Source organism: Sorex araneus, chromosome 3, assembly GCF_027595985.1.
Source record: "Sorex araneus isolate mSorAra2 chromosome 3, mSorAra2.pri, whole genome shotgun sequence".
NCBI lineage: Eukaryota > Metazoa > Chordata > Mammalia > Eulipotyphla > Soricidae > Sorex > Sorex araneus.
This window is the reverse complement of record NC_073304.1, coordinates 215,643,525-215,755,393: the sequence shown is the minus strand read 5'-3', so window position 1 is coordinate 215,755,393 and position 111,869 is coordinate 215,643,525. Positions and strand designations below refer to the sequence as shown.

The window sequence follows — 111,869 nt, the reverse complement described above, 5'->3', positions numbered from 1 at the left end:
TAAAAAATAGATAACACAAAGGGTCAAAGAGATAATACAGGGGCTGGAGTGATAGCACAGCGGGTAGGGCATTTGCCTTGCATGCAGTGGACCCAGGTTCGAATCCCAGCATCCCATATGGTCCTCTGAGCACCGCCAGGGGTGGTTCCTGAGTGCAGAGGTGCAGAGCCAGGAGTAACCCCTGTGAATTGCCTGGTGTGACCCAAGAAAGAAAAAAAGAACAGAAAAAAGGAAAAGAGTCACCCTGACATTTGATGCAGAACACAAGAATTCTTTCTAGAGGTTATAAATAGTATTTCAGCTTAAGCTGATTTGCCAGATTGCTAGATCCAAATAAAATACATTCACTTAAAAAAAAAAAAGAGAGAGAATACAGGTTAAAATGCACAGCCAGGAGTGACCCCAGAGCTATAAAGCCCTGAACACCCCAGGGTGTTGTCCCATTACCCCCCAAAAATGATCACAAGCCAAAGAAGTGTAGAGATAACAAATTAACGCAAATTTTAGCTTAATTTTTATTGTATTACATTTTTTCTTGCGCAGTGTCACATGCAGCATTGGTCAGCAACCACTTGGTCAGAGGCCACTGGTGGCAGTGCTGTGGGACAATCTGTGGTGCCAGGAGTCAGACTATTGTGGTGCTACACACGAGATCTTAACCTATGCTATCCCTCCAACCCCTAAAAAAATTTCGGGGTGTCAAGGATCAAAGCAATCCACTGGTCAGTTTCATGCAAGATGCAAGGCAAGTGCCGTAGCCGTTATATTATCGTTCAACCCTATTTATTCTTTTTTTGACCTTTTGAGTCACACTGGTGATGCACAGGGTTTACTCCTGGCAGTACACTGGGACCATATGGGATGCAGAGGATCGAACCCGGGTCTGCGTGTGGAAGGCAAACGCCCTATCCCTTGTACTATCACTACAACCCCTAGTAATTTATTTATTTATTTATTTATTTATTTATTTTGCTTTTTGGGTCACACCCAGCGATGCTCAGGGTTCCTCCTGGCTCTGCACTCAGGAATTACTCCTGGGGACCATATGGGAAGCTGGGAACCGAACCTGGGTCAGCCGCGTGCAAGGCTAAACACCCTCCCCACTGTGCTATGGCTCCAGCCTCCTAGTAAATCATTTTCATTCCCTCTTCCCTGCCCTTCCCTGTTGCTGTTACTGTTCTCGCGATAACTGGGGTTGCACACAATCCTGGTTGTAATGCTCTCACAGTTCTAGCTGTGGGCCTCGAGGGGGGTTCCCCCATCAGGTTGCTGCCCTGCACTGGGTCACAGTACTCATGAAGGTCTCTGTCTTTTTAGCTGCCGGTGCTTGCACAGGGGCTCATTGGGGCCAATGCCCTTGGTTGAGAAAACTGCGGTTAGGTAGGGGCCGGAGCGATAGCACAGCGGGTAGGGCGTTTGCCTTGCACGCGGCTGACCCGGGTTCGATCCCCGGCATCCCATATGGTCCCCCAAGCACTGCCAGGAGTAATTCCTGAGTGCAGAGCCAGGAGTAACCCCTGAGCATCGCTGGGTGTGACCCAAAAAAGAAAAAAAAAAACTGCGGTTAGGTAGGGGTCACACTTCCCACATCTTTCTGTTCCGGTGCTCACTGGGGCAGGTGGGGGGGGCGGTGTTACGGCCATTTTTGTGGTGCATACACACACCTGGTTGCAGTGGGACTGGAAGTCATTTATTCTAGCTGTGGAGCATGTTCGGAATCATAGCAGCGCTTCCAGGATAGTACTCAGCACATGTGACCCCAGGGGTTTGAATTTATGGTCAGTTGCTTGCAAGGTAAATGCTCTAAGCTCTTGCGCTATTCCTCCCAGCCCAATGAATTTTTTGCCCCCCTGTCCCAAGGGGAATTCCACCAATTAGGCCAGCAGTTTCAAAGCTAGGCGAATGCAGCCTTAAAAAGATATCTGAGGAAATATGACACTAAGGCAGTGGCAGTAAAGCGGGGAGGGCATTTTGCTAGCCAGTGGCTGACCCAAGTTTGATTCTGGGATCCCATATGGCCCTCCCAGCACTGCCAGGAGTGATTCCTGAGTGCAGAGCCAGGAGTAACTCCTGAACATTGCCGGGAGGGACCCCCCAAAAAATGAACAAAATATATCTGAGGGGGCCGGGGTAATAGTACATTGGGCGAGGCACTTGCCTTGCACGCAGCCAGCCCGAGTTCAATCTTCAGCACCCCATATGGTACCCTAACCCCACAGGAGTAATACTTAAGTACATAGTCATCAGTTAGTCCTGAGCACAATCTTGTTTTGCCCCCCAAAAAAGTATCTGAGGGACCAGAGAGATAGTAAAAGGGTACTTACCTTGCATGTAGCTAACCGTGTCTTGATCCTTGGTACCTAGGAGTAAACCCTGAGTCACACCCAGTGTGGCCACCTCCCAAAAGCAAAGCAAAACAAAACAATACCAAGTTTAAGGAGCTTCCCTTGCCTGCAGAGGACCCCTGTTTGGTCCCTAGCACCACATATGATTCCTCCAAGGACAGCTGGGAGTAGCCCCTGAACTTTATTGGGTATAGCTTAAACCCTCTCACAAAAGATATGCAAATTCACAAAGCTAATTTGACTCCCCGCAAAAAAGGCTATCCTGCCCCCACAGTGCTCACACTGATAGGAGGAGGTGGCTGTGAGTTTTATATATTTGTACAAGGGCCACACTTGGCAGGACTGGGGTAGGGGGTTGATCCCCTGTCATGTAGTACAGGGGATCAAATTTGAGTCATCCCACATGCTAGGCATCTGCCTTTTTTTCCCCCCCTTGTTTTGAAGCCTTACCAGTGGTTTCCAGGGGCCACTCCCAGCTTGTTTCTCAGGGGTTTGCTCCCCTGGCAAGCCACGATGAGGTGGCTGGGATCAAACCCAGCCTCCCACATGCAAAGAAGAGCCCCCTGGGCTTTCTCCCCAGCCCAGGCATGCACTTCCTACCACCTGAGTCATATCCCCCACCCAGGAAGATAGCTTTGAAAGAGAATTTGGAAATTTCATTCTTCCATGGAGCTCTCAAATGGTACTCATGAGGCTCATTGGACCCTGTTGGAAATTCTTGGCCAACCAACCACCCCTGGAGTTCAATAGAAGGGCCCAAGGACATAGTGCGGCAGTGTCAGGGGCACCTGGGCCACCCCAGTGTTTCGTGAGGGACCATATATTGCTGGGACCATATGGCACCGGGCCCCTCCAGATCTGTAGTTACAAGTAACTATCTCCATGCCCCAGACCTTAAAAACTTCTCATCCAAAGATTTGGCATCTTTCCATGAAGCAGCGATGGGAAACTTTTTTTCCTGCCAAGGACTATTTGGATATTTATAACATTCACAGGCCATGCAACAAGGCAGACAGGCTGTGGGCAGAGGAGAAGCCTGTGTGTTCCCGTCCTGTACCAAGTCCAAACCCCAGGATTTTTACAAGGGTTTGTGGACTGGACATTCCCCCACCATCGAGTAAAACTGAAATAACAAAGGCAAAATCTTGCTCAAGTGGGGGTTGGGGGAGCACACATCTGCCAGATGTATACCCCCACCGGCCCCAAGTTTCTTATTTCCAGGCTTTTTAAAAAGGACCCTTTCCATCTCACACCTTTGCATCCTTTGCCTTCAGGCGTGGGGGAGGGAGGAGAGCCCTGCAGACAGTGGCCTGCAAACCGCGCTCCCCCTCTCTGAGGCGGGCAGTCCAAGCCTAGGATATGGCATCCAAACTGTGGGCTGGACGAGAGGCAGAGGCCACCATGGGCAGCATGCTGGGTGCTGGCGGGAGAAAATCTGCCAGTGGGGGAAGGGGAGTTTGAACTCACTCCCAATTGCCTTTAGATCATTGAGGCTGGTTCCCAAGCCGAATCAGCTTCCTCCAGGAAACTGGGCTTCTCTTCTCAAGGGCACTGCCATGTGCAGAGAATGGCAGGGAGCCGGGTCAGAGGCAGGGGGAGCGTTACCCGGAGCTCTGCAGATGCCATCTCACCTTGCGTCTGCTGTGGGTCTGAGGGATCTCTTTGGGCAGATCACTTTCCCGGCAAGGACTCTGTTTTCCCAGCAGCCAAATGAAGGCTCTGGACTAGATCAGTGGCCTTCAGAAAGTGTCTTCCCTGCTGTTCTATCTCTTTAGCCACTCAGCTAAACAATTTCTGTCACTAATACTTTTTTTTTTTGAGGGGGGCTTCCAAGTGATGCTCAGGAAGCTCATTGGGCCCCACTGGCAATCCTCGATCAACCAGACCTGAATTTCAATGCCAGGGGACAGATGATGCCAGGGCCTCACAAATGTGGGGCAAGCACTCTACCACCGAGTCACATGCCTGCCTCCACAACACAGTATGGTTTGGGCGGGAGGAGTTGGGGCCACATTTGATGGTGGCATGGGCTCTCCTGGCTCTACACTCAGTGTTCACACCTGGCAGTGCTTCAGGAAACATATGTAGTGCTAACGTCAGTCACATGTAAGGCAAGAACCTTACCCTGGGCTCTCTGGTTCACAACATGATATAGTTCAATATTCTGCAAAAGTGTCTTAGACTGCCAACATCACCATCCCTTTCCCCCTGGATGGAACCCAGGGCCTCATACATGAGACATTGCTACCACTGAGCTACATGTCTCTGACTCCTGAAAATTGTTAAAAAATATAGAATCTAGGTGTGGTCCTGAAGCAACTCCCTACTTCCATCCTCAGGCCTTCACAATGAATAGGACTGGTTGACTGCAAATAGCATGGAAGGACCCCCGGCCTGCTGATCACCGCTAAACATCCCTCATCCCCACCCTAAAAAAGGTCTAAAACACCTTTTTTGGAGATGGATAAATGGCTCAATTGGGATGTGCACATTACTTGAATCAAAAAAAAAAAGCCAAATTCTGGGGCTGGAGTGATAGCATAGCAGGTAGGGCGTTTGCCTTGCATGCAGCCGACCTGGGTTCAAATCCCAGCATCCCATATGGTCCCCTGAGCACCGCCAGGAGTAATTCCTGAGTGCAGAGCCAAGAGTAACCCCTGTGCATCGCCAGGTGTGACCCCCTCCCCCCAAAAAAGCCAAATTCTAACCCAAGCACCTGATCAGTCCCCCCGCTCCCCAGCATAGCAGGGCAAGTAGCCCTCTGCACCACCCCACCCCTAGTTAAGAGTGTAGAACCCATGGGCTGCCCCCCCGCCACACACACACTGAATCTGAACCAGCATGTTAACGAGACCCCTGGGTGCAAAGCTGGTGCTCTAATCCATTCTCAAGGGGTATAACACCATCTGGGCAGCAGGAAGATGGGGGATATTTTGGAAAAGTCCGTGAGTGGTTCTAGTAGGGCTTCTACTGGGAAAAAACAGCTGGACGATGGGTTCCTAGGATTCACTGCAGACCGACACTGCTAGACGCTGAGCCCCAGCTCACTAAGGTCAATGGGAAGGAGAGGGGGGATTATTGGTGGCTCCACAGGGCTTGCCAGAATGCAGACAGAACTTCAACGTCCAAGCGGCCTGCCCAAAGCGCTTCTCTTGCACTTCCGCAGCTGCCCGCTGGGGGGCGGGAGAGGCGCCTCGGGAGGCTGCATTCCCAGGTGGCCCGCATCGCTCCAACTTTCCCATTCCCCATTCCCGGCGGCTGCGCTCACCCAACCCAGGCCGACTTTACCCCCTCCCCAGGAGTGGAGGGGGCAGCTCGGGAGAGAGGTCACCCGCAGGGTCAGCCCAGATGCTCGGATTTCCCTAACTCCCACCTGGTCCCTTCCAGACTGGTCCCGCCAGGGGCACTAGATCTGAGGGTTCAGAGGTGGCCCAGGGCTCCATGAGATTTGAGAGGGGGCGTGGGGGGGGTTGTGGAGAGGCCAGGCGGGCAGCATTGCTGTCAGCAAAGGCCCCCGCTAAGAATGCAGGTCAGCGGGAGGAGCTGAGAGGGAAGAAGGGAGGCGGGGCCCTGCCCAGACAGGCCCAGCCGGCCACACAGCTGCCCTCCTGTCCCACCGACAACTGTCCAGCTTCCTGGGGTCGAAAACCCCCAGAATCAGGAAGACAAAGGAAAGGCCCCCGAGAGTAGGGTGGGCACGAGGTTGTCAAGGGACCGGTGTCTGTTCCTCCTCCCAGGCTCCGAATCCAAGAACAAATAGAAACTAACCATTGCTGCCTCACCCTCTAGCCCCTAAACCACCCCGATCTCCGATGACCCCATGCCAACGCAGCCTTCAATGTCGTGACCCCCGACGGCCCCAAATTAGTGAGGGGACTGTCCCACCTGAAGTCCAGATGTGGCTCTGGACAGGGAGGCAGGGAGGGAGGGAGAGACACGGGAACCACTGTGGAGAGACCCTTGGGCCAAAATGTAGAAGGGGCAGTTAGAGGGACACAGTCCCTTCCGCCGCCCCTGGGTCCGAGACCTCAGGTCCCCGCTTTGTAGCTCTGGGGTGCTGGAGCCCTGAGACTTCCTCTCTCTGACATCAATCAGGCCTGGCTGCCTGGGAAAGTGGGCACAGGCGGGTGTTCGCGCAGAGAGGAGGGCGCCGCCGGGCCCAGCGTGGGTGCCCTGCGTGGTGCGGTTGTGTCACTGGCTGTTCCCTGGCTGGAGTCGCTGGAGGAACCTTCCTCTCAGACGTTCCAGCTGGGCGGGAGCCCATCAGATAGCGTGGCTGCCTTTCATCGCCTTGTCCCTGATAGCAATCGTCCTGGGTGAAGAAATCGCTGTCAGTCACCCCCACCTCGCTCCCAGCCAGAGGGACCGATTGACACGCACACCCCCACGGGGTGCCAGGGCGGGCGGGGTGTGGGCCCAGAGGCTGACTCTCTGCGGGAAGGCGGGCACCACGTTCTTGGCAGGAGCGGGCAGGGAGGAGGCTGGTGTGTGGAGGAGGAAGGAAGTATCTGGAACCTTCTCATCCCCACAGGTGAAGACCACACCCCCGTCCCAGGGAGCTCCTCCCCCCTGCACCGGCGCCTCAGGGCAGGACCGACAGGACCCTTCCATGCTCTTCCACCCCCCCCCCAAAAAAAAAACCCAAGCACCCCAAATGCTCAGGAGCTGAGATTGTCAGGGCAGCAGATCAAAGGGAAGTGTCTGCCCAGCCTGCAGCCAACCTGCCCTCACTGCCTGCTGGGGACACTGAGTCAAAACCGAAACCCCACGCGCTCTGGAAGACAAACGAAGCAGTGCAGTGGCTGATGACTTTATTGTGGCATTAAAAAACACAGGATGTTTCTTCCTCCTCTCCCCCCACCCCCCAAAGTGGGTTCACAGCAGTTACAGAAAAAAAAAAAAAAAAATCCTACATTTCTCCTCTAGGGGGCTGCTGCCAAGGGGACAGACAGCCAGGCAGCCTAGATCTAGAAGGGGGGAACAGAACACCGACCCCAAGCCCTCCCCTGCACACCTCAGCATTCTGGGCGTCCCTGCCACCAGCCCCCCCCCCCTTCAGATGGTCCCGGGGAAAGGCTGGCCTGGTGGTTCAGGGAGGGAAGGGCTGGTTCCAGCGGGAGGAGAGAAGCCCCCTGTGCCCATCATGCCCTCCCGCTCCCTTCCCCCTGCCTGGCCATCCACCGGCGGCCCCAACTCTCTGGGCCAGGAAAGGAAAAGAGGGAGCATGGAAAAGGCCTTTACTTCTGAAAGGGGGAGAGGCCCCCTCAAGAAGGGCCCCCTTCTCCACCAGCACGTACTCCCCACTTCCCACGGAGCTGCTCCTCGTTCGTCCTTGAACAGGGCTCGACCATTCCCCAGGGAGGAAGAGACACTGGGGGGTCCAGACCCCAGACCTTGCACAGGGTGAACAAGATGGGGTCTCCCTGGATGGAGACCCCCAGGCTCAGTAGAGAAACACACATGCACACACCACACACAGGTCCACACCACACACACGCGCACGCTCACACACACACACACACACACACACACACACACACACACGTATGCCCTAATATTAAATAAAATACCCTTTGCTTATAACTTAACAATCAATACACAACTAAACCTTGACTAGGGCTCTAGGTGGAGAGAGAGGGCCAGGGGGCCCAGCGGGGATCTTCCGGCCTCTCCCTTGAGCCCGCCCCCCTCCCCCAAAAGCCCAAGACTCCAGGGTCCTATGCCAGCCAGACCCTTACCCAGCTCGGCCTCCTCCCCTCCCCACTCCATGACGGAGGTCAGTTTTATACTTCTAGCATCTACAGAAGGAGCAGACAGCTTCCAGGGCAAACCCTTTCTGACCGGAGAACAGCTCCTTCCAGGAAGGGGTGCTCCAGACCCCGACCCCAGGCCCAGGAAGGAGCCTGTGGAAGAAGGAGGCTCCTAACTGGCTAATAGGGGCAAGGCTTGCAGGGGGAGGGGAAAGGGGGGAGGACTTAACTTCTCCACTCCACTCCCAAAGAGGGAGCCACTGGGGGGGGGGGTCCCTCCGCAAAGATCCCCACCCCCAACCTAGCCAAAGGCATGTCGGGAAGTGGGGGAAACTACACCAATTCTAGAGCCGGAGCTCATGGATGCCTTGAAAGTCAACCCAGGGTAACAGATGGAGAGAAGGGACTCTCCAAACTTTAATTTTTATGAAGACCAAGAGTGAAGGGCTGAATAGGAGTTAGACAGGGAGGGGTGAGTTCCTTCCACCCCTCCGCGCCCCCAACACATCCTCGTCTGCTTTCCCGAGGGGACTTCCCTGCTCACCCCCCTCATGAGCCTCTCTCTCCAGCCCACGGTTTTACAGGGAAGCTGTGGGAAAGGGGGGGGGACTGGGCGCCTCCCCTCTTCCTTCGTGGCGCCACCAGACTGGGTCTGGAAGGGTTAATAAGGAGGCGCCATCAAAGGAGTGGTTCTCCTGCAGCCACCCTCCTCCTCCTCGCTGGAGGGGCGTCCTCCCTAAGGAGGACCCCCTAGTCTCCCCCATGCCGTGTCAGCTCTGTCACCGAGCGAGCAGGCGCCCGGGGGAGAAGTACTCGGAGCGGATGAAAGGGGCGCAGGCCACGGGGCGGCTCCCCAGGCGCTTTTATGTCGGGGTTCCCAGGCGCTAAGGGCGAGTCCAGACAGCTACCCCCGGCGCCCCGGGGTGGGGTGGGGGGGCACTCCGCTCTGCTCCGGGACGCGCTGTCTCCTCCTCCGGCCGCGCGCCGGGGGCCCCCCAGCCCACCCACCGGCCGGCGACCTAGAGGAAGGGGCGTGCGCCGCTCCCACGGTCCCGTCCACCTCCCCTGCGAGCCGCCCTCCCCGACCCCGCACCGCGCTCCCTCCCCGTCAATAAATAACCGGCGGCGGCGTCTCCTCTGCTCCAGCCATCCCCACCCTCAGGACGGCGGGGCCGGCGGCGGGGAGGTGGGAGCCCCGGGGGGAGCTCAGTTGGAGGGGGCCGCGCTGCCCTCGGCCTCCCGCTTGCCTTTGGCCCCGGGGGGCTCCACCGCTCCGCCCGTCTTGCCCTCGCCCGCCGCCGCGGCCGCCGCCTCCTCTTTGGCGCCCTCGTGGGTCTTCATGTGCTTGGCCAGGTGGTCGCTGCGCATGAAGACCCGGCTGCAGACGGCGCACGGGAACTTCTTGGTGCCGGTGTGGGTCTGGAGGTGGCGCTGCAGCTCGTCGGAGCGCGTGAAGCGCTTGCCGCAGAAGAGCCAGTTGCACACGAAGGGACGGTCGCCGCTGTGCCAGCGCAGGTGCGCCTTCAGGTGCGACGTCTTGGCGTAGGCCTTCCCGCAGCCCGGGATGTGGCAGTTGTGCAAATGCTTCTTCTTGCCTCCGTCGGGCCCGCACGGAGCCCCCAGTCGCTCCGCCTCCAGGCAGTTGGGGCAGCGGCAGACGGTCTGGCCAGAGCTGCGGGGCACTGACCGCCGAGAACCTTTGGGCCTGGCCGCCCCGTCCAGGCTGGAATCCAGCCCCTGCGCCTCCGGGGCGGCCGCTTCCAAGGCCTTCGCCCCGTCGGGCGGCCCCAGCAGGTGCTGCCCTCCCGCGGACGGGAGGAGGTGGTGCGGGTGGGGGTGGGGCGGCGGCGCGCAGAGTTGGTGGTCTCCGACGTAGCCCCCCAAACCTGCCTGGAGCGCCCCCGGGTGGCCAGGTGAGGTCAGCGCGCCCTGAGTGTGGGGGAGGTCCATCCAGCTGGTGCCCGGATGAAGGTCCCACCACGAGCCATCCTCAGTGCCGGGGTGAGTCGGCCGGAACCACGATTCATAATGATGTGACATGTCCGGCTGCAGGAGCTTGGAAAAGGGTCCTGGGGCCAAAGGACTGTCGCTTTCCAGGTCCTCGCAGGTTACCCGAGAGGAGGTCCCCGGCAGCTCATAGCCCTGTGAGAAGTCCACCTCGGGGCCGAGCGGGAGGCTCTGCAGCTCTCCAGCCTGCAGCGGGGAGGGGTAGTCCCCGGCCTCCGGGCTCGTGTGGCCCTGGTACGTCTGGAGCGGCTGCAGGTCGAGGCGCGGCGGCGAGGCGTGAGGCGCGTCCGTGTGCTGGCTGCCCAGAGAGCCGCAGACAGCGGTTAGCATTGCCGGGATCCGGGGTGGGGTGGGGGACAGGGACGGTCAGGAGCACCTCAGGTGGGACCTAAAGGAAACAAAGCAACGACGTGAGGGGACAAGCAGCTCCAGTTCCAGCCTCACCCAGGTGCTTGTCCGGGTGGACAGGATGCACCTGTGGGTGGGGGTTGAAGGTGGATTAAGGGAGGTGGGCATGCTGGGAAGGTCCCCACCAGAAACGGAGGGCAAAGGGCATCCCTCTCCCCCCCCCACCCGGGGGCTGCCTCCCATAGCAGCCGGCTACCCTGGGAGCTGGGCTGGGCCCCAAGAACCTGAGCCTCTTAGCTGACACAGGACCAGGACAGAAGCTGTCTGTATCCAGGAGCATGGTGGGGACCGAGGAAGGACAGTAGACACTGGGTCGTTACAAAACAGTCACTCCATAGGTCAGCGGCACAGCCCAGTGCTAGAGGCATCTCCCCAACAGCCTCAGTAGCATTCCCACCTCCCACTGCCTGGCTCCATTCCAACGCCCCTCTCCCCAAACTCAGGACGCAGAGGAGAGCAAGGTGGATTCGGCAGCTCCAAACTGCAGTGGAGGTGGCCCGGCTGTCCATAACTGGGAGGGAGGAGGGGTGGGGGAAGAAAGCCCCCTTTATTCGGGAAGCAGACTGGGGGCATTCCGCTGCTTTCCACCACTCACCTCCTGGATCGCCTGAGTCCCACCAAACCCACTCCTACACCTGGCCCCCTCCCTTTCCCCCAGGCAGGGACACTTCCCTGGGTGCAGCCATAGCGCCAGTTTCTGGGGATTCTTCCAAGGTATCAAAGCTGAGCCCCCTTCCCCCTCCTGACCCACACTTGTGCCAGCAGGCTCTCTCCTGCGGTTTTGGGGAGACCCAGATGGAGGAGGATGGCCTGCTTTCCTTGAGAAGTAGATCAGCCAAAGACCCCAGTGACTGTACCAGCTTAGTTCAGGGAGGTACAGGGACCAGCCCCTTATGGGGGTGAGGTGCAGAATCAGAGTGAAGAGAAGGGCAAGGAGAAAAGCTGGAACCCCATTCTCAAAGGAAGAGTTACCCAAAGAGGCAATATAAATGGGGGTGCATTCAAGGGAAGGGCCGTCTTTTAGGAGCTCCCCTTTACCCCCTCTACTCCCCCTCCACCAATGATTCTAGAGTCCGGAACCAACCACTGCTCTTCTCTTAAAGAGGACACAGAGGCATTATTTGGAGAAGCGAGTTGAACAAAGACATTCACTTTTTCGTTCACTCAACTGTAAGGGACTGTGTGGGCCTCTGTGAACGGGTCCCGCTGGGTTCCTCTTTCCTAAACCATTGAGAACCAGCCACTTTTTCTCCACCCCTTAGACTGTGACTTGAAGGACCCCTGCTGTGGGTTTGTGTTCCTGGGATGGTGGGGAACACAGCGGCGGCAGCGGCGGCGCTGGTTCAAGGCAGGGACCTGTCCTTCCCACCCACAGCCAGGCTCCAGTGGATCCTGCCCCCTTCTGCTGCTGGGACCCGGGAGGTGGCCCAGGTTGTCTGGGAGAGGGAGGGAGAGGGGGACTGGGGCGCCTACTCAGGCTCCGGCTGCCTCACCACAAGAAAGGAGCGAAGCTGCAGGAATGGAGCCTCAGGCCCAGGCGGGGCGGCCCAGCAGGGGCTGGGCGGGAGGCGAGAGGCCAGGACCCTAATAGCTCTTGGCGCCTGGGAGCTGCCCCAGGGATTAGGGGGCGGGGAGGTGAGGCCCACCTGGGCTCCGGAGTGGTCTCTTCCAAAGCAGGGCCCGGGAGCCCCAGCTGGGATGCAGTGACCCACCTCCGAGGTTTGGAGAAGGGAGTCCGCGGGCGGCGCGCTCCGGGCCAGGGAGCGAAGGCGAGGAGAAACTCCCGCATCCCCTCTTGAACCGCGGCCTCTCCCGATCGCGGATGCTCAGGGGGCCAGGTCTTCCCCACGCCCAGTCCTCCCGGGTCCAAGGCTCCGGTCGTCCCAGTCACTCCTGTTCCCCCAGTTTCCAGCCTCCTTGATCCCGCCAGCCTCTCCCGTCCGCCCACTTTCCACTCCGCGGGGACGCGGATGGCTGGGGACCACCTCGGATCCTTGAGCGCCTCCTTTCCCCCCGAGCCGAAGGCTGAGGTGCCTTCGGGGGGGGGGGGCGCGTCTGGGCTACAGGGATCCCGGGATCGCGCACCCCTCGCCGCCCGGACCCGGGCTCCTACCTCGAGGCTGCGCTCGGGCTGCGGACACGGCGGGCTGGAGGCGCTACAGACGGCCACACATGGGCCCTGCGCGCCAGCGGGCTCTCCAGCGGCTGCAGCGGAGCACGATCGGGGGGCGCAACCGGAGCGGGCGGCGGGCGGCAGCGGAGGGGCGGGGAGAACCGGCGAGAGGGCGGAGGGCGGGCGGGAGCCTGCGAGCCAGCGAGAAGCGAGCGAGCGAGCGAGCGAGCGAGCGAGGCCAGCTCCGCCCGTGACTCACCCGCGCGCTCTGCCTTCATCCTCGGCCCTGCGCTCCTTTTTCCCCAACTCGCGGCTCCGCCCACCTCACCTGTGGCCGCCTTTAACCCTTGCGGGCTCGGCCCGATGGGAGAGGCCGAGCCTGGCCGGGCTCGCGGGGAGGGGGTGGGCGAGGGAACGGAGGCGGGGATCACGAACTAGGTCGCCTCCCGCCCCTCCCTCGCCCCTCCCTCGCCCCTCCACTCCTTTGGGGAAGGGGCCTGCGCAGAAGTGTTTCCCAGCTTCTGAGACCCGCCCCATCGGGTGGAAAAGAGTCCCCGAGCCGGCTTTAGTTTGGCCCGGCACGCAGGACTGTGGGGGACCGGGCGGCTGGAGGAGGGGGTGCCACAGAGTCACCGTAGTAGGGTTCTTTGCCTCCACGGCCCTCGACTACCCGCCTCGGCCGGCCTGGGCTGCCCCGCAAGACAGGAGACAGGACTGAGCGCCAAGTACGTGTCCTTTCCGCGCCCCTCCACCCCCACGCCCCAGGCTTCATCTGGGACAAACGTATTCTGAATGCATCCTCCTTCCTTGCCCGGTACCCCAGCGCTTCTTCATCCCCAGCGCATCCTCCCTCCCGGGCTGCGGAGTGTCCGACTCCCCCTCCCGGGACGCTCAACTCTGGGGGTTTATTTCCACCGCTCCCCTCCCCGCTTGCCCATCTCTGGCCCCAGGCCCCTTCAACTCTCGTTCCCCAGCTCCACCGAAGTGCATCCCTCAAATAGACCTCCCTTAACTGGGCCCTGGAGAAGCGCAGCCTTTGAGCCACCAGCCGAGCCCCGCGCGCCCACCCCTGAAAGGTGAGGGGGGCGCCAGAATGGTCCCGGGAAGGGCTCGACTTCTGGGCAGAACTGAGACGCGCGGCAGCCGCGGCTCCTTCTCACTCCCGCTCCAAGTTCTCACTCCCGCTCCAAGTTCTCACTCCCCAGTTCTTTGGGAAAGGGATTTGGACTCCTCAGCGGGGAAGGAAAAAAACAAAAACAAACATAAAGCAACACTGCAAAATACCAGGGCGTTCGCAGCACCCATCTAAAAACTTCTCTCAAGATATCGAGCGCCCGACAGTGAGGGAGGTCCCCGGCGACCCGCCCGGCTGGCCAGTGCGCCCCGGTGCCCGGCGGCCCCTTCTTAGCTGGTGCCTCCACTGACCGCCGCTTGACCTCCGACTTGTTCGCTTTCTTACAGGTCACTTGTGATCGATTTCTGTGATTTTGTTCTTGTTTTTGTTTTCCTGGCTCCGATTGACTTTTCCTAGGCACTTTGCCATCGGCTTTCTAAATTTCGTTTTTTGTTTTTTTGCCTTTACAGTCTATTTCACAGAGCCGCAATAGAATTGAGGCTTGATTCGATCTCACCGAGACTGTCCTGATTCCAGCACCTTTAGTCCCCTCGACAGGCATTCTTGTTGGGAACACACTCCATATGCCACGAGAAAACATCAAGCTAATGCCACAAGCTACTTGAAATGCGTCTCTGGGTGCCAGCGTTTCTCCCCAGCACATTCTTATACCCAGATCCCATTTCTCAGTCCTCCGAGTGACCTGTCATTTTAAAGACTATTTCTTCATCTAAACAACCTGGGTACAAGTTGGCGGGGGTTTCCTGGGGCTTAAGGAAATCCATGTACATGATGTAACTGCAGAACCCCCCATAAATTCACGATAAATGAAAAGTACTATTGTTAACGGGGTTCAAATCATTCACTAAGTCCGTTCCCAGATGATGCTTGTTGGATTAAGTTCCATGCACAGGTTCTTTAGAAGTTAAAAAATCTGAATTTTCATTTGCTAAGCTGATCCAGTGAATCTGATAGCCCTGAACCTCAGTTTCCTCTGAGGTAAAATAGAACTACAGGAGCTGCTCTTAGGGATAGAGGACGAGTTTTCCTGGGAAGCCCGGAAGCATCTGCCCATCACTGGGAATTGTATTTGCTGATTACTTGAATTTCCCTCCGACACTCTAGCCCCCATCCCACATACAACACCAAAAAATTTAAAAACAAAACAATCAATTCTAAACCTTTCTGGATCTTTGTGGCCACAGTTACTTGGGCAACGCTCCTCAGAACGGTTTTACCTCCATTCACACAGCCTGCAATTCGCAGCTACTTCACAGAAATGTCTGGAACAGACTTAGGAGATCATGTCCCAGAACCCTGTAACGGCAATTTCTGGTTGCAGTCTGATGTGACTCCTGGACCCCATATTCTCTGCTTTCTCTGCAGCTCGCTCCCGGCAGCTCCCAGTCTATTCACCTTCTGGCTGTTTCCGCAGCTTAAGGCTGTCAAGGTGCTTAACCGCAGGGAGCAGGGTTCTGATTCCGTGTGAGGACAGATTCCAGATTCCCTCCCGCTTATTTATCGGTGCCAAATTGCCTTATTTTTCCTGGATTTTTCCAGTTTTCCTGGAAAGCCACAGGGAAATATACCCACAGTCCCTGGAAGGTAGAAAACCTGTCCACACAGTTACGGGGGCGGGGTGGGGGAGGGGGGCAAGGGGGTGGGAATCCCAGGAGCAAAGTCCCTGTCACCTACAGGAAATTCAACAATAATGGAGTCATCCCAGAAAACTCGCCCTTCTGATTTTCTGCCCTGCCTAGTTTCTGCCTCTGGTTTGGGCACTTTCTTCCAGATCTCACTCCCCCACCCGCTACCAAGTTCTTCTGATTCTAGCTTTCTTTTTTCCCATTTGCTAGGCGTTTCCTACTGCTGTGATATTGACTGATCCACCGAGACACTATGGCCCCTTGTTGTCATCTTATCTCAAAAACCGAGCAACACAATGACCATGTTTTTTTCAGAAGATATGTCCAAGAGTCAGCCATTTCTTTTCTTTTTTTTTTTATTTCTTTTCTTTTTTTTTCTTTCTCTCTCTCTCTTTTTTTTTTTTTTGCTGGGCGCTTTTTTTTTTTTGGGGGGGGGAGGGCATGCTGGCATTCCCAGTGCTCATGGCTTACTCCTGGCTCTGCACTCAGGGACCACTCCTGGTGGTGCTCGGGAAACTGCATGGTGTGCTGGGGAGTGAACCTGGGTTGCTATGTGTGAGGCAGATGCCCTACCAGCTATACTATCTCTTGGGCCCCAAAGACTCAACCATTTTTGCTGCTCTTCCTCTTGCCCCCATTTGGGTACATGGTCATATTTTTGTCAGCCTTCTTCTCCTCACGCCTCTTTTCTAGCCAGCAATCCAATCCATTTAGTAGCTGGAGCTCCCTCATTAAGCTCCATGTTTGCCATGACCCCTATTTATTGATTGAACACCTACTACGTTTCAGGAGCTACACAAATATCACTGTTTCTCACAAGGGCAGCAAAGTAGTTATTATTAGTCCCCCATTGTACAGATGAGGAAGCCAAAGATCAAAGAAGTTCCATGACCTGCCCAAGATTACAGAGCTGTTAAGAGACAGAGAAGGAAGCCGCCTTTCAGATCAGCCACGAAAGCCCATGTTCTACCTGCTATTCCATGGGGCTTCTGGCTGAGAGGATGGGCCTGGGAGTCCGGCTCCCCGGGATTCTGGAGGTGGAGAGCGTAGCACTCACTAACTCATCATTAGATCAAAGCCATCCATGATCCGGAGTTTAATAGGACAAACTGGTCCCATCCTGGATTGTTGAGACAAGTCACAACTACAGCTCTGGTCCCTTCCAAAACTTTGTCCTATAGAGATTATACTATGAGATTATTGAACTGAGGCTTCCCATAAAAATTGTCTAGAGCGTATCCTTATTTTCCTAATGGGAACAGGAAGGTAAGTCACTCCATCAAGGACAAGAAACTCGCTGGAAGCAGAGTGAGGCCCAGTCCCAGGTCCCCTCCGTCCTACTTTTCCAGCTACTCTCCTTTCTTCCTTCCCTCTGGCCCCTCCAAGAGAAGTTTAGAAAACCCTGGAGGCCAACACACCCCTCCTCCCTCCCTCCACCTCTCCCTGTCACTCTCCCAGGCTTGAGTAGGAAGCCACTTGGTTTTCTTTCATTCATCCTTTATTCACTCAACAAACACTTAGATCCTCAGTGGAGCCCAGCACCACCCCAGGACAGCGATTCTGCTATGAATCCCAATATCATTAGCAACCATATCATTTTTTAGTCTGAAGGATGAACCCCGCTGAGCCTCTGTATAAGGAGGGGGGCGGGGAGCCTACAAATGTGTGTGCACCCCTGGTGCCTAACGCATGCCTTTGGCACCTGAATGTGGGGTGCCTATTTTTTGTCTGTGCAGCCCTCCTGGTATGGTCTCTCTGGCTGTGTCTCGTTTTCCATCCCGCGTGACGTTCCGTGTGGTGACCGCATGCCCTGCTCGTCTTACTATTCGCCCACCTTTTCTCTTGCAGTGGTTCAGTCCGGCTTCTCCGCACAGCAGCATCCCCACCTCCCTTCTCCCAGATTTCAGCCCGGACCTAAGGCCTCCACGCAGACCCCTCCCAGTTCTCCCACTTCCCACTTCCGTGCCCCCTCCTCAGTTCAGAGTGAAGCCAGGCTTCCAGACCCTTCTGGAGGAGGATTCCCCACTTTCAGGGTGGCAACCTGATCCTCCCGGACCCTGAACTGAACCAGAAATAGCCCTTCTTACCAGTCCATGGAGCCCAGAGCTGGGAGCAGCAGTGAGGGGCAAGTGGGGGCGCTGGGAGAGCTGGGCTTTATAAAGGAGGCGACAGTCAGCCAGGGGGGAGGTGAGAGCCGCGGGCAGGGATGCTGCCAAGTCCTCAGGGCCTCGGAAGCTTTTAGGATAATCCAGGAAACAGTGGCCCCCGGCGCCCCTGGGGGAGTGGTAGGGGGTGAGAGCTGAGTCTCTGAGGTCTGCCAGGAAAGGGGGATTTCACTGGAAGAGGCAGCAGGGGGTGGGGGTGGGAGCAGGACTCCCCCCCTCACACACACACACACACACACACACACATAGATGGGCAGTGTAAGCTGGACAAAGCATTTTGGCTCTCAGATAGAACTGGGGCACCCAGGACCCGTCCCCCATCCGTTTGCGGTTTCTTTGTGGACTTAGTTGGCAGGGGGGGGAAACCACTTTTAAGACCCCAGCAGATGCTTCCACAGGCCCCTTCGTGTGGTGTGGGACCCTGCTCAGAGCAAATTCCCCTCCCCTGTGTGGGTGTTTTCCAGCCTCCTTTCTTCAGCTCCTTTAGCCCCCCTCTCAGCTCTTCCCCACCTTGGATCGGGTGTGAGCCACCTTCTGTTGCTGTGACCCAGCTCTGGTTGGGCAGCTTGAAGGAAGTGGACAGAGAATCTCCCTCCTCTCCACCCCTGCGCCCCCCCACCCACAGTCCCCGCCACCTCCAGACCAAAGGCAGAGCCAGGCCCAGGATGTTGAGAAAGCCTGAGTTCGAGAGAGTGAAGAGGCTGGTCACAGGGCGTGGAGGGGGGGGCCTGGAATGACAGAAGGGGCTGGGGGCAGATGAGGCGGAGCCCCTGCCTCCCTCCTGTTGACATGAACTTCTCTGAGGGTCTGGTTTGGGCATGGGCTGGCAGGAGCAGGTCCCAAGGTGCAGAGGGGCAGAAGGCCAGTTTGGACACTCGGGCTATCAGGGGGTCAGAGCAGTTAGTTCCCCGGGAGTTGGGGGCCGCCCCTCCTCTCCACCCCCCTTTGCTGGAGAATGAGAATCACATCTGTCTCCTGGTCTCCTGGGTCACAGGCAATGTCCTTGGCGCTGAGGACAGAGCAGCCCCTTCTGTGCACACACAACTACAGAACTCGGGGGCCTCTCCTCTCCCACCCCATCTCCCCCGGAGTCAGAATCAGAGCATCTTCACCGTCAACTCTTGACCTGCCCCTCCTCCCAAACCCCCAGAAGTCTCCAGCCGGGGATTCCCAGTCCCTTCATTAGCTTTTCAGTAATTAGCCTGTAAAGCCCCAACAGCTCCTTCCTCTCCCCATTTCAGAGATGAGAACACTGAGGCCCCGGAGAGAGCGGAAAAGTTCAGCTGCAAGCACCTATCAAACAGGAGGAAGGGAGGGAGGGGGGCTAGGAGGCAGAGCTCTACCCCTGCCTTCAATCCCAGGCAAAATTGGGAGGACTCAGCCAGCTCCACTCCCTGGGGGAACCCAGGCGTCAGGAGAGAGACAGGCTTCAGGGAGGGGCTTCCCAGTCCCTCCTCATCTTCCAGCCCAGAAAACTCAGAGTTGGGGGGGGAAGAACAAGCTGAGGAGACCACACAGGTGGAGTAAATAATGTTAATACAGGAGCATTATCACTAGGGCATTTCCTCATGGATAAATGTCTCAAATACCAAAGGATGCCTCCAAATTATAGTTAATTACAGAGTTGATTTGCATAAATTATAAGGTGAGCATACAAATTCTTTCAATCGGTTCCATATGCTTAGGTAGCAGGTCCAGTCCAAAAGATGGGAGAATCTTGGGGTGGGGGGCACTGGGGGAAGGAAAAAATGATTCCCAACCTCTGGATCAGGAAGGGTGCAGGGCGGGGAGCGGGAGGGCTCTGCAGAAGCCAGCCCCCATTTGACAGGAGACCCCCCCTTTCCAGCCCCTCAGAACCAGGTACTTCCCCAAGGACAGAGGCAAGACAGGAAAGCGGGCTGGGCATAGTGCCCCCCCCCAACTTCCAGTGGGGCAGACTCTCCAGTCCTGGCTTTAGTGGAAAGTGGGAGCAGTGCTGGAAGACCCTAGAGCCCCCACAGGGTGGAAGGCAGATTCTGGGCCCTCTCTCCCGCACTCAGCTCCCCCTGCACCCCCACCCCCACTCTCGGAGCCAACCCTGGATCCCAGGTTTGATGTTGCCGCTGCCTGCACCTTCCAGGTGGCTCCTCAGGGGCTCAGACTCCCAGACTTTTGTCTCCAGTGCCTGGGCCCATTTCCTCTGCCCTCGCCTCCCGTCCCCCACCTCCCCCCTTATCCACCTCTTGCTGCTAAGACTCTGCTTCCTTCTCCAGCTCTCTAATTTGTCTCTCCCTCCCTTTGGCCCAGCGATCTGTCTCCTGCTCCTCTCTCCAGCTCTGCTCCTTCTTCGGCCCCTCCCGCAGCAGAGACCCGGGGTCTGCCTGCTCTCCTCCGTCAGCCGCCTTCTTCCAACCACCCAAGCTTTCAGCCTGAGCTCTGGCTCCCGGCGCCCCCCCACCCCGCCCCCACCGATCTGCCTGCATCATGCTGTCCCCACAACCCTTTCTGCAAGTCATGCTGCACCCCCAGCCCCCCTCCTGCTTCTGCTTGCTGTGCTCTTCTTTTTCCCATCCATCCGATCCAAAAGCAGAGCTGTGGGATTAGCTGGGATGGGGAGGAAGAGGCTGGGCCACGTCCCCCAGGGCCTGTGGGAGTTTGTCTTTGCCTTCTCTTCTGAAAGTGAGAGAGAGAATTTAAAATGGTTCCCGCATTTCATAAACAATAAATATGTGGTGAGTGAATTAATGAGAAATGGACACAGGCTGTGAAAATTCTACAAAGTGCCAACTTGGTGGCAGGAATTATTTTCCTGGTCTCTGATGTCCTTGTCACCGCCTCTGCCCCCTCCCGTCTAAGCGGGCCTGCAGGCCAGGAACAGATGGATCATTCCTGCCGAAAGACTGTTTCATCGTGGCACTCTCCCCCTCCAACACATTCTGGGACTCCTCTGTGCCAGCTATGGTGTTCAACACTCTCCTCCTTATTATTATTATTTGTAGTGTTTTGCGGGGCCACATCTGGCAGTACTCAGGGCTTACTTCTGGCTCTGCAGTCAGGGATCACTCCTGGCAGGGTCCAGGGACTGTATGTAGTGCTGGGGATTGAACCCAGGTTGGCCACATGCAAAGCAAGTGCCCTTACCTGCTGAAGTATCTCTCCAGTTCCCACCTTCCTCTTTATTGATCATCTTTGCAACCTTCACTTCCATTGGTCTTTTTGCCCCTTTCCCATCATCCCGTTGTTTTCCTTGTGATAACTGGGGGGTCACACCCTTGGTTGCAATGTACTGGAGACTGCACACTTGTTGCCATACCAGGGAACCTGAGAACAATGCCCACTGCTGCCAGACTTGCATGCAAAATATGTGAGCTGGGGCCAGGGACTGCACCAGAGACCTCTTGCTTGCAAGGCAGGTGCCCTGCCACTGGACTATTACTGACCCCTTCCATGATCCTGTACAAACCCTCCAGCCTAGTCGAACACAGTGGACAGCGTTCATTTAAACGTATCCAGTATTCCTACTTTTGTTTTTTGGGGTCACACCCAGCTGTGCTCGGGAATCACTCCTGGTTCTGTGCTCAGAAATAATTCCTGGTGATGCTCAAGGGGACCATATGTTGTGTCAGGTAGCCAACCTGTGTCAGTGGCTTATAAGTCAAGTGCCCTATCCACTATACCATCTCTTTAGCCCCCTGTCTTTCTACTTTTGCTCCAACTACTTTCATCCCTGCTACCCTACTTTCATCCCTGCTACCCTGGCTCCACGTCAGGAAAGCATATCACCTCCAAACTCCGGACTCAAAGCCTGCTGGCCCTCTGAAGCCTTATCGGCACATCACTGCCTGTGCCTCTCAACCGCCCTAATGCAGATTGCCCCATGGCCTGTTTTCTTATCTTCCCTCCTGGTCAATAGGCTCTGGACAAGCAGGTGCCATGTCATTTTTCTTCTCCGGGACAATCCTTTGTCTAGGGTTTTCCCATGAGAAGTCACATCTAAGTGAGTTAGGCTTTCCTGGGATCAAACCCTCCAGAAGTTTCTCACTGGAGAAGGTAGCAGCAAAGGCAGAAGACTCGGCTCACTGAATCAGGTTAGAAGACACAGAGGCTGTGAACACAAGATCCATGGTGCCAGGACATGGCTCAGGGGTTGCATGACATGGACATGAATTTAGTCCTCAGCACCCCAGCCCACAGGGCCCCTTGAGTACCATCCTTCTGGCCTTGGTGGTCCCTAGCACCTCTGGACCTAAGTAGTACCATTTTAGGGACTGACCATTCAACCAACTGGCCCCATTGGCTGACTATCACAAGAAATGACCTCCAGGTCTCCTGAGCATTGATTGGGAGGCTCCAAATTAAAAAATAAATCCAAACCACAGAACCCCAAAGATCCAATAAGAAAGTAAAGCTTCTCTGTTGTCTGGTGGTGATAGAAGGAGCCAGAAGGACTTTTGGCCATGCAGCAAAGAGAAAAACATTCTATCTGGGGCTAGAGCAGTAAGCACAGCGGGTAGGGTGTTTGCCTTGCACACAGCTGACCCGGGTTCGATTCTGATTCCCAGCATCCTATATGGTCCCCTGAGGATCGCCAGAAGTAATTCCTGAGTGCAAAGCCAGGAGGTAACCCCTGTGCTTTGCCGGGTGTGACCCAAAAAGCAAAAAAAAAAAAAAAAGAAGAAGAAAAACATTCTATCTTGTCAGTTGGCTTGGATCAAATGATCTGAAGGAGAGGAGGTTGGAACAAAAGGAGCAAAGACGGCGAGTGGGAGCTGGGAGAAAGGGCTGGGTCCATAGCTACCTTGAAGCAGAGCAGAGGCAGGAAAAGCAAAATCCTCTTTGTCCCTCTGTGGGTGATTAAAATTCTCTTTACAAGGATGTCAGGATCTTGATCCTGTCATGCTCAATAGCCTTTAATAGCTCCCCATTACCTACAAGAGAAAGTTTGCACCCTTCCTTGTAGAATATAAGTCCATTTTCTTACCTGGTTTCAACCCACTTTTCCGGTCTTTTCACTTCCCCCTCCCCGGGTTTCAGTCCCTGGGGGCTTCTGGGCTTCTACTCCATCCTTATCCTCCACACATTCCCCAGACTTATACTGACCCCTGAATTTCCTCCCCACTCCTCTACCTAAGATCTGTTGAAACCCAACTTCAACATACAACTCCTTTCACCATAAGGTCCTTCTCTAGTTCTCCTAGTTACTCCATTCCATGTTCCCAGAGTTCTTGGAGATGGTGGGATACACCTTGGGTCACACCCTAGGGTGCCACACAACACTCCTGTTTCTGTGCTCTCTCCAGGTGGTTATCAAAGGACCATGTGGTGCTCATGGTCAATCTGAGGCTGGCCACATGCAAGGCAAGTACCTGAACTCCTGTACTATCTTTCCTAGAATGTTTCTAAATCTTTCTTTCTGGGGGCTGGAGTGATAGCACAGCGGGTAGGGCGTTTGCCTTGCACTCGGCCGAGCCGGGTTCGATTCCCAGCATCCCATATGGTCCCCTGAGCACTGCCAGGAGTGATTCCTGAGTGCAGAGCCAGGAGTAACCCATGTGCATTTCCGGGTGTGATCCAAAAAGAAAAAAAAAATTTTTAATCTTTTTTTTCTCTCTCTCTCTCTCTCTCTCTCTCTTTCTTTCTTTCTTTCTTTCTTTCTTCCTTCTTTCTTTCTCTCTCTTCTTTCTTCCTTCCTTCCTTTCTCTTTCTTTCTTTCTTTCTTTCTTTCTTTCTTCCTTCCTCCTTCCTTCTTTCCCCCTCCCTTCCTTCTTTCTTCCTTCCTTCCTTCCTTCCTTCCTTCCTTCCTTCCTTCCTTCCTTCCTTCCTTCCTTCCTTCCTTCCTTCCTTCCTTCCTTCCTTCCTTCCTTCCTTTCTTCTGTCAGAAGACTATATACAGTGCTGGGGATGAAACCTGGGTCTGCTGCATACAAGCTCTTACCTGCTGTACTCTCTGGCTCTCCACCAGAATCTTAAACTAAAGAGGACTTCTCAGTGTCTAATGGTCTGATGGGTGATGTACATGAGAGTGAGTGTGTGTGTGTGTGTGTGTGTGTGTGTGTGTGAGAAAGAGAAGAGAGAGAGAGAGAGAGAGAGAGAGAGAGAGAGAGAGAGAGAGAGAGAGAGAGAGAGAGAGAGCTCCTTGAGGAACCAGAGTTCTCTCTCTTACTTCTGTGCACTCCCAGCATCTGCTATGGTGACTGGTACTGAGAGGACAACTCAGTCTATTGCACTGGCTCGGAGCATGCCCTTTGCAAGAAGGGGCCACAGGTCAGGGGTGGGTAAGTTCTCCCTAAGTCCCTTTGTCACCACCCAAAGTTGGTCACAAGAGGCTGCAGTGAAACTAGGTCTCACTGTTCATCTTCTCCCCCCACCCCCACGGCCCCGGAGTCCACTCAGGACTCCAGAACCAGGTGGACAGATGTGGCTCCCTGCGAGGCCCAGCATCCCGCATGCCAGTCATTCAGGCACTACCACCAACATGCCACCTGGGTCACCCAGAGACCCTCCAGCTGGAGGCCACCGAGGGGCCCTAGAGGAGAGGGCTGGAATCAGGGCCTGGCAGGAGAAATCAGGTGGGTAGGGGAGGACGGGCAGTGCTCTCATTGTTGTGGTCTGTCTGGGAGATTCCTCCCCTTTTTAATTTGCTTCCTGATTGAGGGGTTGGCTCTGCCTGCCCAGCTCCCCCGTCATTATCTGCTGCCGGTGGCTCAGGTGCTGGCGAGCCTGGCGTGGCCCCTGGGTTATTACCTGGAGCTCTGGGGGTGGCAGAGGCTGCCCCTCTGGCCGGGGTGGGGGCCTGTCTGGAATTTGCCCTGATCCTGCCACCCACAGGGCAGCCATCTTGATGCCTCGCAGAGTGGTCACTTTCACCTGGGGGGCGGGCGGGGGCTGCTTTTGTGGGGGGAGACGGCTGCTCCCAGGAGGTTTCAAAACCCAGATGAGGGTCTGGGAGATAGGTCAGAGGGCGAGTGTGCAGATGGGAGACCCGGGTTTGATTCTGGTGTCACCTGGTCCCTGAATCACTGTCAGGAATGAGTCCGGAGTAGTCCCTAGCACAGCTGGATATAAGCTCACCCCGAGAAAATTCAGGAATTCTTTTGGGGGGGGGTGTGTAAAGGAGCCACACCCAGTGGTGTTCAGAATTTAGTCCTGTCCCTGCACTCAGGAATAACTCCTGAAGGTGCTGGGACTGTATGTAGCGCCTGGGATTGAACCCGACTCCGCTGCATGCAACGCCAGCGTCCTACCCACTGTGCTATCCTTCTGGCCTCCCCATATCCGTTGGGATGAGGGAGAAAGCGCAGGGCGGCTGGTGACTCCCCATAGTGCCTCCTCCCTGGCCTCTGGCTCCCCCCACACGCATGCGGTGTTCTGGAAACCAAAAGTCCCAGAGAGGAAGGGTCATCGGCGGCCCAGGAACCCCTGCCCACTGGAACCAGGTTCTCCAAAACCTGGGGTGTGGAGACGGAGGGGCTGAGCACCAGACCTCAGACCTCTGCACAGAGCCCTGGGGCGCAGCCGAGAGCCCTGCAGGGCAGGCCGTGGCCTCCTCTCTCCTTCTCTGAGTCCCGAGCCCTTTGCCCTCTCCTTGATCAGGCCTGTGGGCTGCAAGGACAGGAGATAATATCAAGACAAACAGGAAGTGCTGAATTAGAGACATGGAGTTTGTTGTTTCAGAGAGCGCCCAGCGCCAAGCAGCGGTGCCAGGTTGGCAGCCCTGGGGCCCAGCGTCTGCCTGCCCGCCATGCAGCTGGCTGGCTGGGCCTTCATATCCCCACTCAGGACCACGGCGGGGGGGGTCCACAGAGAAGCAAAGAGCCGGGGTGGGAGCAGAGCGGGCAGGACAGGGGTTAAACCAGCGCCTCTTTTTTCCTTCTCACCTGCTGAATTTGGGCAGTGTCGCCTCTGATTCAGTCTGGGCACTTAGTCATTCATTCAGCAAATATTTGTCAGCGCCTCCTCCGTGTCAGGCACGTGCTAGGCACGGCCCCTGCCCCAGCAGCCCGCCCTCTCACCTCTCCAAGGGAAGCTCCGTGGAAGCCCGGACTTTGCTCATCGCCCCCTCCCCACATCTTGGAAAGGCGCCTGACACTCTCAAAAGGATTTATATGAATGGATGAAGGAAGGACGGAAGGACCCTGAGAGTGGACATAGGGGGTTCCCAGAACTTGCCAGTCCATCAAGCTGCTTTTTTTTTCTTGTGTATGTGTGTGTGTGGGGGGGGGGGGGGCTTGCTCAGGGCTTGCTCTTAGCTCTATACTCAAGGATTATCCCTGTAGAGCTTGGAAGATGATGTGCAGTGGCAGGGGTGGAACCCGGGTTAACTGCGTGCAAGGCCTCTCTCTCCTGCTCCCATGATTGATTTTTACTTTTTTTCGGGGGGGGGTCACACCCCGAGATGCACAGGGGTTACTCCTGGCTCTGTACTCAGGAATTACTCCTGGCAGTGCTCAGGAGACCATATGGGATGCTGGGAATCGAACCCTGGGTTGGCCTTGTGCAAGGCAAATGCCCTACCCACTGTGCTATCATTCCAGCCCTCCATGACTGATTTTCTAATAACAGCAATGATGATGTATAGGTGCATTGCTCCCCAGCCTGCACAGCCCCCAGAAGATGAGCTTTTGAGGCCGATGCCAGGAAGCAGCCATGGTCCCTTTTCTTGCCCAGCTGCCATCAGGAAGTTTAGCATCCAGGTCCCAGAGAGGAAGGAGGGAGGGTCAGAAAACAGAGGCGTCCACTGACAAAAGCCCATTGGGCCACCACAGGCTCGTTCCTTCCTGGGCATCCAGGGGCTGATGGTCTCCCAACACTCGGAGCTGATCACCCTCGTGGGCTCTGCGCTGCCCTCAGCCCCGGCCCTCCTCCACCCTTGCCGCTGGGCATTGCAGAGTCCGAGCCAAGTGCCACCCCACTTTGTTCCTGTGGCTCCATCCCCCTATCCACACCCAAGAGGTGAGATCCTGGGGCAGTTGGCATCTGACAGCCTGGCACCGACTCATGCCAACAGCTTGGAAGCTGCAGTAATTAGAAGGGAAGAGGGAGAGAGGGGGAGAGGAGGAGAGGGCAAGCTCCAGAGAGAAACCTTCTCCTGCCTGCCGCGGGGCAAACTACTTCAAACGAATTCGTTTCGCTCTTGTGAAACTGAAGACAATTTCCTTTTCTGTCATAAAACAAATTATTGCTCATCAGGAGTGCTGGGCTGGTCTCTCTCCCCAGGGTTTGCTCCAGCTCCTGTGCAGTGCAGGGCCCCAGGTGGGCAGGGAAATGGGGAGTGTCAGGGAGGGGGCCCAGGGCCCATGAGGGGATTCACAGAGTGGAGGTGGGGGATGTGGGAGGGGCCCCGAGCCAGGGTTGCGGAAGGAGAAACGAGGACTCCATCAGGAGTACATCAACCTCCTCCAACAGGGAAAGCTTTGGTCTTCGAGCTTTCCCTGCCCTGAACACCACCAGCTCCCAGGGGGATGCCGCCAGATTTTTCTCAGCCTCCCTCAAGAGTCAGCCTGGAGGGGGCCCATCTCCGCCCTCACCCTCGGGTACCAGTTCACAGGGTGGAGGGGCGGGGACAGAAAAGCGAGGCCCAGAGAAGGTGAGGAACTTGCCAGAGATCACTCAGCAAATTAATTAATAACAGATTCAGGATTAGAACCCAGTGGGTTCTCTTCCAGGTCAAGATTGGCGGATATCTGGGCACTCTCGTGAGTACCTTTTATGACCCACAGCGTCTACATACAGTCACGGGGTTGGAGAAAGAGACCAATGGAGCAGACGCCCTCCAGCCCCAACAACCAACCCGAAACTGGTCTCTCCCATGCTCAGCCACCTACCTGCCCAGCACACATTCTCACTCTCTAGAAACTTCCATGGACCCTCCCATCGTACCCACCAGCAGGGCCCTCAGGACCTTTTCTCCTCCTGCCCACTCTATACAGCTAGCTTAACTCTTCCTTTTTCTTCTCCCCCACTTCTGCTCTGGGGACACTTCTTTTATTTATTCCTCAATTTTTACCAATCCTGGGCTGGAGCAATAGCACAGCGGGTAGGGCGTTTGCCTTGCATGCAGCCAACCCAGGTTTGATACCCAGCATCGCATATGGTCCCCTGAGCACCACCAGGAGTAATTCCTGAGTGCAGAGCCAGGAGTAACCCCTGTGCATCCCCCCAAAAAAATTTTTTTACCAATCCTTTCTCTCACCATTTCCTCTGAGAAGTGCCCTCATCTCTCTCACTTCCAGAAATGTCAGGAAAGATTAGCATTCTGATCCTTGGGTAGTTTATTTCTTTCCTTCTCTCCACCCCTGCCCCAGTTTTTTGGCAGGGAAGCCTCCAGCACATCATGTGGGACAAGGAGGGGATCAAACTTGGGGCCTCGTGGGTATAATAAGGCATGAGCTCCAATCCACGGAACTATCACCCCAAACCCTCCCTAGGGAGTTTCTAGTCCAGGTGGAAGGAGGGTCAGGCCCTATTCTCCGGGGAACTCCTGAACAAGACGGATATGCACCCAGGAGAGATACTGACAGGTGGGCAGGAAAGGAGGAAGGAAGGAGGATTGGAGAGATGAGGCAAGGAAGGAAAGAGGAAGAAGGTCAAGTGAGAGCTTGGTGAGAAGAAAGAAGAAAGAGGTGAGAAGGTGAGAGCAGAAAAGCCAAGCACAGGATTCTTGGAGCAAAGACCAAGGTGGGTCAAGGTATAGGGTCACCACAGTGCATAGAGAAGGGGTGGCAGCTGGGACCCGTGTATGGCCCCAGAGGAGGTATATGGCTGGGAGGGTCCCATATGGCAGCAGTTCCCAGCAATACAGAAACCCATTTTTCAGCCAGGGTGAATGGAGAACATTTGGGGGTTGGCTGCCTGACCAGAACAGCCGGGCATGTGTGAGGAACAAAGGTTTGGGGACAGCATCTGAGGGCGGAAGGGTGACTTGAGACTCTCACCTCCCCGCCCTGGCACCCAGCCTGCTTGTCCCTCCCAGCCTGCTGACCGGCCCACTCATCCAACTCCAAAAAGTCCTAACCCGGCTTCCCAGTGACCAAAGGCATCTGGGCCAGAAGGCCAGGAGGTGAGCAAGTGTTTCCCCCCCTCCAAGCCCCCCACCCACCAAGTGGTTTCCGTGGCTGGGAGGGAGACAGGGAGGAGGAGGTGAGCAGAGGGCAGGGCCAGGAGAGGATCGTGTCCGGGCGAAGACTCTGGCTCATCGGACACGCCACGCTGGGAATCCGAGAATCCGCGGTGGGAAGGGGCTGGGCTGGCAGGAACAAAGGCTCAAAGGGAGGCTGTGTGGCTGGCGGGGCCATCCACACCCAGGGCTGACGTACTTCCCTAGCAGGTGACCTCAGCCGGCCATCAGACCCCGTGTCCTTCTGCAGCTCTAGTGGGGTCTCCTCCATCCCCCTAAGGGCCTGGGACATGAGAGGGTCAATTGGCCTCTCAGAAGGACTTGCTGCTGGCATGAACTTGTGCAATGACCTTTCTCCCCAGTGGATGGAACAGAGTCAGAGCAGAGTGGGCTGGTCAGCGGGCTGGGAGGGACAGGCAGGCTGGGCGCCAGGGCGGGGAGGTGAGAGTCTCAAGTCGCCCTTCCGCCCTCAGCTGCCGTCCCCAAACCTGTGTTCCTCACACATGCCTGTTGCTCCGGTCAGGCAGCCAATCCCCAAATGTTCTTGTGGAAGGATGAGGAGAAACGAAGCTGCAGGACCTCTGCAGTGCCCGGAACTTGAGGATCCGGGCACCCACGGTCAGCGGTGAACAACATCTGGGGAGGACTCTGACACTGGAAAGGCGGGTCCTGGGCTGGATGCGGTCAGGAGCCCATCAGCCATACAAAGCTCTGGAGCTTCTAAGCAGCAGGAGAGCTGGGCAGAGGCCTGCAGGAAACATGGGGTCCTGCCTCCCGCGCAGGGCACACACCCGCGCAGGCTCTGACTTCTCTGTCCCCAGCTCCCAGGGATATATGTGACCTGCACGTACCTGCTCTTTGTTCCCTCCCCTGCAGAGGGGGAGGGCGATGGGGGCAGCCCCCTCTTCACCCCATGTGGAAGAGGTCTCCTGTCCTTTTTTGGGTTTTGTTTTATGAGCACATCCGGCCATGCTCAGGGCTTACATTCTGGCTCTACACTCAGGAATTACTCCTGGTGGTTCTCGGGAGACTAGGTGCAGTGCCAGGGATTGAACCCTGGTTGGCCGCGTGCAAGGCCAGCACCTACCCACTGTACCATTGCTCCAGCCCAGGCTTTAACCCCTTTTTCCTCTCTCAGCCTTCAGGCACCGGCCTGGGCAAGGAAACTGCCCTCTGTTAGGGACCTTGCCTGCTCTTGGAAAACCTCACCCTAGGGAACCCTACACAGACCCCTAGAGCCAGCCACGCTTACCTGTGCCCATCACTCACCCAGGCACAGATGCAGCCAGCACCTTCTGCAGAGTGTCACACGGTCACCAATGCCAACCTGCTGCCTTCCCCAGGCACACACAAACACACTTGCCACTTACCTAAACACATATATGCATAGGTAAACACCAACACACCTGTACACACATGTATATATATACACATACACCTCCCCCAGGGATGACTGTATACACACCCTAACCACTGACTGAGCTCATTCAGCTCTGAACACAGACACTGAGGAGTCACTCCATCCTCACTCCCCCACACAAACACACGTACACACAGACACCCCAAGAGAGGTACATGCACACACACACACACACATGTACACACGCACACACACGCAAGCATATGCACATGCCCTCACTCAGGATCATTGTCACACACTTTTTTGTTTGTTTGTTTTTGGGCCACACCTGGTAGTGCTCAAGGCTTACTCCTAGCTCTGCACTCGGGGATCGCTCTCAGGAGACTAGAAGGGGTGCCAGGGATGCAATCCAGGTCAGCCGCATGCAAAGTAAATGACTTACCTGCGGTACTACCACTCTGGCCCCCAAAGCACACTTCCGAAGACAGGGTCCCTGACTGCCCCAGAAGAGCCCTTCACTCTGTGGCCCCATCACACAGGGCTGGACAATCCCAACACGGCACCCCAGGGGTGTGCTTGAAAGAGTCCCGACTAGTGAACAGTGCTGCGAGGCAGAGCAGGAGGTGTGGGAGCAGAGTCAGCTCCCTGGACTAACCTACTTCAACGCCTTGAACTAGGCTAGTCCCGGGAGCTAGTCTGGGGGGTATCCCAAGAAGCTTCCCAACACAACGTGGCCTCTTTCCCAGGCTGGGAGGTGCTTTATAGACCTTGTCTCTATCCTTCACAATAACCCCCTCAGGTAGATCCTCATACTCCCATTTTACAGGGGAGAAAGCTAAGGCTCAGATGAGTGAGAAGCCAAGTCACACAGCTAATAAAGGCGTGGAAGACAAATTCCAAACCAGACTGGCCTGGTGAGAGTCCACGTTCCAATGGGCACCATTAACTGGCTTCCTTGGAAATGGGACCTCATCTTGGCAGACCCTCACCTCCCCCAGGGCCCCTCAGACCCCTCCTGATGCTGCCCCCAGCATGCACAGGTCCCTCTCTCTGCCCTCTGCTCTCACGCCCCCTCCCTCCCAGAAGACAGGGCCACTTGTCACTAGAGGAGCCCTAATTGGCAGGTGCTGAGGCTGCCGCCAGAGCTTGAGAACTGGCAGCAGGGCGGGAGGAGAGGAGCTCCTGAGGCAGGGGGCTCGGAGCCCGGCCGGGGGAGGGGGGCTGGCTCCAGTGCCCTCTCCGCTCGGCAGGTGTAATTAGCCCTGGCAGATGAAAGGGCGTCTTTGAAAGCGGGTGAGATCCTTGTCTGTCAGCAGGGCGCTCTGGGTGGCATCGGCAGCTTATCCTGAAACCACACACGGCACCAGAGCCGGGCTGTCTGGGCGCTGCCCGGGAGGCGGGGAGGCAGACCCCAGGGGTGCGGGCCCTTGATGCCCCACTCCTCAATATCCCAGTTCTGGGCTCCTTGCTTGAGAACAGAAGACGCCTTGGGATCCTGGCAGCGCCTGTCCTAGGAGGCTAATGCCCATCCCTGGTGCCCGAGGGGACAGGGTACCCCCTCCACCCCCGACAAGCTGGACAAGAGGCCAAGGACAATGGCTCTAGGCAGTCCTTTCATCCCAGGATCTCAAAGCGCCATCTAATCCACCCCACCCTGGCCGGGGACTTCCTCTGGAGTCCCTTTGCAGGGGTGTGGTGTGGGACCAGTAGTTCCCAGATCCCAACTTGGATAGGAGGCCCGAGACGACAAGGTGTCAGATGTTCATCCTGTTTGGGACCCAAGCTCTAGAGGACCAGGGGAGAAGCCTTGGTACAGCTCAGCTCTCCCTTCACCCTTTGTCTGAGCATCAAACTCAGGCCAAGAAGGTGTCTCAGAAGCATGTGGAGAGAGACCAGAAAGGGATCCAAAATATGCAAACCAAACGCAACAACGTGGGGGGAAAGCCAGTGTTCGCTGAGTGCAGAGCAAAGATGGCGTTACCCTTGGGGGCTTAATAAACAGAAGGGAACACAGCTGAAGTTTGGGGTGCCCCCAAACACAGCTTTGTTCCTTAAGAATGTTTCTGCTTCTCTGGGTCTGCGCCTTGCATGAAAATCCATTCTGGTTTTGCTTAGGATTAGCTTATGGCATATGCTTGTCACACTTTCTGGATTGCTTGTTCTAGTTTAATAAACATTGATTTTTCCATGCCAAGCTAAAACTTGGTTTTGTGGTTCCTTTACAGGGTTCCCTCATCTGGCCTTTTCTCAGCTGGACGATGGAAGAGTTGATGGCGGGGTTGGCCTGAACTGGAATGATCCAGATGGAAGACTGGCAGGGCCAGGTTCCTAGAGAAGGATTTTTTAAAAATTGTTTTGTTGATTTCTTTTTTTTTGGTGCCCACTTAGTGGTGCTCAGGAATCACTGCTGGTGGGCTCAGGGGACCATATGTGATGTCATGGATCAAATCTGGGTCGGCCATGTGCAAGACAAGTGCCCTACATAAGGGACAATCTCTGGGCCATCTAGAAAAGGTTTTGACTGTACATGTGCATGGTGAGAAAGGGGGATATGGAGCTAGGTGGGCTTGCATATAGGTACAGGATTCTGCAACCCCCCCCTCCCCAACACACACACACACATTTGTAGTCACATAAATATGCTCATCAGCTCTCCTTGCTAAAAGCCAATGCATGCTTTGATGCCAAGGAACCAATGAGCTGACCGGAATCTGGGCTCTTCTCTGCCCCACCCCCTCTATCTGCTCCCAAAATCCATTCCCAGTCTGGGTTCCACCCTTCCCTCCCACCTCCCTTTGGTCAGCTCTGTCCCTTTTATCTACCTCCTCTGCTTCAGGGCCCAAAAGAGGCAGCTGGGGCCAGGTGGAGGGGTGTTTGTGAAGCTGCCCTCTGGTCCCTACCTTATCCAATGCCCTCTGTACCCCTTCACCCTGGGAAAAGACATGCAGTATTCTGGCTTTGGGAGAACTTCCTGCTCCTGGGGGTGTGAGAAACCCTAGGAGGGAGGGAGAGAAGAACCAGGGGGACAGGAAGCTGCTTTGAAGACCCGTCTGCCTGCCTAGAGGCAGAGGGCAGAGCACCCACAGACCCTAAGCTTGCTGGGATCCCCAGTCGAGCACATACACAAGAGGGGTGCTTGCCTCACTGTTCTTATCTGGATGGGAAAGAATTCTCAATATTGGAGTTTCCTAGCTGATACCCCAGAACCCATGCTGAAATTCTGCCTGGACTGGGGTTCACCCTTTCTTACTCTGAACTGGACTGGCATCCAGGTCGATGGTGTCCTTAAGCTCACATCTACTAGTGTTCTGCCAAATGCCTGCATTTCCAAACTCACTTTCCCTAAGTAGCTCCTACAGCCTATGAAGAAGAGGGGTTTGTCCCTCGAAGAACTTCCTTCCAGCAGACAAAGCCCATAACCTTCAGAAGAGTCCACAGGGATTTTGACTGTGGTTCATGAATGATCTCAAAGTGCCCCCAACCATGACTGGCACAAAGTAGGAGCTCTGGGAATCTAGAGGAAGGCATCTGGGTTTGAGTCCAGCCCACATCCCTCAGGCCCGCATTTCAATAGCTAGTTCTGGCCTCGGAGGAAAGGGGTCATCTGCCATTGCCATGATGATGATGAATGAGGTTCTGGAGCAGCTCCTTCTGTGAGCACTTGGACCTCCAGCATGCTCTGTGACCCCCTTTTCCTAATTCAAGTCGTGAGGTTCATGCCAGGGCCCCCTGCTGTCCATACTCCCCCACCCCAACCTTCCTTCAACCTCACTGGTCTGTTGACCAATTTACCAGGGATTTAATAAAAGGTCGAGAGAACTCAGAGGCCTGCTTTCTTGAATGCCTGTCCGGTCCATTTCTTTCCTTGTCTCAGGAGAAAATCGAGAACCTCCCCAAGGCCCTGTCCTTTGAGAGTGCTGTGGCCCCTCATTTTCTTGCTGGAGCTTAAGGAGTCTGTGTCTTCCTTGGTATGTGGGTGTAGCCTGCCTTCCCCACCCCCCACCTTCTTTTCAGCATTTTGTAGCAAATAGGTAAACAGGTGGTTGAGAAATAGGGAAAGGGAAAAGGCAGTGAGCTGGCAGGAAGGGACAGCCGTGTTCTCCCAAGGAGCAGGGTCCAGGGAGCGCTGAACCAGCGAGTCCCAACAGGTGGGACTGCTGGCCAGCTGGCGCCCCAGCCCAGCCCTGTGTGGGTCTCACTCAGCGTGTGGTTGTGGTGGTGGGGGCACCTGATCAGAACTATCCCTTCAGGTCCCTTTGTCCCCAGGACAGATCTTGAACGACGCGGGCTCAACCTGGCTGGCAGGGAGCCCCGGGTGGTTTGCCAGGCAGAGATGGGGACCGGGAGGGGTGCCCCGCGTCGCCGGCCGGCAGAGGGGGGAGTGGGCCGGCGGGGTGAGTAAGGCCCAGCGGACGCAGGAGGCTCAGTGGCGGCGGCGGCGTTGGGGAGGAGGGTAATTACGCAGGAGGCTCTCGCCACAGCACGTCCCCACAAATGAGAGGCCCCGGGCCCCAGACACCACACAACAAAGCAGGAGGCAATTATTTGGCTCCAGTGGGAGGGGACAGCCCTTCGCCAGCCCACTGCCGCTGAGTACCCCGGCCCCCGCTGAGGGCACGGGGTGGGGATGGGGGGGATGTGCAGGGACCACTAGCCCCAGCCACCGCCCCACCCTGAGGGACTCACAGCGGCTACCCAGGGAGAGGGGGGGTCACGATGGACAAAGACAGAGCCGTTGGGGGCCCCCAGCCTGATTGGAGCCAGCCCTGGAGACTTCCCACCGCGGGGAGACGTCCCGGGCACCCCGCGGGAGTGAGGGGTCGAGGGCCTCAGGCCCCAAGGTGAGTGCTGGAGCCTGAGGGAGCCAGTGGCCAAGATCTGAAACCTCCCTGCCCCCCTCCAGCCCCGGCCACACAAACTGGCAAGCAGGAGGCTCCCGGGCAGGTGGGGAAACCGCAGAGGGAGCGGGAGCCAGGGAGATTCCGGAGGCTGGGCCGGCCTGGAATTCACATCATTGACATGCAAATGAGATGCAAATACAGCTTCTGGTTTCCCCTCCGAAAGGGGGCCGATCAGGCCTTTGCGAACCACAGGTTGAGACAGCCGAAGACCCCAGTCTCCGCCCCCAGCCTCTCTGCCTCCCCTCCGATCCTGTTGGTTAACAGGAAAAGTGGCTGGGTCAGTCCTACCAGTGTCCTGGATTCACTGGGGACCTTCCTGCAAAGGACTTTCCCCTCTTTAGATGAAAGAGCCCAAAGTACAGATGGGGAAAAAGAGGCCTTAAGAGTCTCAGGTACTTTCCCCTGTTCTAACAGCTCACCTGGAGGATGGGGCCTCCTGGAACCCTCTGACAACAGCCTTAGGTTAGCAACCTGGGGAGTCCGGGGGAGCTGGGATCAGGGGGCTCCAACTGAGGCTCAGCTCTGCTGGTTTCTGCCCTGACTTGCTGGCCTAACTTGATAAATTGCCTCTTCTCTCTTCCACTGACCCCAGGACCCTGGACTGTGCCCTGACCCCTCCCACCTCTGCACACAAGGCTCTGCACGGCATAGTGATTTCTTGTGTCTGGGTTCCCAGGGTGTTAAGGCTCTCATCCCTTGCTGCCCCAGGGCTGCCTTGAATGAAGCCTTAATACCTGTCTCCCTCCATCTTTAAAACCTCACTCTGCAGCCCGAGTGATATTGCAAGGGGTCAAAGCTCTTGCCTTGCATGTAGTCAATCCCACTTTGATCCTGGCACCATCAGGAGTGATCCCTGAGCACAGAGCAAGGAGTAAAACCTGAGTACTGGTAGGTGTGACTCAGCCGTCCCGCAATAAAAATAAAATAAAATAACAACAAGTGACAAAATCTCACTCAAAATTCTCTTCAGCCAGTCTCCTGGACTAATACCGCTGAGCTGGGTGCTTCTTTAGGTTGGGGTGTCCTATCTCTGTGGAAGGTTCCAGGAGCTCTCATTTGCCTAGGCTACACTTGAGAATGGGGGGGGGGGTGTCACACTATGTGCCCCAGATTGGAGGCAGGAATCGGGTCTCCTTCTGAGAAGTGGGCTTTCAAGAATCTGGGTTGGGGACCTCCATTGGTATCTTGTTTTGGGGGCCACACACAGTGGTGCTCAGGGCTTACTCCTGGCTCTGCAATCAGGGGTCACTGCTGGTGGGCTCAGCGAACCATATGGGATACGGGGTATCCAGCCCAGATTGGCTGTGTGCAAGGCAAATACCCGTCCTGCTGTGTTATTGCTCCAGCCCCCCCCCCCCAGGGCCCCCACTGGGGCAGAATCATGTCTCCACCTCCGTTGCCTCCATCAGTGCGACAGCGTCTCTGCCATCAGACCTGACTCTTCCTCAGGTTTGAGTCTCTGATTCCTTCATCTCCCAAAGGCTGAGCTGGCCTGGAATCAGGGGTGGGACCTGGAGGCATCTCCACTGACCTATTTCCAGGCTTCCCCTCCGTCGCCTGGTCTCCCCAAGCTCCCACCCACAGCATCTCCCTCTCCCACCAGACCCAGACTGGCCTGGCATCTGCTTCTCCTCTCTAGGGCCTGAGGGCAAGTATTCGCCATCTGCCAGGCCAGAACATTCCTGGGACTGCCTCCCAGCTTCCCCGCTGCCCCAGGGGGCCTGAGAACCCTGCTTGGCTGCCCTCCCCAGCAAAACTGCCCTGGCCACTCCCAGAACCAATGCATCCTTTGCTCCCTCCCCTCCTGGGCTTGGAGGCGGTGGGGGGGGGGGGCGGGTGACAATACCAGGGCTCCCCAAGGCCGAGCCGGTCCTGTCCACAAGCTGGGCAGGAAGCCAGAACCTCCAACGCTGTCATAGGCAGCCTGGGTTGCCCACCCCACGCCAGCTGCCTCCAGAGCTGCCCTCTGCAGCGTGTCCCCACCTCAGGGAGACTCCCTGCCCTGGAATCCCACCGCTTGACTTCTCGTGTGATATTTATTTATATTTCTTTCACAGCCATTTGCATGCTGCACTGGTTCAGCCCAAGTGAAGGCGTGCAAATACGATGCAAAGCAGATGCAGAGGGCGGTGTTCCCGACAGCCAGCTCCCAGGGAGCATTCCCCTGCCCCGTTTCCAGAAGGGGTCAGTTGATATTCAGGGAAACTGAGGCTTGGAAAGGCATGATTTTGGGGCTGGAGCAATAGCACAGCAGGTAGGGCGTTTGCCTTGCATGAGGCTGACTCGGGTTTGATTCCCAGCATCCCCTATGGTCCCCTGAGCACCGCCAGGAGTGATTCCTGAGTGCAGAGCCAGGAGCAACCCCTGTGCATCACCAGGTGTGACACACACACACACACACACAAAAAAAAAAAAAAAAAAAAAAAAGAAAAAAGAAAGGCGTGATTTGTATGTGCATCCCTGCCCATCACGCCGGGACCTCAGGGTGGTTTCAGGGCCACTGACCTGAACCGTGTGGAGGAGTGTTCGCCCTGGCTCTAAGACCTCATTTGCCACGCTCTCAGTCTGGGGTGCCCTTCTACCCTCAGGCCCTGGTAGCCCTCGTTCAGCTCACTCCCTTGATTTCTGAGATTCCTCCTGTGGATCTGTGGTTCCTGCCTCAGCACCTGCCCTGGCACCCAAAATTCCTACCAGTGGGGCATTTCTGGAGGTTCCAGTGATGAAGACAGAGGTGTTCCATTTCAAGAAAAACCAGAGGTGGGGGTGGCGAGTGGTAGTATAACAGGTAGGGCACTTGCCTTGCACGCGGTGAACCTGGGTTGATTCCAGGAACCACTATGGTCCTCCCAGTCCACCAGAGTGATCCCTGAATACAGAGCCAGGAGTAAGTCCTGAGCACTACTGGGTGTGGTCCCCTAAACCAAATTAAAACCAAACAAAAAAGGCCAGAGGGGTGCAGAGACAGCTCAGTGGAATGGGCACATGCTCTGCCTGTGGGTGTCCTGGGTTTGATCCTCCAAGCACTGCTGGGAGTGAGCCCTGAGCACAGAGCCCAGTGTGGCTCAGAAACTCAAACCAAGTACAAAGGGAGAAAGAAAAACCAGGGGTGATGGTGGTGGAGGGGTGGGGAGGCATGACCATGTCAGCAGAAGCAGGGACTTGGGGTACCCCCACCTTACCCAGTCGAGCAGATCAGGGTGATTTGAGAGAACTGGAAAGAAGGAGTTAAAGGACGGGCATCATGTTATTGAACATCTGCTTGTCCCTGGGGTGGGGAAGTGGCAGAATAGGGAACAGCAGGGAACAATGAACAGACAGACAGACAGACAATGAACGGATGAATGGACAGATGGGACAGGCACAGGTTTGAGGGTCTCAAGCAGCAACAACCCCTCATCACCTGGGGTGAGCATAAACTAAGGGCCTCAATCCCCTCCTGGCTCAGCAAGTCTGGGGGCCCCTCCCATTGCCCTTGCCCAGTAAGGACAATGCCAGCCGTGTGGGCACCCCACTTTAGAAAGTTCTGGTGGCCTGGGCTGGGGCCCTAAGAGGAACCTGGAGTTCTAGGAGCTGAGGGAGGAGAAAAAAGGGAGAAGAGGTAGCTGGTGAGAGGTTGATGCCAGGAAGGGAACCTGGGGGCTCCCAGCCTCTCTGGCTACAGCCCCCCCCTCCGCCACCCCTGCCTCCCCAAGGGGGTCCACACGGACCCCCCTCCCCAGAGCCCTGCTGAGTCTGCCCTTCGTCTCCCTCGGGGCCCTGGGAGTGTTAGGAGGGACAGACATAGAGGCCTGAGACCCCAGGCCCCCTGCCCCCCGTGTCTCAGAGGTCTCCTGGAGTCAGTGGCCGGCCGAAGAGCTAGGGGCTGAGAGGAAGGATTTGAGAGCTAGAGGCTGAGCGCCCAGGAGAAGGGCCCCCCCAACCCCACCCCACCCCACCCCACCCCGCGGGGCGTTTGATGCCGGGATGCTGAGACACCTCCTGTCCCGGAACTGAAGGCCAGACAGATAAACACAGATGGAGGGAGAGACTCGGCTGCTTTATTTATGGGCCCGGTGACAGGCCCTCTCCTGTCTCGAGTCACTAATCTACCGGGCGGAAGAGCCAGCCCCCCCTCGCCACCCTCTTCCCTCCCTCCCGAGACTGGGGCTCAGCCAGGTTCCAAGCCTCCCTCCTTCCCCCCCCACCCCATTGCTGCCAGCCAGGCGCAGCCCACGCACCGCACCCTGGGGAGAATGTCCAGGGGTCCAGGGGCTCACCAGCTCCCTTCTCTCCCCCACTCGGGGGAATGACACATCCTCCTCCCAGCCCCTTCTCCCCACATCCACCCGGACTTGAAAGGGACACAAGGAAGGCGTCTTTGACTCTGCCAAGAAGACTCCCCCTAACCAGTGAACATGCCAGGGCAAAGGACGGTGGCCTGGCCATGGAGGGGGTCCTTCCCGCTGAGACTGGAGAGTTCAAATTCTGGGAGTCCCTGAAAACCCCACCTGGTCTGGCTGGGGTCTGTCCAGAGAGGAAGCTGATGAGGAATTGCCTGCCGGCCTCCAGGGAAGGGGCCTGTTCCCTGCCTGTGCCCTCTATTTCTCTCTAATTAGCAGCCAGCGATGGATGGCGGGGTGGGGGGCGGGGGGTCTCCAGGGGACGCATGTAGATTCTTCCACTCTGCCCCCCCACACTACCCTTGTCTCCTCATCAAATCCTCACGTCACAGGATCAGGGTTGAGCACAGCCCGTCAGCGGGGAGACTGGATTCCTCTGCCGTGTCATCCCAGTGTCCTGGAGTCTGGGTCTGGGGGAGAAGTGACTCAGCCTTCCAGGGTCAGGGATCAGAGGGCAGCCAAAGGGCAGGTGAGAAGGGGTCAGGGCAGGGCAGCTCCCTACCTGGCGGCGGCTTTGAGGCCGGACACAGGGAGTCTTTAAAGCCCCAGAGATTGAGGATTTAGCTCTGAGGATCAGACGGCCACTTCCCTGACTCACGGCCGGCTGCCAGACAGGGACCTGTTCAACTCGCCTTTCTCTCCCTGACGTTTAAGTGACTTTGGGTCAACCGTGGGCCAGGGAGGAACCTCACCCAAACGACACCCCTCCCCTCCCCTGCTTATCTGCAGCCCGCCCCCTCCTTCCCTCCTAAGTCCCCAGACCCCCCCACCCCCAAACCCGGGAAAACAGGGGCCTTTGGAATCTGATTTACTGTGAACATTTCTGGTAGTTTCTTCAGCTAAATGGGGCGAGCTTAAGGATGAGCGTCATTCACTGGCCTCTCTGTCCCCCTTAAATCTATTTTGCACTTTCTTCTAAGAAAGCTCCCTGGCAACTCGAGCCAGCCCTGCTCCCTTGATTGTCTTCCCAGTCTTGGAGCACAACCTCAAGAATTCTGTTCATTTGTTCTCTCCCCTTGTTTGTAGACTTTGTTGACAAACGGGAATGTGCTGTCATCCTCCTCAGACTGGGAAATCTTTGTGGTCAAGAACCCTGTCTCGGGCAGGGAGCCGGCTCAGAGGGCTGGCGTGCAGGCTTTGCGTGCGGAAGTCCTGGGTTTGATCCCTGGCACCACACGGTCCCCTGAGCACTGCCCACCAGAGCCACCCCTGAGCACAGAACCGGGAGTAGCTTCTGAGACTGCCAGCTGTGGTCACAAACCCAAAGCCAAACCAAAAACCAAAACAAAAAAACAAAAATAAAACAAAATAAAGAGAAGAAAGAAAAGAAAGGAAGAAAAAAAGAAGAGAGAATATATATTCTCAAGATTTCCCCCAAAACTCCAGGGTTCCCCTCCCCTTCCCCATCCCCTCTGGTTCTTTTGGAGGCACAAGCAGAAGGGCCATGGGGCCCCCACCCCATCTCTTTGGAAATGCCACGGGGCTCCCTCCTTCTTCTCCCACGCGCCTGCCGCACCTCAGGGCCCTGGCTTGGGGCCAAGTGTCAACCTGACATGCTCCACCCAGAACCCAGAACCGGCTGGTGGGCCTCAAACCGGGCCTGCTCTTCCTCACAGCAGCTGCCCAGCCCCAGGCTTGCCCCCACCCCTGCCTGGCCCCAATGTGGACGGGTCAGGCCGTGGAGACCACTTTGGATGCAGAGGCCTGGGCGTTCTCCCCTCACCTTCCCTCATCTCCCAACCAGTGACTTGAGAACCCATGATCCAGAGACATCTTTCCCTTGATCCCCTGCCTGTGCCACCCCTCCTCTCTTTGGGGTTTGCGATCAGCACCCCAGTGAAAACCCCCTGACTCCCCCCAGCCCCGGCCCCAACACATGCTCCTATCTCCTTTTCCTTGACTGTTCCCGTCCAAATGGCCACGTTCACCATGTGCTTGCTGGGCTAGCTGGCTCCTGGCCCCTGAGGACCATGGAGCTCTCCTGTTTTCCCTCCCAGTGATAATGAACTTGACCTGACTACCTCACTACCACCCCAAAGATCAGCCCAAAGCCTCCAGGGTCAGTTGGCTTCAACCCACCCCGGCCCCATTTTGAGGGCTACCTCTCCACCCCCGCGCTGAGTCCCGGCCTGATTGGTGGCCAGCCAGCAGAGCTGCTGCCCAGGAAGGCCTGTCTCTCCTCCTGCTAGCGCCCCCAAAGGCTGATAGAGCTGATAGGATCGAGCTGGCTCTTCCTGGATCCACGCCAGGGCCAGGCCCACACATTTTCACATCACATCTGCACCCGGAGCTGTTTCCACCCCCACCTTATAACTGGGAAACCGGGGTTCTGGCTGGCAGTGGATACACTTTCCGGCCGGAAGGTGCCTCCCCCCACCGCCACCCAGTACACGCACAGGCCAGAGCCAGAATTGTGGTTCCTTTTCATCTGGACAAAGCTCTGTCGTGGGGGCCCAGAGAGATGATACAGGGGCTAAAGTGCTTGCTTGCACCCCACATATGGTCTCTTATGCACAGCCAGGAGTGACCCCTGAGCATAGAGTCAGGAATAGTCCTTGAGTATCACTGGGTATGACCCAAATCCTCTGCTCTCCCCTTGTATCCCACCCCCCCCAAAAAAATTAGCTCTACCCTAAGTAACTGAGAAAGGGGACAGGGGAGGGATAAAGGAGGCAGCAGCCTCCCTGAGGAGAACATGTTGGTAAGGCCCTTACAGTCTGATGGAAGAAACAAGACGCTTGTCTTCTGACAACCAACTGCAGACCAGCCCTGGTCTAGCTCAGTCTGATGGGGGAATCAGTCCTTTCCTGACCCTGCAGACAACACTCAGGTGCTCTCAGGGAAGTCCCCATGATGTCCTGGTGCCGTCTGCCCGGGAACAGATACGGCTCCTTCCCTGAGCACAAGCAAGAGTTCCTTTCTTCCATCCATGTCTTTTCCTTCCTTCCTTCCTTCCTTCCTTCCTTCCTTCCTTCCTTCCTTCCTTCCTTCCTTCCTTCCTTCCTTCCTTCCTTCCTCCTTCCCTCCCTCCTTTTCTTTCTCTCTCTCTCTTTCTTTCTTTCTTTCTTTCTTTCTTTCTTTCTTTCTTTCTTTCTTTCTTTCTTTCTTTCTTTCTTTCTTTCTTTCTTTCTTTCTTTCTTTCTCTCTCTCTCTCTTTCTTTCTTTCTCTCTCTTTCTCTCTTTCTTTCTTTCTTTCTCTCTCTCTTTCTTTCTTTCTTTCTTTCTTTCTTTCTTTCTTTCTTTCTCTTTCTTTCTCTCTTTCTTTCTTTCTTTCTTTCTTTCTTTCTTTCTTTCTTTCTTTCTTTCTTTCTTTCTTTCTTTCTTTCTTTCTTTCTTTCTTTCTTTCTTTCTTTCTTTCTTCCCCTTCCCTCCCTCCTTTCCTCCCTCCCTCCCTTCCTTCCTTCCTTTCCCATACCCTGCTCAGGAGCTACTCCCAGCTCAGTGCTCAGGGAACTATGAAGAGCCAGGGATGGAACTGCAGGCTCCTGCATGCAAAGCGCTTACAGCCCAAAGCCCCTTCCTGAGAGAGACCCGTCCTCTGACTCCCAGGAGTCAGGGGTCTCCCTGGAGGTGAGTCCTCCCACAAGGCCATAGGGTGCTCTCCTGCCCAAAAGTAGGGGGCTTTCTGCGAGGAACTCTGACGGCATCTTGGAATTCCATTCTCTTCCATTTCCTCGTCTTCCTTCTGGCCAAGCTGAGGATTATGACGGTGTGGGCAATAAAAAGTGCCTAATTGGTTGTTGTCCAGCCGAGGCTGCTCCCCATTTCCCTGGGCGGGGGCGGGGAAACTGGCTGAGTCAGTTTCACTTTTGCTATTGCCCAGTTTGCCCGACGGTTGCTGGGTGCTAGCGGAAGCAGGGCACCCCGTGGGAGTTAGCCGCCAGGGCCCCAATGCTGCTCTTGGGGGGGGGACCCTGAGGGTGTGAAAGACCAATCAGGCCAAGCTGCTCCTTGGCTAAGCATCTGGCTTCCGTGGGAATCAAAGGCCGGAAGGGTACCCTTGCCCCAGCCTCCACCAGGGTGCCCCTCACTCTAGGGGGCAGAGGTGGGCAGCTCGGGCACGGAACCAGTGGGCTGACTGGCAATCCTGACGGTGCCACTATCCACCTGGGTGTCCCTGAGCGTATGACTTCACTGTACTGCCTTGGCTCTCACTTCTGTTGAGTGGAGCGAAAGGCGGGAGCAATGTGTGGCAGGTAGCTCGATTAGTGGCAACCACCCGTGGGGCCTCCCTCTGGCAGCGGGAGTCGGGAGTTGGGATCTTAGTCTTGCTGAGTCGGGACCTGACTCGGGACCAGGAGGTGGGGGCGCACACTGCCTTCCAATGCAGAGATTATGAGGCTCCCAGTGTCCTCTCTTCCTGGCCCTCAGGGGCATCAATGGGACAGTGAGACCCTGGAGTGGCAGGCTGTGTGCTGGATGCCCTGGCACCCCTTCTCCCATCACCCATTTTGCCCCTCCACTGTTAGCAGAAAGTCGTCCTCCCCAGGAAGGGCAGAGCCAGGCAGGGGTCCCCACCTTCTGGGCAAACCCACTGGGGCCCCTCCCCCTCCATTCCTCCTGGGAGCCTTTGAACAGTCTGTTCCCCACACTGGATAGGCCCTCTGCCCCCTGCTCTCCCCTCCTCCTGCTCTCCAGCCCATCTTCGTGCCCCTTCTCCAGCGCCGACCCTAACCCTGATACCTACCCTGGGAACCTGCTACTGACCCTCCGCAAACTTCTCCAGGAACCCTTAGTCCCTCAACGACCCCTCCAGGACTCAGCACTGACTACGCCTTTGCCCATTCCTCAAACTCCCCAATTATTTTTTTCTGGGTGGAAGTTTACTCCTGGCTCTGCACTCAGGGATCCCTTCTAGTGGGCTCAGGGGAACGGGAGTAAACCCAGGATTGAACCCAAGTCATCTGCATGTAAGGCAAGCGCATTACCCGCTGTGCTATCTCTCTGGCCCTTCAAACTTCCCAGTTTGATCCAGGAACTCAGCCTTGCCACTGGGCTGCCTGCCACCGCTGCCTGCCCCCAGGGGCTTGGCAGGCGGACAGCCACCTGTCTTGGGCTCAGGTGGATGCAGGCAGCCAGTGGAGCCCAGTGCCCCCACACCCCTGCCAGACCCCTGGAAGCCCCTCAGCGCTGGAAGTTGCCACCACAGACCATTGAGTGACAGGGTCCAAAGTCAGGCAGGCCGCAGCTGAGGGCAAGTAAGGCCCCCCTCAAGAGTGAGCACCCTACTCCTGCTGCCCCCTCAGACACCCCCCCCACTCCCTTGGCCTTTGTTTGGCCTTTTCCTGTATCTTGAGGGCAGGGGTGCTTGGGGTTGGGGGCACTGCCGGGGGGCTGGAGTGGGAGGAACTGCAGTGGGGTGCCCAGATGCTGAGATTGATGGGACTGGATTTTTACGGGCTGGGGAGGCCCCGGGCAGGGGTGCTGGAGACTGGGGAGCCAGCGCATAAAACCTCCCTACATGAAAGTGGCTGCTTGGTGCCCCCAGGCCTGTGGGTGGGGAGAGATTTACAGCTCTTGCATAAGGCCTGGGGGGGGCCTGGGGGAGCTGGAGGACACTTCAGAGCTAGAATAACTCCCCACCGAGGCCTTCACCTTTCTCCTCTAGGAACAAATATTACTCACCAATAGAACAGGTTGGAGCTGCCAGGGAGATGGCTATCACCATGGGGTCCCCGCCCCATCTGGAGACAGGTGACTCCCAACTTCCTCCCCACCCTGGACTCTCCTCTCTGCCCCTAGGCCAGGGATTGGTCTGGATGTGAGCGGGCAGGGGGACCATCTGGAGACTGGGGGACTCCTGTGTTCCCCAGGTCCTCCTTCCTGGGCTACAAAGGGCAGCAGGACCTGAATGGCAGGCGCAGGATGGGTGGGGGCTGGTCAATTCTAGAGGAGTTCAGGGTGGGTTTTTTTTTTTTTGATCACTCCCAGCAGTGCTCAGAAGTTACTCCCTGCTCAGTGCTCAGGGGTAGCTCCTGGTGGTGTTTGGGGAGCACACAGTGCTGGGCTCGAACTAGGGGCTCCTGCATGCCTTCATGTATACTAACTCTGAATTAGTATGTCTTTCCCGGGTCCTCAAATTTCTTATTCCTATGAAGTTTTCTTTTAACACTCCCAAGTCCTTTCAAAAAATTTTTTTTTGTTTTGGGGCCACACCTGGAGGTGCTCAGGGGTTACATCTGGTTGGCTCAGTTGCTCAGGGGTTATTCCCTGTCCGGTGCTCAGGAGACCATGCATTGCTGGGGTTCTTTTTTTTTTTTTTTTTTTTTTGCTTTTTGGGTCATACCCAGCAATGCACAGGGGTTACCTCCTGGCATTGCACTCAGGAGTTACTCCTGGCGGTGCTCAGGGGACCATATGGGATGCTGGGAATCAAACCCGGGTCGGCCAAGTGCAAGGCAAACTGCCCTACCCGCTGTGCTATTGCTCCAGCCCCGAGTTCTGGGGTTCTAATTCAGACCTGCAGTGTGTAAAGTGTGTGCTCCAGCCCACCACTGAGCCTTCTGCCTGGGCCCTGGTTGGTGTGTGGGACAAAGTGCAGGGAACGGGAAGTGGACTCCTGTCCTGGCTATTGACTCCGGGTTGGCTGCAAGCAGTGCGTTAACCCCTGTCCTCTCTTCCACCCTGCAGCCCTTGTTTGTGCATTGATTTGAGGTTCCCCACCCCCATTCAATTTAGGGCCTCACATAGGCTCAAGGCAAGGGATCCCCACTGACTATACAGTATTTCAGAGCACACACAGGTGGTTCTTTTTTTGTTTTGGGTGGGGTGAGCACCCCAGCAATGTTCTCAAGTGGCCACTCATGCTGATGCTGACCAACCCAGGCCAGCTGGAGCTGGGTCATTGCAGGTGTCAGTGATATGGTGCTGGGGGCCACCAAAGCTATATCACAGGGCTCTAGGGGCCCCGTGGAAATGGCTCAGAACTGGAGCTTTCTCATGCACATAGGGCCGGAACTATGTCCCTAGCCTGGGGGGTGAGCATTTGAGCTGATGGGAGCCGGGTACCCAGGGAGATGAACAGATGTGGCAATGGGAGCTCCTGAGCTCTGGGGGGCTCCCCTCCAGCTGGAGGGCCAGCAGCAGAGCTGGGATGCCTGCACAGAGGGACCTGAACCCCAAGTTCCTGCCACCTCAGCAGCAGCAGCTTCCTCTGCCCCAGAGCCTTGGGGACCCCCCCACCCCTCACAGAAGCGTTATGGAGCGGTCAGCGGCCTGCATGTAGGTCTGCATGTAGGTCTGGATGGTACGGGGTGGGAGGGCAGCTCAGCTGGTTTCAGGGTTGGTTTCTGTTATCTCTTTGACTCTGCTCTCTGCACCCCTTCATCCTGCTCCCCTACACCTCCTGTAGCTGTCTGGAGAAGCCCAGAACCTCAGCGGGCTGGGGGAAGGGTGTATGGCTAACCACTTAAAAGGGCCAGGTAAGCATCCTGGGATAGGTGGGGAGCCAGAGTCTTTGAACTGGGGGTAGGGGTGGGGGTGGGGGGGCTGCTGCAGAAGATGGCCCGGCTGGCAGAGGGAGGGGAGGAAGCCCCATAAAGACGGCCCACCCTCTCTCCATCAGCCCTCTCCCCCAGTGTTTTCCCCCGCCCCACCCCTGCGCCCTGGCACTCAGTCCAGATTTCCAGATTCCTCAGACCAGAGCAAGAGGCTGACTGAGGAATGTCTCCTTTGCAGTCAGGGGGGCACAGCCTTGCCCACAGCACCCCCAAGAACAGGCCAGGTGCCCTTGGGGAGAGGACAGTAGCATCTTCCTAAAGGACTTTCTGTCATCTAGTTCAGTGGCACAAGATGGGGGACGGAGGAGCCTGGGATCAGGGAGCAGGCTGTGCCAGCCTTTCTCTGGCTGACAGGCTGTAGGCAGGGGTCACACGGTGGCAGGGCACTTGGGGGGTGGACAGAGAGGACTCTGCTCCCTTGGCCCCCAGCCCCCCTGCCCCCAGCGGCAGACTCCAGCTCACAGAGGAGTGGGCTGGGCGGGTCAGGACCTGCCCCCAGCCTGCCTTTCTCCCCAGCAGGTCCGGGGAAAATTACTCTCCTGGGACTCCTTTTTATTTTTTTGAAGCCAGATCAAAGGTGGGACCCAGCTGGGAGCCCTAGTAAAATCTCAGCAATGTGGGGCCTTAGAGTTTCAGAGGGGAAACCAGGAGCTGGGGGAGGGCCTGGCCCAGGCCGGCTGCAGGGTCAGCAGAGAGAGGAGCACAGGGGTGGGGGAGGACGAGGGGTCCCGGAGCATCCAGACAAGCCCGTGGTCAGCAAAGACTCTCAGAGCAGGGACCCACCCAGGGATCAGTCCCCGACAGGACAGTTAGAACCCGGGTTCAAGTTAGCCCAGGGGCTCTGCTGTCTGGTCTGAGGGCTCCACAAGCTTCTCATGTTTATTGGCCACGGTTCCCCTGCGTGCCGCCCCTCCTGCCCTGGCTCCTGTCTCTGTGTCTTCTTTTCAGGGGGTGGGGTCAGACCATCCATCGCCAGTCTGGTTTTGGGGTTTTCTTCCTCGTAGGCTGCTCCCTCTCCTCTCCTGCTAGGAATCACCTTGTCATCTCCAACACTGTGGCAGGCCCCATGGGGAACCTGTAGCAGGGAGTGATCTTCCAGAAATCCCACCTTTTTTTCCCTCAGGAGGCCAACGGTTTGGAGAGGCTTGGTCCTGATGGACTTCCCGTCAGACCTGAGGTGCAGCCAACGGAACAGAGAAAGATCTTCCGGCAGATAGATACCCGGATGTCTCTCCTTGTTATCCCAAGCAACCATCTTTGCCACAGATCTGGCATCTCCCAATTCCGGAGGCAGCTGGCAGAGCTAGGAGGGCCTGTAAGCACTCTATATGTGTGTGTGTATGTGTGTGTGTGTGTGTGTGTGTGTGTGTGTATGTGAGAGAGAGAGTTACTGTTGTGTGTGCGTGCTCCTGTGAACATAGCTCACACACCTTGGGGGTCTGGATAGAGAGGAGAGGAAGGAGAGAGTGCTCATTGCAATTCTGCTATCACTCACTGATGCCCTGTGTGACCTTAGCCAACTTCATCACCTTCTCAGCCTCGGTTTCCCTGGCCATAAAATATGGGGTTAATTGTCCCTCCTAGGGAAGCCAGGAGGGTTAATTGGGCAATGGCTCTGAAGTGTCTCGGAAGAGAAGGAGATCTATAAATGTAAGGGATCATTAGAGGGTATTTCACAGCCGTTTTGTGGGCCCCAATGTTATTATTAATATTATTATTGTTATTGTTATCGCCACCATCGCCCACTTCCCGAGTCTCTGCCAGCTGGGTCTGCGCTGCCAGGTGAAGAAGTTAAGTGCCAGAGCTCTCAGCCTTGCAGTTAGTGGCCTCACTGAACCCACCCTCTCCGCATCCAGAGGGGCTGGGGGCCCTAGGAGGCCAGCCTTGATGGCTGAGATGGGGCAGAGGGAGGCAGCCTGGGCCCAGAGGGAGAGGGAAGTTCATAGCTTGCCTTTGTCCATTGGTCCTGGGGCATTTCCTGCCTGCAGTGAGAAGCTAGGGCTCAAGAAACTGGGAGGTCACCAGGAACTGTGGCAGGGCTGGGGGGTAAGGTGGGAGCTGAGTGCAGGAAGGCTGAATGCAGGGGGGCTGAGCTCAGGGAAAGGGTCAGTGTAGGGATGTGGAGGGGTGTCGGTAAGTACAGGGAGAATCAAGTGCAGGGCAGAGGTTGGATACGGCCCCACTAAGGTGATGAGACAAGCCCATTGGTAGGAAATCCATCCTTGAAGAGACAAATGCATTGGCTCTTCTGAGGAGCCTCTTTGCAGAGATCCGAATATACTCTTGAGTTTTCAAGCAGGCCAAGCACGGGCCTAGCAAACAGCAGACACCGGATACGTGTTGGTGAAACTATGTCGGTGCCTGGCACTTTGCAGTTAGAAACCCAGCGTCCACTTTGGAGATGTGCCTCGAATGCCCCCTGGTGGTGAAACGCGAAAGTTGACGCACACCATCGCCAGTGAGCGTGTGGGAGAGAAGCCTCCCCCCGGCCGCCCCCCCCCCCCCCCCCCCCCCGGGACTCCACAGACCTCATCCTAAACGGAGTGGGCACAGGAAGATCTAAGGAAGGAAGAACTTGTAGGGGAAGGATGGGTGGAATTTTCTTGCAGGAAGATTCCATGGCACTTGGTGAACAGCTATTCATCTGGACAGAGGAGTGAGGGTGGGATGGGGGGACAGAGGGAATTGAGACTAGGCAGGTATCCGGGGTTCTGGGCACCTGGAGAAAGAGGAGATGGCTGGATGTGCGCACCGCATATGGGGTGTGAAGTGGGGCAGCTGCCAAAGTATATCTAGGAGATACAATTCACAGCCTTTGTCAAGTTCTCATGCCCAAAGAAGACAGGAAACCTGCGTAACTGAAATCACAGGCTCTGGAGAGGGAAAATCACCGTAATTCACTTCAGTAGTGATTGGGGTGGGGTTTGTCCTATCACATTTTTCAGGGGGCAGAGAGGAGCAACGGGGGATTGTTTGAAAAGCCTGCAGCTTTGAGAGAAAGGGAAAGAATGTAGAATATGAATACAAGGGAGGGAAAAGGGAGAAACAGGGTTCCCGGGAAATCCTGGAGGGCAAATGGACAGCCTTTAGGACACTGAGTTAGGGGGCTGGGGCGATAGCACAGTGGGTAGGGCGTTTGCCTTACACACGGCTGACCCGGGTTCGATTCCCAGAATCCCATATGGTCCCCTGAGCACTGCGCCAGGAGTAGCCCCTGTGCATCGCCAGGTGTGACCCAAAAAAAGCAAAAAAAACCCCAAAAAACCAAAAAAACCCCCACTGAGTTAGCTGTAATTTCAAAAAGAAGCGAGTGTGAAGCTTGGGTTGCAGTGAGCGGTGAGGCCCGACAGGCTTGAGGGCAGGGATACTGGTATTCAGACGTTCAGTGGACTGCGGTCTGCTCACCTACCGCTGCTCTCTGGACATCCTTGGGGACTCACCGAAGGCATCCCGTTCACTCCCTGGTTCTAAAGAATTCGATGGGGGCAGCCCATAGCAGAAGGAAAGGACCAGGAGCCTGTCTGGAGGCAGAAAAGGTGAAGGGAAAGGAAGCTGGAAGCTGGGTAAGAGGCAAACAGGGAAGATGTGAGACGAAGGTGGAGGAAGCCAGGCCTTCAGGAGCCAGGAGCGAGTCCATGGCAAATCTTAAAAGAATGTGGCCAAGGGGCTGGGGAGGTAGTTCAGAGGTTACCAAGTTCAAACCCTGTCATTATGGCATGGGTGTGGCCCTGGGGGTCCCTGAGCGCTGCCAGGCAGGAGCATTGAATCACCCAGTTGGGCAGGCTGACCAAGTGTTATTGGGGGTGGCCCCTGGGCCCCCCCCTGCTCACTGCTTGAGAGGCCAAAAAAGAATGTGGTAAAGCAGCCAATCAGTCCAGACACTGACTGTTCGCCTATATGTGCTGGAAGCGGAAGTTGCAGAGGCAAATAAGAGGAACAAGGTGCTCTGGTGGGGGGCAGGAAATGATGACTTGGAGCAGCAAGAGGCTGAGGACACTTGGGAACCAGAGAAGAAGCATCACCAAGAGACAACCTGCTCCAGAAACCCCGGGGCCAGGCTCGCCTTCCTCACCTGATGTTGGGGCATAGCCGGAACCCAGAGGAGCAGGTGAGCGGTTAAGGGAAACATCAGTGGGCAGGTGAAAGTACGGGCGCTCCTGGCCTGGGGGAGATGCCTTTAGGCTCAGGAGTGGCTCTTAGCCTCTGTCCGCCTGTGGGAATCACCCCAGGACGTTTCTAAGTATTTCCCAGGTCCCCCCTTGCCCCCTCAGGATTATGATTCCATGGCCCCAGGATGGCATCCAGACTTTATTCACTTTTTTGCTTCTTGGGTCACACCCAGCGATGCTCAGGAGTTACTCCTGGCTTTGCACTCAGGAATTACTCCTGGCAGTGCTTGGGGGACCATATGGGATGCCGGGGATCGAACCTGGGTCGGCCACGTGCAAGGCAAACGCCCTACCTGCTGTGCTATCGCTCCGGCCCCATTTTTTTTTTTTGCTGGCATCCAGACTTTAGAATGTCGCCAAAGCTCTCTTGTGAGTCTAGGAGCGGCGCAGGAGGCAACAGACCTCTCCTTTCTGGTCAAGGAGGGGGATGGATGGGAAGCAGAGTTGTGAGGTGATCTGAGTGGAAATGAGGCCTAAAGACCCTGATAGTCCTGACAAAAGTGTAACGTGCTTCTCTCTTTGGACAGCTTACCCTTCTTGGACTGTGCCTCAGACCAGAGAGAAGCCTGGCCTGAGGGGCGAGGCCTGGGAGAGGGCAGAGGGCTTGGCACGTGGGAGCCCCGGGTTGCATCCGAGCACCACACCAACCCCCAGCAATGCCAGGTATGGCCCAAAGACAAGCAAATGAAAGAGAGAAAATATTCAAGTAACTAAGAACTGAAGCCACGTTCTAAATCTCCACGCCCTAGCCCCCACCCCTGAACACATTTTCCCCTCCTCTTTTGCTGTCTTCACGATGGGGCCTCTGGGGTGGGAGCAGCATCCAGATTTCATCCTACAAGAGTCCTGGCAGTGGCCCAGCAGGCTAGTCAACCCCGTTTCCTCCCCCCACCTCAAACCCCTGCACCCTCAAATAGTTGAGTCATGGAACCCGGGTGGAGTGCTTGGCTTGACAGTGAAGCAATCTCCACTTGAAAAATGGCCTGGGAACAGAATGTCGAGTCTCCAGAAACAAGATGGATGCATAGGTAATTGGACAGAAATATTCACCCTTTATCTCTGCAGATGCTGCCTGTCAATCCTCGATTCTTCTACCACCGCTCACACCCTAGCAGGGAATCAGATGCAAAAACAAACATCTACTGCAGTCAAGCCTTTTACATGTGCCAAGAATAATCCACAAGAACAAGAAACATGCTAGGCAGGGCAGGCATCTGGTGTGCAGATTTTGAGTAGGGATTTGAAGGATGCATAGGAGTTTTGTTTTGGTGCAGGGGATTAAATGAGAGTTTACTGGAAGGGAAGGCTCTGTACAGGTAAGCCTAAGAGTTAGGAGCTTCCTTGAGGCAAAAAGGATCTGTAAGCAGGGAACTGGAGCGGGAGGGAAATTTTGTTTTGGGGCTACACCCAGTGGTGCTCAGAGCTTACTCCTGGCTCTGCACTCAGGGATCACTCCTGGCAGGGACTAGGATAACATACTGGATGCCAGTGATCGGAACCTGGCTGGCCACGTGCAAGGGAAGTACCTGACTCACCCACTCTTCTACTCTTCTGGCCCCTGGGGGGAGGGAGATGAAGTACATACAATTAGAATATGAAGGCCAGTTTGCCTAAAAAGAAGGGAGTAGGGAGTTAATGCAGAATCTTAACTGCAAGATTATTTTCAGTCTTGTTATTCTGAGGCTAAGAAAGAGGAACCGTTGATTCAGCACTGTTTACCAGGGTGTCAAGGGGTGAATTTTGAGCCTTGTTACTTGAAGAGCACATATTCTACCATGGAACTTCATCCTGGGCCCCTGCCCTGCCCTTTCATCACATCAATCCTTCATAGAAATGATTTTCAAACTGCCAACCTGGTTAAGGAAAGAGAGAAGGAGAAGAGAGGAGGGAGAAGAAAAAATCATAACAGAGTAGAATAGAAAGTATCAGTAGAGCCAGAGCAATAGTAAATGGGAAGGGTGCTTGCTTTGCATGTGGCCAAACCGGGCTTGATCCCTGGCATCCCATATGGTCCCCTAAACATTGCCCGCAATGATTCCTGAGTGCAAAGTCAGGAGTAAGTCCTGAGCACCACCCAGGAAGGCCCTGCCCTCTCACACACACACACAAAAAGGTGGGGTGGTAGAAGAAATATCTGTACCTCCTCCAGGAAAAATGGTACAGGGGTTAAGGCACTTGCCTTGCATGAGGCCAACAACCCCAGTCAGATGTCCCAGTCCCCACCTGATCAATCAGGAAGGCCTCTGATCACTGAGCTCTCCTCAATGTTTATCAGCGATATGGGCAAGTATTATTCAGACCCTTATTACATATTCTCAGGTATGCATAAGTGTATATAAAGGTCCTATGTCCACCGGCTTTATTGGCTCTAATTTTTTTTTTTTTTTTTTTTTGCTTTTTGGGTCACACCTGGCGATGCACAGGGGTTACTCCTGGCTCTGCACTCAAGAATTACCCCTGGCTGTGCTCAGGGGACCATATGGGATGCTGGGATTTGAACCCGGGTCGGCCGCGTGCAAGGCAAACGCCCTACCCGCTGTGCTATCTCTCCAGCCCCTATTGGCTCTAATTTGACACTACCTTTTCACACTTGGATTCTGATCTTGTCCAAATTAGCAATGAGGATAATATTTTCTGGCGCTGCTAAGGTGGGGGCAGCCATCCATAGCTTCCCTCAGCCACTGATCACCGAGGTAAACAGGCCACTCAGTGGACTGTATTGCCAAGTTCTTTTGATCCCCTATTTTTGCAGCCCATCTGTGTCTTCTGTTTTTTGGTGAAAAGAGGAAGGCGCTGCAGAGGAAGCTGAAGATAGTTTTTCAGAAGATACCGGTTCAAGTTCAGGGCATGGTTGAGGTAGGCGAGGCTGCATTAAGTGCTCTTTCAACTTCGGGTATTTTCAACTTGGATGCGTTTATCTGGATGGAACCCCTTCCTAAATCTGGGCATGATGCGAAAGCGTTTCTTCGGTAATAGTTAAAATAAAACGAGTTTGCTGTTTGACTTGTGCTGCGGTGCACGGGTGATTCTCATTTGACAGATGGGGACCTAACGCACTGGGAGTTTTCAGTCTTTCTGGGATGTTGATGGTTTTTGTTGCTTGGGGGAGGGGGGAGCGGGGGCGGAGGGGGCGTTCGGGATCTAATCAGAGTCTGCTGCGGTCCCCCCTTTCTGGCGGAGGTGGCGGCGTTCACATTAGAACCCTGGCTGGTCTGAAGCCAGAGTGGGTTCCTTCTCACCAGAGCCCGGGAACGCTCCAGAATCATCGATCCACAGGCAAGCCCAGGGTGAGAAACCTACAACCTACCCCGAGGCGCGTGCCTGCATCGCCTTAAGTGGCGGGGCGCAGAGACGAACACAGCTCACCAGAGAGGCTGCTTAGAGAGCGAGCCAAGGCGCTCTCTGAGGCGCGCCCCACACATCCCGAAACGGGATTGGTTCTGGAAAGCTTTTGGGAAGCTTCTCAAGTGACTCTGATGCCCAGGGTTCGGGACCACCATCACTGGAACAAACAAGTGAGAATTAACCGGAGCTTAAACTTAAGGAAAACAAGCCCCTCCCCCTCATGTGTTTCCAAGCCCAATTCCTCGCTTCGCCAAGTCGCCCGAAGGGCTTATCTTCCTCGCCGTAATAGAGATGGAGGGTCTGGAACTTAGTAAAAGCCTCGTGACTTTCCACTCACCAGGCGTGGGCTGGGACGCCTCGACGCAGGAGGACCCTGCCACGCCAGGGCGACACTGGACTGAGAAGCCAGGTATACGCTATTTATAGGACCTGGCTCGGCCTCACCCTAAGGACTTCTGATTGGCTTTAGGGAAGATCTATCACTCATCTTCTAGGTTAGAGGTGGGTGGAAGGTCACCCACGACCAATACAAAACTACCCCTCGGCTAAGCTCCGCCTCATCTAGCTTCCTGTTGCTGTCTATCACCCATGCAGCAGGCGGGACTTTGTCTTTCGCCAGTTGGCTGGCAAACATGTCGTTCACTCGGCAGTAGCTTTCCGGTTGGCGCCTTCTACCGTCCATCAGTGACATTTCACAAGTCTATTGGTCAAACCAACGTCGCTCTATAAATCTCTCTCTGATTGGTTAATAGTGCTGTCGGTCCCCAATGTACTGAACTCTTATTGGCGGAAGCTGCCGTCGCTCGGGCGGTGGCGGGCTCCGGGATTGGCGGGTGCTAGGCGGGCGGTGTCAGGCTCTCGGTGGCGGCGGAGGCGGCGGAGGCCAGGGAGGAAGATGTCGTAATGAGCGGTGGGTCCCGGCCGCTGCCGGCGGGGTCTTCCTGGCCCCCTAGGGTCGGGAAGACGGGCAGAGGCCGTAGGGAGAGGGGCCCGGGGCCGGGGGTTTCCCCCTGGGGCCGGGCCTGGCCCTGGGGCCCGGCTCCGGGAGGGGCGGGGGAGGGAGGATTCCCGCCCGGAGGAGGAGCGGGGCTGGCCAGCCGGGCGGAGGCACCCGGAAGGGGGCGTTCGACTCCCCGCCCCCTCGGAGCCCTCTGGGCGGGAGGGCGGCGCTTCCGGGGGCCGGAGTGCGTAGCGGGTACCCCGGGCGGGCTTGGGACCCCCACTGACTGGTCGCTGCTTTCCCCCAGCCTGGTTGTGCCCCTTGACGTGGCCTGGTTTTGTTCCGAGGCGGCGGCAGACGCTCCTTTTGCTCGCCTGGCGTCTGGGGGCGGGGTGTGTGTGCGGGGGCCCCTGCTCGCTGACTGAGGCGCCCACCTGCGATTCGAAGCTCCCCTGAGAGCAGATGGGCGCGGGAAGGCTTGGAGCTGAGATGGCGCCAAGCCCCGGCGCCTTGGCGGGCGCAGAGGCCGGCCGGATTCCCGCCGCGACCCAACCAGGAGGTGGCGTGGGGACGCGAGGGCGTCTCGCGTGACCTCTCGCCTCAGACTGCTGAGGGGGCGGCCGAACCCCCGCAGGAATTCCTCTAGTGCCCCTTCTAGCAGCCCCGCTGAGGCCTCGACAGCCAAGAGCCGAATGGGGGGACTGAAGAGTTTGGGTGACGGGACTCCCAACCCGTTCGCTGATGTATGGGGGCACCCCAGCCAGCCCCGAGACGTGACAGAATTCTGACGGGAAACCAGCGAGGTCCTTGTTTCCCGCCCCCCAGTGGACCTTACTGCTTGCCCCCGGCCGCCCCGCTCCCCCCGCCTTTCTACTTTGAGTTTCCCGGGTTCGAGGCCGGTATCCTCCCCGCTTCAGTTCTGCCCTGTGGGACGCCATCCTGGGATGGATCGGGTCTGGCCTTTTCTCCTCGCTCACTGGGTTCCCGGAGAACGCGGGAACGGCGGCGGGTGTGTGTGTGTGTGTGAACTGGCTCCCGGGCCGCCCCATATCACGGATTTCCCGCGGCTGCTCCAGGGACGGACTTGCCTCCTGCACCCCCAGAGGGCGTTCCCGCATGGAGCGGATGTTTTGGGTAGTGAGCTTAACTGGGCCGGCAAGTTAGGGTTCTGGCCTGCCTTCTTGGAGCATCTGAGGGAAAGCTTGGTTTTTTTGATTTTTTATTTTTAGCTGAGGGGAAGGGGGCTGGGGCCACATCCGCCGGTACCCCTGGCTCAGTGCTCAGCGATCACTCCTCACCGGGCTTGGGAGACCACACGGGGTGCCAGGGGTCAAATGCAGGTGGCTGTGTGCAGGGCAAGCGCTGTACTGTCTAGCCCTTGGCGCAGGATTTTTTTTCAGTGAGCAGCACAAAGAAACCTCTGCCATCTGCATTCCTGAAACTAAAGGCAGTGCCTGGTTTGGATTCTTGGGTGCCACGAAGGGGGCATACATGGCCCCAGTGGTCTGATGTCAGTGGCCAGTGACTCCAGATGGGGCCTTATTAGTTCCAGCTGGAAACAGATTCTCATTGGCCTGAGCAGTTGATAAATTTTTTTTGATTCCCCATTCTAACTTAACGGAAGATTAAGTTTCACACCTGTTATATAAGAGCAACAAGTGGGGGAGGGGGGTCATTCGTTGGATATCATTGAGACCCCCATCCTCAAGGGAGACGCTAAGGATACAGTCCCTGCTCCGAATACCCAAGTGGAATTAGTCCTCAGGCCAATCCTAGCATGCCTGCCAGCAAAAACTGGCTCCTGGAGAGTCTGGTGTCCCTGTTGACAGCGCTGAGACTGACTGGCTTTTTCCTCTGAGCCTCTAGATGCCTGTTGGAGAAGAGCAGAAACAGCTGTGTAGTGACAGAACCTCATGACATAAAGTTAGTTAGGTAATTTTGTTATCATGGCCTTGAAAACTTAGTTTTCCGGGTTCTCGGCCAGTGATTCACAGCATTTTGAGAAGTCTCCTAGCCCCTTGTAGCAGAACAGTGAGTGATCCTTCCCAAGCTCACTTTCAAACAAGTGTTGCCTCAGCAGTGACCTTAAGGAAGACATTCTAAGCCTCCTGCAGCCAACCAGAGCCTAGTATTGTCTTGGTTTCAGCAGGCTTCTCTACCCATCACCAGTTCCATGGTAAAAATGTAGGATGTTTTTCTTCTAAGACCTAATCTTTATCCCTTTGGTTCTATGTGTACATAGATTAGAAAGCTGGCTTCCAAAAGCTTGAAAATTAAGGAAATATTTGTGTGTATGGAGGGCGCTCATGACCACAGAGGCACAGAAAAACTGCTTAAAAATATGTGTAGCTTATTTGAATGCTTTGAGATGTTTTGGTGTGAACACCTCAATTTAAAAATGATTACATGGACCCACCTTATGGGCTACAGAACTGGGGCAAGACTATTTATAGAGATGTTCTGTTTTGGGGTTTTTGGGTCACATGTTGTAGGGTTTAGGGCTTACTTGTGGCTCTGTGCTCAAAGGTCACTCCTGATGGTACTCAGGGGGCCATCTGAGATGCCCAGAATCTAACCTAGGTCTGCCGCATGTAAGGCAAGTGTCTTTCTTAGTTCCCTGTACTGTCTCTTCTGTCCTAGAGTTGCTCTAATATTTTGTTCCTAAATTTATATTTATTTGAGATACACCTAGACCATCCCTTTGGATAGCTTTTTTTTTTTTTTTTTTTGTGGAGGCTAGTGCATACCTGACGTTCAGCTTACTCCTGTCTCTGCACTCAGGAACAACTCCTGACAATATTCAGGGGACCATATATATGGGATGCGGGGGGTGAGGGGGGCGCGGGGCGGGGATCAAACCCAGTTTGGCTGTATGCAAGGCAAACGCCCCGCCCTCTGTGCTGTCTAGCCCCTGGGTAGTTTCTTTTGACTGTGGACTTCTTCCCAGTAAGTTCTAAACCAAGAATAATTGGCCTTCATTCCAAACCAAATATAAGCTTGGCTAGGGAATGGACATCATTATGGAATGCATTTGTTGAGATTCCTACTTTTGTTTTTGGAAACATGTAATTCCAGTATTATCTTCCTCTTTTTTTTTAAACGTAAAGATATTTTATTAAAAGGAAGAGAAATGAAAACACACTCAATAAAATACAAGCTTCTCCAGAGTGAAGAGAGCCTCATGAAGTAAATGAAAGCAATTACACACCCCAAGTTGGGTTTCGAGCAATTCCAGAGAGGAATGTGCGCTTATATGACTCTTAGCCTCTTGTAGGAAGGAAAAACAAGCTCTAGTCCTACTCACTAGCATTTTTATTTAATTTATCTGAAACGTAGTTAAGAGTCTCTTTTTGAAGTGGGGGTCACCTGGTAGTACTCGGGAGCCAAGGATGTGCTCCAGCCCTTTGAGCCATCTCCTGGGTCCTCTCTCTTAAGCTTTTCGTTGCCTGTCAGGTGTAATTTTTGCTGGCAGCATGGGTCTAAGACCTCAGAATAGGAGAGAACCCACAATTCTCTATTAGCTATTGGAATGAAGGGGATAAAAACTTCATGGACCACTACTAATTCAAATGCATTGTCAGCCTAACTAGAAAAGGAATTAGAGATTAACCTTGAGGAGGGCCTCCCAGATGATACTGACAGATTTGTACCATTTGGCAGAATTCCAAAACAAAAAACTGATTTTTCTACTGCCTCTGGATGCTGCAGAGAGAGTTGTAGGAACAAGCTCAGAGTCTGCACTAGCATCTTGAGGGAAGCTCTGGCTTCTACTCCTGAATGTTCTGAGACTGCTACTGGCACCCAGTGTGTCTGCTGCTCCGCTATAGGGGCTTAGGCTGGTACACTCTTGGAGGATGAGTGCTGCTCAGGAGCAGGAAAGGGGTAGGTGGCCAATTTCCCACCAGTGCAACAGCTCCCAGGAGTGGGCAACTTATTAAAGCTGTTGTCATCGCAGGAAGAGTTTGCTTGCATATCCAGCTGTTTGAATCCTTTCTGTGGACATCTTACTCTGTTCACTACAGTTTGTTTCTACATCAGAATTTTGTGCAGTAGATAGAAGCCTTAACATGTTGCTTGGGGGACTTTTGTTTCTGTGCAAGGCCTCTGAGATGCCATTTTGTCCCTGTGCTGTGATTTAGGCTGCTAGGTGGCCTCTTGTTTCAGCTGCCAGGTAAAAGTGGCTTAGGAACTATCAGGCACTGGCCTGAGCATTTCCAAATGTCCTCTTTCCGTTGCTTCCTCTTTGGGATATTTGTTACTGGGTCCTATGGGACTTGGTGGAAAACACAAAGCAGCCTCTCAGAAAGTGTGAATGGGGAATAAGAGACTGTAGGCAGGGCCTTGTGATTAATTAGAAGTGGAATATTCTGCTCGACCCCCTCCCCTCCCCCGCCACTTCTAAATGGAAGTCTTCTCAGATTGGTCTAGAAACTGATCAGAACATTTCTAAACCTTCAAAAAATAGTGGTCAGCCAGCCCTCTCTTCTGAGAGGAAATGAAGTCACCACTCAGTTCAGAAGCTGATTCCAGCCCAGTGTGTCAGTGGGGAGTGACTCATGAGTAAATGTGCCAAAGCAGTGAAAGCATGTCTTTGTACATAATGATACTCTTCTTTTTTGGGGGTGGGAGGGCACACCCAGCGATGCTCAGGGGTTACTCCTGGCTCTGCGCTCAGTGATCATTATTTTTGTTTGTGCTTACGGACCATTTGGGATGCTGGTCAGCTATATGCAAGGCAAGAGCCTCACCCACTATATCTCTCCAGTCCTATGGAATCATATTCTTTCTGGAGATCTAATCCTGCTCAGCTGTATGCAAGGCAAGAGCCTGACCCATTGTACTGTCTCTCCAGCCCTGTATAATGATATTCTTTAGGGGAAAAGTCATCTCAGTTTTCTTTTTCCTCCGTTTCTCTAGAAGACGGAATTCTGAGGCCCAGTATTCTTTACACCATTTCTAGGCTCTGCTTATCCAGGTAAAGAGTTCTCACCATCCCCTGCTGCCACATGTTCTCATGTCTCTAGGATCCCTTCCAGTATAATGTGGGGTGACTCAGGCAAGATTTATATATATATATGATTATAAATAATATAATCATATTGGGGGAGAGGAATTTAGGGAGGAGCCAGATAACTAGTGTCCATTTAGCCGATATCCTCGTAATTCACTTGGAAAGTACTTCTTCCCAGTACATGTTAATTGAAGCACTGAAATGTAATGAGGGTTGGAGAGAGATCAGAGGGGTTAAGGTCCTTGCCAATTACTGCTGAAAGTTACTCCTAAGCACCACCAGGTGTGATCTTCCTACCCTCCAAAATCTAGGGATTGGATAATGAGATGTGTCCTTTGAGATATTTGTCCAGGGCTGGACTGTACTGGCCCCCACACAGTCATGCTCTTTCCCCCACTCCTGCCCTCTGTGTGTGAGGTAACTGGTCTGGGTGAGAGTTGCATCTGGGACTAGTTTGCTGAACTGACCTAGTGAGTGGATTCAGAGCTAGTGGCCAGGATATGCTGAACTGTAAGTTTTCTCCTGTAGTTCTTTTTTATTTGATCATGGTGGTGGGCGTTTCTGGCAGTGCTCAGGGGGCCATATATGGTGCCAGACATCTAATGGGGTTGGGACACATGGCAAGAAAAGGGCCTTAATCCTTGTACTAGCTCTCCAACCCCCCTCCTTTGATACTTTTGTTTTTGAACTACAGCTGGCTATGCTCAAGGGTTACTCCTGGCTCCGCATTCAAGAATCACTCTTGGTGGTGTTCAGGGTACCTTATGGGATGCTGGGGATCAAACCTGGGTTGGCTATGGGCAAGGCAAGCGCCCTTCCTGCTGTATTGTTGCTCTGGCCTCTGATTCTTTTTGTTTGTTTGTTTTGGGTCACATTCAGTGATGCTTGGGAGTTACTCCTGGCGCCAAACTCAGGAATTACTCCTGGCAGTGCTTGGAGGACCATCTGTGCCAGAGATCAAACCTAGGTTGGCCACGTGCAAGGCAAATACCCTACCCAATGTACTATTGCTCTGGCCCCTCACCCCTGATTCTTTTTTTTTTTTTTTGGACCCCTGATTTTTTTTAAAAAAAAACTTTATTTATTTAGGCTTTTTGGGTCACACCCAGCGATGCTCAGTAATTCCTGGCTCTGCACTCAGGAATTACTCCTGGTGGTGCCTGAGACCCCTGATTCTTAAACTTCATTTTAGCCCTCCCACTCTACCGGAGTCATTCATCCATTTAACAAGTATGGGTGGGTGCCTCAGTGGGTAAGGCAGAGAGAAGTCCCTGCTTCTTAGTGGGAGACAACATAAAAGTAGTATTTATCAGACAAGGAGAAGTACTAAGGAGAAAAATAGAATAGTATCTAGAATAGTACCTGGTCACATAGGGCCTTGTCTGTCACGATTCATTATGGGGATTGGCTCTGAGTGGAACATAAAAAATTCCTGGAGGACTAGGCAGAAGAATACATAATTTCATTTCAGTTTGATGGTCTCACTGGGTTGAGTTATTTGGTTTTGTTTTTTAATTTGGGGGCATTACTCAGTGGTGCTCAAGAGGCCATTTGGTATGGGGTACCAAACACAGGGCTTCACATGAGGCCCCTCACTCTGGGCTCGTGTTGAGAACAGACTGACAGATATGCCCAACTAGGGACTGAGAGATTGTACAATGGATAAGGTGCTTGCTTTGCATGTGGGTTCAATTCCCAGTACCACATATGGTCACCCTAGCCCAGCTGGAGTACTTCCTGAGTGCAGAGCCAGGAGTAACCCTGAGCACAGCCAGTGTGGCACAAGAACAAAAAGACAGTGAGAAGTCCAGTTAGGCTTTCATTGTTTATATAGGCAAGAGATGATAGGGACCTGGGTGAACATGAGGTGGCGGTGAAGGCAAGCAGATTCTGAATCTATTTTGATTTGGGAGGTAGCCTACTCCTGGCTCATGTGGTATGCAGATTAAATCTGGGCTCTCATATGTAAGCTTATGCTCAGCCTGTTGAGCTAACTCTCTGGCCCCTGAATCTATTTTTTGTTTGTTTGTTTGTTTTAGGGCCACGCCCAGCAATGCTCAGAGGTTACTCCTGACTTTGCACTCAGGAATTATTCCTGGCAGTGCTTAGGGGACCATATGGGATGTCGGAGATCGAACCTGGGTTGGCCACACGAAAGGCAAGCACCCTGCCCACTGTACCATTGCTCTGCCCTCCCCTCCCCCAATCTATCTTGGAGTTAATACCAAAAGATATTTCACTATCATATATAGAGCATGGAAACAGGAGGAGCAAGGATCACTCCCACGGTTTAGGGCTGTGGTGTGAAGATGGAGTCTTGTTTATTGAAGAGACAGAATTAGGGATGAATCTCAAAGATCAGATGACTTAATGCACCCAAACAGAAATATCAGAGGTAGTCAACTATAATTCTCTGGAGATTGAAATCTGGGAGTTAATATATAGAATCTACTGTATTTCACCTTATAATCACCACAGATTTATTACAGTTTTTTTTGGGGGTGGGGAGGGGGCAAAAAAGTGGGGTATGACCATTATGTGAAGCTTTTTTAAAATTTTTTGCTTGGTATTACTAAAGACACAGGGTGTGATGATTATGTGTGATTACTGCTTTGTAAAGCAAGACTAGATGGAACCATCTTATTTCATATATAGTTTCTTTTCATCTGGTTGTAGTTTCTCGTATCTATAAATAGGTATTGACAGAGAGAGATAAGTACTGAGACTGAGCCCTGGGGCAGCCTAACCATTTCAAATTTGAGAGAGGTGTTTTAGAAGAAATAGTCGGAAGTCGCTTATCTGGCAAGTTTGTCCTGGGAATCAATTGAAGAAACGGTTACAAGGAAAAAGAGGGGCCAGCTGTTAGAACAACAGAGATGAGGTCTAAGAATGAACCATTAGACTTAGCAGTGTGGAGGTGGTATGTGTGCTCATATGTGAATACGGAAGTACCAACCTGGTTAGAGCTGATTCAAGAGATTGTCAGGAGAGAAATTAAAACAATAAGAATGGGCGATTCTTGCAAGAAGAAAAATAGTGGATCTTAGCCGATGAAGGGAATCTTACCATTTTTTGTGTGTATGCGAGAAACAACATTTTTTATTGAAATTTATTTAGAAAGATATAAGGGGTGTGAAAGAAGTGTTTGAGAGAACACAGGCTTCTCCATAGTGGAAATAGGCAAGTGGATAAACAGACAAGCAAGTGAGATGTATGTTCAAGGGAGAACATGGGCTTGAAGAGAAGATTGGAATCTTACCTTCTTGATAAAATTATGGATGCTTTAAGGGCAGTGGGACTGACGATGAGGTCAAAGCTGACAGTAGGGAAGGAAAGTTGGCTCTGTTGTCCAGGTGTAGACAAGATCTCTGTTCATTGTTCTCCTTTTGGGCTGCTGCATTGTGGGGGTGCTTTTTTCCAGAATCCTCCTCATTTAATGAGTCAGTGAAGTCTTTCCTGTGATTGAACTCTGTTTTATATGGTTGTTAAGAATGCATGAGCTAGAGCGATAGCACAGCAGTAGGACATTTGCCTGGCACACGGCCGACCCGAGTTTGATTCCTCTTCCCTCTCGGAGAGCCCAGCAAGCTACCGAGAGTATCTCGCCCACATGGCAGAGCCTGGCAAGCTACCTGTGGCGTATTCAGTATGCCAAAAACAGTAACAAGTCTCAAAATGGAGATGTTACTGGTGCCCGCTCGAGCAAATAGATGAGCAATGGGATGACAGTGACAGTGACAGTTAAGAATGCTAGGGGCTAGAGGGATAGAACAGTGGGTAGGGCACTTAACTTATAAGTGACTGATATGGGTTCGATCCTCGAATCCCACTTGGTCCTCTGAGCCCACTAGGAGTGATCCCTGAGGTCAAAGCCAATAATAAGCCTTGAGCCAGCTGGATGTGCCCACCAACCTCTCCTCTGGTCCCCTTGCCCTCCCCCCACCCAAAAAAAAAAAAGAAGCTGGAGATTTGCTTCTCAGAAATTGCTTAGCACACACTTTGGAGTCTTTTACAACTTGTTCTTCTAAGCAGTTGCTCTTAGTTTTACCCTTGTCTCTAAAACCAACTGTGGCTTCTTTGCCCTTACTAGCCTGAATTCTTTCATGCAAGACAACTGGGAAAGACTGGGCCTAGAAACTGGTTGGCTTTGGCCCAGCTGAACTGACCAAAATAGCCAGCATAAGGACTGTTTACTAAGAGTGAAATTCCTCCTGGGAAATACCATAGCACACAGCCAAGTAAGCCATTGCCAGAGTGGCAGGAATCCATAGCAAAAAAAAAAGCTGAGTACCCCCAAAACCTGGCAATGGAGTGTGAGCCAGATTTTCTCCCACAGGGGAAAGAATTTCCTAAAGCCTACTGTTGTTTTTTGAGTCTTAAGAGTAGTGTTCTCACAGTAAAGACCTGTGCAGCTGTCCCTAGTCTGAGATGGGGGTGGGTGTCTAATGTGAGGTCTCTTCCTGTGACTGTTCCTCAGTTAGCCCACAAAGGCTGTTAAGAGCCTGTAGCAGAAGCACTGTAGCACTGTCCTCCCATTGTTCATTGATTTGCTCTAGCGGGCAAATAGTAACGTCTCCATTGTGAGACTTATTCCTGTTTTTGGCATATCGAAAACACCAAGGGTAGCTTGCCAGGCTCTGCCATGTGGGCAGGATACTCTCGGTAGCTTGCCGTGCTTGACGGAGGAATAGAACCCGGGTCGATCGTGTGCAAGGCAAACGCCCTACCCTCCTACCCGCTGTGCTGTCACTCCAGTCCATAGCAGAAGCACTTGCCCTAAATTTGGGGGAAGGGCTTGGAGGGAAGAGGTTAGGAAAGGTTTTCATGAGTAAGTGAGTTATAAATGACTCTGAAGGAGACTGAACTTGGCCAGACAGATGGGAGACAGCAGGCTTAGATTCCAAGTGAGAGAAGGGTGTTTGAGAAATGGAAAAATTCCCCTGTGTGTGGGGTGGGGGTGGAGGGAAGGAGGGGAAGGTAGTGCAGAAAGGCCAGAGATAAGGAGAGGCAATGCCTGTAGGCTGAAAAAGGCAGATTGGTTTTGGCCTTTCTAAGCTTTCCTTTTTGTTTGTTTGTTTGTTTTGGGGCCACACCTGGCAATGCTCAGGGGTTACTCCTCGTTCTGCACTCAGGAATCACTCCTGGAGGTGCTTGGGGTATGATATGGAATGCCAGGGATTGAGCCTGGGTTGGCTGGGTGCAAAGCAAACAAAGACTCTCCCCACTGTACTATTGCTCTGACTTAACCTTTTTAAACTACTAAGATCTTCTCTTAACTATGGAAGGTTTTTTTTGGGGGGGGGGTAGTGGGGCCACACCCGGTGATGCTCCAGGGTTACTCCTGGCTCTGCACTCAGGAATCACTCCTTGCAGTGCTCAGGGGACCATTTGGGATGCCAGAGATTGAATCCAGGTCAGCTGCATGCAAGGCAAGTGCCTTACCAGCTGTACTATCTCTCCAGCCCCTGTGGAAGGCTTTAATCAGGGAATGAACTGAAAGGAATTTGCTCTTTTGGGGTGGGCCACTCCCAGGAGTGCTCAGGGCTTACTGCTGGCCCTGTGCTCAAGGGTCATTCCTGATGGTGCTCGGGGGAATACATATGATGCTGCCAGATCTAATCTGGGGTAGCTGTGTGCCTTAACCCCGCTTTCAGACCTCAGAAATTTGCATTTTTAAAAGGTTCTGGTTGTGGAGATTGGAGAAGAGGTACCTGACCAGAGGCTTGGATACCATTTTGAAACTTTGGGCAATCTTTCAGACTGAGCTTTAGGTGGTTAATGCAGAATAATGGCCTTGAGGGTGGAGAACTATGCATAGAGTGGAGACAGACACTGTCTATATATATATATACATATACATATATATATATACCCTGTCATATATATATATATATATATGGTAGAATCATGAAGATTGATCAAAGATGATACTCCGGTTTTGCTGTGACTGGAGCTATCAGAAGTGAGACTGGCTTAACTAAAGTTTCTCATGATTCACTCAGCTTGCAAGGCATTAAAGGGTCCCTGTGCTCTGTATATTTTTTTTATTTTATTGAATCACCATGAGATAGTTACAAGCTTTCATGTTTGGGTTACATTCTCACAATGATCAAACACCCATCCCTTCACCAGTGCACATTCAAAAATATGGAATGCTTCGCAAATTTGCGTGTCATCCCTGCGCAGGGGCCATGTTAATCTTCTCTGTATCGTTCCAATTTTAGTATATGTGCTGCCGAAGCGAGCACGGGGTTCTATGTAAGCATTTTAGTAGTGAAAATAGATCTGGCCCACTCTGGGGGACTTTCCTTTAAATACATGAGAGAGCTTTTAAGCCCCATGATTTGTTACCAGTGGTAAGCTTCTGGAGTTGTTGACCCCATCTCAGCCATCCTGGAAAGCCTGCTTGAGGAAATGACAGACATGTTATTACATAGTGGCTCTCAGTAAATTTTGCTGGTTAAAAACCAGACTGAGACCTGAAGGGTGAGTAGGCATTATAAATGAGTATAGAGAGAAGAGCTTCAAGCAAGCAAGGACAGTGACAGAGATGAAGACTTCTCAGGCATCTGGGAAAAGGCCTTTGGTAGTTCAGATGGGAAAGCTGGGAGAGAATGGCAGAGCTGACGGCTCAGTGTTGAGAGTTCTGTGCCGACCCAAGTAGAGTGTCTGTTGAGGTATGGAGATACACTCCAGACACAGGAAAGGTACTGGAAGCCACGTGTGTGTATGGTCACCCATGGACCAGGTATTGGGTAAAGACAGTTGTCCAAAGAACTTCAGTAGTTAAGAGGTGGCAAAGGATGAGGAGTTGTGCGGAGAAAGAGTTGCCCTGAGCGGTAAAAGAAAATCCATGTGGATTTGGGGGAGGAGGGGCGGTACATTGGCAGTGTCCAGGGCTTCCTCCTGGCTCTGTGCTCCCAGGGTCACTCCTGGCAATGCTCAGGGAACCATATGGGGTGCCAGGGATTGAACATGGATCAGCCACGTGTACACCAAGCACCTTACATGCTGTACTATTGCTTCAGCCCCGCCATTTGGATTTTGATGAGGGAATCAATAATCAGGGTCAAGAACTGCTAAAGATGGTCTGTTGGTTTAGCAATGGGTTTCTTTTAACCCTGGACAAGAATATTGTCAGCAAAGAGCTGGATGGAATCCCAAGAGGATAGCAGAGTGAAGGCAACTTTTCTGTCCAGTTTGACAAAGGAGAGAGGAAGAGAAGGCTTTGGCTAGAGGGGAGAGAGCTAGGAATGAATAGGGAGGGATATGTGTGAAGACTCTCAGGATGGGAGTGCTTTTCTTTTTTTTTTTTTTTTTTGCTTTTTGGGTCACACCTGGCGATGCACAGGGGTTACTCCTGGCTCTGCACTCAGGAATTACCCCTGGCCGTGCTCAGGGGACCATATGGGATGCTGGGATTTGAACCCAGGTCGGCCGCCTGCAAGGCAAACGCCCTACCCGCTGTGCTATCTCTCCAGCCCCGGGAGTGCTTTTCTTATCTTGGAATTATGTTCACCTCTAGTGAAGGGAAGGGAAAAGCACTGGGACCTGCACTCTCAGCATTCTGGAAGGTTTTTTTTGTGTGTGTGTGTGTGTGGGGGGGTGAGCGGGGAGGCTTGGGCTACAACCTAACAGTGCTAAAGAAAGGGTCATGTTTGGCCATACACTGGGACTGAAGGAGGCCAGCCATATGCAGAGTAAGCACCTTAATCCTTGTACTATCTAGTCCTTGTCTGCAAGTCTTAGGAAGTTTTTATTTTTATTTATTTATTTTTTTTTGCTTTTTTGGGTCACACCCAGCAATGTACAGGGGTTACTCCTGGCTCTGCTCTCAGGAATCACCCCTGGAGGTGCTCAGGGGACCATATGGGATGCTGGAAATTGAACCCGGGTCGGCCGTGTGCAAGGCAAATAATGCCCTACCCGCTGTATTGCTCCAGCCCCTTGGAAATTTTTTTTTTTTTTTGCTTTTTGGGTCACACCTGGCGATGCACAGGGGTTACTCCTGGCTCATGCACTCAGGAATCACCCCTGGCGGTGCTCAGGGGACCATATGGGATGCTGGGATTCGAACCCCGGTCGGCCGTGTGCAAGGCAAACGCCCTACCCGCTGTGCTATCGCTCCAGCCCCTGGAAATTTTTTTTAATCAGGGCCCAGGAGAATTCTTACTTCGATCACTCTACAACTTCACCGTTTCACCTGAACTCTGAAGGAAATGAAACTTTCTTGTTTTTTGTGTGGGGCCTCTGCAGTGGTGCTGGGGCTACCTGGGATACACCAGGGGTCAAACTTGAGGCCCTGTGTCTGCTGGGCATGCAGCTCAATCCTTTGAGCCCTCTCCCTGTCCCAGAAATGCAAACTTCTTACAGCAGTGTGCAGTAACTCCACTTACTACTATTGTTAGTAAATGTGGATTCCAGTGACTGGATGTAAACTGCTGCCAAAAGCAAATAGTATGTGGCCAGAGAGCTCCACTGAGTGCATACTTTGCACGTAGGAGGCCTGGGTTTGCTGGGTTTGATCTAGCACTACAGGGAGCACTACTCCCTGCCCTCAGTGTGGACCAGAAATAAAACCAAAAAGTAAATGGTATGATTTTTAAAATGGCAGAAGTGGGATGAACTATTACATAACTATGCCTGAGTGTCCCTTTGCAGTCTTTATGTACTTCTTAGCTGCTCCCTACATAGCAAGAAGAAAATTAAGCACACTTCAGGTCTGATACGCACATTATAACTATAAGGTTCCAAATTAATAAAGCTCTAAAGTACCTTTGATGATGGTCATGCAGTTACGTATTTGTGCTCCTTTTGAAGCTCGTGTGTGTGTGTGTGTGTGTGTGTGTGTGTGTGTGTGAAGAACAGAACATTTTTATGGAGACTTAGAAAGATGTGAGGGGAGAGTAGGGAGCAGTATGTATTCAAGAGAGAGCACAGGCTTCTCAGAAGTGGGCAGAGAAACAGATAAGCAAGCGAGAGACGTGTTTACGGGAAGAATACATTGGCTTGAAGAGCAAACCTGAAGCACTTTTTATTTCAAAACAAAAAAAAGTGCTTTCATGGTTAAGTCCCTGATATAATTCTGCAGTGTCAGGGAGATCCGTCTCTCTTTCGGTTACTCAGGTCTACAAACCAGGATCACAAAGCTCTGAATGACACTAGAAGAGAAACTCAGAAACCCCGGTTTGAGATTTAAAGAGTATTAGAGAGTATCCCAAGAGCCAGTTGTGGAGAAAATGAAACCAAACTGAAATGGTGCCAGCTATCTGCCTCTTGCTTCAATAGATTTTGCTTTGACTTCTGAAATGAGGGATCACTCCAAGCCCAGCCCAGACTCCCAAGAAGCCTGAGACCAGGGTGGTGATACCTGGAGAGGGAGAGAGGGAGACAGGGAACAGAACCAATTTTTGGTTTGTTTGTATTGTCCTGTTTCCAAATCCTTTGGTTTCCTAACAATAGATATTCGAGGGCATCATGCCACAGTTTTAACTAAGCAAATGACTCTGGAGGCTGCTGAGGGGCCCTGCCTTCCCTTCCCTGCTTTGCCCAGGCTAACTCATCGTGTGTTTTTATCGGCAAGACAATCTGAGAATTATAAAAATCTCAAAAAAGCCCAACTTCCCATGCTGGTAGACTCCAACAGAATCTCCAACAGAGATATACATCCTGCTACTATCTAAACATTTCCAGAGAATGAAGAACATTTCCTCAAAAAGTAGCTGATGCTATCATTTGAAAGTTCTTCCATCTATTAAATTAAGCTTCACCTTCTTGAATTTTTTTTTCTTTTTGCTTTTTGGGTCACACCCAGCAACACACAAGGGTTACTCCTAGCTCTGCACCCAGGAATTACTCCTGGTGGTGCTGGGGGGACCCTATGGGATGCTGGGAATAAAAAAAGGGTCAGCTGCATGCAAGGCAGACACCCTACCCACTGTGCTATCACTCCAGACCCATCCTTGAAATTTCTTTCTGCACTCTAGGCACTGTCCTTTTTGAGATTGGGGCTCCCAAAGCAGTGCTTAGAAAATTGGGGTGGGTTTGTGATTTCTGGTGATACTTGGCCAGCCAATCAGGATGGATGGTCCGGTTTGCAGGCCTGCACTATGATTGATGCTGCCCAGGCCCACTGGTGCTGGAGACTATCAGATCATCCCAGTGATTCTTTAGGGCCTCCAGGAATACACCAACCAGTGCTGGGGCAGGGCATGTGGACTCGAGTTCTCGCACTAGGGTCTCTGAGCTATCTCTCCAACACTGATCCTGCACTTTGAACCCATCTTTAGAATAAATTCCTTGGTGGATTTATTCTAGCCTCTAGGGCATAACTCTGCTCTCCTGGTCATCACAACCATTGCTGATTTTTGCATCCTCTCCAGTTGAAAGCCCCCCTTCTAAAATGCCCTCGAGCATTTCAGAACACTGGATGTGGTCTGTTGTGCAGAGCACACTGAGACTATTCTTTTTCTGCTTTAATTGAACTTTTAGAAATGCAGTAGTATTTTTGGCAACTACATCTAGGTTCTGTTGCCTCCCATTTAGCTTTGAGTCAAAACTACTAGTGCTTTTTCACATGAGAGGTACTGTTTAAAAAAGCTCTGTCTTCTTGCTAAATGTATGTGATTTTTTTTTTTAAAAAGGCCAAGTACAGGGCTGGCTAAATTTCAAAGTGAGGGACCATTTGACTACCCACTGTGTACCGGGTGCTTTTCTTTTTAAAATGTTTATTTAAAATGTTTATTTTGGAAGCTGGAGTGGTTAGGTACCTGCCTTGCATGCAGCAAACCCAGGTTTGATTCCCAGCATCCCATATGGTCCCCTGAGCACCACCAGGAGTTATTCCTGAGTGCAGAGCCAGGAATAAGCCCCGAGCATTGCCTGGTGTGACTCCCCCACTATTCCCTCAATTATTTTTAATTTTTTTTTCTTTTTGGTCACCCTCAGCGATGTCAGGGGTTACTCCTGGCTCTGCACTCAGGAATTACCCCTGGCGGTGCTCGGGGAACCATATGGGATGCTGGGATTTGAACTCGGGTCGGCCGAATGCAAGGCAAATACTCTACCCGCTGTGCTATCACTCCAGCCCCTTAGGGATCACTTCTGATAGGGTTTGGGAGACCATATGGAGTCAGGGATTCAACCGGGGTCTGCTGAGTTCAGGGCAGATGCCCTATCTGTTTTACTATCTCTCCACCCCATGCCTGCTTTTCTTGGCAATTCCTGATGCCTCCTAGAATTCACAAAACTTTTGCCTTGTGGGTGTACAGTGAGGCTCAAAGAGACAAGTCATAGCCACCCCACTAGAGACTATCGCAGTCTGAGTTCTCATGTAGGTCTGGAGTCCCATTCTCTCCAAGAACACAGTACATGTATTTTTTAGTAATATCTCTGAACTTTAATAGTGACATCCCTTGTATTTATGATACTCAGTTTTGTAGCATCCACAAATTTAACTTGCCTTTTAGCCCTGTAGTTTCTCAAGTTTGAGTGGTAAATAGACTATTCTGACACCATGTTTTCTAGCCTCTAGGGCACAAAACTAACTGTCAGAATAAGCCCCAATTTGACAGCCTACCCCTGCTCTGTGCATGCGGTACGCCCACTCTGCAGTGTCTGGTGTAGAGAGGCACAGTCCTCCCACGCTTCTAAGCGTCATCCCTTCCTTTGCCTAAATGCACCATGAATTCAAAGTGCAGAGTTAAGTTGTCTTGATTAGCCCACGCAGTCAGAATGGTGCTGCTTGGCACCAGCTTAGTTGTAAACACACAGGCCCTGAAACAAACAAATCTTACTTAAGCAGCAGTCGCCCCCAGTTCTGTAATGTATGTTCATTTCTGAGACGATCCTCACATACTGAGAACACATTTATAGGGAAAACAGGTGTCCCCATAGGAAGTGCACAGGCCCTACTGCTGGGACCCAGCCCTAGTCTGAATCCCGCTGGCATCAGCAAGCTCCTCAGGCAGGCCATGTCATTCTCTGCACTTAAGAGAGAGATGTGGGGCTGGAGTGATAGCATAGTGGATAGGGCATTTGCCTTGCACGTGGCTGACCTGGGTTCGATTCCCAGCATTCCTTATGATCCCTGAGCACTACCAGGGGTAATTCCTGAGTGCATGAGCCAGGAGTAACCCCTGTGCATTGCCGGGTGTGACCCCCCCCCAAAAAAAAGATGTCTTAGTTTAGCCCCCACATGAGACCATCCGTCCTATCTGCAGTTTGTTCCTTCCTGGTTTACAGGAAGATTATGAAATGTTCAGTCAGCTGCCTGTTGAAATCCAATGCAGTGTATATACTGTTTCCCTGATGTATTCATGCCAAACCCCATAAAACGGATTTGTTCAGCGTGACTCACTTTGTTGGTAACCTGGTGCTTATTTTTTGTGCTCATTGCTTCCTTGCCTCAGTAATTACAGTGCTGTTCAGTCATCTGTGTTGGGATTTGCCTGGGATCAGTGTTTGTAATATTTCAGGATCTTGATATACAGAGCTGCCCTCTGACTCCTTACTCAGTTTACAAGTGTGCCTGTAGAGCCTCCCCTTCACAATGCAATTTCTGTGGCCTGAGGGCCTGGAAACCTAGATTTTGAGCTGCCTTCTTGCCAGCCTTTAGTTACCCTTTCACCTTTTTTGCATTTACGAATCATTCTCCCAAGAGAAGCCAGAAGCAGACCTGAATTAAATGGATGAAATAGTTCGGCTTCCCTCTGATTTGTTCTTTTGATGTCTTGGGCATCTCACCAGATGCCCAACAGGGGCTCAGTGCCTGAGTCATCCTGGCTTTCTATGTCTTGAAAGTAAACAGCCTTTTTCTTTCTGTCTTCCTGAAATTTGCTCTCCAGAGGTTAATCTGTTTAGTGTTCCTTAGTGATTTAAGCACTATATAGAATGAAGATTATTTTTGTTTTGTTTTGCTTTTTTGTTTTTTGGTCACATCCAGCTGTGCTTATTTCTGGCTCTGCATTCAAGGATCACTCCTGGCAGTCTTGGGAGACCATATGGGGTGCCGGGATCAAACCTGGATCAGCTGCATGCAAGGCAAGCTTTTTAACCTGCTGTTCTATCTTTCTGACCCAGAATTGTGATTCTTTCCCTTCTACATCTCAAAATGTCCATTTTACTTCTCTCTAGATCAGGTTTGAGATTATAGATTTCCTTTATAATTTTCTTAACGCACCTTATTATTATTATTTTTTATTGTTATTTTGTGATGCCAGAGATTGATCCCAAGTCCCTTAAATTCAGGGCAGGCAAGTGCTTTATTAAATCCCTATAGCTCAATTAAATTTTTTTCCTTTGAAAAAATGTCCTTGGGCTGAGGAGATAGCTCAACTGGCTACAGTACAGGCTTTGCATGTGGGAGGCTTACATTTGATCCCTGACATCACCAGGTCCCCCAAGCATCAAAAACCACTGCATGTTGTCCCCAAATAAAAGGTCTACTGGGGGTATATTCATTGTGGTAAAATGAGAAAGTACAGAAAAACAAGGAGAAACTTTAAAAGATATGTTTTGTTTTGGTTTTTTTTTGGGGGGGGACTCTGGAGAAGTTCAGGAGTTACTCCTAGCTCTGCACTCAGGAATTACTCCTGGTGGTGCTCAGGGGATTATATAGGATGCCAAGGATCAAACTTGGGTTGTCGAGGTACAAAGCAAAAACCCTACCTGCAGTACTATTGCTCTAGCCCTAGCATTTTAGTCTTTTCGTGCTATATTTTTACAAGTATAGAAACATCTAAACAAAAATAGGATTTACTGTATTTTCATTCATCATAGTTCTTTGTTTTCCTAGTCTCAGAATACCCAGAGCTCAACTGTGACCTCCATGGGAGTGTAATTATTTGAGCAGTCACTCACCTGGGTCGCTGGGCCTTTGTGGTGAAGGCTGAGCAGAGATCAGGAGGACCTCATGGAACATGGGTGTCTTCATCAGGGATCCTGGCCCAGTAGTGCTTCTTCCTGGGCTGGCTTGGCATCTGGCTGCAGCGGGCATGAGCAGGAAGCTTGAGTGAGCGCTAAGGGATTAGTTAGACTAGGCTTCCTTATCCACCATATGAGGGTTCCAAGTTACCTCTGAAGAGCCTGTCAGAAAGTGCTTGAAAAGAGGGCACAGCTTAGGTGCCAAAACCCAGAACCCTTTCATTTTCTTGGTGTTATTCCAGGCATTATTAAGGGTAAAGTCTGAGAACGGGAGAAGGTAATCTGCTGGGGGAAGTATGGATGCCCATTAACCTTGAATGGGAAAGTGTGGAGAAAAGAACCTAAATTTCTCTAGGAGCAACAGCAGCAAGTAGAGGCAAAAAATGGAATGTGAGGCATGCGGGCAAGTGTTCCTTTTAGGCAGCTTGTGCCTCACTCTGCACATCTCTCCCAGCAGATCCAGAGACCAGCATGGCTGCCACTGCCGCTGTCAGTCCCAGTGACTACCTGCAGCCCGCTGCCTCCACCACCCAGGTGAGTCAGGCGGCACCCTGAGAGTGTGGCAGTTGCCTTAGCCCAGAGGACCCACTGACACAAATGTTACATCACAATTGAAAACTGCCTGTACTAACGTTCTAGGATGGAGTTGACCACTCGTTCTGAGCTTTGAAACTGTGGTCACTTAACTAAGGTGTCAGAGTTGGGGCAGGGGAAAGCAGGATTAAATACATGATCCCAGGGCTGGAGCAGTAGCCCAGCGGGTAGGGCGTTGGCCTTGCACGTGGCGGACCCGAGTTCAATTCCCAGCATCCCATATGGTCCCCTGAGCACCGCCAGGGGTAATTCCTGAGTGCAGAGCCAGGAGTAACCCCATGTGCATCGCCAGGTGTGACCCAAAAAGCCAAAAATAAATAAATAAATAAAATAAATACATGATCCCTTCCATCTGACCCCCTTGACCATATACAGGAAAACTCCAGGGACACTTTCCTTGCAAACTTGAAACAGCCTGCTGTTGATAAGGCATGCCCTTATCAGCATGTCCCAAGCTTTAGGGGGCACATAGCTGAGTGTTTGTTCTGCCTGGTATTCCCTCCCACCTTCTGTCCATCAGTTGAAGAGTCAGGGATGTCACGATCTTTGTGGTGGGCTAACAAACTGTCTCACGACTGAGGGTAATTCCATGTCCCTGTCAAAACCAGGTGTGTGCAGCACATGTTGTTAGTTCGCCTGGTTATGGGGTGCTGGGAGTTTCTTCCTGAGACTTTTCTAATGGAATCTCTCCCAACTCAGTGAAGAAATCAGAAGGCGTAGGGGGCTGGGAGCACAGCACATATATGAGTGAGAGCGCGCGCGCGTGCGTGTGTGTGTGTGTGTGTGTGTGTGTGTGTATGTATACAGCTGGGATACAGGCTTCCCCATCTCATTTCTCTTCTCTGCTGCTTTGCAGGACTCCCAGCCGTCTCCTTTGGCCCTGCTTGCTGCAACATGTAGCAAAATTGGCCCTCCAGCTGTGGAAGCTGCTGTGACTCCTCCTGCGCCTCCCCAACCCACACCTCGGAAGCTTGTCCCCATCAAACCGGCCCCTCTCCCTCTCAGTCCTGGCAAAAATAGCTTTGGAATCTTGTCCTCCAAAGGAAACATACTTCAGATTCAGGGGTCACAACTGAGCACGTCCTATCCTGGGGGGCAGCTGGTCTTTGCCATCCAGAATCCCACCATGATTAACAAAGGGACCCGATCAAATGCTAACATCCAGTACCAGACAGTCCCTCAGATTCAGGCAAGTGGTACCCAGACCATCCAGGTACAACCCAATCTCACCAACCAGATCCAAATCATCCCTGGCACCAACCAAGCCATCATCACCCCCTCTCCATCTAGTCACAAGCCTGTCCCCATCAAGCCAGCCCCCCTCCAGAAGTCGAACACCACCACCACCCCCGTGCAGAGCGGGGCCAATGTAGTGAAGCTGACAGGTGGGGGTGGCAACGTGACGCTCACTCTGCCTGTCAACAACCTCGTGAATACCAGCGACACTGGGGCCCCCACTCAGCTCCTCGCAGAGAGCCCCCCGACCCCACTGTCTAAGACTAACAAGAAAGCCAGGAAGAAGAGTCTTCCTGCCTCACAGCCGCCCGTGACCGTGGCTGAGCAGGTGGAGACGGTGCTGATCGAGACCACCGCAGACAACATCATCCAGGCGGGCAACAACCTGCTCATCGTCCAGAGCCCGGGCGGGGGCCAGCCAGCTGTAGTACAGCAGGTCCAGGTGGTGCCCCCCAAGGCGGAGCAGCAGCAGGTGGTGCAGATCCCCCAGCAGGCTCTGCGGGTGGTGCAGGCGGCATCTGCCACCCTCCCCACAGTTCCCCAGAAGCCCTCCCAGAACTTTCAGATCCAGGCAGCTGAGCCGACGCCTACTCAGGTACGATCCACATCCTCTACCTGCACCCCACCCTGCTCCCCTCAGTTTGCTCTCCAGGGTGCTGCTGGTGCATCTCCTGCTTGCTCTGTGTATTGGGTATCAGCGTGGCTGGGGGAGACCGAGGGCCTCTTCTGTTGATGTGGCTTTGCAGAATGTATCTTTAGAAACTGGATAAAATATACTTCTATACTTAAATTTGGGTCACTTTTTCTTTATGGAAGTTTTTTAAGGGAGGTAGATTGGACTTTGTAATAATAAAGTTTGTTTTTCTATAAAATTATACACTCGGCATAGTAGCAAAAATGAAATTTTGAGTTTTAAAATTTCAATTTCAATTTGAAATTTTCAGTTTCAAATTTTCATCAAATAGAGTTTGATGGGAAGAAAGTAATGTCATGTCAAGGACAAGAAAAACATAAGAGGGGTCTGAGAAATAGTACGGCATGTAGGGCATTTGCCTTTGCCTTGCACACAGCTGACCCGGGTTTGGTCCCCAGCACACTCCGAGTGGTCCTCTGACCCTGCCAGGAATGATTTCTGAGCTGAGAGCCAGGAGTAAGCTCTGAGCATTGCTTGATGTGGCCCAAAAACCGAAAGAAAGAAAAACATAGGAAGCAACAACCTAGCTTAGTAACGGGAACATTTTAGGCTAGATTCATGTGGGAACTAAGATGGTCCAAGACACTGGAATCTTTTTGCCCAGTGAGGCCAGTTTTATTCTTTGTATATGCCTACCAAATGCTAGTCATGCCCCAGTTATAGTTGCTGTAAAGTGTCCAAGAACACGGCATGGAATTGTAGTTCAGTAGAACTGTTTCGTTTATAGGAGGCCCTAGGTTTGATCCCTGGCACTCACCCAAATAGTAAAGTATTCAAGTCCTTATAGGACATATATGACTAGAGCTAAAATTTAACTTATATCTGAATTCAAACCTCATACTCCTCCATTTTCTACCATAATTCATCATTGTCTTTTTTTTTTCATCCAGAGTGGGGAGGTTCCAGTGATATTTAGAGAAGCTTATGGTACTGGGAATCAAATTTGGGTCTCCTGCATGCATGTGCTCCTATTCACTGAGGCATCTCCTCAGCCCTTTCATTCATTGTCTTTGTCTTACACTGAAAACTGTGCAAGGAATTTTTTTTCCTTTGGTGCTGAGGCTTGAACCTTGGGCCTCATACGTCTGAGTCTTGTACTCCTCCACTGAATTATATTCTTGGCTATGAATTTTTGTTAGGTTTGGGCCGCATCCAATGGTTTTAGGAAGCTCTGTATTTGGTGGGGACCGTGTGGTGCCATCGAGCAAACCCAGACCTCCCAGAGATTTTTTTTTTTCTTTTAAAGTTTTTGGGCCATACCTGACAATGCTCAGGAATTCTTGGGAACCATATGGGATGCCAGGGATTGAAACCAGGTTAACTACGTACAAAGCAAGTCACTACCCACTCTACTATTGCTCTGATCCCTGTCCCAAAGATTTTTGTTTGTTTTCGTGGAATGTATCTGATGATTCCTGGTTGAGCTCAGAAATTACTCCTGGCAGTGCTCAGGGATGCCAGGGATTGACAGCCATGTGCAAGGCTAGCACCCACGCACTGTACTATCTCTTTGGCCCTCAGCTTTTTTAATTTAAGCAGCAGCTCCTGTCATTGAGGAATCAATAACCTGAGGATCCCAGTGAGTGATGGGGGAAGCTGGCCTTTTCAGTCGAACTATGAACCTGGAAGTCACACAGGGAGGAAATCTGAGGTACCTGAGAACGCTGCCTCTCTCCTGACAGAGTATGTGTTGCCAAGTGACTTCTTAGAGAGTACTTAATACTAAGCTATCTGCGAGGTTTCATTCCTAGACCTACCTGAAAGGTGAGAAATGTGCTGATCCACTTGGTGCACACACCCTAGGCTGCATCTCCTCCCTTCCCTAGGGACCCATGTCTTGCCATGTCTTGAGAGTGACAGGTGGGGCACAGATCCTGGCCTTCTTTTTTTTTTTTTTTTTTGCTTTTTGGGTCACACCCGGCAATGCACAGGGGTTACTCCTGGCTCTGCACTCAGGAATTACTCCTGACCATGCTCAGGGGACCATATGGGATGCTGGGAATTGAACCCAGGTCGGCTGCATGCAAGGCGGCTGCATGCAAGGCAAAAGCCCTACCCGTTGTGCTATCGCTCCAGTCCCAGATCCTGGCCTTCTTAAGGAAAGGGTTAGCTATATTATTTTGTATTTCATTTCTCTATAGTCAAGGATCACGCCTAAGGCCTCACACATATGAGGCAAGTATTCTACGCTGAGCTACATCCCTGGCATATAGTTTCTATTATTATTTTATTTCTCTGGTCTTGGGCCACTCCTGCTGGTATTCAGGGACTACTCCCAACCAGGGAGTATTCAGCATACACGTTCACTCTTTGACTCTCTCTCCCCACCCAGACCACACACATTATCTTTATTTTTCAAAATACTTTTTGGAAGTATTTTGGGGAATTTGGGCCAAACCTGGAGGTACTCAGGGGCTATTTCTGACACTCTGCTTAGGAGTGACGCCGGGCTGTGCGAGGGGGGCCACATGTGGTGCCAGGAATTTGAACTGGTGTCAGCTAAATGTAAGTCAGGTGCCTTAACCTCTCTACTACCTTTCCATCCCTGCCCCAGGATGTTTGTTTGTGTTTTGTTTGGGAGCCATGCCCAGTGAGGCTTAGTGCTTACTGCTGCCCCTACACTCAGGCATCTCTCCTGGCGGTGCTCAGCTACTATATATGGTGCCAGGGATTGAACCCAGGTCAGCTGCATGCAAGGGAAATGCCCTGCTGTACTTTGTCTCAGGCCTTGGACCTTTTTTTATTTTTTGGGGGGGGAGTGGGGGCACATCTGGCAGTGCTCAGGGCTTAACCCTATTTCTGTGCTCAGGGATAACTCCTAGTCTGGGACCATATGTGGCACTGAGGATTGAACCCATCTCATTTTTATGCAAGGCAAGCATCCCTCCTGCTGTAGTAATGCTCTAGACCAACTATTTTTTTTCTTTTTTTTTTGTGGGGGGTCACACCCGGCAATGCACGGGGGTTACTTCAGGCTCTGCACTCAGGAATCACCCCTGGCGGTGCTCAGGGGACCATATGGGATGCTGGGAATCGAATTCAGGTCGGCAGCGTGCAAGGCAAATGCCCTACCCACTGTGCTATTGCTCCAGCCCCAAGACCAACTTTTTTTTTTAAAATATATATGACAAAGAACTTTCTTCCCCTGAACCATTTGAACCTACCTTTCCATCAGTGTTCCCCATCGCTTGTGAATGTCATATATAGAAAGGAAAATTTTTTGTATAGTGATGTTGTATGTAATGATACAACTTTCTCTGCTGGCAAATTATCATTGAAACCCACTAATGTGTAATCTGGAAACCACATCCAAGTCTCAGCACTTGTCCCAATGTTTCTTTTGTTGCCACAGGAACTCATAGAATAGCATTAGTTTATCTTTTGTAAATAAGGTACTTTTACTTAAGGGAAATATGAAGGACTAGCCAGTGGGGAGAAAGAAGTTGAGGTGCAGATGAATCTCTAAGAGACTTGAGCCCAGGATGGCATTTGGTTGTCAGGTCTCTTTGCCTCTTGGATCTTTTCTAGTCTTTCTTTTTTTTTTTTTTCTTTTTGTGTCACACCTGGCGATGCACAGGGGCTCCTCCTGGCTTTGCACTCAGGAATTACTCCTGGTGGTACTTAAGGGACCATTTGGGATGCTGGGAATCGAACCCGGGTCGGCGTCATGCAAGGCAAACGCCCTGCCTGCTATGCTGTCGCTCCAGCCCCTTTTCTTGTCTTTCTTGACTTTCATGATCTTGACAATATTCTGAGGGGCAGGGTGGGAGAGCACACTTGGCAGAGTCAAGGGCTAATACTCCTTACTCTGTGCCCAGGGATCACTCCTGGTCACATCCAAGAACCATATGGGGAAACGAGGATTGAAATGGGGTCAGCCATATGCAGGGCAAGCTCCTTAACACAGCGATGCCAGTACTGTAATTTGTGTTAAGCCATATCCAAGTGTGAGACACTGGTGGGTCACACCAGCATCAGTGTGTTACCCCTATGCTATATCTCTGACCTTGACACTATTTTTTTTTTCTTTTTGGGTCACACATGGCAATGCACAGGGGTTACTCCTGGCTAGGCAACCAGGAATCACTCCAGGCGGTGCTCAAGGGACCATACAGGATGCTAAGGACTGAACCCGGATCGGCCGTGTGCAAAGCAAATGCCCTACCCGATGTGCTATCGCTCCAGCCCCAAGACCTGGACACTTTCTAAGTGTACAGGCCTGTCATTTTGTAGAATGTTTCTCGTTTAGGTTTTTGTGATGTTTCCTTGTGACTTGCTGCAAGCTATGTATTTTCTTCAGGAAAAAAAAATAAACCCACGGAAAAGATCCTGTGTCCTAGCTGCATCCTGAAGGGGTTGCATAGTTTCCATGCTGTCAAAATGATGTTTGGCAGATTTCTGCAAAAAAAGTTCCTTTTTTACCTCTTTGAATTTGTAGTTAGAGATTGAAATTATGTAAATAACCTATTCCTCATCAGACTTTGCCCACTTGTTTTAGTATATTTACTATGATAGAAATTTTCTTAACTAATATTTTATATTTCAGAGTAAGTTTTTATTATGTACAGGCAGGTTTCAGAGGTAGTAAGTAGAAATAGAATCTGTACACTGCTTACCTGGTTTCACCTGTTACTAAACATCTTACATTACCAAAATATACTTGTTGAATGAAGAAACTGATTCTAATATAGCACAGTTACCTAATTCCAGGCATGATGTGGATGTCTTAAGTTTTTTCCACTAATGTCTTCTTTCTGTTCCCTGATTCATCAAGATACCACATGGCACTCAGTGGCCATGTCTTCTAGGCCTCTGAAAAGTAGCTTCTTGGGGGTCAGAGTGATAGTACAGTAGGTAGGGCTTTTGCCTTATGCATATCTGACCTGGTTTTGATTCCCGACATCCCATATGGTCCCCCAAGCACAACAGGGTGACCCCTGAGTGCAGAGTCAAGAAGAAACCCTGTTGGGCTGAAGCAGTAGTACAGCGGGGAGGACATTTGCCTTGCATGCAGCCGACCTGGGTTCAATCCCCAGCATCCCATATCGTCCCTCTGTGCACCGCCAGGAGTAACCCCTGAGTACAGAGCCAGGAGTAAACCCTAAGCATTGTTGGGTGTGACCCAAAAAGCAAATAAATAAAAATAAAAAACCCTGAGCACTGCCAGGTGTGTTCTTCTCCACCCCCCCCCCAAAAAAAAAGTAGCTTCCGTGTATGTGATTTCCATGATCTTGAGAGTCTTGGTGGCTACTGCTCAGCTAAACCCTGTAGGAAATCCTTCATTCTTCATTCTGGGGTTATCAGTTGACCCTTGAACACCATGGATTTAAACTGTTGGGTCTATTTATTGGCAGATATTTTTCTTATTTGTTTGTTTGTTTATTTATTGCTTTTTGGGTCACACCTGGTGATGCACAGGGGTTCCTCCTGGCTTTGCACTCAGGAATTACTCTTGGTGGTGCTCAGGGGACCATATGGGATGCTGGGACTCAAACCCGGGTTGACCACATGCAAGGCTAATGCCCTACCCTCTGTGCTATCACTCCAGCCCCAGCAGATATTTTTCAGTAAACATAATTGACCTTCCATATTCATAGGTCACATTCAGGGAGAATACAGCCTTGGGTGTCCATTGATTGACTCCTGGGATGTGGAACTTATAGATACCAAGGGTCAGAAACGTACTATTCACTCATGAAATAGTATATATTAGTACTTTGTTCCTTATTTTATCAAAGCCCTCGGAGCCCTATTTCTCTTTTGGAGGATAGATTTTTTTTTTTATTCTATCATTCTCTTCTCCATTTTTTTTTTTGCTTTTTGGGTCACACCCAGTGATGCTCAGGGGTCACTCCTGGCTCTGCACTCAGGAATTACCCCTGGCAGTGCTCAGGGGACCATATGGGATGCTGGGAATCGAACCCGGGTTGGCCGAGTGCAAGGCAAACGCCCTACCCGCTGTGCACTCCAGCCCCTCCATTTATTTATTTATTTTTTCTCCATTTTAATCAGTGTGGACCCATAGGTTCCTGTTCTTTTCAATGGGCTGTAATCCATTGATGTCCTGTTGTCCAATATTTGGCTAGTGGGGCCCCTTCAGGTTGACTCTTGTGTTCTTTTCACATGTCACCATCAGTCTTTGGACATTCTTTACTTCCTAGAGCAACATATTCCAAGTTTCTTTTTTTCTTTTTTTTTTTTTTTTTTTGCTTTTTGGGTCACACCCAGCGATGCTCAGGGGTTACTCCTGGCTTTGCACTCAGGAATTACTCCTGGCAGTGCTCAGGGGACCATATGGGATGCCGGGGATCGAACCCAGGTCGGCCGCGTGCAAGGCAAACGCCCTACCCGCTGTGCTATCGCTCCGGCCCCAAGTTTCTTTTTGTACTTTCCCTGCCCCCAGTTCTGGAACCAGCTGTTCTACCAAGGGACTCTAGTTCATAGGATTGAGAAGCTAAGACATGTAAACTAGGTGAGTTCATAGCTATTAGAGTGTTGCTGTGCCCAGCCCTTCTCAATAAATACAACCAAGAAGCATATGTACATATTCTGTGTCCATATATATGTATATATAATGATAGTACTGTGAATACTTATATCTGTATGTACTAGATAGAAATGAGTATGCACACACATGTACTCATTGATACTTACACTTGAACTAGTAGAAACCCAGGAGTTTCCACCATTATCTCTAATTCCCACTCAATACCACAGGGTTCATTCCAGTTTTCTCCCTTTCCATATTCCACAACTCCCATTGCTGACAGAATCCTCTTGTTACCCTTAATTGATCTCTTCTCTGGATCAGTGTCCCTATATGGAACCAGTCTCATTTCATCTCTCCCTTGTGGACATCTCAGCCTGCTGATCCATGCCAGATTGGTACCCCTACTACCATCAGAAGCTCTCCTCATTTTATGAGGCCCCAAATGCATACTTGTAGGAAATTTTCTCCAGAATCCCAGATCTCTTTCTGGCAGGGCTAGGTCACTTCATACGCCTCCGCCTAATGGGAGTGTGAGCGCCTATTTCCTGTTGTCTTGTCAACAGTGAGCATTAGGCAGTCTGAGTTGGGGAAAAGCTGTTCTCATTAGCTTGCCTCCTCAAAGCTTTTTTATTTGTGTGATGGTCACTTTTGTCAGGTCATCCATTAGTTGCCTTCAATTCTCCAGTAACGATATTCGACCATTGAGGTTTTTTATGCAGACGTAAATTATTTTCTTTTTTTTTTTTTCCTTTTTGGGTCACACCCGGCAATGCACAGGGGTTACTCCTGGCTCTGCACTCAGGAATTACTCCTGGCGATTCTCAGGGGACCATATGGGATGCTGGGAATTGAACCCGGGTTGGCCGTGTGCCAGGTGAACACCCTACCCGCTGTGCTATCACTCCAGCCCCAGAAGTAAATGATTTTCTTTTAAATCACCATTCCAAATTTGCTAATTCAGTGTGGGCCAAGCATCATCCTTTGGTTGAATATCAGTGGTGTACAAGAGAAGGTGTAGGCAAGTTCCGAAGATGTGGGCTGTTAGGGGCTTCCCATCTTTTACATGGGCAGGGAGAAAGTTTTGCATTTATTCATCTTGGTTTTGGAGCCACACCTGGCAGTTCTCAGGGGTTACTCCTGGCCCTGCACTTAGGAATCACTCCTGACAGGCTCGGGGAACCACATGGAATACTGGGGATCAAATCCAGGTCGGCCACGTGCCAAGGCAAGCACCCTGTCTGCTATGCTATCTCTTGGGCCAGAAATTTCTGAGGTTTTTGTTTGTTTGTTTGTTTTTGGGGGGTGTCACACCCAGTGATGCTCAGGGGTTACTCCTAGCTCTACACTCAGGAGTTACACCTGGCAGTGCGTGGGGGACCTTATGGGATGCCGGGGATTGAACCCACATGGCCACATGCAAGGCAAAAATGCCCTACCCACTGTACTGTTGCTCCGGCCCCCAGCTCTGCTTTTAAATGTGCTAAGAGCCTCATCTCTCCTTGGGCACTGACTCCTTCTGACCCCTCCTAGGTCTATATCCGCACTCCTTCTGGTGAGGTGCAGACGGTCCTTGTCCAAGACAGCAGCCCCCCAGCAACAGCGGCAGCCACCTCTACCACCACGTGTAGCAGCAGCCCAGCAGCCCGTGCTCCCCATCTAAGTGGGACCAGCAAAAAGCACTCAGCTGCCATTCTCCGGAAAGAGCGTCCCCTGCCAAAGATCGCTCCCGCCGGGAGTATCATCAGCCTGAATGCAGCCCAGCTGGCGGCAGCAGCCCAGGCCATGCAGACTATCAACATCAATGGCGTCCAGGTCCAGGGTGTGCCCGTCACCATCACCAACACAGGAGGTGAGAGGGAGTCCCCGGGCGGGTCATGGGTGGCACGCAGCACCCTCACACACGGACTGTATGGAGCAGCCCTGACTTCACGGTTAACAACTGGTGGCCGTTGCTGAAGAATTGTGTGGCCCCTTCCAGGTTAAAACAGGTCCTTCCTGTTGTCTTTAACCTTCTAGAGCTTGTGAGATAAAGATGCGTGTTGGCCCCATTTGATAGTTGGGAGATCTTGAATGTAGTAAGTGTAAAGAACTCAGAAAAAAATTTCCAGCTTACATACAAACACAAATTAATTGGTACAGATGAAAGTCATGTTCGGGGGAGACTCTTGGGGAAAGAACATGAAGGCTTCTAGAAAAAGAAAGCCCTGAGTTAGGGCTTGATTTTTTTCAGGGGGAATGACTTGTCCTGCACTTTTCATTTTGGCAAATTAATCAAGGGAGGGACCCAGGTTATAGAGCAGTGGGAAGAGTCCCCAGTCCCTTAGACCCCCCAAGTAGTAATCCCTTGAGTGCAGAGCCAGTAGTAAGCCCTCAGTATAACCAGGTATATCCCCAAAACCCAACCCCCACCCCCCAAAAAACAAATTAATCAAGGGAAACACTATAGCTGCCAACAATGGTTCCTTGTATTGTTGAGCTGAGTGAAGGCTCTTTCGGAAGGCCATGGAAATTCTGAATCTCCTCTCTTCATCCATCAAGAATTAAAAAAAAAAAATTAAAGAGGGGCTGGAGCAATAGTAGAGTGGGTAGGGTGTCTGCCTTGCATGAGGCCGACCTGGGTTCAATTCCCAGCATCCCATATGGTCCCCAAGCACCACCAGGAGTAATTCCTGAATGCAAAGCCAGGAGTAACCCGTGTACTTTGCCAGGTGTGACCCAAAAAGAAAAAGAAAGTTAAAGAACCTTTTGTCAGTGGCTTAGGAGGAACCCCTTCTGAGGGATCTAAACGTTAAGTATGTGTTGCTCTCCCCACTTTGAGTTGCTTTATGGAAGTCTTAGAAGAACTGTTGTGTTTCTTTTTTTCTTCCCCAAAGCCCATAGAGGTGTTTTCTTACTTCTTACTTTTCTCTTTTGGGTTACACCCAGTGATGCACAGGGGTTACTCCTGGCTCATGCACTCAGGAATTACTCCTGGCAGTGCTCGGGGGACCATATGGGATGCTGGGAATCGAACCCGGGTTGGCCGCGTGCAAAGCAAACACCCTACCCGCTGTGCTATCACTCCAGTCCCTGTTTTCTTACTCTTATTAACCAAAAATCCCTGGAGAATTCCTGAAAGCAGAGTTGGTGTCTCTCAAGGCCTTAAGCTAGAGAAGAATCCAGAAGAACTCCTCTAAGACAGGACCCTTCCAGATTGAAGTCACACAGGCTTTGTCTGCGAGCAGATGTGGCCTGTGTAAGAAAGTGGTCAGGACCTGTACTCTGAAGCCCGCTGTCTGTGTTCAGACAGCTTCTCCCACTCATTAGCCATCTGACCTTTACCTGTTATCCGAGAGCCTCAGTCTCTTCCACTGTGAAACAGGGGTGACAACACTTCTTTCATCAGGTTTTGTTTGTTGATTTGGTTTTGGTTTGGTTTGGGACACTGCTGGACACCAGCACTGTCCAGGGCTTATTCCTGACTCCGTGCTCAGGGATCACTCTTAGCAATGCTTGGGGGGCCATGTGGGGTGCCGGGGATTGAACCCAGATTGGCTGCATGCAAGGCAAGTGTCCTACCCACTGTGCTATCTTTCCAGCCCCACTTATTTCATCAAGTTCTGAACATTAAATGAGTTAATCTTGAAGATTAAATGAGTTAATTAAATTAATACCTTTTAATGTCTCTGGCATTGTATTTGGCCAGACAGCTCTCTCACACGTTAGCCGCCACGGTTATCGCCCCTCCCTGCAGAAGGAAGCCCAGAGTCGTGCTCGTGCCTGCTCCCCCTGAGTGTGCGTCCTCCTCCCCACAGGGCAGCAGCAGCTGACGGTGCAGAATGTTTCCGGGAACAACCTGACCATCAGTGGGCTGAGCCCCACTCAGATCCAGCTGCAGATGGAGCAGGCCCTGGCTGGGGAGGCCCAGCCTGGGGAGAAGCGGCGCCGCATGGCCTGCACTTGTCCCAACTGCAAGGACGGGGACAAGAGGTAATTAAAGGACCGCCAGGGCTAAGAGGAGGTGAAGCAGTGGTCCCGGGCCACCTGGATGCCCACCTTTTCTGTGCTTTTCACCCCCTTCTGTGCTCTCCCCCACCCCTCCATCATGCCAGGTCTGGAGAGCAAGGCAAGAAGAAGCATGTGTGCCATATCCCCGACTGTGGGAAGACTTTCCGGAAGACGTCCCTGCTGCGGGCCCATGTGCGCCTGCACACCGGCGAGCGGCCCTTTGTCTGCAACTGGTTCTTCTGTGGAAAGAGATTCACTCGGAGTGACGAGCTCCAGCGGCACGCTCGCACCCACACAGGTCTGCTCTCCGTCTTCAGCGGCCTCTTATACCCACACAGGGTCATTCTCCATCCCCACCATCCGTACACACTGGGGTTCTTGGCCCTGCCAAGGAATTAACACAGAGCCAGAGCTAGTCTGAGACCATTTTCCCATGCTCTAAGGCCATTTAGAAAATTCTCTGAAACCATTCTTGGGGTCGGGGGGGCAGAGGAGAGGGGAGAGAGCAGGGAGGGGCTTTGTGCCACACTCTGTGCTCAGGTCTTACTCCAGCTCTGTGTTCAGGATCACTCCTGGCAGGGCTCAGGAGATGAACTGGGGTCAACTGCATAAAAGGCAATTGCCTTACTCCTGTCTTGGGCCCCTAAGGCCATTCTTTTTTTTTGCTTTTTTTTGAATCACACCTGGCGATGTACAGGGGTTACTCCTGGCTCATGCACTCAGGAATTACTCCTGGCGGTGCTTGAGGGACCATGTGGGATGCTGGGAATCGAACCTGGGTTGGCCAAGTGCAAGACAAATGCCCTACCCGCTCTGCTATTGCTCCAGCCCCAAGGCCATTCTTGTTATTGAAGTGCTGGCATCTGCGTTTCACAGCCACAGTGACTGCGCCTGCTGCAAAGTCATGTTTTTGAGCACCGATTAGCATGACAGACACTGAGCCAGGTGCTTCAGATTGGCGCATGGGAGCTCTTCCAGCAACTTCAGGGACCACAATTCCATCCTCTCCTTTTTTTGAAGCAATAGAGGAGGCCAGGTCACACAGCCATTCAACTCTTCAACTCCCCACCACACATACTTAACCGTATCCCAGGAAGGCTTTCAGACTGTTAGTTAGTTACCATATGCTTTTCCTTTGATCATTTCACTATTTTCACTCATTTATGTACAGTTATTTCAGTTTTCATTTATCTGTGTCCAGTCACTATAATATTTGGGGGTTGCCCAAACCCACTGGGGGAAACTCCCAGCTCTAGGCTCAGGGATCTAACCGTGCTCAGGCAACCATATGGTGGCCAGGGATGGAATGCAGGTTGGCTGTGTGCAAAGCCAGCAGCTTAACCCTTATATGAAGTTCTCTCCAGTCCCTATGTCTGGTCACTATATTTGACATCAGGAGCTCAATGTTGTAGTAACATGATGCAATGTGCTAGGAAATAAAGAGCATCAAGAGAGACCATTCACGTCTTTACACCTGAAATTGCCTGGGCTATCACCCTGGGCCTTAGCATGTGGTCTGAGAACTGCTTCTTCAGTGAATGCTCCCAGGGGACAGTCCCCTCTCATGGGACCGGGGGTGTGGACACATGCCTTAAACTCAGCATGGTGGAGCAGGCCATGCCCACCACTCAAGGTGGAAGAGTAGGGAGCCTTGGACTAAGTGCTTGGTGCTCAGACTGGCAGGTCAGAGGGTAGTGGGCTTTCCTTGCTGGGAGGTGACACTGAGGCAGGGTCGGTCAGAGGGACAGAGGTCAGCAGAAGGCAGGCAGCAGCTCCCAAGGAGAGTCCTGGGTATGGGTGCACGCGTACTGATGCCCCGGCATGAAGGTGATATCAGTGGGTGGAAAAGGAGCACTCAAGGGTGCGTATCTGCAGACCACGGAGGGCAGATGTCTAAGCGGAGGCTGCAGGGAGTCCCGCCTCACGTCTCACGTGCTCCTCTTTGGGGCTGGGGCAGAAGTGGTACATGGCTCTGAGTGACAGCATCTCCTGTGCTCTTCCAGGGGACAAGCGCTTCGAGTGTGCCCAGTGTCAGAAACGCTTCATGCGCAGTGACCACCTCACCAAGCATTACAAGACGCACCTGGTCACGAAGAACTTGTAAGGTCAGCTGAGGCGGGAGGCCCCGAAGATGCAGCCCTGCTCCCCATCTGTGTCCTGCCTGGGCCCCTGGCTGGAAGGAGGTCTTCGCCGCCCTGGGCCCGCCTCGGCTTCACCCTCCGTTCTGCGACTTTCCCCCAGGAAGGGGCTCTGCTGCCCCCTCCTTGCCTTCTGAAGCCCCTTGGCTCTGCCTGGCCCTTCCCTCTCACCACACGCTCCCGGCCTGCCCAGACCGTGGGCACTGGCCGTGCCCAATGAGACGTTCTAAACCAGGACGAGTGGGAACCCTTATTTCCAAAGGAAAAACATGAATTTCACTCCGTCGAGGAGCAAAGTGAGCCCCCCTCCCTCCCCTAACACTGCCGGAGTCGCATTGTGCCATGCCCCTCTCCCTCCTGCACCTCCCCTATGCCCCCCCACCCCCGCCGCCACCTGGGATGCCCCCGGGCCCTGCACCCAGGGCTCCCCGGGCATCCACCTCTGGAGAGGCCCAAGAGGCTACCTCCACTCCACATGCCCACCCTGCCACAACTCTCCTCCAGCACATTCCAACTTTCTATTTAAAAAAGCAAGCTACCCCTGGACCCCCCGACTCCCCTCTTTTTCTATGGAGAACGTTGCCTTATACTCTTCTTCAGATGATGAACACTGTGTATGTGTGTGCTTTAAAGTTTTATTTAATTGCTCCCTTCTTCCTGTCCTTGTTACTCACCTCCCCCATGCCTGCTTTCAGTTTCGAGTTTTGGGGGGCAATGATGAACATACGAATTTCTTTTTTCTCTAGCAATTCTCTTTTCTAAATGACACAGCATTTCAACTTAAATCTGGATTCAGATTAAAATCTTCACATCCTAAACCTCATCCCCATCCCACCATCTCAGCCACCCGACCCCAGCTCTACTGTGTACAGTGTATATTGTATAATAGACAATTGTGTCTACTACATGTTTAAAAAAAAAACATATTGCTTGTTATTTTTGAGGCTTTTAAATTAAACAAAAATTCAACTTTATTTTTAGTTGTAACTGCTTGAGGTATGTTTTATGAATTAAGTGACAGATTTGTTATTCTTTATTAACAATGTACTTCGTTGGTCAGCAGAGGGCTGACAAAAATCTTTCTCTTGCTAATAAATTTAGTTGCCTGAGGCAAAATCTGCAACTCTGGCAGTGCAGCTTCCTTTGTCTGCCTCGGAGAGCTCCAGGAGGAGCCTCCTGAGGTACCCACCCCGGAACCAGAGCAAACAGATCCACACCACAGCTAAAAGGGTGGGCCAGGACCACCTGGCTGGCAGCTCAGAGGGCAGTGCTCAAGGCTCTGTTCAATGAGCCGGTTTTGCCAGGATCAGAACAAGCCCCGTCGGGTCCAAAAGCAAGCTTTCCTCACCAGTAAGATATCACTTCCACTCGACCCTCCCGGCCCTGAAGACAGCCTGGCCACAGAGCCCGTGAGCACGTATTAAGAGAGCACAGGCCCAGGCCCAGTCACCTTCAGGCTAGCGAGTGAGGAAACAGCAGTCGCTTAGGGCCAAGATCCCTTCCCTGGCCCAAGCGCTCTACCCCAGCCACCTGGGTTGGCCACATGACCCGGTCACAACACATGACCCCACCCACTGTACTATCGCTCCAGCCCCAAGAGTGGATCATTTTTGTAAAAGAAGCCAGAAATGTGGAATTTTTGTGAAACTTTCCAATCTCTAAAGATTTGGGACAACTTATTCAAAAATACAGCAGGGCCACTTTTAAGCCTTAGACTAGTGACCGTTGACCACCCCCTTGTCTGCCCTGGATTATTCTCTGAGCCCCCTGGAAGCCTTGTCCCTAATTCTTCCCTTCCCCCAAGACACAAGATCACAAAGGCCAAAATCCTTTCCCCCGAAGATCAGAATGGGTGGGACAGCTCCCAGGAGGGTGGGATGCGGGCATGGGGGGACCCCGCTCAACTCCTTCCCTGCCACCCCCCAGCCTAAGCCCTTCACCCCTAGAAAGTCAATTCCTTGGGTACCTTTGAGGACACCGACCACCTCGATGGGCAGGGCTGTGATGCTGGTGTCGGTGAGGCTGTGATGAGCGGGCGCAGAAGGGCGGGCAGGCATCCTGGAGAGGGGGCACAGGCCGTGTCATCAGCTTGGGTCTGTCTGGTGTCACCTGGGTCAGTTCATCAGGCTGCTGCTGCAGGGTGTAGGCCTGAGTTAGGCTGCTGCCCTGGCCCTCCCCACCAGCCCTTCTCCCCGACCTCCCCAGAAGCTGACCCTGTCTCTGTGTCTGCCTGATTGGAAAGTGGCTCGGCCTGAGGGTGTCTGAGCACAGGAGCCTGGTGACCATGTCCCCCTCCGTAACACAGGAAGCCTGGGAGGAAGATCTGTCCTCCACCACTGGCTCTTTGAGACACGCCCCCAGCAGTAGGGCTCACGTCAGCATCTCGGCCACGGGTGGGTCCTACAGCTGTCCTCCCTGTCCTCCCTCAGACAGGTGGTGGTTTTGTCCCCACCCAGGGAGTCTTTGAGAAGGCGGTCCAAAGGTTACAGTCTGCTGAGAATGAGAGGGGAACCCCAGGAAAGGGGTTTGGCGCAAACATTCACTTGCTTTCAGACTGTCACATTTCTGGGGCCAGCAAATAGGCACAGGGCTCAAAGCTCTTGCTTTGCACTCCACCCACCCAGGTTTGATCCTGGGCACCACATACGGTCCCCTGAGCACCACCAGGGGGCACTTCTGAGCACAGAACCAGGAATAGCCCTTGAGCCCTGCTGCTGTGGCTCACCCCACCCCTCACAACCCACTCTATCCAGGATGTCAGGTTTCTAAGGCAACGCACACACATGCCTACCCAGCAAAGGCAAGCTGGAGAGACTGCAGTGCCCACTGCCCTAAGGAAAACTTGGCCAAGGCAGTCCAGGCTCCTGTCCTGCCTACAAACCAGGTCTGTGTGACTCTGCCTACCAGGTCCCTCTGTTTCTCCACACGCCCACTCTTAGTTGGGAAAAACAATACAACATTTGGGGCTGGAGCAATAGCAAAGCGGGTAGGGCGTTTGCCTTGCATGCGGCCAACCCGGGTTCGATTCCCAGCATCCCATATGGTCCCTGAGCACCGCCAGGAGTAATTCCTGAGTGCAGAGCCAGGAGTAACCCCTGTGCATCGCCAGGTGTGACCCAAAAAGCAAAAAAAAGGAAAAAAAAACAATACAACATTTGATTTTTCCTTCACTGTCACTGTCACTGTCATCCCGTTGCTCATTGATTTGCTCATCACCAGTAACATCTCACATTGTGAGACTTATCGTTACTGTTTTTGGCATATCAAATACGCCACGGGTAGCTTGCCAGGCTCTGCTGTGGGGGCATGATACTCTCGATAGCTTGCCGGGCTCTCCGAGAGGGGCGGAGGAATTGAACACAGGTCGGCCATGTGAAAGGCGAACGCCCAACCGCTGTGCTATGGCTCCAGCCCTGATTTTTCCTTATGATTATTATTTGATCTGGGCTCAATGCCTTGCGGTGCTGGGGGTCACACCTAGGCCACCCACATGCAAAGAATGCCTCAGGCCACTCAGCTCTTTCCCAAGCCCTAAATACAGCAGTTGAATGGCAGGCTATGACAGACTAGAGACGAAAGAGATATGATTGGTTAAAAAGCAACGTGATCACAGACTAGATGCCCGACCTAACAAAGAACATGAAGGAAGGAAAGAAGGGGGAAACCTGAATAAGATCTGTTTACTTCATAGTGATGCCAATACTAGCACTTTGGTTTTGATCCTTGGTTACTTAATATGTGAATATTTGATGAAGGACATACAGGAAATCACTTTATTGACTTTGTGGTGGCTTTTCTGTAACTCTAAAATTGCCTCCCCGCTCAAAAAAAAATGTCATAGAAGGCTAGAGGGGTGAGGGGTGAGTAGAGGATAGTATAGTGGGGAGGGCACTGGCTTTGCAGCTGACCCAGGTTCAATCACCAGCACCTCATATGGTCCCCGGACCACTGAGTCCTCCAGGTAGGGGCATGAATGAAAGGGCTCCACTCGGGAAGTCATTATGAGCAACACAAGGATCATGAGTGGTTAACACCGTACCGCTGCCTCTGCATCCCACCTTCCCGCCCCCCTGAGTTCCACACTCAGACACCTGCTGGCGGACCCTCCACATCTCAGGCTGAGTTGAGCCCAAGGCTGATCTGTGTCTCCAGCTGATTCTGCCTGGTCTGCCATTAGCTTCCTTGAGAGCTGGGCTGAATTTCACCCACAACACTCCCGGATCCCTAACCTCAGAATTGTCAAAAAAAAAAAAGTGGGGCTGGAGTGATAGCACAGTGGGTAGGGCGTTTGCCTTGCATGCGGCTGACCCAGGTTCGATTCCCAGCATCCCATATGGTACATCGCCGGGTGTGACCCAAAAAGCAAAATAAGTAAATAAATAAATAAAAAGGAGTCAGACAATAGTACAGCAGGTAAGGTGTTTGCCTTGCATGCAGCTGGTCTGGGTTCAATTCCCAGCATCCCAGGAGTGATTCCTGAATGCAGAGCCAGGAGTAAACCCTGAGTACCACAGGATGTGGCCCCCCAAACAAAAACAACAAAAAAGAAATTGTCACAAAAAAAATATATGGGGGCTGGAGCGATAGCACAGCGGGTAGGGCGTTTGCCTGGCATGCGGCCGACCTGGGTTCGATCCCCGGCATCCCATATGGTCCCCAGAACACCGCCAGGAGAGTAATTCTTGAGTGCAAAGCCAGGAGTAACCCCTGAGCATCGCCGGTTGTGACCCAAAAAGCAAATATATATATATATATATATATATATATATATATATATATATATATATATATATATATATATATATATATATGTATTCGGGAGGGAATTGCACAGCTGTTAGGACACATGCCAACAACACACATTCCTCTGAGTATCACCAGCCCCCTCCAGAGGCTCCATACCCTTCTGATATTCCTGGCACACCAGGACCCAAGTAGTACCATATCCTCAGGCCTTGCACTGAACCACCAGCTAAGCCAGCTGAGAATCACTGGTGGGGCCCCAGCATCCTCAGCACTGCTTGGAAGATTCCCCTTCAAAAAATTCTCACCCTGCCCCTGGCTTCACAAATCAGCCCGAGGGCCCACAGTACTTGAACCAGAATCATCAAACCAGATGTGTCCCCAATAAGTTCCAGCCTTGATTATCCAATGGGACCAAATGTGGGTGTGCCATAAACCCAGGTCTGATAATCACTCTCCCCACACCCCTCCACCATGCCTAGTGCCCCACCCATGTCACCTAGTGTCATTCTGGTGAGTGGATCCTGTTGAAGGCAGATAGGTAGGGGGACCCTGTAATGCACTTTGGGGAAGTAATAAAATTTAGCAAGAGATTGCCCAGCCCTGAAGTAGCCCAAAAGCATAAAAACCACATTCTTTTGAAATACAAATCCTGAGCTCTTTGGAGAGGAGAAACTGAGACATTTCCCCCCCCCCCCCAAAAAAAAGCAGAAATCCAAGTCTCAACCTAGAGATGAGTGGACCCCTTAGGAAAGGAGAAGCTACAGAAGAATCTGAGATTAGGAAGAGACCATCCACAGCTCAAGGGATGAGATTATGAAGGGACCATCAACAGTGCAAGGTTTTCCCTGTGACAACACTCAGATTAATTTTTGTTTTTGTTTTGGGGGTCATAGTGGCGCTCAGGGCTTATCCCTCGATCAGAGGACCAGAGATCACCAGGAGTAAACACTGCTGGGTATAGCTGAAAACAAAAGAAGGAAGGAAAGAAGGAAGGAAGGAAAGAAGGAAGGAAGGAAGGAAGGAAGGAAGGAAGGAAGGAAGGAAGGAAGGAAGGAAGGAAGGAAGGAAGGAAGGAAGGAAGGAAGGAAGGGAGGGAGGGAGGGAGGGAGAGAGGGAGGGAGGGAGGGAGGGAGGGAGGGAGGGAGGGAGGGAGGGAGGGATGGAGGGAGAAAAGGAGAGGAGACAGGGAGAAAATGAAAGGAGGGTGGAAGGAATTAAGGAAAGGAAGGAAGGAAGGAAGGAGACAAAGACAAGCAAGTGACATATGTGTTCAAGGGACAACACATTGAAGTACAATCCCCATATGATTTTCGAAGGAGCTTTAGAAAATACAGCCTCCGACTCTAATTTTTCCTGCAATTCTCTATAAACACAGAAGTTAACCTGTGGTCAGATATAGTGTAGTGGGTAAGGTGCTTGCCTGGAACAAGGCTGATCCAGGTTTGATCCCCAGCACCCCATATGGTCCCTCAAGTCTGCCAGGGACTCTTTGGAGAGAAGAAAAACTGAGGCACCACCCAGATGCAAAAATCCAAGGCCTTGCCTCACGAAGGGCAAACCCCTTAGGAAAGGAGTGCAAGTAGCCAACCCAGACTCAATCCCGAGCATCCAATATGGTCCAAGCTCGCCAGGAGTGATCCCTGAGCACAGAAGAGTGTGACCCACAAATAAAAAACAAGAAACCAGGGCCAGGAATGCAGTATAGCAGGTGAGGTGCTTGCTGCATGAACGTTGCATGCAGCCAACGTTAAATCCCAGGCACCACCGCCCCACCAGAAGTGATTCCTGAGCACAGAGCCAGGAGCAACCCCTGAACACAGCTGGGTATGACCCCAAAACCAAAACAAATAACAAACAAGAAATGGAGGGGCTGGAGCAATAGCACAGAGGGTAGGGTGTTTGCCTTGCACGCGGCCAACCCGGGTTCGAATCCCAGCATCCCATATGATCTCCTGAGCACCGTCAGGAGTAATTCCTGAGTGCATGAGCCAGGAGTGACCCCTGTGCATCACCGGGTGTGACCCAAAAACAAAAACAAACAAACAAACAAACAAAAGAAATGGATACTGGATGACAGCTCCAGAGAAGAAATGAGAACTGTCCCTGCCACCTGCTTGTGCCCTGTGACTTCTCACCACCTGACTCCAGCAGTATCAACCCTCCTAGTTGTGTGCAGTGTATCTTACCCACATCCTTCTCTCTCCCTGGATTCTCAGCCACTGTCCATCTTGTGGACTCTTACCACTAGGACAAATCAAATGTCTGGTCCCTTTATCAAGTCTTTCCTGCCCACTGGACCCATACTATTTTCTTCTTTTTTTCTGTCCCCCTGGACTCTGGAGAAACATCTGGGAAAGCTCCACTATCTTCCCCATAGACTCCAAGTCCTTTATGGGCAGGGCAGGAACCATGTCATTTTCTTCATCTCAGTATTTTTGCATTTGTGTCAGTGCCTGATCCAGAAGTTTTCTAATAAATGCCTACCAGGGCCCAGGAGATGGTACAGCCATTACATTTGATCAGTTCCCGGATTTGCTTCCCAGCACCGCCCGGCCTGGGTACTCCTGGACACCCCAAGGTCCGAGCATCAGGACCATCCTCAAGCCCTTGCATTGAGCCGCTGGTCTGATTGGCCAATAATTCCCAGTGGGCCCCTGGGCACCATTTGGAAGACCACTCCAAAAAAGAAAAAACCAAAACAGGTGCCAGAGTGATAATATGGATATTAAGGCACATTTGCTTTGCATGCAGTTGATCCTGGTTCAGTCCCCAACACCACATATGGTCCCCTGAGTACTGCCAGGAGTGATCCCTGAGCACCACTGGGTGACCCAAAGGCCAAAAGTTAAAAAAAAAAAATCAAAAAGTCTACCAAAATAATAAATATTTTCATCCTTGATTTTTTTTTTTTTGCTTTTTGGGTCACACCCAGTAATGCACAGGGGTCACTCCTGGCTCATGCACTCAGGAATCACCCCTGGCAGTGCTCAGGGGACCATATGGGATGCTGGGATTTGAACCCGGGTCGGCCGCATGCAAGGCAAACACCCTACCCGCTGTGCTATCACTCCAGCCCCTCATCCTTGATTTTTAAGAAAACCATTCCAACAATCTCGGTGATCTAAAATCCCAAGTCTGGGAAAGGATAGCCCACGACGCCTAAGAAAAACACTCACACTGGTTCAAGTTCAAGAACTTGGGAGGAGAAAGGACTACAATGTACATATGCAGAGAGAAAACCTCTGCAAGAAAATCTAGTCAACTTCCTTTCAATCATTTTGTTGCTTTTGGGCCATACTTGGCAGAGCGCAGGGACTACTCCCGATATGGTGCTTAGAGGATCATGCCTTGCTGAAGTTGAACCTTAGGGATCCCACATGCAAAGCATGCATTCCAGCCCTTTAAATCATCACCCTAGTCCCTTGTCAATCATTTACACAGAGGAAACTAGAGCAGCACAAAAACACCAGGCAGGAAAGAATCCTTAGATCAACAGCAGTCACCCTCTAGACATGAATACTTTTTTTTTGCAGCAAATTTGTCTTTCAGATTCTATTTGGCTCAAGCTGTGAAGCCATAATCAAGGATGCTACGTAGGGCTTTATACAGCTTAGCTGTAACGCATATCTGAGGCAGGACAGAACATTCCCCTTACCTGGCACAGTCCGGGGTACCTGCCTAAGGTGTCTCTTGCAGCTTCCCTTCCTGATGTTGATAGAAGCCAGGACTACCTGGAGACTTGACCCTAGACTATCCCAGGCCGGTCAAAGCTAGAATAGACACTGGCAGCCTTCCCTTGTCTCTGCCTGGGTCACACCTTCCACCTGCTCTTCTGTGCCCTTGGCTACAGCTGGCCTGACCTAGGAACAAGATTCTTACTACCTAGGAAGAGTGAAATGTGAGAAAAGGGGAGATTACCCAAAGCCCAGGGCAGCCCAGGAGGAGCAGAGCAGTAACAACCTTTCCAGGCCCCAGAACACTTGCTCCTGTGAACTTTACTGCACCCCTCAGGCTAAATTTGCGCAAGGGGTGTGTTGTGCTCTGACCCTGGTTAAGGAATCAGGCTGGAAAGGAGGCTCAGCCTGCAAGAGGAAGATGGCTCTAGTCTGCTTTACTTTTCCCCATCTTCCTGGGGGCAGGGGATCAAACCCAAAGCCTCACACATGCAAGGCAGCTCCTGAGCTACATTCCTGGGCATTGTGGGCTGTGCCCTGATCCCAAACCTCTTCCTCCTTCCCATTCACATCTTTCTCCTCACCCCACAATCTCTTCCTGATCTCACTGCACCTCCCTACATGCCAGAAGTACCCCTCCCCGACACCCACACACACAATCAACATCTACCCCTCGTAATTCACAAGTCATTTCCACCTCTCCCACTCTCTTCCCCCGATTTCTTCCCCCAACCAGACATCCTCTCTTCTATGTCTTCCAACACCTTGTTGGAGTCTCATTCCATTTTCCAGTTGTTCTTTCTCAGGCCACCCACCTGCCTGCCACTAGAGGGTACTTTCTGATCGCGTCCAGGAACCTGCTCGGGCCGACCACTTAATCCTGACCACACCCTCTAGCCCTGGTGGCTCACCCCGCGCCCTGCGCCTGGCCTGCAGCAGTCCCTATACCTTTAACAAACCTCCACGTGCATCTTAACGGCGGTGACAGCATTTCCTCGTCTCTCTGCGCCCAACCCCGGAGGCACCGCCCATTGGTCGGCGGCATCTTCTGTTTTCGCTCTGATTGGCCCCGCTCTCGGAAAACTCCAGCCAATGGCCTCTCTGCACCTGTCTCCCTCCTTCTTACTCTGGCCTCTCATTGGCTTCGGGAATTTAGACCTGATAGCCGGGCTTGGCGAGTGACAAAATCTTCCTTCCTCAGGGTAGACACCACGGCTGTGAAATTGGTTCCGAACCCAACGGAACCCAGCGCGCTGGGCGACGCCGGGTCACGTGGCCAGCAGCCCCATGACGTTCGGGCTGCGGGGCGTCACCGTGAGGTTCTGGCGATCTCCCGTGCTGCCTTACTACCTTCGCTACCTGTGCAGCCACGGCACCGTCATGGACCTGGGATCGATGCGCAAGAGTTACCGTGGGGACCGAGAGGTGACTGGGTCTCCCGCTGTGGGTGCGGAGGAAGAGGGCCCCAGAGTTATCTCCCGAGGGAAAGAGGAATGGGAGGAGCCCCCTCGGGTTCTCGAGTGACACCCCGTGCGATTAGGGGTCACCAACCTCCCCCACCCACCGTGGTAGGAGAGGGGTTCAGAGACGATCCTGCGGAACGGGTTTTAGGAACCCCCTGAACTTGAACTGAGGTATCTCCCAATAGTGGCTCACGACTCTGGAAGCGGCCTGAGTGCAGTGCAGCCGTTCACCTTGACAATTTACCTCTCTTGGTCTCAGATTCCTCCTGTGTTGGTTCCTATTCACAGGGATATTATGGGGTGATACTTGAAAAATGCTAAAAACAGTTGTAATCAGTTGAAGAGTGATACACGCAGGGTTAGGAGGGAAAAAACAGGAGGAGGGGGGCCGGGAAACTCATAGCTCTCAGGAGAGAAACCAAAACTATTTTGGAATTGGGGCTCAGAGCCAAGGTTACTAAGTCTGGTTGCATGGGAGCATTTCTGGAAATGCCGGTCGAGAGAGCAGTTTTTCGTGAACTGTCAGTCCTTCTAAAAGAGAACCGATGGGGGTGGCGTCCAGGAATCTGCCTTTGTTGGGGCTCAACAGCTGATGGATTTGGCATCCATGGATGGAAATCCTGATTTATCTGTCACTAGTTATTGTTATTGGACCCAGCAAGTTTTTTCACCTCTTTTTTCTGTTTTTGTTTGTTTGGTTATTTTTGGGCCACATCTGGACTGCTCAGCTGTTGATCCTGGCTCTGCACTCAGGGATCAATCCTGGCATTGCTCAGGGGACCGTATGGGGTGTTGGGGATCAAACCTGGGTCAGCTCGTGTAAGGCATGCGCACATGCCCTCTATATTATCTCTCCAGCCCCATGTTTTTTCACCTCTTGTGCCCATTTCCTCACCTGTAAAATGGGGTTAAGCAAACCTAGTTCCTGGGGACTGTCTTCTATTATGAAGTTGTTGTCACAAGAACTTGGACAACTGAGTTAGTATTGGAGAGTATCTAGAACGAGTGCCAGGTTCACAGCATTGTGTATTTTGCTTTTGTTTTTATTTTTGCAGGACTGGGGTGGGCCACACTCAGTGGTGCTCAGGTCTACTCAGGGGACTATACTCATGCTGGGGAATAGAACTGGGAGTCTGCCACATGCACGGCAAACACCTTACCCTCTTAGGACTATCTCATTCTGTGGATTCAGCTTTCTTTGTTTATTTTGGTCACACCCAGCAGTGCTCAGGGGTTACTCCTGACAGCTAGTGCTCAGGGGACTATATCTAATGCAGGAGATCAAACCTGAGTCAGCTGTGTACAAGGCCAGCACCTTATCTGCTGTCCTTTCCCTCTGGCCCCATTATGTGTTTTTTTTTTTTTTATTTTGAACCATACCCAGAAGTACTCAGGCCTTACTCCTGACTCTACACTCAGGGATCACTCCAGGTAGTGCTCAGGGGATCAAACGGAGTACCAGGGATTGAACCCGGGTCTATGGAGCTGGAGTGATGCGGCCGACCCAGGTTTGAATCCCAGCATCCCATATGGTCCCCTGAGCACCGCCAGTAGTAATTCCTGAGTGAAGAGCCAGGAGTAACCCCTGTGCATCGCTGGGTGTGACCCAAAAAGAAAAAAAAAATGAATCCAGGTCTAACACGTTCCAGGCAGGCACCTTACCTGGGTCAGCAGTGTGCAAGCAAGCACCTTATCTCTCCGGCCCTATGTGCTTTTATTAAATGAAGTAAACTTCTCCCTCTCCAGGCATTTGAGGAGGCTCATCTGGTTTCCCTGGACCCCATGAAGCAATTTGCTGCTTGGTTCGAGGAGGCTGTACAGTGCCCTGACATAGGGGAAGCGAATGCCATGTGCCTGGCCACCTGCACCAGGTGGGCACAACCATGGGCCCTTCTGCATGGACACAGATAAAGTAGGATGTTCTCTGTTTACTGGAAACCAGTTTTATGGTTCTAGCTCCATTATTAGCCTGTGTAGCCATTAGCACTTTACTTGTCTTCTCTGGGTCTTGTTTTGATTTACCTGTAAATCCAAATCAAACCACTCTGTTTAATTTCAGGTTTCGTTCAGGATTTCAGTTCCGTTTTGTATCATAAAACGTAATTTAATGTAATGTCTCATTCATCTTTCCTCTCATGGCACTCCACAGATACTCCCATTTGGTCCTCGTCCCCTCATTGACCCATTTCCATCACTCCTTTCAGAGCGACCGCTCCTGGTACCACTCCATTAATCTCTCTTCCTCACCTGACACAGTGCTTGGCCACATCATTCACTTGACAATCATTAGCCTCCTGAGACTTTTTTGTTTTTATTTGTTTCTTTTTCAGCTCTTCCTACTTACTGAAGCATAAGGTCTTGAAGGTGGGGCTCTAGGACTGTGCCCAAATGACCATAGCTCTGAGCAAAGTCCCTGAACCTTCTCTGATTCCTAAGCATTGGCTGGTTGCATTACCTTATAGTTTGCTAGAGGTAGCTAACATTGTTTGTCAACAAGCACATTGTGTATTAGCTTCCTAGGGCTGGCATAACATAGCATAAGCTGACTGGTAAACCAAAATATGCCCACAGTTCTGAAGGTGTCACTCCGAGATCTGGGTACTGCCAGAGTTGGTATCCGATGAGACCTCTTTTCTTGGCTTGCAGGTGGCCTCCTTTCACTGTGTGTGTACATGGGGAGAAAGTTGTCTGGTGTCTCTTCCAATAATCAGCCCTATCCAATTAGAGTTCCATCCTGTGGCTTCATTCAGCCTTAATCACCTCCCTAAAGTCCGTCTCCGGGAGCACACACAGAGGGTTAGCGCTCCCACGGTTCCAGAAAGAACATCAACCACGTCGCCAGCAGTGACCCGAGTCACACTTCCAGTATGAGTAGAAGTGGGAAGCTTGAGTGTCTAGACCGTGCAAAATCAGGGGGCACTACTGGAAGAAGGGGTGCCCAGCTCCCTTGTGGGGAGGACATGGAAGTGGGCTCTGACCGCTGCGCTCTGTTCTTCACGCAGAGATGGGAGGCCCTCTGCCCGCATGCTGCTGCTGAAGGGCTTTGGCAAGGACGGCTTCCGCTTCTTCACTAACTTCGACAGCCGAAAGGGAAAAGAGCTGGTGAGGGTTCCGGGTACAGCCTTCCCCACCGGCCAGCTCCAGCCTTTTCCTCATCGGTTGCCCCCTCTTGCACTCCGCCCCAACCCACTTGCTGTCTGGGCCCATCGGCTTTTGCACTCGCTACACCTTTGTCGTGAACGAGTACTCTGTCCCAGCACCCACCTCTGCCGCCTCTACCTCCGGCCCCCGCATTACGTCTGCAAGAAAAACCCTCCTTGGCACCGATGCTGTGATAGCCCCATGTCCTGTGTGCCTTCACTGTCCTCTGTGCCCTGTTTTGGTCTCTTAACTGTACTGATCTGTGATTAGCGTTTGTCTGTGGCAAGGGTGGGGGTGAGGGGCAGCTCCTGGCATGGAGCAGAACTTCAGTGAGTGGGCACCTCCCCCCAGAGGCCTCTGAGAGCTTCCTGTGCCACATCCATTTGTGCCTCTCTCTTCCTGATGGCAGCGGTGATTTCTGTGGGGCCACCCACTCTGGGCTGCAGGACACTAGAGATCTGACACTTTGGGATTTGGTTGTTTTTGTTGTTGTTTTGTGGTTGTTTTTGTTGTTGGCTTTTAAAAATTATTATTATTGTTATTATTATTTTGCTTTTTGACTTTTTGGGCTACACCCAGTGATGTTCAGGTTGCTCCTAGCTCTGCAGGAATTACTCCTGGAGGTGCTCAGGGGTCTATATGGGATGTCAGAGAGAGAGAAACCCAGGTCAACCGCATGCAAGGCAGATACCCTCCCCACTATTTGGAGTTTGCAAGGCAAATACCCTCCCCACTATTTATGGAGTACTATTGCTCCAGCCCTTTGTTTTGGCACTGGGGGATCACTCACATTCACACTTTGTTTTAGCACTGGGGATTCCAACCAGTGAAGTGCCCAGACTTTTTTTTTTTTAAGATTTTTTTTTTTTATTAAATCACAGTGAGATAGACCCTTACAAAACTGTTCATGATTAGGTTTAAGTCATACAGTGTTCTAACACCCATTCTTCCACTAATGTACATTTCCTTCCACCAGTGTCCCCAGGTTCCCTCCCATCACCCCTTACCCCCAGCCTGCCTCTGTTGCAGACCCTTTTCCTCTCTCTCTCTCTCTCTCTCTCTCTCTCTCTCTCTCTCTCTCTCACTCGCTCTCTCACTCTCACTTGCTCTCTCTCTCTCCCCTCCTCCCTCTCGCTCACTTTGCCCCCCTCTCTCTTTCTCTCTCTTTCTCTCTCCCTTTGGTGCCCAGGCTTTTGCTGGGGTGGGTGGGGGTACTGAGGATGGACCCTCACCCTCATCCCACTTGCAGGGCAGATGCACTGCCCCCGAGCTGCCTCAACACCCCCCTCCACTCCAGCTTCATCTTCTGCCAGCTCACGAGCTGATGCCTCATTATGGTTGGCTCAGTTTCCCCCTGACACTCACACTTTCTGTGTGAACTCGGGCACACGACGGAGCCTCTCTCAGCCTATCTCCTTGTCTGTGAAAGTAGGCCTCGCTTGGGGGCTTTCAATGGGCTATTACAGTGCCCACGTCTGCCTTGGGGCCACCCGCTGCAGACACATGTACCCCCACCCTCTCCCTGCCCTCTCTGGGACTGTCCCTGAATCTGCTTTTGTTTCCAGGATTCCAATCCCTTTGCTTCCCTGGTCTTCTACTGGGAGCCTCTAAACCGGCAGGTGAGTGCGTGTTTTGAGGGTACCGGGGTGTGCGCTGGGGGAATCCAGAAAGAGCCCTGCTCTGGCAGGTGGCACTGGCTGCCATCCAAGCGGGGCATCCCTGCCTAGGTGCGCGTGGAGGGCTCTGTGAAGAAGCTGCCTGAGGAGGAAGCCAAGGACTACTTCCACTCCCGCCCGAAGAGCAGCCAGATCGGGGCTGTGGTCAGTCACCAGAGTTCCGTCATCCCTGACCGGGAGGTGAGCAGGGCTCAGACATTCCTCGAGGTGGACCCCCTCGAGGGTAACAGGCTGGTCTGGGGTTCGGTGGAGGCCAGCCTCTTGTGCCCAGTGGGGGGTTGTTCAGTGAGCTCTGACAGGACTTGGCTCCTTCTCCGGCTTCCTTCCCCCTGGGCAGTACCTGAGAAAAAAGAACGAGGAACTGGAGCGACTCTACGAGGGCCAAGAGGTGCCAAAGCCAAGTTATTGGTGAGCGATCCCCTTGGTCTCCGGTGCCCAGATGGCTCTTGAACTTGGGCACCTCGAGGCTCCTCCCCAGGGCCTTCCCTGAGGCATCCCGGCAACTTCCTTCCGGGGAGTCTGAGCTGGGAGGGGGGTGCTGAGCTGGCTAGGAACGCACACCAAGCAGACACCGCTATTTCCCCCGCAGGGGTGGCTACATCCTGTACCCGCAGGTGATGGAATTCTGGCAGGGCCAGACCAACCGCCTGCATGACCGCATCGTCTTTCGGAGGGGCCTGCCCTCGGGGTCCGCCCCCGAGGGGCCCAATACCCACCGTGGGGAGGAGGACTGGCTGTATGAGCGACTTGCACCCTAAGCCCCAGCCGAGCCGCTGCAGACCAGAGCTGGGGTGGGGCACTGGGGGAGCATGTGGGAGGGGAACAGGCCCTTCCAACCTGCACCCGCCCCCTCCGGCCCCTGTCAGAGTGGGCCCCCGCCTGCTTACCCTGAGCCCATGTCCCCCAACAGCCGTTGTGACATCACACCAAGAAAACGTTCCCAGGATGTGTTTTCTTTTTTTTGTTTGTTTGTTTTGGTTTCCTGGGTCACACCCGGATATGCTCAAGGGTTACTCCTGACTCTGTGCTCAGAAGTGACCCCCAAGGGAGCCTCAGGGGATAGTATGCCAGGACTGAACCAGGATGGGGAAAGCATGGACGCTTTTACTCTCCCTGGGGAACTCCCTATCTCCTGGCCCCGGCCCTCCCCCTCCAATTACACCTGGGTTTGGGTTTCTTCCCCCATCCCCCACCCCCACCCATCTTTGATTTGGGGAAATAGCATCCTCTAGAGGTAGCAGCTGGTGTGACGGCTTCTGGTGACAAGGTGGGCCTTCAGCAGCTCTGCCTGCCTGTTACTAGGTGACATCTCACACGGGACATTCTTGCCAAAGCCGTATGGTTCCAGCATAAGCACCTGAGCCAGTCAAGCCAATCAGTTTTTCTTGTCGTCAGTTTGAAGTTTGGAACAGGGAGACCTGGAACAGGATAGTCACTGTCACCATGGCCTATGGCTAACTGTCCTTGCTCCCTGGGGGGCCTGGGCCCCTCCTTTTCACACGTGGACTGTGCAGACCATCCTCCAAGCTCCAAACATCCATCTCTAAAATAAAACTGATCTTGACCTCAGCTGGCCAGAATTCATTTCGTCTGTGGGCAACTGAAAGAATGGAACTGACTCCCTAACTAAGAGAGTTTTTTTTCTTTAAGTTTATTATTAATTTGATGTGTGATCCATACCCAACTGGTGCTTGGGGGGAGTCACGTGGTAATGGGGATCGAACTGGGATCAGCCCATGCAAGACATGGGCCTTAACCCCTGTGGTATCTCTCAGGCCCTTCAAGAAGTTATTTTGATAGCTCTGACCACAAGGGGGCCAGAGAGAGAGTTCAGTGGGTAGGCACTTGCCTTGCATGCTGTCGATTCCCAGCACCCCATATGGGTCCCTGAGCCCTGCCAGGAGTGATCCCTGAACACAGAGCTAGGAATAACCCTGAGCCAGTGTGGCCCCCCAAAATACAAACATCTTCTCTGGTCCAAAGGACTCTGAGGTACAAGTTGCACAGAACATGGGGAGAAATTACAATCAGGGCTGCCTGAGAGGGCGTGGGGCTGCCTGTCAGGTACTGAGTGCTCTGTCACAGGCGGTGTTCAATCCGTCAGTCTGGAGGGTTGTAGAAAGAGTTCTGTGCAGGTACCTCCAGAGAGGCCAGGAAGGTTTTCAACCAAGCTTTAATCTCTGTGCTTGTTTACAAAGAATGGGGTGTGAGGGGCTGGAGAGCTAGCACAGCGGGTAGGGCGTTTGCCTTGCACGCGACCGACCCGGGTTCAATTCCCAGCATCCCATATGGTCCCCTGAGCACCGCCAGGGGTAATTCCTGAGTGCAGAGCCAGGAGTGGCCCCTGTGCATTGCCAGGTGTGACCCAAAAAAGCCAAAAAAAAAAAAAAAAGAATGGTGTGTGTGTGTGTGTTTGTGTGTGTGTGTGTGTATGTGTGTGTGTGTGTGTGACTTTCTGGGTGTAATATTAAATGACAGACTGAGTTTTTCACTACTCCATTCCCCCTCTGCTACGGGACTCCCAGCCTCCCAGCTTACAGTTCTCATTCTCTGGAATGACCGAAGGAGCCTTAAAAATCCTGATGCGGGGGCTGGAGTGATAGCACAGTGGGTAGGGCATTTGCCTTGCATGCAGCCGACCCAGGTTCGATTCCCAGCATCCCATATGGTCCCTTGAGCACCGCCAGGGGTAATTTCTGAGTGCAGAGCCAGGAGTGACCCCTGTGCATCGCCAGGTGTGACCCAAAAAAAAAAATCCGCTGCTGCTGGCTGAGGAAATAGTACAGCGGGCAAGACACTTGCCTCGCACATAGCAGGCCCAGGTTCAATCTCCAGCGTCCCAGGTGGTACCCTGAGCCCCACCAGGAGTGATCCCTGTGTGCGGCAGAGCCAGGAGTTAGTCCTGAGCATCCTTAGGTGTGGCCCCCAAATAACAAAACAAATTCTCACGCTGAGGTCTCACCCTCAGAGAAGACTCAATCCCTGAGCAGCTGAGGCTTTGGGAAATTTAAAAGTTGGCTGGGAAATTTTGCGTCACCAAGGGTGAGATCCCCAGATGGTCAGGAACACCATCACCCTCCGTGATCCCTGATCCCGCCCCCTACCTAACAAGGCCCCTGAGACCGTCCCCCCTCCCCTTCCCCCACCTCCCTGCAGCTGGTCTTGCCCCAGCTTCCACAGAGGCGTGTGCTGGGCTGGGTTTACTCTCTGAGCCGGAGTCTGTGCGCAGGGTCCGCCTGGATGAGTGGCTGCAGCCCCAGCAAGGAACCAGGCTGGTCCATGTTTGCAGTGACTAAGTCAGAATCAGAACCGGTATTTGCCCTCTTGGACATTGCCCTCACTCCCCTGTAATCTGGGTGTGGGCTTCAGTGTCTGCCGGTGTCAGGCTCCTCCCAGGGAGCCTCCTGGACTCCATTCCCCACTTAAGGTGGACAACGGCCACCAAGACTCCCAGCTCGCAGTTCTCATTCTCTGGGATGACCTGAGGAGTCTTAGAAATCCTGACCAGTGCTTCCCTGCCTTGTCCTGTTTGTGTTACTGGATGCTGTGAGCCCAGTTTCGACTGTTACTTCTCTACCCACCAGTCACAGTGCCGAGTCTGTAGGAAAAGCTGGTTTAATGTCCAACCCCCAGGGTCATCCCCATGCCCAAGGAAGAGGCATATTTAAGCGCCCGGGTCCCGCATGGCTTCTCTCCATGCAGGTTGGGCATCCAGCAGGGGGAGCCCGCAGCTTGAGGCTGGCCCCTCTGGGCAGTGCTGGCCAGTTCTGGCCAGGCCCTCTCGGTTCCCCCTTCCCCCGCTTGGGCCGCGTCCCAGTGAAACTGTGGTTGATAACCCGTAGCCTCTCCCCACTCCCGCTCATATTTGTACTCTCGGTTCCTCCTCCTCCAGTCTGGTAAAAGCTTGCAGCTGCCTGGGCCTGATTCCGGGGCAGCTGGCTCTCCCCCTGACACCCCTGTTCAGGAGTGTGTGCACCATCATTCTGCGCCAGTGAGTGGGGGGCGCATACAAGGTGCAGGGGGGTGGCCGGGTGGTGCCAGCATTAGGAGAGCCAGTGTTGGTGGCCCATTATCCTCCCCTACCCTCGCCACGGAGCCTCTGGCCGAGCTGAAGTGGCAGGTCTCGATAGTCCGGGAGCACTTAGCCTGTGGGCTGGACACCTGAGCAGCCCCTTGAATGGATCTTACCTGCCACTGGGATCTTATCTGACATTGAGGCCCAGGTGTTGCCCTCTCTTGCCACCTCCCCCCTCAGCAGGAAGTGAGGTATCCCTTTTCTTTTTTTTTTTTTTTTTGCTTTTTTGGGTCACACCCGGCAATGCACGGGGTTACTTCTGGCTTTGCACTCAGGAATCACCCCTGGCATTGCTCAGGGGACCATATGGGATGCTGGGAATCGAACCCGGGTTGGCCGCGTGCAAGGCAAACGCCCTACCCGCTGTGCTATCACTCCAGCCCCTGGTGTCCCTTTTCTTGTCCCTTGTCTCAACTTCTCAGCAGCCCCCAGCAGAAAAGCTCAAGACTGACAGGGTTCACACACATAGGCTGGCTCCAGCTTTTTTGGGTGAGGAGAGATGCACACTTAATGGTGCTCCAGGGCTACTCCCAGTTCAGTGCTCAAGGGTCCTTCTCAGTGGTAACTAGGGGCCGGGGGGAGGGGCGCGGAGTGTACCAGGAATCCAACATGCAGAGAATGCATGGGGTAGGCCTCATTTCTGTACCAGTCTCCCACTGCAAGCACCGGACCTGGTGCAAGTGGACTGACCTCTCAGGACTCTGCTGATGAAGCGTATTGTGGGCCAGTGGGCCAGTGGGCCCAGCCAGTCGCACGCAGCAATCTGTATCAGTTATTATGGGGGCGTGGGTTGCTGGAGCATGGGAGTTGGGTAATTGGTAACTCTAGAAAGTTCTGTAGGTGGGAATAAAGAGGCTTTGGGGAAGGTAGTGCCCTGGGCCCACCTCCCCTCCTGAGGCCCCTGCTCTCTGTCAGAGATCCTCCAGGCTGTGCAAGTCCACCCGTCAAAGGCCTCTTGTGTGGGCCTGTTGGCTTGGCTGCTCCATTTCCAGGTCACCTGTGACTCCAGTGGGCATGGTGCGGGAATGCCCAGTGGCCTGCCTAGAGCTGGCCTGGACTCGTCCAGTCACCACCACCTGTTTCGTACAGCCTCCCCCTCAGATATCCTTGCATTCTAGAGATCCAGCCGATTTGCTGCAGCTCCCAGCTCCTGGGGCCTGAGAACAAATGAGCCGGACCTCCCAGCTGAGGTCGTGGCTCTCCTGAGAAGCAGGAGTGATGGAGGAGGGGGAGTCCCCCTCTCAAGGAAAAGGGTCAGGACACCAGGATGGCTGAGCACCTCCTATCAGCCATCCACAGCTGGTCCCAGTCACCCAGGAGAGGAAGCTGAGGAGCACAAGTTTGTCCCAAATCACCCAGGCGCTAACGGGTGGAACTAGAAGTTGAGTTCTGAGAGAGACAACCCATGGGGTAGGGTTCCATTCCCACACTGCAGGGACCCTCTGAGCACTGCCAGGTAGGACCCAAAATCTAACAGAAAGAAGAAACAACCAGGATTCGAGTCCTGTTCCCCAGACAAAGCACAGGGACTGTGGGACCCGTCCCTTGGTGGTCCCCGAGCCCGGAGAAGCGGATCCCCTGGCGGAATGGTTCCTTGGCTCTCTCCCCTCTGTCCCCCACCGCCACACGGAGCATGAGAGGAATGTGACACTGTTGACCCCTCTGCTCCACGTCACACTTGGGACCCCTTCCGGAGGCTTGGAATTGCCCTGAGTGAGAGCTGCCGCCATGGAGAGGTGAGAGACGGTTCCGATGCACGGGGACAGGCTCTGCTTCTGCAGCATCGTTTATTACAAAGAGAGAACGCGGGGAGGAGAGACGTGACCCCACGTCTGGCTTCTGCTGGAGCCCCCCCCCACACACACCCCTTTCCCAGTTTGGATCTGGGGAGCACTGGAACTTTCCCTTGAGGGGGTATGCGGGCAAGAGGGAGGGTCTCTACCTGGCCTTCTGCAGCACCCCAGGGTGCCAGTGGGTGGAACCAGAAGTTGAGTTCTGAAGAGAGACGACCCAAGGGCCCAGGGCGTGCCAAGTCCTTCTCTCCCTACATACCTGGGGACAAAGTTCCAGGAAGTTGCCCACTGGTGTTCAGAGGTGAGCTCAAGTTCAGTCTCTACCCTGGGCTCCTGGGAGCCGCCCCCATCACATGGTCTCCGGAACTGGCCCAGGGAGCCGTGAAGGGGAAATGGAGGGAGCAGCCGCTACACTTGTCCTTGACCCTCGCTGCTGGCAGCAGGCAGGTTCTTGAAGTGCTCCCTCTTTAGTCTCTGGCCCCGCCTCCCAGTCAGTCAGTCCTACGTGGAGGAGGGAGGAGCCTGGGACCTCCCAGGGCTTCCAGAAAACTGGGTTGCAGAAATACAACACAACCCGGACCCCAGACATTTCCTGCCAGCAGGCGTCAGTGCCCCACGGTGCCCAGTGGCACGAACTCCCACCTCAGATCCCGCTGAGGGCGGGGCGTGCCCTGGATGGCCTCCTTCACTGTCCTTTGCCCTCCCTGTCATCAAAGAGGTTGGGGTTCTCTGCCAGGGTGGCCCGAACTTTCTTCTTCTCTTTGAAGCGCCCCGAGTTGGAGACTTTGACGTGTTTGCCCTTGGTGCTCTTGTCCACGATCTTCTCCAGGCGGGCATCGAAGTCGCTATTGGGGCTCCCGCTCTCCGTCCGAGGGGGCTCTGTGCTGCCCTCGGTTTGGACGTCGGTGTCAGGGATCTCATACAGCACCTTGGGAGTGGATTTCTTTTTCCGGAGGAAGGTCAGCTTCCACCAGCCGACCTCAGTCATGGCGTTCCCCGGGCCGAGGGGGGACTTCCTAGGGAAGCAGGATTGGGGGAGAAGGGGGGTCAGCAGGGAGAAGCTGGATGCCTGGCTGCAGCCCCCCAAATAAATCGTGGACCATTTTAATAGCCCCAAGCCAAGAGGTGCGGTCCAGGGAAGGAGTGCGATGCTCTCAGCAACTGTCGGCAGACAGAGCAGTCAGGGAACGCAGCAGCCAAGTGCGGGGGTTTCCTGATCCAGGAAGGGGAGACTTGGGGACCCCACAGTTCCTTGCCGTTGCCATGAAGCCTTGACACATCAGGCCCTGGGATGGGAAGATGGCAAAAAGGACCGAGTACATATCTGGCATGAACTAGGCTCTGGGTTCAATCCCTGGAACTGCACGGCCTCTTGAGCACTGTGTGTGCAGGGAGGAAGTACTGATGTGCTCCCGTACCTCAGCTCTGCAGGATTTCCTGGGGGCTCACAGCATCCAGGCTTTGGACACCCCTCCCCAGCAGCACTTCCCTCTGCACCCACAGAAAGTGTTTGGGGCCAGAGTGATATTGCAATGGGCAGGGTTTCCCTGCGTGCAGCTCACCCGGGTCCGATCCTCAGCATCCTATCCTCTGAGCCTGCAGGGAGTGATCCCTGACTGAGTGCAGAGCCAGGAGTAAGACGGAGCACTGCCAGCTGTGATCCCAACGCAAAAAGAACCAAGAAAGAAACATACAGTGTTTGCCTGGGAGTTCCTTACAAAGTGGAATAGGGCTCGGCTGTTGGGGGTTGTGCAGACTTGCCGGTGGGTGACCAACGGGACTGAAGGAGCTTCTGGGTTTCCTCTAAAAGGAAGCGAGGCCGTGAGGAGAAGGGGAGACTGGCATTCTTCATAGTCTGACAACATTTTTGTTTTTTTAGATTTTGAGGGGGCTGGAGCGATAGCACAGCTGGTAGGGCGTTTGCCTTGCACTCAGCCGACCCGGGTTCAATTCCTCTGTCCCTCTCGGAGAGCCTGGCAAGCTACCAAGAAT

At 52.9% G+C, this 111,869-nt stretch overlaps 4 protein-coding genes, 1 long non-coding RNA gene and 1 other non-coding gene across 12 annotated transcripts; 2 read left to right on the top strand and 4 right to left on the bottom strand.

Moving 5' to 3' along the window:
* Positions 1-9,226: 9,226 nt before the first annotated feature.
* On the bottom strand, positions 9,227-12,792 carry SP6 (Sp6 transcription factor). Its single transcript, XM_004608709.2, has 2 exons — positions 12,624-12,792; positions 9,227-10,490 (listed from the first exon to the last, which is right to left on the bottom strand). The coding sequence occupies exon 2, from the start codon at positions 10,430-10,432 to the stop codon at positions 9,302-9,304; it is 1,131 nt and encodes a 376-aa protein (XP_004608766.1). The 5' UTR covers positions 10,433-10,490; positions 12,624-12,792; the 3' UTR covers positions 9,227-9,301.
* Positions 12,793-55,121: 42,329 nt separating this feature from the next.
* SP2 (Sp2 transcription factor) lies at positions 55,122-90,432 on the top strand. Of its 3 annotated transcripts, XM_055130702.1 has the most exons (8): positions 55,165-55,206; positions 73,191-73,288; positions 74,628-74,704; positions 75,621-76,595; positions 84,715-85,033; positions 86,979-87,153; positions 87,276-87,469; positions 89,175-90,432. In XM_055130702.1, exons 2-8 carry the CDS (start codon positions 73,249-73,251, stop codon positions 89,273-89,275), a joined length of 1,881 nt encoding a protein of 626 aa, XP_054986677.1. In that variant the 5' UTR covers positions 55,165-55,206; positions 73,191-73,248; the 3' UTR covers positions 89,276-90,432. The 3 variants fall into 3 exon arrangements, with proteins under 3 accessions (XP_004608765.1, XP_054986678.1, XP_054986677.1); XM_004608708.2 differs by lacking the exon at positions 73,191-73,288 and having other exon boundaries at positions 55,122-55,206; XM_055130703.1 differs by lacking the exon at positions 73,191-73,288 and having other exon boundaries at positions 55,151-55,206; positions 74,625-74,704.
* On the bottom strand, positions 56,467-98,673 carry LOC129403380 (uncharacterized). Of its 5 annotated transcripts, XR_008629161.1 has the most exons (5): positions 98,545-98,673; positions 97,711-97,915; positions 91,276-91,442; positions 74,108-74,230; positions 56,467-57,106 (listed from the first exon to the last, which is right to left on the bottom strand). It is a non-coding gene; the product is annotated as an uncharacterized LOC129403380 (long non-coding RNA). The 5 variants fall into 5 exon arrangements; XR_008629157.1 differs by lacking the exon at positions 98,545-98,673 and having other exon boundaries at positions 97,711-98,220; XR_008629158.1 differs by lacking the exons at positions 56,467-57,106; positions 98,545-98,673 and adding an exon at positions 63,299-63,703 and having other exon boundaries at positions 97,711-98,220.
* Positions 66,389-66,495, bottom strand: LOC129403818 (U6 spliceosomal RNA). Its single transcript, XR_008629479.1, has one exon. It is a non-coding gene; the product is annotated as a U6 spliceosomal RNA (small nuclear RNA).
* A 218-nt stretch (positions 98,674-98,891) lies between the features above and the next one.
* PNPO (pyridoxamine 5'-phosphate oxidase) lies at positions 98,892-105,578 on the top strand. Its single transcript, XM_004608915.2, has 7 exons — positions 98,892-99,154; positions 100,939-101,063; positions 102,195-102,294; positions 103,899-103,952; positions 104,061-104,189; positions 104,347-104,417; positions 104,599-105,578. Exons 1-7 carry the CDS (start codon positions 99,017-99,019, stop codon positions 104,765-104,767), a joined length of 786 nt encoding a protein of 261 aa, XP_004608972.2. The 5' UTR covers positions 98,892-99,016; the 3' UTR covers positions 104,768-105,578.
* A 4,984-nt stretch (positions 105,579-110,562) lies between these two features.
* On the bottom strand, positions 110,563-110,865 carry PRR15L (proline rich 15 like). The gene has a single exon (XM_004608914.1). The coding sequence runs from the start codon at positions 110,863-110,865 to the stop codon at positions 110,563-110,565; it is 303 nt and encodes a 100-aa protein (XP_004608971.1).
* Between the last annotated feature and the right edge of the window lie 1,004 nt (positions 110,866-111,869).

What these genes read in the sequence shown, in the direction of transcription:
- PRR15L (XM_004608914.1), bottom strand. Translation starts at nt 110,865, where the DNA reads ATGACTGAGGTCGGCTGGTGGAAGCTGACCTTCCTCCGGAAAAAGAAA.
- PNPO (XM_004608915.2), top strand. Translation starts at nt 99,017, where the DNA reads ATGACGTTCGGGCTGCGGGGCGTCACCGTGAGGTTCTGGCGATCTCCC. An exon ending in TGCCTGGCCACCTGCACCAG is followed by an intron (nt 101,064 to 102,194) that starts GTGGGCACAACC and finishes TTCTTCACGCAG; the next exon opens with AGATGGGAGGCCCTCTGCCC. An exon ending in GGGAGCCTCTAAACCGGCAG is followed by an intron (nt 103,953 to 104,060) that starts GTGAGTGCGTGT and finishes ATCCCTGCCTAG; the next exon opens with GTGCGCGTGGAGGGCTCTGT.
- SP2 (XM_055130702.1), top strand. Translation starts at nt 73,249, where the DNA reads ATGGGGTGCCGGGATCAAACCTGGATCAGCTGCATGCAAG. An exon ending in CTGGATCAGCTGCATGCAAG is followed by an intron (nt 73,289 to 74,627) that starts GCAAGCTTTTTA and finishes CTCTCCCAGCAG; the next exon opens with ATCCAGAGACCAGCATGGCT. An exon ending in GCACGCTCGCACCCACACAG is followed by an intron (nt 87,470 to 89,174) that starts GTCTGCTCTCCG and finishes GTGCTCTTCCAG; the next exon opens with GGGACAAGCGCTTCGAGTGT.
- SP6 (XM_004608709.2), bottom strand. Translation starts at nt 10,432, where the DNA reads ATGCTAACCGCTGTCTGCGGCTCTCTGGGCAGCCAGCACACGGACGCG.